This window comes from Ascaphus truei, chromosome 1, assembly GCF_040206685.1.
Source record: "Ascaphus truei isolate aAscTru1 chromosome 1, aAscTru1.hap1, whole genome shotgun sequence".
In the NCBI taxonomy this organism is placed as follows: Eukaryota; Metazoa; Chordata; class Amphibia; order Anura; family Ascaphidae; genus Ascaphus; species Ascaphus truei.
In genome coordinates, this window is record NC_134483.1 from 98,491,750 (window position 1) to 98,635,928 (window position 144,179).

The following is a 144,179-nucleotide window of genomic DNA, read 5'->3' on the forward strand; positions in this document are numbered from 1 at the left end:
TGAATGGGGGTGCTGCTGCGCCACCAGGTCTGGGACAGATGGGAGAGGTCTGGAGTTACTTGCATAGTCAAAACGTGCTTTGAATCTTAGAGAACTTTGAAAGAACACACTGGAAAACTAAAAATCTGGGTTGATAATGCCTCTTGCGTTTCATTCACAAACTACAACCTACCTGTCAGAAGAGTGAGAATATTCTCAGCAGCCCATCAGAGCAGGGCTCATTTGGCTGATGATGTCAGAGAAAAGGGCATGGCTATCTGCATGGAAGTCTATGCAGAGTCTGACAGAACCCAAATGGCTTTTGAGGCCTTTCCCTCTACCCCTCCCTGTTACCAAATGGCCTAACACTTCCACATCCTGGATTCCCTTTGAGGCCAGATGGATAGGTAGACATCATGTCTCCTATGCAAATGCTTAGGCTGACTGCATGGATTTTTATACAAACAGTATAACACCCTCTGAACCATACTTTAATAAAGTATAAACCTTGGGGAACCTTATATACGTATGGGAATTTAGTTGGGGATATCTGAGCTCGAAAACCAGGAGTCTTGGAGACATGGTGCAGCCCCAATGAAATCCACCCCACGAACCCACAAATAGTGCCTGAACTCTGGGGAGAATCATGGAACCACCAGTAGCTGGGCCCCCCAAACTCCTGTAAACAAAAGGAATACATTATCACCCCAATATCCCACCTAAAACGTACACTCCCAAAATCTGGAGTTTCTATGACACAGGGCACCCCAAACGCCCTAAACATATCAGGATTTTCTATACTTTACAGGGGACTTCCATAACCCACAAACCCAATACAGGTTCTGGGACTCGTTGGCACTAACTGGGGAATCTCTATGTTACCTAGGGATCCACGCAGCTACAGGAACACTTTTCATCCATGTGCCTCATTTTACTGTGCACAAAACATATGTTTTAAAACACACTGTTAAACAAAATATACACTTTAAAAATATCCTAAGTCTGTGGGTTATGGGAAATGGAATAAGAAGCTGCATGTTATTTCTTACTTGCCATATTCCCCATACTCTATACAATAAACTTAGGACTGGACTTTTAAAAGTCCCCTCACAACCTCAAAGATAATTGGAGTACCTCAGGACCCTTAGACCGGTTCTGGGTGACCTGCACATTTACTCGGTATCCACATTAGCTGAAGGACCCCTTGACTGTTTCAGGGACACCTCAAATCCCTATGCCCCAGTTACCTTGTTACCTTTCTTGGCTGTGCTGAAGCAGGGACACCTAGTGGTGAGTCGCAGGTAATGCTTTTACAATAGTTGGGTCCAAGAGCTGATACCCCTGAAAAGACAGTCTGAAAAGGTAAATTCTGATTTGACTGATCACGTCAGTGAAATGAATAGCATGCTTCATGAGCTAGAAAAAAGGAATAGAATATTAGAAGATGAAAAGTTGGAAGCATTGGAGCAACGCACACAAGCAGAGGACCTACTGCATAACCAACTGCTAGGTTTGTGTATGCACTTCCACAATGCAGATAAGAAGCAGTGAACTCTGCAGTTAGAAAATCTGCAGACTGCTAAAGAAGTACAAGTACTGCAGGAACGTCTAAGAACTGTATGTAATTGCAGAATGCATGAGGAACTGAAGACTACCCTGAGAACCAGCAGAGCATCACTGGAGGCCAAGCTTAGAGGCCAGGTGACTCTGTATGAGAGGGAGCACAAGAAGGTCCAGAAACTAGAGCAAGAGATGGAGAAGCAGAGCGGCTGCTCCATTCACAAAAGTCAGTACGCCCAGGAGAAAGAGGCATGGAAATCGCAAGCTGCAGCGACCCTGGTGATGAAATCTGCAGAGCTCCAAAATATGAAGGATGCGTGGAAGCAAGCTCAGATCGAGCACAGTGAAGAGATGAAGGCCCTGAGGGGAGAATTGCAGGTTGAAATCAAGAAACAGGGATCTCTCGCTGATCAGTTGAACTTGCAGCAAAGCCTAGAAGTGGAAGAGCTAAGTCTGGCAGCTAAACACACATCCCAGCAACTTACACCTCTGCAGATGCAGATTGATGAGCTCAAGATACAGCTCACCAAAAAGGAAGAGAGTGAAGAGATGTCCGTCAAGTGGCAAGCCTGACACTGCACTATGAGGCCAAGATGGCCGATGACCGCAAATTGCTGGACAATGAGAGGGCCTGGCTGCAGTTGGAGCTGGACAATGTTCGGAGGAGCACCGGCAGCTGCAGATCAGAAATAGAGAAAATAGAAAAATAATTTAAGCCTTGCTCTGAGTCCACTGGGAGATGTGGATTCACAACTCAATTCCAAAGAAGCTTAACTGGCAACTGCATTGAGTGGAAAAAGAAGTGCAGAAGGACAGCTTCAAGAGCTGAAAACTGAAATAGCTATTCTTGAATGCTCTTTAAGTGATACCATGAACTGGCCCGAGTCTAGGGTAGTAGAAATAGATTACAAACATCAGACCGAATTCAAAAGTAAGTTGGCAGAGGTTTTGCAAGACCTGAGCAAGGTTTACAAGCAATGGACATTTAGGGGCTTATGCAGAGAGGTACTGCTTAAATTCGCCGCAGGATTGGAATTTATTGTAGTGCTATGCAGGGTACTCCGGTAGCGTGGTGTTCATGAAATAGCTAAATAGGCGAGTTTCACTTGGCGTGAAACTCGCCATTCAAAGCCGCGCGGTATTTGCCGACAATACAGCCAACTTTAGTTGGCGGGCAAAATTTCCACTGAACGCGGCATTTAGTAGCTCCGATTGGCGCGTTCATGCGCATCGGAGCTACTGGAATCGTGCGTCTTTTAACAGTGGCGAACTCACGCTTCTCGCCACCCGTCTGGCGAATTTGACTAGTCCCTCCAAGTTCTCGCCACTAACTCTTTGAATGCGGACATTTTTGCCGCAAACCTGCCGAATTTCACCTTACCGTACCTCTCTGCATAAGCCCCTTAGTGCTAAATTGAAGTCCATGGAAAAGATGGCGAGTGAAAGATATTTGCGTAACTGCTCTGTGACTGTCATCATACAGTCTGCCTACAAAGAAAGGATTGCCCGCCGCAGGGGAAAACTCATGACCAAGCGGTCAGTAAAAAGACTGTACTTGGAAAAAGTCCTCCTCAAGCGACTGAGATTTGCTAATCTCAAGCACCTTCTGGAAGAGACACTAATAATCAGGAGAAAGGGCTCCAATCCAAGTGGGACTGCGGGTTCTCATTCTACATCCACTCTTTCAAGCCACAGGTATAATATCGAGTGAGAGTGGAAGGATGGGCTTTGGCCGTGGTAAGCCAGAGCTTCCCACAAACAGGGGAGGTATGTAAGGGACTTATCCCTGTTTAAATAAAGAAGCCTCCGAGCTCAGAGAATCCATCAGAGAGATAATTGATTGGAGCAACTCAATAAACTAGTTCATGATGCCGGTGTCTGTAGGAGAAGACAGCAGGCTGGCCGAGGAACTCCGCAGTGCGGCGCCGGGGAAAACCAGCGCTTCAGCACAGGGGTCCAAAACAGGCCTCTGCGTGGAAAGTAGACTCAGGCCTCAGGAAACGAAAGGTAACCTTTGCTAGGGGAGAATGCAGCAGGTACCAGGAAGCAATGCTGGCAAACCAATGCTTCAGCACAGGAGTCCGGGACAGGCCTCTGCATGGAGTGTAGCAGCCGAACTCAGGAACACAGGAACTCAGTCCTCTGCATGGAGAGTAGCAGCTGGCCTCTGGGAACACAGGATGACAGGCCTCTGCATAGATAGTAACAGCAGGCCTCTGGGGTACAGGAACTCAGGCCTCTGCGTGGAGAGTAACAGCAGGCCTCTGGGAACTAATAACGAGAACTAGAAAAGTTAGTACACAAACGACACAAGCCAGGAGGCTTGTGGCTGAACACAGTAACATCCACAGAGCAGAGCAGAGATAGCTAGCACAGGTGCTTATAGATTGCCAGAGGGAGAATTTGAAACTGCACAGTTCTGCAAGGCTATAAAGAAAAGCAGAATCGGATTCCTTACAGGAAGTAGCTTTGGTCATCTTTGTTTGTTTTTTTGTTGTAAACATTTATCCACGCCCACTAGTACTCCTTTTGATATATATATATATATATATATATATATATATATATATATATATATATATATATATATATATATATATATTGTGGTATGTTTGGGGTTTCTCAGAGCTTGTTACTGTGACAGACCTATAATTGCTAAAGTTTTCATGAACATTTTGGGATTTTCTGCAAGATATGATGGCAAATTGAAGGTGTCCTGTTTCATCATAATTATTACATTATAAAATTGACCACCTATCTAGTAATATAGTAATGGCCAATAGCTAAAAAAAATCTAAAAATGTAATCATTATTTAAATTAAAGATTTTAATTAACACTAAATAATATGTATTTTTTATTTCAAATAGTTTTATTAGTTTTTCCAGAATTGCAGTACAATAAGAAAAACAAATCAGGACAATGATAATATTAGTAATCATCAAAATAATATATGCACTACTACTAATAAGAATCTCAATTTCATCTGATCATGAAAGTCAAAGAAGAAAGTGAGAAGGTTATATTGAACCTGAACATTAAGAAGACAAAGATCATGACAACAGCAAACAATGTGAACGTTAATATAAAGATCAATAATGAGGAAATTGAAGTGGTTAAAGATTTCATCTTCCTTGGCTCCAAAATTGATCGTGATGGCGACTGCACCCCTGAGATTAAAAGACAGTTGGCACTTGGAAGAAATGCGATGATCAGTATGAACAACATCTGGAAGAGAAAAGACATCAGCTTGGCAACTAAATGCAGATTGGTCAGTGTGTTCGTTTTCCCAATAGCAATGTATGGCTGCGAAACCTGGACGCTGAGAAGGGCAAAGAGGCAAAAGATCGATGCATTTGAATTGTGGTACTGGAGACGTCTGCTGCTCATTCCGTGGACAGCCAGAATAATGAACCAAGCAGTCCTGGAATGGACCAAACCAATAATCTCATTGGAGGCCAAAATAACAAAGCAAAAGCTCTCCTACTTTGGTTACATCATGTGAAGCAAGTCGCTTGAGAATGACGTCATGCTTGGAATGACTGGTGGTAAAAGAGGAAGATGGCACCCAGAACTTGCTGGCTAGATACCATCAAGAAAGATACTGGACTGAACATAGCGGAATTGAAAGAAGCTGTGAGAGATCGGAAGTCATGAAGCACACTGATCCATAGAGTGGCCGAGAGTCGTACTTGACTGAATGGCTAGAGAGGGAGAGAGACTAATAAGAATAGTAAAGATAGTGCCATTAATAGTATCAATAGTAATAATAATAGTAAACAACAAACAAACAATCAGACAATACAGTAAAATAATGATATATAGTAGTATTGTTCTGAACAACACCCGAGCACATTTTACAGTATATTGTCCAGCACTACAAAAGAAATATATATATATAACTAAACAAAAAAGACAAAGAAAGAGATAAAGAGAAAAAAAAGGGGGGTGGGAGGGAAGGGTGAACACTTTTCTAACTCAGAAGCATATATTTGTCATTTACAGTAGTTGATACACACTAAACATCGATCATTAATCACCTATCATTGTTCAGTCATTAATCATTCATTAACCCAGGGTTCCCAAGTTTTATAGAATCTCTCAGTGGATTGTTTGAGAAAATCTGTTAACCTTTCCTGGTTGAATAAAATGAATAATCCCTTCGGCCCTGGTGCTTAAATCTCCAAACATCAACTAGAGCAAATTCCTTTATTAGTTCTTTGAACATTGTTGATGTTCTCTGCACTAGGGTGGAGTGAGCCTGACCTGCTGTTGTTGATTTATCTAATTCTGGGGAAAGGACCATATTCATATCTCCTCCCAGAACCAGAGAGGGCAAAAATTGGGGCTCAACAGACTCCAGTACCTTCCTCAGAAATTCAGCTTGATTGTCGCTTGGTGCGTATATATTCATTAATGTTACTGTAGAGCTCAATAGAGAATCATGTATAATCAGGAATCTGGTGGGAGGGGGACAGGGAGGGGGAGGGTCAGGGATAGGGGGACAGAGGGTTAGCTGGGGAGGGGAGGAAGGGAAGGAGTGAGGGGCGAAAGCGGGGGGAGGGGATGAGGAGGGAAGGGTAAAGATGAGTTGCTTGACTTGCCGACATATGTAGGGGTCATTTCCAGTATTCTAATTGGATATATATCAGCGTGATTGTTTAACAGAAACAGCAGACAGAGATAGCTTGCTCTAAACTGTACAAGGAAAAACATATACCCAAAATGTGATGTGATTGATTAATATACATACACACCACCGACCCTGTGTTTGAGATAGGAATGCACCCAATAAAAGGATATTTTCCCTTCCCTCTCCCTTTTGTAAATAAATTAGAAAACAACAAAGGAAAAGGCTGGGTCAGCAATTTACCAGTATGTACAACAGTTTACAAACACTAACCGCACAAAGTAAAGATTGTAAATACACTGCGAAGCATTTATTTACAGTATTTACTAAGCCGTGCTATTCCATAAGTCACCTTGTGACCTATTCAAATGGAATTTCTTTTAAATGATTAAAACATATTTGACATATTATAAAATGGTGTCAGCCACTTACAGTATAGTTAAGCTAATAAAAATGCCATTGCCATCAGTTAACTTTGGTCCTAGGAGAGATGACGACTTTAAGTAGATAGGTACTGTGTGTTGCCATGCTGCTTTTTTCATTTCCGAAAAGGGCAGCCAAAGGGTGTCGCCATTTGCTGCTATTTGCTGATGTTTGGTAATGTTACAGCTGCTCTATTGCTTCTGAAACTCACCAACCCCCTCATCCCTTGTACCCAATGTCAACTTGCCATGCATATAGATTGTGAGCTCCTTGAGGCAGGGCCTCTTCTAACACAGCCTCTTCTATCCTACCTCTTCTAACACAATTTTAATCCTGTCTGTAAATGTTACTTATCCCCATAATCATATCTCTGACTATCCATGAAATATCTGTAAACTGAATGTGTATAACTTTTGTTCATTTAATGCAACCCTTATAACTGTAATTAATTGTAGTTCTCAAACTGACTGTATAGTATTGTGAGCCCCCTTAATTGGAGTCTTGTATTCACTTAATTTATTTTTTATGATGATGATGACGATCTAACAAAAGTACTATTGCTGCTCATACAGCAGTGTCAATTGCTTGTTCTGGGACAGTAAAATAAATTGCACTATGTAATGTAGACGTGCAGCACCCTTTTTTGGGGAACATACATTGTACATGGTTATTGAAGTGAAGAGGTATTTGGTTGCTTAATCAAGTTGTGCTTCTTTTATATGCTTTTGGGAAGCTGCAATCAATGGTTCTGAACTCATACTGTGCACAGGTACCATTCAGATTGTCTGAAAACCAGTAGTGTACTGTAGGGGTGAACAAAATACCATTTGTGTTTCATTTCTCACTTCTGTCTTCTGGTTTCTGACTTTTATGAGTGACTCTGTTGTTGCGGTTTGATTAATAATCATGTTAAATCACAATTTATCACATATATTTTGTTGTTAAAACAATACATTTTTCAAACTTGGTGTTTCTACATTGTTACATAGTAGATGAGGTTGAATAAAGACATGCGTCCATCATGTTCACCCTATTACAACATATGTAACAACCTTTGGGATTACTACTTGTTTTCAAGGGGTTAATGGAACAAACCTAGAGGGTTAACTGCAAGGGTAGCTACAGTGTAACACCTTTTATCTGTAACAGTGCCCCCCATTGTCCCCCAATTGCAGATAGGGGCAATTACGTGGTGTGAGGTGCATATACCTGCTGGCAACAGGAGGGCCGAGTCGTCCACGATAACGTGGGGACACAGGAAAAAGCTTCTGGGGTTCATACCCCACATAATACTTAGCAGTGCAGTGCCTCTATCTGCTGTAGGCTCCAGGGAAATGGAGGTGATCTCCCACAATATAACTGATTACCTCTCCCCAGTTAGATCACACACCAGGCCGCAGGTATAATGCAAACAGGAACGTTTTATTACTACAGTCTGCAGTAACACAACAGGTACTCAGCAGTCTTCTGCCGGATACAGTCTCTTGGCTCAGTTACCACTGAAGATGGTCCCTGGACCGCCACTACAGGCCAATGGCACCCGCAGCCATCCTAGCTCTTCTCCACCTTCCAAGTGGAAGCAGAGGTATTGGTTCATACTCACTCCTCCCCGTAGGGAATAGCACATGGGTAGGCCCCAATCTCAGGCTCCCAGACATGTTACCTGCTTTCCTCAGAGGGAAGGAACAATCTCCAAATTTAGGGCGGTCCTACTCTAAAGTACAGTCAGAAGGCTGGCACCCCGTTGTCTTAGCTACAACAGGATGTGCCACCCTCTGCTGTCACTCAAGTGCAGCCCCAAAAGTGAAGGGGAAAACCCCATACTAACTACTGGCAAACCTGTAATACCAGGGTTTATTGCCAGCCCATTGGGTAGAATTGTAGCCAGGTGGTACCCCGCTAAATATCATAAACTGGTGTAGAGGTACTATGCAGAAACCTAGCCACACCAACCTTCTAGAAGATGTCTAGTGATGTCACTGGGTAATAGATACTAAGAATAATTCTAACAATTCCCACTGTAGGCATGGTGACCTGTGATGTCACTAGTGGGGATATATATAGATATATATCTATATATATCAAAGACAACACAAAAATTAAGTAGCGCTAAAGAGGATGTGAAATAACCCTAATAAATGATAAATTATAATAACATATTTAAAATATTAAAATAAATTTAAATTACCACAATTTAACCAAATAATATCTACAAACCATAACGTGATAGTGAAAAAAAAAGGAAAATCCAAATTGAATGTTCCACTCAAACAAAAAATCCAGAGAGAAATATAGTCCCAATAGAAGATCCAGGGAGCGTCTTTGCAGCTTTAAGGGGAGTGGTATAGCCAACCACTTTTGGAATCTATGAACAAAAAATAAACAAAAGCGCAAGCTCCATAGCACATAACTGAGTAAAAAATAAGGTACATTTATTTAAAAAATCAGCAACCCATAAGAATGTGCACTTACAGGATTTCAAACAGAACCATTTGTGGGAGAGAAATCTCTATTGTGGTCATCTGCAGTGGTAGGGTGAGTCCCAGGTTTGCAGAGTGGATGTAAACAGCCCAGGTTCACCATGAATTGGCAGCAAGATATAAAGGCATCCAATGCCTGCACGTCTTATGCTCCCTCATACAATGATTGCTAACACTTGAAATTACCACCACCCGGAGCGCAGGGAAGCCAGGGACTCCAAATACACCAACACAAATGCGATGACGTCACAGCTCTTTACGCGTTTCGTCACACTGCGGCGACATCGTCAGGAGATATGTGATTGTCAGGAACAGCCAGTTAAATAGGCTGGATCAAGTAAACCTATTTTCACATTGGTACTAAGTTTCACCACAAATCGTATAACTCTAAAATTACTATAAATATCAACATTACAATGAATAACAACAAAAAAACATCAATAATTATGTTGTTCACATCATACAATGAAAATAGCTAAAACTAAACAATTTAATTATGTATAAACTCAACTAACACAATGACATGTTAGAAAAAGCTGTCCCACTATTACCAATCTAAGTTTCATCAAATATGGAAAAAAAAAATATATATATACCAAATTGAAATTAAAACCTAAACCTATAATTTTAGTTTCAAAAGATATTAATAAATCAATATATTAATTAGAATATAATAATATGAATATATAAACAACCAAATACCACTACACCATATATAAATGAATGATAGAAAAATCTAAATAAAATTGAAAAAATATTAAAATCAACCTATTTAATTCCTTGTGTGATGAGAACAACATTCACAAAACAATCTTTACATTATATGTACTAACAAAAATTATTAGATTAATAATTCACATAGTGCATTAATTAACATTATATCTAATTACATATAATAACAACAATAGTTACATTAAAAAATAACTAAAATGATAAAAAGATAAAGGAAAAAACTGGATTAATTATTAAATAACACCTACTTTAAGGAAATATCATATAATATAGAGGAATCCCCTCCAAAAACATAGAACCCCTTCCTAGAATAGGGGGAGAGGAACCAAACTAGCAACCAGAGCAGAAAGGCAGAGAACAGCAAGGCAGGAAACTAAACCAGTGTGCTAGTATCCAAGCACTCATTAAGACCCCTGGGAGAAAGTGTACCAAGTGAGTATATCCAAAAAGACTCTCTCATACATAGTGTCTTAAATCTATCTCCCCCTAATAGGGTACTCGGAATACTCTCGATACCCATAATAACAAGTCCCTTGGGATCCTTTTGGTGTACTTGGGAAAAATGTTGAGGAACACTGTGTGCCAGCACTCCCTTAATGATGGAACGTCTGTGTTCCAGGAATCTGACACACAGTGCTCTTTTAGTGCGACCCACATATTGCAATTGACATGGGCAAGATAAAACATACACTATATATGTGGAGAGATAGTTGATTGAACTTTTTAATGTATATTCAGACTTGTTGCTAAATGAAGAGAAAGTATCCGACAGATGCAGATGTCCACACATTAGACATCTAGATCTGCCACAACTAATGTTTCCAGACACTAACTGTGAACCACTATTCTCAACTGAAGTATCACTAAGTCTTCTTGGGGCCAAGATGTTCTTGATATTTAAACCCTTGCGGAAGACCAGTGGTGCCACAGTGGACAACTGACTGCTGAGGTGCAGATCTGAGAGCAACACTTTCCAGTGGCAATTGATAATTTGTCTAATTTTGTGGGAATAACCATTACATTTTGTAATAAACTTAACCCCACAGTTGTTTGTGTTGATATCTGCCAAAGGCATGGATTGTTTGCACTGTTTGAGCTTTGATTTAGCTAACAGATCCACACGTTCAACCGACCTGACCTTCTTGAATGCCTCCTGCACCAGAGACATATCATACCCCTTTTGTTTGAAATTGTCGATGAGACGACCGGCTTGCAGCTCAAACACCTGGTCGGACGAGCAATTCCTCCTCAGTCTATTAAACTGACTGAGAGGGATATTGCTTAGCCATTTGGAATAATGTGCACTTTTTGCATGTATATAGCCATTGACCGCCACTTCCTTGAAATGCTCCCGTGTCTGGATATTCAGATTCAAATCTACTGACAATTCCAAATCTAGAAAGACAATACTAGATGCATTAATCTAGTGGGTGAATCTGAGGCCTATATCTTTGAAGTTAAAGTCGGTCAGTATCTGCTCGTGGTCACCCCCATCTCTGTCCCATATGATCAAGATGTCATCAATGTACCGGCCATAGAACACCAGACCCGCCCCCAGCCGTGCATTGGGCCAGATAAATCTGGATTCCCAATAACCCATAAAAAGTTTCGCATAGCTGGGGGCAAATGTGGTGCCCATGGTCGTACCACAGGTCTGGAGATGGAAGCTATCCCCGAACAGAAAATAATTGTGACCAAGGATAAAGCCGACAAGGGAGAGGATTAAATTAGATTGTGATACATCTAGATATCCACCACCCCCCAAAAAGTGCGCAACAGCCTCGATACCCTTATCATGCCCAATACATGTATATAATGACTGAACGTCACAGGTGGCACATTGAAAAGTAGATTTCCACTGTATAGAAGAGAGGGAGTCTATGACATGTATACTATTCTATATACGAATGACGATGGACCACATATGTTTGTAAAAAGTGGTCCACGTATTTAGACACACTCGACGTCATAGACTCCACCCCTGACACAATGGGCCTACCTGGTGGTTTCACGAGGCTCTTGTGCACCTCCGGGAGGTGGTAGAAGATAGGAATACGCGGATTGGCTACATAAAGAAATTTAAGTTCATCCTTTGTAATAAGCTTCTCATCAAAAGCCTCCCTTAATAGTGAGCTTAGTTCTAACTGATAGTCCAATGTGGGGTCAACATTTAAGACCACATAAGAAGCATTGTCTGAGAGCAATCTCCTTGCCTCAGCCTCATAATCCGTGCGATTCTGTACCACAATCTACCTCCCTTGTCGGCCTGCCTTATCACAATCTGATCTTTCAACCACTTTAACTCCTTAAGTGCCTCAGATTCACCCAATGACAGATTGCTCTTAATAAATGGTGAATTCAGACATAATCTTTCAAAATCTTTCAAAACAAGCGTATAAAAAGTATCAATATAACTACCCCTCGATTGATAGGGTTTAAAGGAGGTAGACACCAAAGCCTCTGCAGGAGTGTCCTCCAACAAATCAAACCAACTGTCTCCCACTTCTGAATCAATACAAAGCACAGAATGTACACTATCCTGTGAGTGTGACTCACCCATAAGATCTACTAATGTTTTCAAACAACCCATATCACCTTCATTCAGCCCATTAACTGAAAATTCTGGATCCTTTCTCGATCTGATAGAAAAATTGCGTTTTAGTGTTAGTTTCCGCACAAAACTATTCAGATTGACAAACAGATCAAAAGCTCTCGGTTTGGAGCTTGGGGCAAAGTGTAACCCTTTATTTAAAAGTGATATTTGTTGGGTTGTGAGTATATGTGAAGATAAGTTGTAAATACCACTCGGTTCTGGAATAGTTATTCCTGCTCTGCTCTTTTTTTGCTGAACCTGCCTTCCTGCTCTGGTTCCTCTTGTCCTCTTTTTAAGCCCTTTGTTTGATTTGGCGTGCGATTCTGGGCATCCCACAATGGGTATGATTTCTCTTTCAATGCTCATTGGCTTTTCTCTAAAAAAGAGGCACAAGATTTATTAGAATCATTTTTCTTGGAAGCCCCAACCAACTTAGGTCTAGCTCCCTGCTATCATTAGAAATTTTTGCCTGAACAATCAGGTTTTTATTGGAACTTGTGATAGCTGTTGGGACACTAAGTACATCAAATTTGTTATTAGTCTGAAATTTCTCCAAATTTGCTGTTGAAGCATCCATTGGTTCACTCTGTTAATCAAATACCTCATTGTGAGATTCATTCCTAGAGTGACTACGATAGGATTTTTTCTTATAGTGCTTCCTACTTGTGTGATAATTTTTAGAGGGATTAGAGTGTTTCCAATTCATTATTTTCCCATTCTCGTAGTCATCATTATCTCTAGTTAGTTTTGTAGTTTTCCTCACCATTATTTCCTTATCATATGATATTACCCTTTGAGTGATAAGAGCTTCTTGTCTAATAAACTCAGAATCATCAGAAAATACAAGAAGCTCTTTCTGCAAGTTATCAATTTCCAACTCAAGTGTTTTTAATTTGTCCTACCTATAATCAACTAAGATTTTCATCAAAGATAGAGAACACTTTTCAAGGGTGCCATTCAGGTTTTTTTTTTTTAAATTTCATCCATATCAAATGATGGTTTCTTTGAAATCCTGAGCCCTCTGGGAATAATATTTTCATCAATATAATGTTGAAGGGACAATCTGTCCCACCAATGCCTTGTCTCATCTTTGAGACATTTTTCTAATTTAAACAGATTACTTTTCATATCTGGATCATCTGGCAATATAGCAGGGTTATTTTTAGCAACAAATTGATTTCTCCTGCTAAATCTCTCTGCTGCGGATTGCGATTTGTGGTGAAACTTAGTACCAATGTGAAAATAGGTTTACTTGATCCAGCCTATTTAACTGGCTGTCCCTGACAATCACATATCTCCTGACGATGTCGCCGCAGTGTGACGAAACGCGTAGAGCTGTGACGTCATCGCATTTGTGTTGGTGTATTTGGAGTCCCTGGCTTCCCTGCGCTCCGGGTGGTGGTAATTTCAAGTGTTAGCAATCATTGTATGAGGGAGCAAAGGACGTGCAGGCATTGGATGCCTTTATATCTTGCTGCCAATTCACGGTGAACCTGGGCTATTTACATCCACTCTGCAAACCTGGGACTCACCCTACCACCGCAGATGACCACAATAGAGATTTCTCTCCCACGAATGGTTCTGTTTGAAATCCTAGAAGTGCACATTCTTATGGGTTGCTGATTTTTTAAATAAATGTACCTTATTTTTTACTCAGTTACGTGCAATGGAGCTTGCGCTTTTGTTTATTTTTTGTTCATATATATATATATATATATAACAAGATACAATCAGCACAAATCTTAACACTTTGTTAATGAAGAATTACTAAAAACCACACCTGGCCAAATCAGTCAAACCAAGAGGTATTAACCCCTTTAAACCACTAACCCTACAAAAAATGCTGCCACTTAAGTCCACGGCTCCACACTTGCCGCAAGGGAATTGTATAGAGAAGAATGACCTAGGCGCAAATATGCAGGGAGAGAAGAAGAGAGAAAAACATCATATGGCAATATATCTGAGCAATTCATGGGTTAGGTGGTAAGATATGCACTTACACTTAATACAGCAAAAATCAGCCTTTAATCCACTTTGGGACTCAGGAACTCTGCTTCCAATGTAAATCTTTATTTTCTCTGTGATCTTTGTGTCCTCCGGATCGATGCTTTATACGATGCTCCAAACAGCTATCATAACATCACAATACGTCTGCTGCCAGATGATACCTTCCAGGGGGTTGATCTCACAAGAGGGGGGGTAGGTAGGGAATAAAAGGAAGAACAGGGATAGTGTAAAACCTTTTTAATAAAATATACCTAAAAACAATAAATGGTATTAAACTCACATGCTGTGAATTGAATACAAGCAGTTGAGTATAAGCGAGTCTCTCACACTCGGGTCTGGAGAACGCCAGTTGCCAGCACTGTTCGCCTGTGCGGTTACTTCCGCATCACGTGGTCCGGCTCTCGCGAGACTCTGTCTCCCAATGTTGTCAATACGCTGCCTTAGTTCCAATATACAGGATCAGTTCTCAGCGCGTCTCCAACTGCTCTGTGAAAGTGTTTGCCCTACGCGTTTCTCCACATCGGCTTCGTCAGGGGCTACTATATATATATATATATATATATATATAGTGGGGTAGAACATTCTAGGTTCAGATCCCAGGAGGAGACAGAGTTGGGGGAGATCTCCTTGTACACAGCATGTCATGTTTTGATGTGAAACTGTGTGTGTTAGCCTTAGGATCACCTTTGTTATTTTCCAATCAAGGAAGTGTCACTTCTAAAGAATAGGGCTCCTCCATATGGCCCTGAGGCACGTGCTACCCACAAAAGGGGGTGGGAAGGTACTCCATAGTAAGCTCCCTAATAAGGCACTTGGAGTGTCATCCTAGAGCTGCTGGAATGCTAGGTTCCCAGATACCCTTGTACTCAGTGGGTGAGAATACAAAGAGCTCTGATATGTGATAGGGTGTGGGTCCTGAAGCAAAAGTGCACTCCTGCCAATGTGTCCCAGTAGATGTGGTAACAGTCACAAGCTAGGCAATAGATTGCCATATATAGTGACAACAAGGTGAAAGCAATGTACCTCTTTGGGGATACTACATGAGCACCCAAAGAAGTATTTGTTTGACTGTCTATGTTTGCTTACCATACCAGCCCTGCAGGTATGCCAGCACCCCGAGAAGGGTAAATAGGAAACCATGGGCAACACCTGAACCAAATTATGACACTTTGGTGTCATCCTCTTTTATTGGCTGGGGAAAGAAGTGTTACACATACAGCCGCGGCCGCCTTTAACCTCCTACATACCCGAAAAAATTTGGGGATGTTCTCCGTTTGTCACGGACTTTGCCGTGCGTCAGCCGTATTCACCAGACAGCGCTAATAGGGCTAAACAATGAAAGTGCCCGCGGTGCCCAAAATGGCCGAAAACATGCCGCATCTGCCCGCAATTTTAAAAATCGCGGGGAAACGGCCGTAGGAGGTTAAAGGCAGCTGCCACTGTACATGATTTTCTTTACAATTAATGAGACAATGTTTACCTATGAACATAAATGCAATATTTATTTAGTCACACACATTGTAGATGATTTTAGGTGAAAATGTTACGTTCATAGATAAATTTTAAATAATATAGATATATTTGATTAGGCAGTATGTTGTTTATATTGACAATTTAACTTCAACTGTATGTGAGATAAAACCATTTTGTAATACAAATATACATCAGACAACAATATTTGCGCATTACTTTCATTGTTAATATGGACCACTTACTGTTCTTAAAAACATATTCTAGCAAACTTACAAAAAAAACCCTGTGCAATCATAAATAGATAAAACATATACAGTATGAATATGGCACATACTGTATAGAATTACATTTTAAACATTAGACATATGTAACTAAATGTGAATAAAAAAGTTATTTATTGTAGCTTCTAGAAGCCAGCGGCTCCACTGGCATTTAAGCTTGCATGCTGGGAAGCCTTGACATGAAACTTGTTTTAAGCAATTGATGAGCAAAAGGATGAGAGGATTTGTGAAGTGGAGTGACTGCTGAGTTGTATAGAGATGCTGCTGTTTAAAAAAGCATTATTTTTTGGAGTATGTGTGACTCCAAACCCTTTGGCTATAATGTTGTTTTACCTTTGCAGTCCGTGTTATGTTTGGAGGTAATAGACAAGTAAAATCTAGATTTGGTTTATCCTTTGAACCCTTTCTGTGGCTCATGGGAATCCAATGCTGAGCTGAAAATTCCGGGGATCTCTGTAACATTGAAAAGCTTAAGGCCAATGTCCATTGAAGCTGTTATATAAAAAACAGTGTATTTACAGAAAATAAACATGAAAAAATATGGTATTTAGTAGTATACAGTAGGTACCTGTAGCTGTGCCAAACCAGTGTGATTGGTGTTTATCATTTTTTATGTGGGAATATTAGAAATGATGTCTAAATGTAAATGCATTTTGTGTTATTTTCTGATATATGACTGATCTCTCCCCTTTTTAGAGAAATCTAAGCTGAAAATCTGTATGTTAATTATGGTACAATTCGCTAGAAATTAGTTTAAAGAACCTTACCCTAAATTCTTATTTCCATTTTAACATTGAACTGTCTCCTTTTATTGGGTAAGATTCCGTTTATCAATATCTGGAATCCATACATATTAACATTAGAGTCATTATACTATAAGACACCACCACTGTTCCACTATAGCCCTTGGTAAATGTACATTTTTTTATTGAGTTCAATCACTGTTTATAATTGTATTCATCATTTAATTTGTGTTCTCAAATCTGACTATATTTGAAACAATTTGCATTAAAAGTTAATTATACATTCTAATCACTACCCTTCACCTTATATGAGAGTACAACATACAGAGACTTTCTTCTCTTTAATTAATTCCTGTAAATGCACCTCATATATTTGGCTTTACTAATACAAGTTGGGCACGGAGTATTCATTTATCTCCTTGTATAAGCATCAGACAGCGATGCTGCTATAAGATATACTGTAAACACCACAAGACCACAAATTTTATACACACTTAATGCCATGATTTATCCAAAGGTGGCAGTTGCAATCTGTTGTGCAGCAACAAAGCACAAAAACATGCCCAAAAATGAAAAATAATTTAAAGATCATATGATGTAATTCCTCTAACGTTATATTTCTATAAAATATTTTAAATAAAGTGTGATAAAAAGAGCCCTAAAAATGGCACTACATTGTTTGTCTAGGTAAAACATATTAGCCACAATTGCTACAGCCATTATATCCCCAAGACGTACAAAGGTATATTCAAAGTGTAGCTGCTTATAGTGATGGAGACTACTGTAGAAAGAGCAGCAAGACTGAGAATGAAAAAAACTAAATATGAGAATAATGAACAGTAGGGGGATTTTTCCATATGCATGTTTTTTTTATAGGACTTTTTAAAGTGCACCTGAGCACAAGCACCATTTTATCCCTTTATTAAAAACTCAGGGTTACAATTACTTGCCTGTTTTTTGTTTTTAAGAGAATTTGATTAATCTATAAACCCAAAAAAGAAGTTATCCTTTCACCTATCATCTTAATGGATTGCTGACTTTCCAGATGTGATTTGTAGAGTTGTGCTAATCTCTCCTACAGTAATTCACTCCTCCCCACAATTTTTTACAAATACATTTGTGTAGGTGTAACAGGGCTGGACCTGTTGCTTTTCTGCCTCCTGTCGCCCAAGCCCTGATAGGTATTGCAGGCGGTGACAGAATGATCTAGGGCTATTAACCCCTCTTCTTGCTATCCTCTGATTGACAGGAGAGGAGGTGACATGGTTTGTGCGTGTGTAGCCAATAGTGGTACAGACACTATGTCCTCCCCTTCTTGATATCAGAGGGAAGTGCTAAAAGTTAGCGGGGCAGTCCAGACTGGAGTTGGAGACTGGGGGAAGGGTTGTGAATCTCTCCCATCAGGGATGAGCGTGCCCACTCCAGCCCCCAGGGGGCTGGGGAACATCTACTGCCACAAAGGCCTCCAAATTGACAATTATGCCTCAATTCTACCTTAGGTCATGCACCATCCTGAAACCTGACAAGCATCTGCATCGCTGTGTGTGTATCATCTGCCAGTGACTGAAATAAAGTACCCCTTGTCTATATATATTCCTGCTTGAGTTCTCAGTCTATCGGGTAGGAGGTATGTCTTTAATGTGCACCAGTGGGAGAATGACTCTGGTGACCCTAGAGCCACTGGAGCTGGAGGCGCTGACACCAAGAGCGAACTATGAGAAGCCAACGAAAGCCTGTCCTGTTCCCCATGCCACACTCAACATCTCCTGGACCCTCGCAGGTATGCAAGCACCACAACACCAGCAGCAGCCATAAGATCCCCCTGATGGTAGGGGGCGGGGGAACAGTGCTACACAGGAACAATAACTTGGAGGAATTGTTTTTGTTGATTGGCCGAGTCAAGAAAATGTGTACTTCTTGATCATCAGAGGAATCTAAGTCAAATGTATCCATATTGCAAACTTTTTTAACAAAATTGAAAAGTTGGTGTGAAGATGGTGTGAAGATGCTTAAGAAAGGGGTTGGAAGGTTTCAGTGACACTTCACATCTTATCTATTTTTGCACCAAGATCAGGTTTGACGGGAAGATTTGGAGGAAAATAAAGGCCAATTAATAGCAAGAAAAGGTGGAAAGAGAGGTTTATTATGACAAGGATGAAGGAAAACCTACTAAACACATACGTTCCAGATTTTCACTTACGATTACTAGTCAGGTAAATTGTAGCTCAGTCGGAACTGGGTGACTACTATTATATATAGTTCTATTTTGCAGCAGCTTTTTAATATTTTTTTTATTCATTGTCATGTAATAGACATATCGATTTCTATTGCTGACTTATGACTTTACACCTGCATCTTTACTTAATACAGTATTTCCCCAAACTATGTAACATAGTTATATAGTTACTGTATATACCTTGCTGCACATCTACTTTTGCAAGCAGAACACAGCTATTGCCCATAATCCAAAGTGAGCTTGACATGCCACAGCATTGCCCTTATGCATTTAAGTATTAGTAATGCGTCTAAACCACTGCAAACGATCCAGTACAAGCACTTGTGTTTAATCTTCTGACATAATAGCACCCATAGATTCTGTTTTGTAGAAGTATAGTTTTTCAATGTTATTTTATGAGTACTGTTCACGGTCAGTGTAATAAGATCATTATATGTTAGAATCTCTGAACATATCAGACTAATTAATAAACGTGATTTATCACATCCAGTTTCGAAACACTTTTCACTATGCCCGCTTGGTGGACTCAAGAATTTTACTTATTGTGGTGTAGAACACATTCCCATCCACGCAAGAGGAGGAGATAGGCTTAATCGTCTAAATAAAAAAGAGATGTCATGGATATTCTCTCTAAATAGTTTACAACCATTTGGCCTCAACGTGGAATGGGAATTGAAGCATTTTCTTCATGATTGATTTGCATATACATATATTTTTCAGTGTTCTATTAAGGTTGCTGTTTAATTTCTTTATTAGTGTATCATTATATTATTTAAGGTGGTTTTGGTACTATTTTTCCCTTTTCCCCCACCCCCCCTCTTCACTTCCCCCCCCTCCCTTTCCCCTTCACTCCCTTCCCTCCCCCCTCCCTCCCCCATCCCTTTTCCTTACCCTTGTCTCCTAGTCTATTTTATTGTTTTATTTTTGATTAAAATGATATGTGTTACTTCTGACATTATGATTAACTGTATCTGTAAATAATGATATACGTTGCTTCTGACATTATGATTAACTGTATCTGTTAATAATTGCCACATTTTTGTTTAGATATGAATGCTATGGTTATTTGCTATAGTCTCTCAAGATTTTTCCATTCCATATACTTGGGTATGAGATTATAGTAGCTCAGCGATTTACTGCTTCTTTAGAGCTCAAGGTGTATAGATTCATTGTTTTTATATGACCCTATCATAAATATATTGTTTTGAACTAAGTAGATACAAGTTATATGGTTATACTATAGGCTACAATGATTTGGTCACGTTCATTCTTGTTTTTATAATGTTTTTACAGACATCTATGTTGTGATTGAGTATTATGATTGACACCTGTAGCTCATTGCATTGGGCGACACTAACAGGTGCAACAGTTTTACCGGTCTATAACTGGATGTCTTTTGTTGCAAGCGGATCACTCTTTGAAAAAGGCCTGACAGGCTGAAACGCGTCAGAGGATCCACCTGCACCTTGTGCAAATAAAGCTTCTTTTATACTACACATTCAGCCTTCACTGCTTTATTATCGGCTGTGCGGCGTTTTTCTCTCATTGAGAGGATATTCACAGTACTTCTTGATCATCAGAGGAATCTAAGTCAAATGTATCCATATTGCAAACTTTTTTAACAAAATTGAAAAGTTGGTGTGAAGATGCTTAAGAAAGGGGTTGGAAGGTTTCAGTGACACTTCACATCTTATCTATTTTTGCACCAAGATCAGGTTTGAGGGGAAGATTTGGAGGAAAATAAAGGCCAATTAATAGCAAGAAAAGGTGGAAAGAGAGGTTTATTATGACAAGGATGAAGGAAAACCTACTAAACACATACGTTTCAGATTTTCACTTACGATTACTAGTCAGGTAAATTGTAGCTCAGTCGGAACTGGGTGACTACTATTATATATAGTTCTATTTTGCAGTAGCTTTTTAATATTTTTTTTATTCATTGTCATGTAATAGACATATCGATTTCTATTGCTGACTTATGACTTTACACCTGCATCTTTACTTAATACAGTATTTCCCCAAACTATGTAACATAGTTATATAGTTACTGTATATACCTTGCTGCACATCTACTTTTGCATGCAGAACACAGCTATTGCCCATAATCCAAAGTGAGCTTGACATGCCACAGCATTGCCCTTATGCATTTAAGTATTAGTAATGCATCTAAACCACTGCAAACGATCCAGTACAAGCACTTGTGTTTAATCTTCTGACATAATAGCACCCATAGATTCTGTTTTGTAGAAGTATAGTTTTCCAATGTTATTTTATGAGTACTGTTCACGGTCAGTGTATTTTGGCCTGGGATGTAAGGAGAAAAGCTTGGCAACGCCACAGGGTTAGCTTTGTCTGAGTGATTGGCAATTAAGAGAGAAAAGTTTGAGTCAGAACCTAATATGGTCTATGAAATTATTATGTAGATCTTGCTGATTCTCACATCTGCCATGTTTTGACAAATATGCAGACATTTCAATGTACAAGACAACATATTAGGCTGTACGGTCTGTAGATGTTTGGTAAGCTACAGTCTGAATTGCTATTTGACATAAAATTGAGGCAAAAAATAAAAGTCTAAGCTAATTTCTTTTTAAGTATTTTATCAATACTTACACAAATGATTTATAAACCTTACTATGTATCTATTTTGCAATTTTAATTTAATGTTTACCCTTTATTCTCAGCTAACAATTATTACTTAACCTGGTGCTTCAATTTTCCTTTTTACTGCATTAAACTTTGACTGTGATCTGCCAAAAACTCTAATTTTCTTGAAAGTGGGTGTGATTGGCCACTTAAAAGTTTATTTAACAAGCCCATAACTAGTAGCATATACTGTAGTTCTGAGATCATAAGTACTATAAATCATTCTTAAACTTTAGGTGAGTAAAATGTCTCTACATCCTTCTTTAGCCTAGTGCCCCAGGCTATGTGTTTACCAGCCTTGGCATGTAAGTCCTGGTAAGTGCAGGCAGTGTCAGGGTTAAATCTCTCCACATGGCCAGGATGTGAGTCCACTGCACACTCGTAATATTGTTGCCATAGCCAGGTGCAAGCTGGATGGCAGTTGGGGGTGTCATGCCTGAAGGGGGGGGGGAGGGAGTGTTAAGGGGCAACCGTGGTATGGTTTGACTCCGGTTCCTCCTCTTGTACCGGCCCTGTTTGGTACAGGGTCACAAACCCCTCCCCAGGAATACAAGAGGTTCCTAATCCAAATTTAGTACGAGGATTCCCCAGTGAGTGAGGTGGGCGTCTGCCTTACCCCATAGGGGTTATAAGGGGGTGGCGACAAGCCTCAGCGGCGTCAAGCCCTTGGGGGGCCTAGTCAGGGAATGACCAAGATGCAAGATGGAGGGAAGATGTAATATGATGGTTGTGTGAGAAGTACCTCTCTTGCAAGAGACGGAATCGGGTACCTGGCCCACCAAATAAATGGTGAACGGTTCCATGTCTCCATATCGTTATTGGAAAAGGGAGTTCCTGCAGGGAATACTACCTGCCTCCGGCGGCTACCCTGCAGGATGGAGGCGCTGCACCGATGAATCACCTATATGTCCCGTTGCTACCCCCACTACCACTGCAGAGATTCAGGCTTCCTGGCCTACACCAGGTGAGCTAGACAGCACCAGGGTACACATAACAGGCAGATCTCCCATGAGAGGGGGAAAGTGTGTTACACTTCTATTACATATTCCCTCATTTTACAAGGAATGCCTTCCGTTTTCAAAGTTAAGCCCAGATTTACTAAATAGTGTTCAACCATAAAGCAATTTACAGCCCACTTTTTTGAATGTACAGTAAGATGCATTATGGTTTAGCACCATCTAGTAATTATAACCCTTAAAGCAAAGTAGTGCACTCATATTTCTCTTGAATCTAAGAGAATATCATTGCTCAGTGCATTTATCGCAATAATTTTTCAACCCTTCCCTTCCTTGTTGTGGCAGGCAAAGAAAAGAATAGGCCATTCAGACTTATGGTTGAAAACCAACATTGTGGCATGGCAGCAAAACGTTATTCATCTTAAAGTTAGTCAAATTATTCATTGGACTTCCAATTTAAAATGTTTTAGCATTTATGAAGGAGGAGAAAATTATTTTTTTTATGATGTGGGTGTTGTGGTTTTAGATTATTGCCAGAAATAAGGAATGTAAAAGTTCTCTGACAAAAAGCTTGACTTTATTATATATTGGAATTATTTTATCATACAGTGAATTATGGATGGCATTATTGTTTTAATATGATAGCATCTATTTATATTGTAAAGAGAACATATGGATGATTATTATTCATGATTGTACAGCTTAATTAAACTGCAGTGCTTAAACTTTATTTAACGGTGCAGTTCTAACCCATAATTGGACAAATTGTTTTTACTGTGCACAGGCTGCCTATCTTCAACTACCTATCAGAGATATGCAAAACTGGAGAATGTTGCCCTTGCACTGCTTTTAAACATTTTGTGAAGTTCTTAACATTCTTATCAATTTTTGAAGCTTTAGCAAACCGTTATGTACTGTATATTATGGTGGGTAGTGCCCTATTCAGCAAATTTGCTTAAAATTCTTTACCGCTAATACCGTTAATAGGACATACTCACACAAATGGAAATCATTAGCATATGGGTAGAAGGAGTGGCTCAGTGAATAAAGACACTGAGTTTGAAGGGGAATCTGGTTCAATTACCGGTGTTGGCTTCTTATGAACTTGGGCAAGTCTCCTTGTGCCTCAGGCACCAAAAACATAGATTGTAAGCGCAACGGGGCAGGGACCTGTGCATGCAAAATGTCTCTTTAAGGTGCTACATAAAACTAGCAGCACTATACAAAAACATGCAATTACTAGAATTCCCTCCTACTGTCTCTGTACGTTCTCCCTACCTACCAATTAGATTGTAAGATCCTCGGAGCAGGGACTCCTTCCTTAATGTTACTTTTACAGTATGTCTGAAGCACTTATTCCCATGATCTGTTATTTATATTATTTGTTATTTATATGATATGTATGACTACTGTGAAGCGCTATGTACATTTATGGCGCTATATAAATAAAGACATACAATACAATACAATTATTGTTAGAGTTGGTAGTGACTGACGTTGTGGTGTCTATGGCAAACATTTGGCAGACAGCTAGAACAGATGTAGCAAGACTTACTGTACCAAGAGCCGTGAAAGAACAAGCAAAAAATGTTGGCGCTGTGTACTGTGTCTACCACAACCGCACTGCGGGTGGGTCCATGCTTCTAAATGCGACACCCCACAGTGTTAACCCTGCGGTGTCATAACAGCACATGACTGCGGCGCCGAAGACATTACATCTACTGTATACTTGTAATGGCTGAGCTGAGCATCACTTATCCTCAATGTGAATGTCCTCAATGTCCAATCATATCAATAACAGATCTAGGATAAAAGCGAGAAAATGCACTGTATGGAATTAGCTATACAGTTCCATTCTCAACCATCAACATGGGTCTGATGACTAACTTTACACAGTGACAGTGAGAAGAAAGATCCTGAACAACAGGCAACAATCCACTGCTTGTGCATGGTCACTAGCCTCCACTTAGGCCCAGTTAGGCTTTGACTACTTCTACTCAGTGCATAATTGCCTACTCCATAACACAGTGTGAGCAGGAGGAGGCTGAACAACAGTTACTTATCCCCTGGCTGGGGCCATGGTGTCGCAGACCGGGTGGACGCGTCTGCACGCTGAGCAAACAGACTGTCTTAAGGCAGTGATCGCGTCCATTCGGCATGCAGGTGGGAGGGGGCGTGTATTGCACAAGAAATCAGTTGAAACTGATTTCTTGGCGCGACAGGCCGGTCACGTGAGTGGTTCGCCCTACGAGGGTGAACCAGCTCCGTGAAGCCCCTAGGCACGCCACCATGGCCAGGGAAAGCACGTGGTTCACTTCCCAGCCTCCGCACGGGCGAAGGCACCATGGCCCCAGCCTAAGTGTGCAATGGAACTAGTGTGGGTATATTGGAAGAAGTGTGCTGTCTGTGTAGCACCTATTACTCTTACCTATTCCTGCATCCATTGCGCCTTGACAAGGAGTGAAACACAACAACCTGACCTAAAGAGACACAAGAGTCAGGCCACAAGGGACTCCCTGACGAAGTAGTTCGCTACGAAACATGCAGGATTGTTTATACTACATTGGACACACGCCTGCAATAGTACCAGCGTCTTTGATCCTGCTTGCGCTACCCACGGGACTTTCGTTTACTTCACTGATCACTGGTGGGCCCGTTGTGGACCTACGGCGTGTTGAGGTGACGTCAGAGTCCTGGTCTGTGAGTGTGGCGAGTCGGAAGCTTTGCTGTTCTCTGATGGGCTTTGAGCTGAAGCGGATCGGATGGAGCAGGAGAGATTTGTTTCCATTTGTCTCTTCAAATATAACCTTTATTGGGTACTGTGTTACGGACAATACTTGCTAGCATTGTTTGGCTACCCCTGCTGCTTTTTAATATACTGGATCAGGAGCAGTGTATGCTGAAAGAGCCCCACGAAGCAATTCCCCATCTTCCAGAGTGGTAACATGTACCCTAAACATGCCCTGCTTATATGATTAGTCTTTAGTACGTGCAATCATTTACACTTTATTATTGTCACAATATATGTACTTTTTTACGCTATGAGAGTCTTGCGCTTTGTTCTTTTCCTCTTCAACTTTTATACTCATCTAATTATCTTGCACGAGCCAAACGTATTATTCAATTTCTCAGAAAGTCCGTCCTTAATTGTATATACTTACCTAAAGGACTGTGCTATAAACTCTCTAGTATAAAATGTTCCCCAAACAATCCCTTTAAATCCCTATAGCCAATTGAGGATGAATGTTGTTTCACCTGCCAGCACTTAGATGTAGTAGCTGCATTATAGTCAGCACTGTGTGTTAGTTTATAACAGGTTTGCAGCTTTTGAAGTGCAAATGGAGTCAGTTGAAATTATATAGTACTTATTGTTAAAGAAGTTGGCAGCAGCTCATCTTATTTCTGCTTGGGTCGAGTCCAGCAATGTTTTTATTATGAAGCTCCTTGTCCCCTGGATAGATTTGACTTGGCTGGAAGAACATGGATCTTCTGGTATGGATCTGCAGTACAGTACATCTTCACACACCCTTTTGTAAATATGCACATTTGCTTGAAACATTCACAAAAAGTGCTAATCTTTATTGACTATATATTATATAGTAAAATCCTCTAGTATTTTTCTACCCTAAATAATGTTTGTCATTGGGATTTCCTTAAATTGCTTTACATTTCAGACACAATCATTCTGATATGAAATTGCTGAGCTTTAAAAAAAGGGAAGAACAAATACAGTATGTGTGTGTGTGTGTGTGTATGTATATGTATATGTATATACAGTATATATATATATATATATATATATATATATATATATATATATCTACACACAGAGATACATAGTTACTCTGTAGCTTTCCACATTAAGTAACAGCATTTTTGCTGCTGGTACAGGCTATTTATTCTCCCACACACTAAGCTTGTGCTCGATCTGATTACAATTGAGTATTGCCAGCCTATTTATAAAATTTTATCTAAACATGCAGCATTAGATGTTTTAACCTGTTAGCACTATGTAATGCACATAGACACTTTGGGTAGGGATGCACATAATTAACTCAAGTGATACCCATGGATCATTAGGTATGCCATCACATTTGGTAACACACACTAGGTTGTTTACATTGTGTTGTGTTGCTTAGCAACAACCAGATGTGAGCGTGATTGTCACGGAGACCAGACGATTATACAGGGATCGCATGCAGTTAAATAAACAGAGTTTATTTTGTCCAGAGCTAACAGGAGCAACACAATGCACAAATACAGGTTCAACTTACAAAAACCGAGGGGGGAATCCTAGCTCACTATGTGCTGAGCACTGCCGTAGATAACTTCCCCATGATGTCTTCCATGATATGTCCGCCTCAGAGTATCCCAGTACCATGGGATGATAACCACTCATTTCTCTGTACAAATTTCCCACTATTTTCTGACACCAAGATTAGTTATAAACCATGGAATAACTGTGGGGCAATCGGATTGGTGATGTACCATTTGTCAGTCAAATGTTACATCACAGGACTTATATAAGGCCTGTCACTTCTCATTTGACTCCAAGAAGCTGTCGGATCAACTTCTCCTGGACCTGTTGGAGAACAAAGAAGAAAAGAAAGAAGAACTACTCTCCTGGGACTCTCCTTCAAGCAACTGAGGATCATGGACTTCTTTGCATCATGCTACTGAGGATTATTGCACTGTGGGGCAAGAGTTGGTGCCGCTATTGGATGAGGAGGATGAATGTTCATCCCGACAAAGGTAAGAAACACATTGATTGGATTTTATTTAATTTTGTATTTTTTTTTATTGGGGTGCTCATTGACTGGCAATGTGTTTATTTATGCCCCTTTGAGAGTATACTGTAGACCAGGGGGGGAGCGCAGGATTTTTCTGGGGGGGCATGGGTGGTTGCAGAGGCCCTACGCTCTTCCCCGAGGCACTTAAATTAAATGCCAGGGGACAGCGCGAGGCCTCTGCAACTTCAATTTACTGGATTTCAGCTTCTGGTCATGTTGCCATTACAATGTGGCATCAAATGACGCCATGAGGTAATGTGACGTGATGCGCCGTTATAGCATTGCATGTCAAATGATGCTTCAGGGTCACGTGATGTCGTGATCCTCGTCGTCATTTGACACTGGGTCACTCGAGAAGGAGGGCGCGAGCGCATGGACCGGGACACAGGGGGGTGGGCCCAGAAAAAAACTTTACGCACCCCTGCTGAATATAAACATATTGATTATCAATGCGTTTTGTGGCAAATATTTTAGCTTGCCCATTTATTGCCATAGTGGCAATCCATGCCCATATTGTGGTCATGGTTTACCACTGTGACAATCAATGGGTTTATTGGCAATTTTTTCTTTTTTTCTTTATTTAAATGTAATCTAATTTATTTAGTGGTTGTTTTTCATTTAGCTTGCCCAATCCTTGCCATAGTGGCAATCCATGCCCATAATTACCACTGTGACAATCAATGGGTAGAGGGGTGGGAGGTTTTATTGTTTCCCCGGGAAAGGTGGTTAGGCCTCCCGAGTGGGTAGTTGGAGGGGGGATGGGTAACCCATTAATTACCATAGGGGTAATAACAACTATGGTGATTAAGGGGTTACAGGCCAGTAGCTAGTTGTTTATTTTATTTTACTGTTGGTGCCCACTGAAAACAAGGAGGATACAGCCTTCATCCTGACAGGGCTAAGTACAACTTATATTTACTATATGGTGGCTTGGTACTGTTTTATTTTTAATGGGCAAATATGCTCTTATCCAGATCTGTACTGTATGTATTGGGTGGGGGATAGGAAGTGGTTGTTGGTAATAGAGGGGGGTGTAGTAGGGTGCCCATTCATTGCCTTTGGGGTGATCTTTGCTCCCATTGAGCGCATAGATATCCACACTGGTAATCAATGTGCGTATTGACTAGTATTGGTGTTTGTATTGAATTTTAATGTTTATTTGGGGTAGAGGGGGTGGTTGAAGGGGGTTGTTTCCCCAGGGTGGATGGTTAGGCCTCTTGAGTGGGTAGTGGGAGGGGTTAACCCCTTCATTACCTTGGTGGCTATGACTGTTAAGGTAATGAATGGGTTAGCCCCTCCTACAAAATTCCCAGGAGGCCTAACCACCCACCCTGGGGCAATTACCCCCTTCAACCACCCTCTCTACCCCACTCTGGTACTTTGGTTTAACCCATTAATTACCTTAGAGACTAGCCGCTAAGGTAATGAACCTGCTTTTATTTTATTTTAATAACATAGTATTGAAGCAGAGGGTCTCTGGAGCCGAACCACATTAATTTCAGCCCAGGGAACCTCCTGCTTTCTGAGTTACAGGCTCCTGTATGGGGTTCTGGTATCTCCCTGCATTGTTTAAATCTCCTGCGTCACGTGACCGGGACATTTAAACATGGAGGAGATATTGACACCACATATTGGGGTCGGTAACTCAGGAAACAGGGGGTCCCCAAGGCTGAAATGAATGCAGTTCAGCTCCGGAAACCACCTCTGTTGTTAAAATAAAATGAAAGCCGTGCAATCGCCTGTTAGAGGTGCGCAGGAAGAGTGACTGATTATGTCTACTCTCAATGTCCATCTCTAACAGACTGATGCAGCCCGGTAGGATTCACACAGCGGGTGTCCCATTCAGAAGCAGGATGCCCGCTGTGTTAATCCTGATGGGCCATTACCACCTTCTAAGAACTGTGCCGTGAACGGTCAACTCTTGGCACACTTTGCACCAGTATACACTGGCGACACACTTTATTCGAGCTCGGCTAGTCCCACGAATTCGGGTATACCCGGGTGTATTGAGGTTTGTGACTGTTTTCTGCCCGAGTGCATTGAGGTATTTTCAGGCAGGGATTGAAGCATTTTATTCCCGCTGGCTGCAATACTGCACAGTATATATATATATACTGCATTACAATTCATGAATTTATGCCATCTGGTAGACACGCGAAGCATTGCAGCCTATTAAATCCTAATCATTATCATTTAACAGATCAGCCGCCCGTCAGCCAGGCATGAACCCAGGCTGGGAAGGCAAACGCAACGGGGCTTGTCAGAGGTGAGGAGCGGCGCATTCCAGGTATCTGCCAGGTACATACTGGGTATTTGCTCGAATAAAGTGTGTCGGTGCAGTATGTTATGCAGCAGCTGATAGATGCAAGTGGCTGCATCTGTACCTCTGCTTCAGGTCAGTAACGATTTTATCAGAGTGGCTCTGTTTCTCTTCCATGACAGTAATAACAGCGTTTGCCATTTCCAGCTCAGTCATCAGTTCCTTCAAGTCACTACGTAAGTGATGCTCTGTTATTTCCCATGTTGGCGTTGGCTTATCGGTTCTTTTCTAATTGTTCACGAATGAGATCACAGTCATTTCTGGCAGTTTGCAGTGCATCTGCAGGGATACTGAGTTCCTCTTCTTTGCTTAAAACCTGCAGTTTTACTGCACTGTCATTGGAGACCAGGTATTTACATCTTTTAAACCGGGATCAAAACATTGAGCAAAACAAGGAGGTAAAATAAATTGTGATTTATTCCTTGGAAACAGACGTACACACAATGGATTACATTAGACAATGGAAAAACACACTTACTGGGTGTCTGGGTGAAAAAAATTGTCTTTTCTAGTTTCTACAGTCATAAAACAATGTCTTTAGGTTACCATGTTTAGCCAGCAAAGTCCTGGAACTCAAATCGGCATGAGTTATCAGATGCCACTGCCATATCTCTTCTGGAGATGCCAAAATCCCTTGACCTGGAGATGTACCAAACATCCTGGTACTCTTTTTGGCGTGTAGTTCCAGCCACGACTGCTATGTTCTCTTTTCAGAAATTGGCCCCGAAAAGTGGGACTTAGAAAATTTGTTGCCTTGAAATTTCTGAAGCCGGCACATGTCTATTTCTCCAAGAGCATCTTTTGGTGAATTCAAATTTGCCACTGCTGTCTTGGCGCTTAGAATCTGAAGACCGGATTGGCTGCTGGCTTTCTTATAGTATTTCAGTCCCATTCATGAAATACTTCAGCCAATCCGAGCTTGGGAGAATTCCTACCAGCCAATCAGAGGCTTGCCAGTCTACTAAAGCCGGGCAAGGATGGATTCGAAATCTGACAGGGGCATACGCTAACTTGGCACCTCTGCCACCTGTGTCAGACGCGAGCCGTGGAGTTAGGTGTATTAAGGTCTGGGCTGGGCGAATGGTAGTCTTATGACTTCCATTCATGCCCGGATGAGATTACTTGAGTCTAACCCCTCCGCCCAAATGGCTTTAACACCTTGGCAATCTCTGTGGCTTTCAAATCTGGGACCTGAGCAGACTCAGTGGCACCAGGCTTGGTTGCCACAGGGTCTCTCGGAACAACGGACTTGGAAATCCCCAGCTCATATACAGGGCACAAACATATCATTATACACAATGTCAGAAATAAAAATATTTCACAATTTTGTCTAAGTCCCTCTTTTCTTAGCTTTGACTGAAAAGATGCACACGTTCCGTTACAGTGGTCTTAGACCTTCCTATAAGAAAATGTGTAAAAAGTTGAACCAAATAATGCTTACAGATGCAGAGGCCATTATTCGAACATATCACAAAGCCCTTTTCGTGTTCTCTGCTGTGCTCCACATGGCCAATATTGCAGTTGATTTGTTTGAATTTCATGGATTCTGATTTCTTTGGGTGCAATTCTTCGCATTTCCGTGGCAGAAATAAATGAATTGTAATGTGTACAGTACTGTGTCAATTTGCAGGTGTTTAAAAACCAGAGCACTAAAATGCAATTTTCTGCACTCGATAAACATGAGTCAACATGCTGTAATGACACGCCATGATATGGGTATTCCGAGATATACAACGCGTGAAATGTTCGAATAACGGCCGCTGCATCTGTAGGTTCAATTTCAGAGTTACTTTTCTTAACACATAGGAATTTGGACTTAGAAATAAAATCAGCTTGCAACCTTATCTATGGTTGAAGCACCCCAGAACCTCTATACTTGGTTCTGGTGATTGGGTCATATACTGGGGGGATGCCCATTAACCTAGGGACCCCTGACTGTACCCGGGATACACATATCGCTATGCTCTCATTTACCTTTCTGGTCTGTGCTGAATCAGGGAAACCTGGCGTTGAGTCGCACAACTGCTTTCCATGGAGGATTTTTCTCGGAGGTCTGTGTCTACATGTCCCCGGGAATCTGACCTGATTCTCGGATACATTTTGGGGTGGCCAGCAACTCTGGACCCCTTCTACCTATACACATTTCGACAACACTTTCACTGCAAAACCCATCCTGAAACTCATAGCCTGAGAATCTCCACTGGTTAGCACTCCTGGAAAGGTAAAACACATACATTATTTATTACAATACAATGCATGTGCCATGACAGGGTTCAAGAGCTGACACTCTAATCTCCCCAATATGACTCAGAGGTAACCAGCCTGGCATAAGACCTTTATTTATGGCCTGGTTACCACCTCACCGTCAAACCTCCAGCCTCAAGATGAAGGCCGGTTGCAGCCACCATGTCTGGCAGCTCAACTGGCCTGACACTTTTTGAGGCTTTGGACTCACAGGAAATGTCATGTCAGGAGAGTCCATCAGCATTTTAGTGCTCTCTGCCCTTCTTGTGCTGGATAGTGAAATCAAGACTCCAACTAAGCAATTTGCCGTTCTCCCCTGACACCCTTTGTAGCCAACTTAATGGGTTTTGGTCCGTGAGCACAGTAAATGTCCTGCCATACAAATAGGGCTGCAGTTTCCACAAAGGCCAAACAATGGCCAGACACTCTTTTTCAATTGTGGCATAAGCCACTTTGCGGGGTAAAAGTTTCCAACTTAAATACACCACAGGATGTTCACCCCCCTCCTCGCCCACCTGGCTGAATACAGCGCCGATACCGTACTCAGAGGCATCGGTCTGTACAAGAAACATTTTCGCATGTTTTGTTCTGGTGCAGCCAGAATCGGAGCACTAGCAAGTGCTGTCTTCATCGCTTTGAAAGCACCTTCACAAGTGGGAGACCAGGCTACCAGAACCAGGAATCATTTCTGTGTCAAGTCAGACAGGGGTTTTACAATGGTGCTATACTGAGGGACACATTTCCTGTAATAGCCAACGGTGCCCAAAAAAGCTATAACCTGCTTCTTGGTCCTGGGAACGGGCCACTGCACTATAGCCTCTACCTTTGCTGGTTCTGGCTTAAGGTGCCCACCACCCACTCTGTGCCCTAGAAACAACATCTCCGCCATAACCACTAAACACCTTTTAAGACCTTTGCTGTGGGGGAATGATATATACGCCCTAAGGGTCCTCACAAAGCATCCTGACAGAATAGAATTCCTCAACACCTGGAAGAGATACCCCCAGTCTAGCCTGCCAAAAGTTTTCTCTGCATCCAAGGACAGAAACATTGCAGGGGTTTTGGACACACTTGCTCTGAGTAAGATCAACTGTCCTCCCAATGTTATCGGGAGCTTGCCTCAAAGGGATAAAGCCCATTTGGTCATAGTGAATTAAATCAGGCATAAAACGGTTTAGATGATTCGCTAAAATTTTGGCAAAATGTCTGTCATTTTTCATGAGCGAAATGGGCCTATATCTCGAGCAAGTGATGGAGCATTTACCCTTTAAAATAAAAAAAGAACTATACTAGCCATTGACATCCTAATAGAAATCTCAGTGCCGGCAAAAAAACTGTTACATAGCTTCACCAGATGTGGAGTTAATTATCGAGCCATAAAGGATGATGTAGGAGCTCAATCAAAAAAGGATCATAGAAAGCAAAAAATGACGGTGAGTGGTCCATTCTATAAGGGATATCCAGCAGAGTCCCAAAAACAATCAGCAGAATATAGAGAAAGTACAGACACAATGGCCTTCCAAATCAAAATAAATGTAATGAGCCAAGAAAATCCTATGTTTTGGCTGATACAATCAGCCTTTGTCAAGCTAATTTTTATAGTAATTGTTAGTAAAGCCATCAGGGCAGAGGAACTTTCCGTTCTTCAGGTTTTTAATAACCACGGCAATCTCGTCCCCCAGTTATAGGTACATTTTGGTTGGATGCCTGCTCACTTGTTAGTTTCGGCAGGTAAATTTCTTTTAGGAGCTACTAAATATAATATTGTGAGACCCTTGAAGTCTCGACCTTTTAAACATCATACAAATTCTGCAAAAAGACTGACATTCACTAATAATTAAATGTGGGTCATTAGTTAAAGAGCCATCTTTCAAACGGATAGCACTTGTGTTATTGATGGATTGGAGATTCCTGATTTTTCTATCCAAGAATACATGTGCTTTGTTACACGTCTCGTACTATCTTTGAGAGGGCCACCTCAATGATTTTTCATTATGGGTGGAAAGGCAGAGGTTTAACTCTCCTCTAACTTTTATAATTTGGCCCAATCTCTCTTGAAATGGTGATGTCTTATTCTGCGTCTCCCACAAACCATTTGAATTTTAGGATTCCCATGAATGCGAAAATGAACGGTAGAGGCATAGAACTGATTAATTGATCCTTTGTCAATGCTAGCGCCAGTATTTTTTAACCTAAGATATTAATTTTTATTCCTTTTTACTTAAAGTGCTACAGAATACTTACCTCTTTCCCTGCACCCTGTCTTTTATTAAGTGTCTTAAACGTTGGGTGTTCTCCGTATATTGCGGGAGATAGAAGTATCAGTAGGAACTTTGTGGAGGTGATCACTTAAAGCGAGGATTAGGGTGCTTAACTACATATATTCTAATAACTAATTACGAAAGAAAGAAGTATGCTCGACCTAAGCCTGCTAGTGTAATCAAAATAAGAGCCACTGCGGAAACAAAAGCACATGTATGAAGGTATGTCAGGAAAAAACACCTAAGAGTGGAAAAGCAAGATATTTCCAGTGCATTAGATGGCTGTTTTCTCTAGTGATGGAAAGCTACTGTTTCCCTGGAAGAGAAAAATAAGGCCTACATTTGTTACCAATTTTTGATATAATCCCAGGAGAGGCCTATTTTGGGGCTGACATGCTAGAAGCAGTCTACAAATTAACTTCTCTGGACAATCAGATTACCTGGGTGCTTCTCGGTTCACCCTTTCAAAAGGGACCCAACAAAGATCTGCCAACCTAAATTGGTTGATTGTGGTAACCTCTGGGATGAATAAGGTAACTATTATTCCTAACTCCCAGAATGGCTATATAGTGGAAGGATATTGCCTGGGATGAATCTGGGTGGCAGTGGTGTAGTCTTTAGTTCTCCAGTATATGCAGTTATCAGGACTATGCATCTGGGTAGAATGACTGTTACACAGATGGCACCTACTGTGTAGTGTATATAAAGACTAGCTCGAGTATGTGGGTAGGGATGGAATCTATTGTGTCCACTGTATCATGATGTATATGGTTATTTTTTCACTGAAGGTTTTTTCTATATGGTTGAGGATGGCTGGTAGAGAAACCAGATAAAGCCCATTATTATCAATAACTGACTGTCCAAGTGCAGAGTCTGGGGGTTGCATTCCACTGTTATTTACTTATGTTTCTATGCTGTTATATTTTATATTCGGTTCAAAAATCATGTTGCTATGGTAATGTTTTTGAAAATAATTTAAATACTGTTGGAAAAATGTTAATACATGTTTTCAAATACAATTTTGTTACTGTTTATAACAATAATGTATCATTCTAAATGCTTGTGGTATATGCCAAATGTTGGTGCAACAAGATATAAATAACTGGGGGATGTTGGTTTACCAGCCCTGCGGGTACTAAATGAATTAACCGTCTCTACTTTAGAGTATAGTATTTCACCACCTTAGAGTACATTTCCTACCCAATAGCAGTTAAAGGGGAAGGGTCATAGAAGAGTTTATTTGTATTTAATCAGAAATAACTTGGATGTGAATTCAATTTAGAGCAATTACATGTCCTAAACTCAAGTCATCCTTATGGAGCAGAGAACTGAAGAAAGGAGAGCACTGAGTCTATAGACAAAGCTGGAGTCAGTGATAAGAGAACATACAGTGGTCTCTCTCCAGTTAAGGATTTGCTTATTCCAACTTCTGATAAAGACTCTCTTGGACCACCAACTCGACACCTTAAGAATATAACTTGTTAGGCAACATCCCAGGGTCTTCCTCTGAGGAAAGTTTGTACAGGATGTACAGTTGCTTTTAAAAATAACTGGTCGGATCTAATTCTGGATCAGCCAGCTCAGATAAAGTATGTACAGTATATACACACTTATGGTATGCAGCTCCACAATCAGTAGTTCCCTGTAACCAGTCATCAAGCCCAAGAGACTATACCTATACCAGCAAAGTATTTCAATTGTTCAACATATATCAGCCTTTTACTTTTCTGCTGCCTCCTGGTTTTTTTTTTCAGTGTCATTTTATGCCTGACTCTCTAATTCTGCTTCATCTTGATCTCTATGTTCAGTGTGCCTCTACAACCAACTTCTTCCAGCTCTTGCACATATTTTTTCCCAACAGGGCTGCTGCGCCTATATTTTCATGAGCAGGTGACACATGATGAAATATAGACAAGAAAAGGAGAAGTGCAAAACCGAAAGGGACTGTATAGTGTGGTAGGTTATATAAAAAAAACAGCAACATCCAGGTACTATTGTACTCACTTGATTTATAGCATCAATTATCTCTTCCCATAGTGGGGCATTCCCCTTTAAGTGGCTATGGACCCCGGTATGCTGTGGAGAAGATCCAGATGTCAGTGGCATCTGGAAATGCTGCCCAAGACTTTTCCTGCTTTCTACCCCACTGTCAGTGTCTTTCTCCATGTTGACAGTACTGTATGCTGTTTTCTAATCATATCTCAATTCCACAGAGAAATATACTATGAAAAATCCGTTATAAACATCCATGTGGAACTATATATACATACACATACTGTACATATGAGAATATAAAAAAAATGTAACAAATGTATTTCTTAAAATGATAATCCTCAATAAGAATGAGATCCCCAAAACAAAGTTATACTCTTTAGACAGACATAAAGATTAATAATTTTATTTAGGCTGGGGTAAGGCTGACTATAAAACTGATTGCAGGAATAAATCCTATGATGGAAATCTATTATGCTATGTACTGTAGTTCAAGAAAAAGAGTTTAAAAGATGTCAAAAGTAAAACATTGAAAAAATAAAAATGTATGATACTAATAAAAATCAAAAACAATAATATAAACAAGATATAGAAAAATATAGAAAATAAAAACAGATCCTTGAAAACAGTATAAAAGAGAAAAATTATAACATTTAATAAATACAGAAAATAGGTCATCATTGTGCAAATTCTTAAAAAATGCTACAAAAATATAATAATAATAATAATAAAAAATAGAATAGTGAAACAGAGGATCAAGCTTCATTCATTGCATGAACATATATATATCGCTATATCTCAAATAAGAATATTATGTTACTGTAAAAATATATACAGTATTTCTTAAAAATATGTTTTTTTTTAATGTTATATATGTAGCTCAGAAGCAATAGAGAATAATAATTCCCCAGTGTTACAAAACAAAAGACACACTCCAAAATAAAATAATTTGTAATTTATTGTCACATTTTCATATAATACAATTAATTTCCCCTGCAGCACCATGATCCTTTCATTTGTAGAACAAGCCCAGTTCTCATTTTGCAATTGATATGATTTCTTCTTCTATCTCATTTCACCCAGTTTCTAAATGGTCTTTTCTTTTTCCAGCTGGATTATACGGTAGGTTTTATATTGTGCTGAAATATTTTCATAACTAAAAAGTACATTTATACAGTATATGAGATTGAGATGGGGGGGGGGAGGGTGGAATAGAATCTACTGATAAAATGTTTTCATATGGAGGGAGTCATTTTTAAAGGTGATTTTTAGCTAAAATTCCCAATGTTTTTATAAAGTAAATTCCAATTACGTTCCCATTCAAGTAGCATGAAAAAATAGTATAGATCATTCTACATAAGACTCGCCCATTTCCCCATCTTCTTTCCCATACACTGGTACATTTACCACCCCCCCCCCCCCTCACTTCACCTTATGAATTGCTCAATAGCCTCAGAGATCTTATGAGTCGATCATTTCTGGAACTATGGATACTCCAAGCCATATTTTTTAAGCAGGGCTAAGCCCCAGTGCCGATTTGGGTACCTTATGACTTAGCACTGCTAAGTAAATATGCGACTAAACATCTTCTTAAACACAAAATACTAGGCAATTGAACGATGTAATGAGTTACCATCAATTGAGCTAACTGAATAAATCTGGGAAAGCTTGGGTTTTTGGTTTGTACTGAAGTATTGAATCAGAGTATTTGCTATCTATGGGGATTATCCACTAAGGTCTTTTGTGGGATAACGCACAGGATCTGCAATAAATGTCATTGACCTCAATGGCAATTAACGCTAGATCTGGAGCATTAAACTGCAATGGTCCTTAGTAAATAACCATGTATCAATGCATATAATTAGATACTATATTGTACCTTATGGATTTCAGAGCAAGAAGCATTTGGTGAAACTTAAAGTGATTTTATGTGAGCTTCCTTTTATAAATATGGGAATATGTGTGCTTGCATGCTTGCACTTAAACAGGCATATAAATCAATTGTGTTTACTTATCTGTCGATTGCATTATATTTAGAAAACATACAGTTGATATCTCTGAAGCTTTTGTTGGTACTTCCAGATAAAAACAGAAGATACATTGTTATAGTGAATTGTATTATTCATCTCCAAACAACAAATCATAAACAACATGGTATGTTCAAAGATGGGTGTAGTGATCACAATACCTTCAGGAATTAGCAAACCAAGTATTATTTTCTAAAATATCCCATTTTTATAGATAATGTAAACAAATGGGAAACTAGGGAGCAAAATTTTACTATACAGTACATATTGCTCATTTAAAAATGGGAACTCAGTTTTTAAACTAAGGACATTTTTTCTCTAGAGTTGACATAATAATTCAGGACACATATAGTGCCATCACTGTTCTACTTCACTCTTAAAAGAGTACCCACACCGAAGAAAGGGTTGGGAAAACATTTGACACACTGAAGTCTTCAATAATTATAAGATTGACTACCTCAAAAGCATAGTTTTAGTCATACTGCCCAAAATGTGTCAGGAAAGTGTTATTTAGCATGCAGACATGTGCTCTTACATATGAACTGATATAAAAAGAAACACATATTTTGATAATTGGGCTCATGTATCATTGTTATAGTATTTATTTCAATAAGTTTATCCAATGACAGTTCCTGTATTTGTAAATAGGAATGAGATATTAAATAGTTATTTATAAAGACAATAACATTTCAAAGGTTAATGCATAATAAATCTGTAATATTTTAAGTGTTTTTTTCTGTCCAGCAGTTTCACCTATACAACTGCCCTGAGTAGGTGCTAAATACTTTTCTTCTTCTTATAACACAGTAAAGCTACTCAAAGGTGGCTATAATTCTACGCTTCCTAGGCATAATTTATCTGAATTCAAAAGAAAGGAGGGTTCATTCGTTAATAATTCAAACATTCATCAATGTTTCATACACAATAAAAATACAGTTTAAATGTTGAGGAGATTCTTGCTGTGCTTGTTACAACATGATTGGGTTATTTAGATTTTTTTTTTATATAATAGACAGTAAAACAAGCCATGTTTCAAAGCAAATACAGTTTGCTAATTGCTATTTTTCTAAGCTAGTTGATGCTCTGTTTGCAAAACAAGAACTTAAACACCAGCAGGACATAATTCAAACCTGCTGATCTATTTTTCCTGGTAGTGCATTTTAAATATCAGTATATAAACTATTAAAAAAATGTGCTTTATATGCCTCTATTTTGAGTAACCTTGCATTCCTCAATTAAGACTTAGAAATCATCAAGCTATGGCATGCCCCATTCATTGAACTACTGGATATATTTGGTGTGATTGTGTAGCTTAACCATTTTGCTCTAATTAAGTAGAAATTAGAACTATTCCTAAAATGTTGTTTCATTATCTGAGTGATGATTTATAAATGAAAAATCATAAAACGAAAAACAAAATAAATGACGGATTTATGAAAATTATTTTTACAGTAAGTAAAAAGGTTTATCACAGTTTTGGTAGCTTGCATGAGTTCATATTGAAAATAAATCTTTCACATGTTCTTATTGTTTTCTTTTTTTTTTTAATACTGTTGTGCTTTTATGTTATTAGAGTTTTATGCTTTAAAACAGTAAACACCATATAGCTTGTGCTTTTTGTCTGGGAAGCCTGCAAAGCGCACTGCTGCCTCATTGGGACTGCAGCGTCTCCTTGGTCTAGAGATCGGGTAGCGGACGCTGCCGTCAGCCAGCCACCCACTATCGCAGCGATCATAGCCAAGAAGCTTCCATGCGGCGTACATCTGGCCCACTTTGGCAATCTGAGATCCATCACTGATGCAGGCCTGCACAGCTTCATCATAAGTCAGCTTCGTTGGGTGTATAAGGTAGTAGAAACGGCCTGGTGAAAAAACAATGAAACAAACAAAAACCAGGTAATTAATCACAAAAAGCAACTAGATTTAATTTCTACTAAACATGCCCAGCAACACATCAATGATGTAATAAAATGTACCCTTGCTGAAAAAAAGAAATACTGTTACTGGTGTAATGAGAAAATGTATCAGGCAGAATATAATTTGTGCCTATAGAAGGAAATGAAATAGTCTGTAAATGGCCGTGTTTTTAATAATGCTGTATGACAGAATGCTACAAACCAGCAGCGGTAGCATTAAAAATGATCTTGCTTTCCAGTTAGGAAATTGAACAATCTAAAAAATAAATGATGTTTTCTAATGGACATTAATATCAGATGCATGCTGATTAAACAATGTACTTATAGTGAAAGTCTGATAAATTGATTTGGGAAATGCTTTAATCCTAAAATTAAAAGTCAAAATGACAATCAAGTCTCTGTATGATTCAGTTGCTTAAATCAATTGCTTGACTTGCAGAGTATTTTACATGAACATTAAACATTCTTCACAACTGACTCTTACAGCGATTTACATGGTGACATTTTGACCTTACTGAAAAACAGTAAATGGAAAAAATGAAATATGACATCATTGCTACATTCTTCAATCTTATCTGCTTCTATCGACAGAAATGAATATTAGTATGTAAAATAATTTAGATTTCCTGGAGACAGTGTAAACAGTAACTGACTTCATGAGTAAGGAATGGGCCACTTCTTCAGGGCGAAAATGGCAAACTGGGGGAGACATTCTTCTAGCAGCCAGGGGAATAGTTCCTCCAGCATAGAGGGGTCTGAATAGAGGCCTAGCCTGGTTGTAAGGGTAGGGGACTCAATCATTAGGAAGGTAAGTAAAGCAATGTGATGGTGTGACCGTACGAATTAAATGTTTTTGTGTGTCCAGGGTGCTTGGATTTGGCGCATTGCAGATTGGGTAGATAGATTGTTGGGGCAGGCAAGCAATGACCTGGCGGTCTTGGTACAGGTTTGTACCAATTACAAAATTAAAGAAAGATGGAGGATACTAACAATGATTTCAAGGATCCAGTCTGCAAGCTTAAGGCATGGTAGTATTTTCAGAAATACTGTACTATCAGTGCCATGCACTACCCCACGGGTGCAGTTGGAATTAAGAGAGGTTAATGCATGGCTTGGAAAGTGATGTAGGAAAGAGGGGTTTGCAATTTTTAGAGCACTGTGAGTCCTTCTCTGAGAGGTAGGGATGGATTGCACCTCTCTTTATAGTAGGGATGGATTGCACCTCAACTAAAAGAGATGCAACGACATTGGAGTCATCCCGTGAGATTGAGGGGAAGGCACTTTCACCAGCAGCAAAGTAAAGGGGACTTTATTGTGAACGCAGTTAAAATGTGGAATTTACAACCCATGAAGACTGTGATGGTAGATACAATATATATCTTTAAAAAAGGTTAGACATCTTTTTTAGAAAGGAAACATATGCAGGAATATACAGTACCAAAAAAAGTCAACATAGGAAGAATTTGATCGAGGGAGGGAGCGATTCCTGGAGTCAGGAAGACATTTATTTTTCCCCTTTTGAGTCATAATTGGATTATGTTTTACTGGGGGTTTTTTTGTTTGCCTTTCTCTAGAGCAATATACAGTACGTTAAATACAAATATAGGATGAGTATAGTATCTCCATCATCTAAATTTAATATAGGTTGAATGTGATGTGCATATGTCTGCTTTCAACTTTATTACTATGTAACTATACACCTTTTTAACAGTCAGTCACATGAGTGATCATTAATGATGATAATGACTATTGCAGTTTAATAATTATATTTCATAGTATTAAATACTGTAGAACAAAATATTGCCGATCAAATTAAAAAGACGTATTGCTAATATGCCTTTGTTGTTTTACCTTTAAACACTAAGTAAAATTGGTTTCTCCATTTAAATATTTTACGTGTTAGAGAGTACAGTGTACGATAGCTCTTAAATTAAAACATGTTAACACAAATGGATAAAGCACCTATTGTTGTAAAATAGATTTTGCTTCTTTATTTCTATTAATATTTCAAAGTGGATTAAATATTTTTACTACATAATTGCTCGGTGAGATCTAAAATCTATTTTCAACATTATGGAATATAACTCTGATCTAGATCCCTATCGTCAAATGTGTAACATTATGTATTTTTAATTATAGGCTAAAGCTGGTAAATTCAGGGCATTATTGAAATCCCTGCTCTCTGATTAAAATTGTGGGCATTATCCAATCAGTAATGGCCCGGAATTTTTGGCAGCTTGCCAAGTTTTTAAAACCAATCAGCTTTCAGGTTTCATTCATAAAGAGTGACATTTGCACTTAGACAGGGGACATGATTGGACAGAAGACACCAGCAAGGCACTGACTCCTCCCCCACCCTGTCTGCAGAGAGCTCCGCACAGGAGAATGAAGGGAACGGTTTGTGTGTCTGCTGATTGTGTTTTGTGGGTGTAAAGGGGGCAGCAGAGTGTTTTATTAGTGTGTGTCTTCTGTTGGTGTGTGTTTTGTGGGTGTAGAGGGGGCAGCATAGTCCTGTTGGTGTGTTTCTGCTCTGTGTGTTTTGTTCTTGTAGAGGGGGGCTGCAGTGTGTGTGGCTTCAGTTTATGTTTTGTGGGTGGAGGAGGAGTGTTTTGTTGGAGTGTGTCTGCAGTGTGTGTTTACAGGGGGCTGCTGTGGTTGAAGAGGGGGGGCTGCTGGTGTGTGTTTTGTGGATGTAGAAGTGGCAGAGTCTGTTTTGTTAATTTGTGTGTCTCTGCAGTGTGTGTTTTGTAGGTGCAGAGGGGTGGCTGCACTGTGTGTTTTGTGGGTGGAGGAGGGGTGAAGAGTGTTTTGTGTGTGTGTCTGCAGTGTGTGGGTTTACATGGGGGCTGCAGTGGGTGTAGAGGGGGGCTGCTGGTGTGTGTTTTATGGATGTAGAAGGGGCAGCAGTCTGTTTTGTTAGTGTGTCTGTGTCTGCAGTGTGTTTTGTGGGTGTAAAGGGGGGGCTGCTGTGTGTTGTGTGTGTTTTGTGAGTGTAGAGGGTGGAGGAGGGCTGCAGTGTGTTTTGTGGCTGTAGAGGAGGGGGGCTGCACAGTGTGTAGGGGGGACTGCAGTGTGTGTGTGGGTGTGTATATAGGGGGGGTTGCAGAGTGTGTGTGTGTGTGTGTGTGTGTGTGTGTGTGTGTGTGTGTGTGTGTGTGTGTGTGTGTGTGTGTGTGTGTGTGTTGTGTGTGTGTGTGTGTGTGGAGGGGCCTGTGTATATGTACAATTTACTTTTAACAAACTTGCAGTAAAAGCATAAGAATGTAGACAATCATGCTGATAAAAATCAATATGACTACAAAAATGTATCTTTTTTATGAAAAATTAAAAATAAGCCTACATTTAGCCTATACAGTAATAGTAATAATCCCCTCAGAACAGGGCATTACTGGCCAATAATGCCCTGGCTGGGTTAAAGTCCCTCGGCTTCGCCTCGGGCCTTCATCTTCACAGGTATGTTCCTGATGTTGAAACCCTGTGTATAAGACTGAATCTGGCCTTGTTGAATTGATATATAAGTTAGTATGTTTGAATGTAAAAAGTTTTTTTTTTTTTTTTCCCTCTTAACTCTGTGCTGTTAATTGACCAAATGGAACAAGCTGACTGATTGGGGAGGGGGAGGATCATGTGACTGTTTTTTCTGTATAATACTAACACCTTTGCTGCATTGGGCAGTGAGGCATTTAAAGTGAGCTTTTTAAGTGATACAGTTAGACTACAGTTTGACTAGAGGTGACTGGGGACTGCATCTACTGCACACACTTTTACTCAAGACAACAAACGGTAAGCTATTCAGATCACACTATGATCCCAAGCTTGTTAGCCTGCATAGTTTAACCCCTCACCCCTTTACAACTTCTTTCACTGCAGCCTCTCCCAAAACTGACTGCACAAAACACTGAAACCCTGAATTGACTCTAGCATTGCAATGCAGCAAAACACTTGACAAGGTACAGGCCCACCCCTGCTGTTTAGTCTGCACACACTCACTCTGCTCACAACAGCTCCTTGCAGCACTGCCTACCTCTGGCATCATGAACCTGCTACAGTATGTCTTCTAACTGTTTTCTTTCTCCTGGCCTCATGGAGATGTTACTCCCTCTATCCACTACAAACTCCTCCATCCTTGCCCACACCCAACATCGCCATACACCCTGGACTACTCAAAAGCCTTGCACTATCTACTGAATGTTGGTGGAGAACTCTAAAAACCAGCACTCCAACCACTGCTCACTCTAATGGAAAACACCACAAATTTACAACTTGAAAACAACTACCCAAATTTCTACTCATACTATTACTCTCTCTAGCAGGTGATATTGAAACTAACCCAGGTCCTCCCATTTCAGCTCTGTCCCATGCCCCTGAGAATTCCACCTTTAAATTCCAAAAAGGGCTATCTGTCTCCCATATAAACATCCGGAGCCTGCTGCCCAAACTGGATGAACTAAGGGCATGGTGCCTTATGCATAAACCCAAAGCCATCGTTCTTACAGAAACATGGCTATCCTCTAAAACCCCTGATGCAAATATCGCCATTCAGGGATACTCCATTTTTAGGAGAGATAGGTCAAAGAGAGGAGGAGGGGTGTTATTTTATATTGCAGACACCTTACATTTTACACTGTTACATTGCCCACCAAGTCCACCCTCTTTTGAAACTCTAGTTGGCAAAATCTGCCTCCCCTTTTCTAAGCCCATCTTGCTTGCTGGCATCTACCGCCCCCCTAGAGCCCCTCTACAATCCTTGACTGATATCACCCAATTTCTTGCCTCCATTTCCTCTCTGAATGAGAAGAGTGAGCTGCTAGTTCTAGGGGATTTCAACTTCAATTGGCTTGACCCTAAAAACCACAAAATCTAGATACAACTCAAGTCACTTAACCTATCGCAACTCATTTCCCAACCCACACGAATAAACATGAAGTCGCATAACCATTCCTTGCTAGACTGGATTCTCTCCTCAAACTCCAGCAGAATCCAATCCTCTGGCATCCTTCCTGATATTTTCAGTGACCATGCAATAGTGTACTGTGAAAGGAAAATTAAACCGCCCCATTCAAGCCCTAAAGTTCTCCTCACTAGAACATTTAAAAACTTTAACCCACAACAGTTTCTGGATGACCTTACCAACTGCCCATGGCACAGAATCGATTTAATTCCCGACCCTGACTTTGCGCTCGACTATTTCCAATCCGAGTTCTTAAAACTCTGCGATACCCATGCTCCACTACGCAAAATAAGGGTACGGGGGGCCCACCTTCCATGGGTTACACCTGACCTTATAGCACTCTACCAGTTCAGGGATGCCTTGTGGAAAAGCTACAAAGTAACTGGCACTACCAAGGATCTCAATCACTACAGATGCCTGCGGAACGTGTGCACAAGGCAAACAAGGTATGCAAAAGCACAATATGACTCTGACAATCTCCACCAAAATACATCAAACCCAGCTAACTTCTGGAAGGTTATCAACAATATATTCCAGGCTCCTAACCATCAACAACCAAGTAATATCACTAAGGGGGATATTACTCTGACAACCCCCACTGACATTGCAAATGCATTCAATGATTACTTTGTGGGGTGTGCCACTAACTTATTAGCGAAACGCAGAACAAACCCCAAACCTGAATCTCATCCTGGGAGTACCCCTCTAGTCCCACCCCCTCCCAACACTGCCCACAATTTTCAATTTAGCCCAGTATCTGAAGAGGAGATTACACAAGCGCTCCTCAAACTAAAACTAAGCAGCCAATGTGGACCCGACTTACTACAATCTAGGTTCCTACGACTTGGTGCCCCAGCCATTGCCAAACCAATTGCGTCTATAGTCAACTCTATCCTGTCTGCAGGCCATATCCCTAAGACCTGGAAAACTGCCAGAGTTGTCCCAATCTTCAAAAGTGGGGACAAAAACACTGTCTCAAACTACAGGCCAATCTCACTTCTCCCAATTCTATCCAAAGTTATGGAAAAATGTGTCCACTCCCAATTAAGCGATTTCTACACCAAGACAAATTTCCCTAGCCAATTCCAGTCTGGGTTTCGTCCGAAACACTCCACCGTAACTACCCTGCTAAAAGTTTGCAATGAAATCCAGTGCGGAATGGAACGGGGACAACTCACTGGTGCAGTATTCCTAGATTTTGCAAAGGCTTTTGACACAGTTGATCATGTTATCCTGCTTAACAAACTCCAGAGCTCTGGAATAGGGAAACATGCTTTAAACTGGTTTCAGTCCTACCTATCAGGAAGATCCCAACATGTGTCCATCTCAGGCTCTAACTCCAACCCCCTGGATATCACCTGTGGTGTCCCGCAAGGCTCTGTTCTGGGGCCCCTACTCTTCTCAGTGTTAATTAATGATATTCCCACAGCTTGTAAGGAAGCCTCAATACACATGTATGCAGATGACACAATCCTGTATGCACACAGCCATAGCCTCTCTGACCTTCAACACATACTTCAGTCTGACTTTTTGAGACTCGAAAACTGGATTTCCCAAAACAAACTGTTTTTAAACACTGACAAGACGGTAACAATGGTATTTGGGACCAAGACTAAATTTGTAAAGCTTCCAGTGACTGAGCTCCTGATTAGAACCAACGCTAAAACCACCCTAACACCTGTCACTAGTTTTAAATACCTGGGCTTATGGTTTGACTCCCACTTAACATTCGGGATGCACATTGATACCCTGACAACCAAGACCTATGCCAAACTAGGGGTACTTTACAGGAACAAATCCTCCCTTTGTCTCCTGGTCAGAAAGCGTATTGCACAGCAGATGCTGATGCCAATTATTGACTATGGAGACATAGTATATGGCTCGGCTCCTCAAACCCACCTTAGCAAACTTGACACCCTCTACAATTCAATTTGTCGTTTTGTTCTCCAATGCAACTACAACACACATCACTGCGAAATGCTCAAAGAACTAGATTGGTCATCACTAGAGTCTAGGCGCAAAGTTCACCTTTCCTGTCTCACCCTCAAATACTTTCTGGGCAAGCTACCCAGCTACCTGAACAAGCTCCTCACCCCTACCACATGCAGTACCTATTACCTGAGATCAGACTCCAAAAGACTATTCATGGTCCCAAGACTAAACAAAGTATCCGGATGTTCCTCCTTCTCCTTCCGTGCACCCCAAAACTGGAACAACCTACCAGAGACTCTCATATCCACCACCAGCTTAAGTTCTTTCAAATCTAAGGCTGTCTCACACTTTAATCTGGTCTGTAACTGTTTCATACGCTCATAATATATATTTTCTTTAACTGTGCATGCAATGTCTTGTATATAATGTATACCTTGTTCATTTATGTAACTGTATTTGTAACCATGTATTATTTTGTTTTACTCTGTGCCCAGGACATACTTGAAAACGAGAGGTATCTCTCAATGTATTACTTCCTGGTAAAATATTTTATAAATAAATAAATAATCTCTTCCAGCCAGGGCATTATTGGCCAGTAATGCCCTGTTCTTCAGGGATTATTACTTAAATAATTCCATAAGAAACTAAAGGAATACACATACAATAATGGTACTTTTATATAATTTTTTTAAAGTTTTATTAAATTATTATTGATTTTCCTGTATATTTTCCACGTGGGGTGATGACACATCATAAGCATAGGTTCACTAAGGTTCATAAATTAAAAGTGTATCTAAAGCCATGTCACCAGCTAGAATATGTGATAAAAATACGGAAGTTACTGGTATTACTTGCTAGTTTAAAAATGGGATTTAGATGGCAATCATATAGGAAGACATAACAGATTGTGTTTCAGGAGCCTATTGGCTTGAGAGTTGGCAGCCATTTTGTTTTCCCTGAAATTGAAACCTGGAAACTTCCCCTGTAAGTATCTCGGGACCGAGATAAGTTCCCCAGAGCTGAAAATAGCAGTATTTTGCTCAGGGGACCCCCTCGGTTTCCACCCTTAAAAAAACTAATGGGGTATAAAAAAAAAAGAAACAAGTAACAGGAACTGCTCCATTAACCCTTTGACTGCCAGATAGTCTAGCCGAGCATGGCCTACAGGGAGGCTGGGATATTTATCGATTGTGGGGGAAAGGCAGCCTAAAAACATTTGTGTTATGCGCATAGGAAAACTTGTTAGTTGCATGTTTATATATAGAATGGATATTGAACTATTTTGTAATAGGGAATTTAAGTGAGTTACATCATGTTTGTTACTTTTGTTCTTTCCAACATTGCATATTTTTTTTCAAGACTTTTCTTTATCTTAAATGAACATAAGTTCTTAAATAAAGTCGAAGAGAGCTGCAAGGAAAACAATCACCATGGAAACAGCACAATCAAATTCACATGAACGTATTTGGGTGCCAGAAATATGTGTTCTCAGTCCAGTGCTTCTACAAATAACATCTTAACAATTATTTTTTTTAAAGAAATTACATACTATTTGATAAAATAAAGTGTTTGAACAAAAACTACAGTACTTAGTCAGGTTCAGTAAATAACCAAGATGCTAAAAAAAAAAAAAACCTGCGATGTGGATTCATATGTGACATTAAGAATACTCAGACAGTTTCCCATCCCTGAGTAAGGGGGTGGATTGGTTTGTGTTAGTTATTGCCCTTTAACTTTTCATTCCAAATAGTGTTTACTAATCAATTGACGTAGTAGGCGAGAGCTAGTACAGTAAAGTTGAAGTGACCTTTACTAACTCATCCCTTCAAAATAAGATGAAAGGAAGTAAATGCAGTAGGTGCTCATTATGGCAAGCTGACTAAACATATGACTCATTGCAGCTTCTTCTTCATAACAACTGTGTGTGTGTGTGTGTGTGTGTGTATATATATATGCTGGAGATGACCAAGGCGCAGAGAAAAGGGAAGAAAAATGGGGGGAGGGGGGAGAGAAAGAAAAAATAACAGAGTAGTACGTCTTAAACTGGGTCTTCAACACAAGGTGAGAGATACACTTACAACAGGTTGGATAATTCAAGCGTTTCTCCAATCGTAATGGAACTGGATCTCCCACATCTCCCAAATAAATCTGGAATCTCCTATATCACTCGATCCAGTTCCATTATGATTGGAGAAACACTTGAATTATCCAACCTGTTGTAAGTGTATCTCTCACCTTGTGTTAAAGACCCAGTTTAAGACGTACATTACTACTCTATGTTCTTTTTTCTTTCTCTTCCATCCTCCATTTCTTAACTTTTCTCTGCGGCTAGGTCATCTCCAGCATCCATTTCTTCTCGGCATTTGTGGGGTCGAGGACCTAATTGGCAGCACTGAAATAGGGATAGTATTCCATCTGGTAGCACTTCCTCCAGGTTGTTTATTTTTATTATTGAATTATAATCAAGTTTATAATTTATTGTGGTGTTATATATTAGTATTGATATTAGTTTTTGTAGCTCTTATTGAGATATATATATTTTTTTATATATATATATGAAGCAGGGTAATCCTCTATACCTCTGGGGGGAGCTGATGCAGCTCGTTGGACTCCAATACGGAGGTGCGATGGCCATGTTGGGGTTGGAAAAGGACTGGAGAGAGAATATCCCCTGCAGGAACAGGATATCCACTGGGGTACAGCAAGGGCAGGGTCAGAGCTGCCGGAGACCGCGGTGGAGATGTTTTTGTCCTGGGAGCCAGTCATTCTGCCTAGGACTAGGCCAGAGAAACTCTGTAGGTCGAGTTAGGCCCTGATCCACCCTAGTGGAGTATGTAGGGACGCCCATACATCAGGGACTTGCCTGTTAGGCCGATGTCTTTGGAGCGACGGCGCAGGACGAACTGCAGGGGAGGATTCCTCAGGCCTGGAGGTACTACCGCGCTGCTGCCGGAAGTAAGGAGAGAAGGGATATTTTTGGGAGGCCATGCAATATGGGATCATGGATGCGGCTTCTGTTCTCTAAGAAGGATTCCCTGGTTATATCATTGTAACCAGGAAGGTACCCATGTGCGCCACCTATACACAAGGGAGGGTAGCGCTGCCCTCACACATACATTTGGGGATTACCTTGGCGGACCCCTTGCGCTCTTGGATGCCCAAGAAATAGGGTGCAACCAAGACCCTTAGGGGGATAGTTGCTTCTTGGGAGAGGAGGAAGAGGTTGGGTATTATTACTACCTGTGTATTCTGTTGTTGTGTGTTCTTACTGTATGTGTATCTGGAGGGACCCTGTCAGTAAAGAGTATTGTTTATCACTATTGTGTGTTTTGGTTATTTGCTGTATACATATATATGTTCCTGTGAGGAACCATCCCGTCTATGCCGGGATCCTCACAGGTGGAGGCGCTGCATCTGGCACCCCCAAGCTCCCTATGAGCGGAGGCTCAGGTCTTCTGTGCGCCTGCAGGTTAGCACCATAATGCCTCGTGTATGCCAATCTTCCTTGGGGGGGGGGGAGGGTGTTCCATTTGTCCATATTACAATTTCTATTTATGGGATATTTTCACAATAAATTTGCCACTCAGCTTATCTGCACTGAAAAGTACGTAAGTACTATTTTTAAGGTGAGGTGTATTATTAAAAAAGACAGTATTTATTATTATATTATAGTAGCTAATAAAATGCAAGCATCAGGTAAACATTTCACAACTTTGCTGTATAAATCTATGTAACACAATAGGGAGCAGGTAGTGTCATATTAGCTTTGTATTATCATTGGATTCTGAAATTTCACATTAATGTGGAGAATCGACATTCCTACCTTTGAAGTTTGATGTGAAACAGAAGACATCATATCTGCTTTTATCTTTGTCCCTGTACCCATAGTTCCGAACTCCAGGTACAGTGTTTCTGCCTCCACAGGGTTCTCTGGGGTTGGTTATAGGATACTGTACTGACCCATCACTGAGCCACCCTGCATTACACCAATCCAGTCCCAACCTCCATGCATCATATAGTTGGTCAAATGAGGCAATAACAGAATCTTGATCGTGACAGGCCTGTTGGGCCTCATGAAAGTTGAGATTGTAGCGGCCCATCCGTGGAAAGTATGGGTAAACAACACCTACAATTATAAGTAATGATTGGTTAAACTTACAGTATACAAAAAATAACAATGCCTCCTTTATTAATACACATATTTGTTTTTTTCTAGTCTTATTTTTTTTATTTCTATTGTTATGAGAAACTGGCTTAACCCCCTTTCCCCATCATTTTGAATGTAATGTCTGTATATTGTTGCCTGCTCCTTATTTTGATGCACGTCTGTTATTTGCAGTGTGTAAGTATAAAGTCAAATAATGGATAGAGTGAGGGCTTTTTTGTAAATAAAAGAATAAATAACACATCAACTATGAGCAGAGTGCAGCAAAAACAAATTACATTATAATACAACATTATTTAAAACATATATGAATATGTATTTGTATGAATGAACATACAATTATTTGCAGGAATGAGGTTCAGGATGTGCGTTAGTATCATATTTTCTTGCTTCTTTGCTTATTGGGCATACCAGCAGGATGCCCAATAAAATAATAGGCAGTATAAATATATATATTTATTAGTTGGGTCTACTTTCAAACAAATTATATGTCCAAATGATGGATAATTTCCCAGCCAGGTAATCGGCTTATTATGCACATTGATGGTATGTACTTTTAAGATCTGCAGTCAGAAAGAAGGAATAATTTACCTGTTAAAAAGAATAAAAATGTATTTTATTTTATTTATAAAATGTTTTACCAGGAAGTAATACATTGAGAGTTACCTCTTGTAAAAAAGGTGTGGGGCATCATTTATCAAATCCTCCAGGCACAATTGGTGCAAACAAATTGCTACATAAATACGAACATCTTATTGCTATTCATTCGATTTTGGGGGTTTAATAAATCTGGTTTACTACACTACTGTAGGTGTAGCCAAGTTCTCAAATGAAGAAACTATGATAAATATCCCCATACGACCTGACTAACTGCTGTACACTGGTATTCACCATCAAAAAGCTTGTGCAAAAAGCTTGATTGCTGGATGAGGTAAATTCACTGAACTTCTGTCTGTCCAGCTCTGTCTCTAAGACATAGGAGAGTCCACAATCAGACCTCCAAAAGGACAACTCAAAAACAACAGGAGAAGCACACTAGGTAAGAAGCTGTTGTATTTCACAATGAAAAAAAGCATAGCTTACTTAAAGATCAGTAAATACTCATGCACTCAACAGAACCACAACAACCACACCAATGCTCGTTTAAAAATAAAGTTTGTATAAGTATGCACTATATGAATGCCTGATTTACTATGCAGATACTGAATTGAGCAGAATGAGTTGATGAATCTTTCCCATATGTCAAATGTGTCAAGTTGGAAACCTTATTAATCAAGTGACAGATTGTGAGTCAGAGTTTGAATCACGTCAAATTTGGCACTATGCAATGGGGAAAAAATAATACGCAGAAGCTGATACATCTCATTACAAGTTGTGTATTTGGCGACTCCTCAGTGACATGAGATGTGCAAACTGTTTACAATAATTCACAAACTTTGGAAATATGCCACAGTTCGCAATCAAAAATCATAAAAAAAAAGAGCAACTTTCAATCAAAGAAATCACAAGGCTATTTTTAATTTAACAAAAGAAAAAAACACACACAAAAAGGTAACCAAAAAATGCTGCAAGATAAACCCTTAAAGAGAAATAAGTAGCACATTGGGTGGTCGCTAATTACATAAATAGAAATGTAAACATCAGAAGTAAACAAAAAGAAAGTATAATGCATTAATTTACCTGGTCAAAGTCTCTGTACAAAATAAAATAGATGTTCAGTAGTAGACAATTACAAAAATATATTTTTTAACAGAATTGACATTAATATTTGGCCTCAACAATTTACTTGCCATGTCCTCAATTTTAAACTAAAATTGTAAAGTCTAAAATGGAGTGTAAAGAAAAAAAGTGCCAGAACTCTAAGCAAAGACAATTTTCTTTAGATGTAAACTACATTAGAACAAGCAATCCAGCTTCAAACAAGATGATGCGGCAGAAAAAGCATGTTCCTTCCAGTCAGAAGTTGCAGTATTGTATTCCTTAGAATTTGCTAATCACTACGTGGATTTTCCCCTTTTCTGGGGACATTGTTTCTAGTTATACATAGCTATGGGATGAAAATGGTTATTCTTTGCTCTCATATCTTATTTAATATACGTTTCCGTCTAAATGATGTACCTGTGAGAGGATCTGTGTACTGTACAGTGCAAAAGAAGATGGTGGTCAGCTACAGTACTTTTGTGGCTGTGATTTATACGGTATGGCTTTCACTATTATGGTTGTTTTACTTTACACTGCACGCTCTATTAAATTTCTCTGTAATAGGATTCTGAACCGACAGATTTATCTTTTTACCTACAACCTACACTGAATGTATTTTGTTTACAAGGTTTTATTAGTTGCACACACACTGTCATATGAACATATCTATGATTTATGATGGATAGCATGTAAATTATATAACAAAATGTGAAGAAGATAAACCTTCTGGGTGGTGATGATGAATGCACTCTCTATTAATAAATAAAATGTAAATGTTGGCATGACACTGAAAAGGGTACAAAAAAGACAGATATATTTTTTCTTAAGAAACACATTGGGTTATACAGTATAATGCTTTTAATCCCATGCATTTAAATAGGACGTATTAGGACAATTTAAAATACAATTACTGAAAAAAATATGTAAATGCAGAGCAATCTATTTGCAGCGTTATTAGGTGCTGGTTACAATTGAAAATTTGTGATCCCAAGCTTTTTAAAGCTTCATTGTGTTTATTAGACAATTATCTTTAGAGATGGGCAAATTTTTTTTGCGGATTTGGATCGGCAGCGGATCGGATGGTTCTTTTGGTCCACAGATTTCAGCGGATCAATCTCAAAAGGGTGATTATTATTGCCAATACACTTTGCGGATTCTGCAACCAGTGGACAGATTTGTAAAATCCAATCTGCGAATTAAGCATCCGCCAACAGATTTCTTAATCCGCTAATTGGATTCTACACAACTGTCCATGGTTTGTATCCAATGGCAGCTTTTGATGAATCTGTGAGGATTTAAAACGACCAAATCCGTTTGCGGATTTTACAAAGCAAAACGGACTTTGGGTTTAAAATGCGAGAACATTCGGAAAACGGATTTGGGCAGATTCACCCATCTTTAATCATCAAATACAGACCAATATTTTTACATACTATATCATTGCCTTCATCAGGGTGGCCAAAACATTGGTCCGTGTAAGATGTTTTGTCTTCTAAAAATGTAGAAGCTCTTTAAAACTATATTTTCAGTGCCTGGAGGTATTTTTATATGACTACTAGATTCTGGATAAAGGCTGTTTGTTGACCGTGTAGTACGTGGTAACCTCTTTTGTTCTTGTTTTATGTTATTGGTGTGTTACCTAAGTGCTTTGATTAGAGCTCTAGATATTTAAAGCAAGACCAAACTATTTTTTTGATTTTGGGAACTCATTTCTTCCCAGATCCTTTAGCAGCCAACTCTCACTCACTGTGAATAACTCCCCAATCTCATCAACACCCCAAGCCCAGTGCCTATGGGTCATCTTTAACTTGGTCCTCTTCGCCATTCCGCACAGTCAAACCCTCACTACGTTCTGCCATATCCACGTCCCAAACATTGCTAGAATACACCCTTTACTTGCCCATGGTACAACTAAAATCCTACTCCAGTTGCTCATCTTGTACTGCCTAAACTACTTTACATAGTTACATAGTAGTTACATAGGAGATGAGGTTGAAAAAAGACGTACGTCAATCAAGTTCAACCTATGCTAAATTTAGACAAAAGATACTTTATCCTATATCTATACTTACTGATTGATCCAGTATTATATCATCCAATGATATCTCATAAGGGGAAAAATACATTCCTTCCTGACTCCAAGAATTGGCAATCGGATTAATCCCTGGATCAACATTCTTCCCATGTTTACTTATTTGGTATATCCCTTTATACTTTTCCTTTCTAAAAAGATGTCCAACCTTTTTTGAACAAATCTATTGTATTTGCTATCACAGTCTCCATGGGTAATGAATTCCACATTTTAACTGCCCTTATTGTAAAGAACCCTTTCCTTTGTTGCTGGTGAAATCTCCTTTCCTCCAACCTTAAGGGATGCCCCAGAGTCCTTTGTACTGCCCTTGGGATGAATAGTTCACTTGAAAGCTCCTTCTACTGTCCACGAATATATTTGTATATAGTTATCATATCCCATCTTAGACACCTCTTTTCTAATGTAAATACATCTATTTAGTTAGCCTCTCCTCATAAGTTAGATTGTCCATCCCCTTTATTAATGTGGTGGCTCTTCTCTGCACTCTCTCTAGTTCCAGAATGTCTTTTCTAAGGAGTGGTGCCCCAAATTGTACTCCATATTCAAGGTGTGGTCTTACTAATGCTTTGTAAAGGGGCATAATTATGTTTACTTCCCTTCCATCCTTTAAAAACAGAAAAAATACTGTGCGCTACTACCTAACTAACTACTAGGTTTTATAGTATATAAATATACACAGTGCAGTGACTAAACCATAAAATATGTGATAAAGGATTATACCACAGCTCCCACAGTGAGATATATAAAAAATAAATAAATTATATCACATAACCGTGTTGAGGATACAGGCGTCTGCTGCTATAAACACAGGGGGTGGCTCAGCACCCCACACACACTAAGAAAATGGAAACAAAAGAAAACAGCGCACAACGCCAAATGGTGAAGCAGGTTCAACAATATAATTCAAATTAAAGGGGTAATATATCTGCGTACATAATAAAGGTTGGTAAAGTGCATTTAGTGTGTATCACACTGTTTACCACTCGGCAGCTGTTGTCAGGAGAGTCAGGTGCTTGCTTCTCTCAGCTAGTGCCACTCCGTTGGTTCTGGGGCAGGACGTCAATCTTTTGCTCCCAAGGGGGTTTCCCTTCACGCAGCCAGGTTCAGCTGAAGGTATTGGTGCTCGGTGAAATCACTCCGGCTTCCAGGCCGTCTGGAGCAGCTCCTATACCTCAGCAGGTGGATCCTCTTCACGGAGGTTAGACCGCAGCTTGCAGGGGCACACTCAGCGTGCCACGATGCCGCTCCGTCGCGGGACGCTATGTGATGACGTCACTGTCTCCACAGCAGTGGTGGAATCGGCAGGGAGGTGATACAGTCTCTCAGAGTCTCTCACAAAGGCCCAAAACAGCACACAGGATTGGTAAAATCAGGGCAAAGCCAATGAATAGGAAATAGCCAATATAGGCAGATATAAGGCAATAGAAGATAACATCCAACGCGTTTCGTGTTGTTAAAAACATGTACATCCCCTAGGTTCAAAGGGGCGGAGGGCTAAAGATTTAATAAAGTGCCCAAATGTCCACATCCTCATTTAACCCCTTAGGGGACATAGTATCTAACTTGTGTATCCAATATGTCTCTTTGGAAGATAGTGTTTTGACTCTGTCCCCACCTCTTCTATTTACAGGAATAAACTGAATCCCCTTAAAAGTGAGACATGACGGATCTTTATTATGGTGTACCAAAAAGTGCCTGGATACACTATGTTTTTCGCAAACCATTTTTAATATTTCTGACGTGTTCCTGGATACGGACCTTAAGGCTGCGTTTGGTTCTGCCTACGTATTGATACCCACACGCACATTCCAATAAGTATACAATATGTGTGGATGTACATAAAATAAAGTCATCAATATTAAAAACTTCCTTTGTGATTTGCGAATAAAATGTATGTTTGTCAGGATGTTGGTATTTACAAATTGTGCACTTACCACAGATATAGTTGCCCTAGGGGATGTACTATTGATCTTTGTATCTTTATTTTCCTTGCTTCGTTCTATTCTTTATTTCTAGCTACATCTTTTTATATAATTAATGATGGTGTCTATTTTAAGTCAACTAATATTGTGTTTCTTTTATTCCAGCATGTTTTTAATTATTTATGCTAGGTTTTGTCTATATTTAAGTTTTAATTTAATATGTATTTTTCCTTTTGTTAATAAAGTTGTTGTTTTAAAAGTAAGTTACACATCTTCCCTATCACACTGACCATTACCTATTTTAGATGATTGGTTTATTCTTAATTGGTCAACCAATAAGGTATCTCTGTGAGGTATATAAGACCTCTGGGTAATGGCCTAATTATTCCCTGAAGAAGTAGTTAATTCTACGAAACGCGTTGGATGTTATCTTCTATTGCCTTATATCTGCTTACATTGGCTATTTCCTATTCATTGGCTTTGCCCTGATTTTACCAATCCTGTGTGCTGTTTTGGGCCTTTGTGAGAGACTCTGAGAGACTGTATCACCTCCCTGCCGATTCCACCACTGCTGTGGAGACAGTGACGTCATCACATAGCGTCCCGCGACGGAGCGGGATCGTGGCACGCCGAGTGTGCCCCTGCAAGCTGCGGTCTAACCTCCGTGCAGAGGATCCACCTGCTGAGGTATAGGAGCTGCTCCAGACGGCCTGGAAGCCGGAGTGATCTCACCGAGCACCAATGCCTTCCATCCTTTGCCTGTTTAATACAAGATAAGATCTTTGCCTTTGCAGCTATTGCATGACTTTTGGCACTATTGCTAAGTCTGCCGTCTACAAGCACTCCTAAATCCTTCTCCATTAAGGATTCCCCCAATGTATCCCCATTTAATTTTTAAGTCGCTAGTTTATTCTTGCGTCCCAAATGCATAACCTTACATTTATCTGTATTAAACCTAATCTACCATTTACCTGCCCACATTTCCAGTCTCTCCATGTCCTTCTGGAGAGACTGGACATCCTGCTTTGATTCTACTACTTTACAAAATGTAGTACCATGCTATCAAAGATGGAGACTTTGCTCTCGATGCCAACCTCAAGGTCATTAATAAACAAGTTAAAAAGCAGGGGTCCCAGTATCGATTCCTGAGGTACTCCATTCATGATTTTATCCCAACCTGAAAAAGTTCCATTTATGACAACCCTCTGTGGTCTATCCTTCAACCAGTTTTCAATCTTATCCTAGTTAGCATTCCCCTGATCTGCCTCTCCCCACTTTAATCCAACCAAACTGCTACTTCCGAAATGCTTTACCTCACACACTGCTCTACATCTGTTGCTCCACTATGGAAATCCCTACATTGGCTTCCCATAGCCTCTAAAATGTAATTACAGTACAACAACCTATCTTTGATTTACAAAGCCCATAACAATGCTGCAAAACCTTACATTGCAGCCCATGTCTACAAATGATCCCCTAAGTGCCCCCTCTGTTCTGTTCTCTGACACTGCTTTCCTCCCTTAGTACTTCCACTCACTCCCGCCTACAAGATGCTATGAAGTTTGTCATTGAAATATCCTCATTGTTCTCAATTACAAACTTTATACTTGTAATTATAGGCTGAAGCAGTAACATTCCGGGCATTATTGAAAACCCTGCTCTCTGATTGGATAATGTCCGGAATTTTAACCAATCAGTAATGCCCGGAATTTAAGCAGCTTGCAATGTGTAGTTTTCAATGTGTTTATTTCCAGCCAATCAGCTTTCAGAACAGCTGAGCCAGGGCAGGGGATTCGACTGAATGAAGCAACAGCTCTGAGACAGGGCAGGGGATTGGTCAGGACGTATCAGCCACGGGTTGACTCCTCCCCCTCCCAAGCTGACTGAGATTTTCTGAGCAGATTCAGTTGAATTGGGGGGAGTCTGCAAAGAAGTTAGTGGCTGTCTGCAGTTTCTTTGTGGCTGCAGTTTGTGTGTGAGTTATCAGTAGCAGTGTGTGTGTGCTGTGCTGTTGTATATCTGTGTAGAGGTGCTGTGTTTGTGTTTGTATAGAGCTCCAGTGTGTGTGTGTCATTGTCAGCAGCAGTGTTTATGAGTGTAGCATGTGTGTGTAGCAGCAGTTTGTGTGTAGAGGTGCTGTGTTGTGTGTAGAGGTGCTGTGTATAGACTTGCAGTGTTGTGTGTGTGTGTGTGTGTATTGTGGTGCCATCGCTGTCCTCTAGGGGCTGAATGGGGCAGCTATTGGACTTTTTCACCACAGAGAGTTAATTTAATCCTCCTTGGAAAGGCTATTCAGGTGAAAACTAATGAAGCTAATCAACCTGTTCTGAATAGTCAGGAAGTGCTTTAAAAGGCTGGAAGCTGCATGGCACAGTGAGACAGTTTTCCCCAGAGAAGGGGGGGGGGGGGGGGGAGATAGAGGACAACTGGCTTAGCTGGCAGCCCTGATAATAAGGGCCTGAGAAGTCAGTTAGTTTTCCTAATGGAAATAGGATTTGATTTTATTTGGTTTTCTTAAAGGGACGGTGTGCCTATTCGTATTATTTATCCCTGTAAATAAACCCCAAGTATAAAGACATACAGCGTTTCCTGCCTCATTTGGGATAAAAGAGACTGCAATGTGGTGTCGGCATCACAGTATGTTGTGTGTGTGTAGAGGTGCGGTGTTGTGTATAGAGGTGCAGTGTTGTGTGTGGGGTGTGTGTATAGGTGCTGTGTTGTGTTGTGTGTAGAGGTGTGGGGGGGGGAGTGCAAAGTTTAGTAAGTAGCTGCATTTTTTATTGTGGCTGCAGTGTGTGTGTGTGTGTTGTGCTGTTGAATTTGTGTGTGTGTGTGTGTGTGTGTGTGTGTGTGTGTAGAGCTCGTGTGTGTGTGTGTCAGTGTCAGCAGCAGTGTTTATGGGTGTAGCATGTGTGTGTAGCAGCAGAGTTTGTGTGTGTAGAGCTGTTGTGTGTTTGTGTATGTGTGTGTAGAGCTGCTGTGTTGTGTGTGTGTAGAGCTGCGGTGTTGTGTGTGTAAAGATGCTGTGTTGTGTGTGTGTGTGTGTGTGTGTGTGTATGTGTGTGTGTGTGTGTGTGTGTGTATAGAGCTGCTGTGTTGTGTGTGTGTGTAGATGTGCTGTGTTGTGAGTGTAGAGGAGGTGCTGTGTTGTGTGTCTAGAGCTCCAGTGTGTGTGTGTGTGTGTGTGTGTGTGTGTGTGTGTGTGTGTGTGTGTGTGTGTGTGTGTGTGTGTGTGTGTGTGTGTGTGTGTGTGTGTGTGTAGAGGTGCTGTGTTGTGTGTGGTGTGCTGTTGTGTGTGTGGCAGCGGTTTGTGTGTGTTGAGCTGGTGTGTATGTGTGTGTGTGTGTGTGTACACAGAGGGGGCGGCAGTGTGTGGATATAGATATCTGCAGTGTAAGAGTATATAGAGGTGGTTTCATGTATTTACCATTTTATTTTAATAAAAAAATCTATTTAACTATACAAAAGTGCATATTATTTATGAAATAAGCCTACATTTAGCCTATAATAGTAATAATCCCCTCAGAACAGGGCATTACTGGCCAATAATGCCCTGGGTTCATCTCTTCCAGCCAGGGCATTATTGGCCAGTAATGCCCTGTTCTGAGGGGATTATTACTTAAATAATGTTGAAAAATGACTGAGTGGAATGATGTGAATAAACATCAAAAGCAATTTTTACCAATATTATTAATATTCAGTGGTTAACTAGTAAAAGTGACATGGTGCCTAAAATATATGACTTCTTATAGGAAAAGTTAATTCTAACGCAAATTAAATGATGTTGGTAACAATATAAAGCTTGCCCAATAAAACATCTGATATTGATCTCACTGCCAAACGTTGCATGCCTTAAAAACTTCAGCTACATGTTTAAACAAATACATTCACAAATAAATTCTAATAACAATAATAAACACTTCAAAAGGAATGCAGACTATGTGACGTGCAACAAATAGCCAAGTTACATGAGTTTCTGGCCAATTGGGACCTTGATAAACTCTTTCATTCACTAGTTCTAAAATATCCCAATGAACTAATAAAGAAACACTTGAAATGTTACTTTGGAAAAATGCCATAAGTCATTTAAACCTGTTTTCTCTAAACACTAAATATCATTGAGTTTTGTCCTCCAATGTATTAACTTGAATCTTGTATACACAACCACCCCTTTTTATGTCCTTTGCAGATTACTTCAGATGCATTGAGGAATAAATAAAAGTACTTTCAACTTTTCAATTACAAAATTTTATTTAGATCTTAATAAAAAAGATCTTACATTATAAAAAAAGCAACATTTAATTATTTATTTTTCTTTTTAGATAACTTTATATGAACCTTACAACTTAAGACAAATTTGTCTCTGTTTAAATTTTAAAGTTGTCAGCCACATAGTCATCTGACTAATCCATTAAAAATGTTCATTTGCATTCCTCATGATTAAACTAGGCATTGAAAATCGGGATTTTATAATTTCTCTGTATCTTGTGTTTCAAATGTCTCGCCATTACTACAATTGTATGGTAACACTTGAAATGGTTGACCAGTTTGATGAAAGTTGAATAAATTATGTATTTACCTTATGAGTTGGAAGAAGTGTTAGTTAACCAAATGTCTGGGTCATGTGATCGATCACATAACCAGGCCCCGGATGCTGGAAATGGAAATAGAAGGGGCGCTACATCCATTTTGACCAGTCTGACTACTACATCAGAGTGGTCAGCCTGATCACCCCCTAAACATTGAGCAAGTACCTATGATATTCCTGGTATATCATGTCTTATGGATTCTCTTGTCTGCTATATACAGTACAGCATGAGGGAAACTTAGTAATGAGTCAATTAGATGCCTGCAGTTTTGTCAAGGGCTTGTTTGTCATTTTGATAGTGATCAGGCATGGTCTGACCATGTGAGGGGTCCAATTGTGATCTGGGTGATGTCTGACATAATTTCAGGTCTTACCAGAATGTAGTCTTGTCTAGACTTATGGGGGGCCGTAAAAAATGTGTAGTCTCTGACAGTTTTATTTAGTGCCATCCAGGAATCTATCAGGGGAAATTCCCTTGTTAAGCTCCTGAAATCTTTAGCTAGTTTGACCAAGGGCGTAACTGGTTCTTTGTCTTAGATTGATCCATTTCTGGGTCCGCGACCATGTTAAAGTCTCCTCCCAGGATGATAGAATTAGATGGAACATCTACCAATTTAAAACTCTCCCAGGAATTCAATGTTTTGCTCATTCAGGGCAAACATGTTCATCAGTGTAATTGTACTCCCTGCCACGTAGGTTGATCTATCTACCTTGTGTACAGTATCTTTGATCTCTTTCTGAATCTGAAGAGTTATCCCTTTTTAATTAGTATATTCACGTCTCTTTTTTTGCTAAGAAAAGCTGAGTATTATGCCTTTGAGTGCTCTTTAATGAAGGTGTTGGGGGAGGGAGGTCTTGAGTTTGATATTTGCCTTTGGAAGGGGAACTGGCCATCAATAACACATACTGTAAGAGAGAACATAATATACCGGCCTTACATCCCTCCGGACTGCTTCATCAGTTTTGCCCCAATCAATGCTTGCCACTGCTTCTATAAGCTGGTTCCTATCTTGTGGTATACATATATTAACGCAAAGTTTGTAAACTACTGCAAGATACAATGATAAATGCGAAACTGCATGGGACTGTGGGAAAAAAATAATAATAAAGGTGTGGGGACTGGGTGTTTGAAGGGTTAGGTAGTTATATAACTAACACACCTGTGTTGGATGCAAGCTTAATATGCTTAATATGAGTGAAACGCGTAGGGTGGAGTGATGCTAACATTTGGAACACGATTTAGGTGTTTTTCTCTGGAGGAACTTGGAGCTGAGACTAGGTTCCTCTATCACCGGTTGAAGATATCAACTGCTGTGAACGGCCGTGGCAGCAGGAGCATCGGTGGAGAGGAAGTGCTGTATACTTTACAGACTGCGACCCAGGGTGGTCTGAATGCCAACATTGATGTTTCTCATGCGAGCACATTACTTTGTGTATTTTTAATTATAAAACAATCTGCTCCATTGTTGCTCTTTTTCCTTTCATGTGGAATTCCACACCCACCCCTCCTCTCCTTCATCCCTCTGCCATTGAATCTTCATCATACCCTGCCCAATGAGGATGCCTGAATGGCCACAAGAGTTGGTTACTTTGGATAACCTTACTGTTTGAATACTCCACAGAAAATGTGAGTGGATTACTCACACGTCTTGATTCATATTGCAATTATTTTTTTACTGTATTGCACTATTTTTATTTTTTAATTCACATGTCCTTGGATTTATTTGTGCTCTGGAATCCATTTTGCTCCTTTAATTCTGCTCACGTTGATCATTTTTCCTTTAATTGTATATTGATGGCATTTCTTCTTTTCCCCAGGTCATTCTGCTTTGGTCAAAGGCCCCGTGTGCTCTGTCAATGTGCACTTCTGGTTTTGATAGGGATGGTACCAGCGCTAGAAAGAGTCTCTTTAGATACAGTATGCTTGTAGCTCCTCATTGGGAACGGTTTAAGGGATATTTATAATTTGCAGGTTTTGTCTGCATACCAGGTTTGCCATCTGACATTTTTGACCATGTCTCTTCTTCATTTGCCTACCACATCAACAAGTCCTTCATCTTTGCCTTCAGCACTGTTGTTCTTGGTTTATTTCTGTGACTGCTTTTTGCAGCTCAGTTTGAAATGTGGCTGTGATGTTCTTAATCGGTTGTCCAAGAGGTTGTCTAGGTCTTTTTTGACATTCCTGACTCTTGTTCTCATTCCAGGTACGACTCGGATGACACGCATGAAGAGCCCCAGTAAAGGCCACCATGTTACATTATCACCTTTAATATGCCAAGTCTCTGGAAGAAACCCGCTACATCAGGTGCCTTTTGTTGTTTCTGTGGTTATGGGGGCATCACTTTCCTTTGTTGCATAGGATGTTTTTTGTTTGTAAGGTGTTTTTATTTGTATTTGGATGTTTTTTGATCAGTTTATAGCTGTGCCTCACTCAGTCTGTCTGGTGCCTCGAATGCGTCTCCGCCACTTTATGTTTTAAGCCACTTTTCACTTCTTTTCTGTTACCCAAAAATGATATAGTGTTAAGTGCACAGTCTTTTTATGGGATTCTTTTGCTAGTGGCTTCTTTTTTGGTAATACTGAAGCAATGAGTTTATTTTGCTTGCACATCTCATTCTGAAAGGACATATAGTTCTTGTAGAGGTAAAAGTCATTAACTATAATCTTTTAGTACTGAGGAAAAGGCAGTTAAATGTTCTTTTTAACGTTATTTCAAAATCATACTTAATACATTTTATGTTTTGGTAACTGAACTATGACGAAATAGGCACATAATGAGTTTTTAAATAGAAATATCCAAAGAAATTCAAGTCAGGAAGTGCATTTAGTGAGTTTTTGCCAAAAATGCACTTAATGAGTTTTACCCTACAACGACAATATATTCTATCTTATCATATTTTTTTTTACTATATTTGAAGAATTTCTTAGGATTACTTTTGGATCTATCTATTATTGCTTCTTCTTGGTGCCCCACTGCCTGTATATGAGCTATACTGTATAACTAATAAAAAATGTGAACTCAGCTTTGAGTGTATATGAAGATAAATAGATAGACATTTTAAGTTATGGTGGGTGAAAAGGGTGACAAGAAACCTCCACCGTTTCGCATATAGCAAATAAAAAGACCCCTTGTGAGCACATTCACATGTCTTAGATAGGTCTGCAACCATGCCTTTCACCATTATCACCTAGGATACAGTGCTTCCACTGCAGCAAGGGATTCTGGGAAATTACGTGCAAATGAGCACACTGTGTCATCTTTTGCCTGAAATGTATTTTTACATGGAACCCTGCTCGCTGTTAACACGGCTTTTAAGCACAGCATGGGAATCAGATGCAAAGATTGCATCTGTATGTCATTTACAAGAATCCCTTGCTGCAGTGGAAGCACTGTATGCTGGGCGATAATAGTGGAAGGCAGGGTTGCAAACCTGTCTAAGACATGCAAATGAGCACACAATAATATTTCCATTTGCTATATGCTTTATGGTAGAGGTTTTTTTGTCACTTTTTTTTACCCACCATAACATCTATCTATCTATCCATACAGGGCTCAACAAATTACAAAAAATGTAGGTCGTGGATAAAAACGGCAACCCCAATAAAAAAAAGGGTGTGTGTGGCGAGCATGCACTTTTTAAGTGAAACGTCTTTGTGTTTTGTCACTGAAATTGTAATTATACTCTCAAAAGTTTTTCATTCAATGAAAAACATCAAAATCAAAATACAATTTCAATGAAAAAACACAAAGAAGTTTCACTTACAACGTGCTTACTGTTTTATCATTTCTCTTTTAAAATCTACAAGCGATTATCTACTATTCAATCGGTTCTAATATAAAAATGGTTCTTTTTCATTGCAGATTGCCTTTCTTTATTTTTTTTACATAATGCTATTATTGTGTGTGTGTTTATCCCCCTCGCCATGCGCCGGTGGCATCGGCGCATGTGCACCAAGCGGTGGAGGCCTTTGTGCATGTGCACCAAGCGCCGGAGTCCTCAGTGCATGTGTGCCAAGTGCCAGAGGCATCTGGACATGTGCACTGAACACCAGAAATGCGCAGCCAACACAGGCCTCCCACGTCACTTCTGTTACATTGCTTCCATCACTATGAAGGAGATTCGTGCTGGGAAAATTTTCTAGGTGCCAGCAAAGAAGTTTCACTTCAAAAACTTTTTTGTAATCTGATTTGTTCTCTTTTTCTCTCACCCCCTCCTTGTTTAACTCCCCTCCTACACTTACCTGGCTTAGGTGGATGGCGGCGGCAGGACTGACTCAAGACAGAAGCGGAAGAAGAAGCTGGCGGCAGGAAAAGATGATCACCATGTCAGCAGGACTGCAGGAGGCATTAGATGACGACAAATGGGAGGTGGCGGTGGAAGCAGCAGGAGAGTATTCATATCATGTGAGTAGCAGGAGAAAAGCTGGGTAGAAGCGCACCCCTGCTGTCCGACCCAGAAGTCTTCAACGACTATACTGAAGACTTCCGGGTTGGACCGCAGCCGACTTTTCTCCTGCTGCTCACATGGATATGAATATTCTCCAGCTGCCACCTTTCGCCATCTAATGCTGAGTCCATGCTCCCTGCTTGCTCGCTGAGGCGCGCTGAGGCTCAGGGAAAGCGGGTGCTTTCCCTGGCCTTGCGATTGCTTACCGCACGCGCCGTCAGCGGGCCTTCAGGGGGCGGGCCGGGGGCAGGCGCGTCACTGGCCGGGGGCAGGCCAGTGACGTCACGGAGCTGGTTCGCCCTCATTGGGCGAACCGCTCATGTGACCGGCCTGTCTCGCCGGCAAGCGGGGGAATTTTAAATTCCCCTAAGACCTACGCTTCCGCAAGCGCGCGGAAGCGCAGGTGAGCCCCTACTAAAGCCGCTCTAATTGCGGCTGTAGGGGATCAGTGCTGAGTGGGAGCGCGCCTCAGCGTGCTTCCGCCAGCAAGCACGTAACATGGCCGAGGCCTTAACCTCTGCTGCCCTGCTGACATGGTGATTGTCTTCTCCCGCCACCAGCTTCTTCTTCCGCTCTCGTCTTGAGTCAGTCCTGCCGCTGCCTCCCCAGCTCACAAAATCCACTTGCCCCGGGCGAGTGGATTTGTCGAACACTATATATATGTATGTATGTATGTATGTATGTATGTATGTATGTATGTATGTATGTATGTATGTATGTATATATATATTCGAGACGAGAAGCATGTCTATAAACCCTTTTCTTGGTTACAGCAGTGGAAGGGTTACTCCTTGTCCTTGTAGACTTGACTCATTGGCTACACCTGAGGTAGTCAGTCCTAGTTTAAAAGACCTGCTTTGTCACTAGGCAGAGACCCAGGAAACGAGACTGCAGTCTGCCAGTAAGCTGTTGCTATCTGGGTGAAGAAGCCTGCACAAAGGACTTCAGTGAACTAGGAAATTTTTGAAAGCAGGGCACTTTATATTGTGTCCCCCCAGCACCAAGGTGTGGAACCTGGGTGTTCAGTTAAGTACTGGGTTGGTGAGTAATAACCAACAGCTAGGTCTGTTAGAGCTCCAGTGTGATCTAAGCTTTTTATTTTTGGGTTCTGTTTGCTCATTTAAAGCGCCAATACCATATTTCTGTCAACTAAGGACAGAAATGTGTACGTTAAATAAACCTCATGAAATGCTACACACACAGCCGTTACTCCTGACAGAGGTTCAGAGCATAAACAAACAATACATGTAACTATACACATATAAAAATAGCATTGTGTATTTATAATGCGATACTAAAATAATGCTATATACAATAATCAGAATGTTGGTATTTTTTATTTTTCTAAACATATTAAAGGTTTAAATGCAAGCATTTAAAATCAAAAGCTTAAAGATTATTTAGATTTTCATTGTGTTGAAACTACAATTCTTACCTTGTAAATCCAATGATATAACAGCGGTATCATCCTCTAGTCCTTCAATCACTTCACATTTGTATCTGCCATAGTCTTCCAGTGTTATGTCACTGATTACCAGAGAAGCATCATTTTCACTTGCTCCTTGTAAGGAAACCCTGCTCTGGTAGCTGCCATAACTCCTCTTGTGGTGTCCCATTGAAACAAAGACATCTACCTCCTTGAGGTAATCTGAGGTTAATTTAGTCCACTTGATACGGATTTTATGAGAAGCTGAGCCAGCAGATATTGGGTCATGTAAAAATTTGCAAGGTAGTGTAGCATTGCCACCACGATGTGAAATAATTTTTGTTTGTTCTACCTCCAAAAATAGACGTGGTCCATTCTCTGTAAGGGTTTAAGAGATAATCAGTAAGTAGTTTAAAAAATATATTCAAAAGCAAATATCCAATAAATTAAGCATGAGAACAATAACATTATATAGCATACAATATTTAAACCTGTTGAAGTGGAACGTACAATAAAAGAGTGTCAGTTGTTCAAAACTAAAGCTGTCTCACTTTTTAATCTGGTCTGTAACTGTTACATACGCCTATAACATATATTATCTTTAACTGTTCATGCAATGTCTTTACCTACAGTATAATGTACAACCCTTTTCAATGACTGTAACCATGTATTGCTATCACAACTCTATGCCAAGGACATACTTGAAAACGAGAGGTAATTCCCAATGTATTATTTCCTGGTTAAACATTTTATAAATAAATAAATGTTGCCTATGCCTATATGTACCATGTTGTGATACAAAATATGAGCCAATTTACAGTACAACAAAAGTAGATAGTTAAAACCTACAGTATGATATTTTAAGAAATAGTAAAATATGGGGCTTATGTATCAACGCATAAATCTTGTCTTGACGCACTGAACCAACTTTGTTCCAAAATTGTGCCTTACTGTACGTAGTACAGAACTTGTTGCTCCTTTTTTTTTTTATAAATAACAAGTGGAGTGGTGAGAAGATTATCGTTAATTAGCAGGAGCTAAGAATTGTAGCTGTGTAAGTAGTGGCTTTATAGCAGGGGTGTAAAGAGGTGAAAGGCGCTTATGCTCACACCCTCTCTAAAAGGGGGAGCAGGAAGTGGATTCAATGTCGCCATGTTATGTCATAAATCCAGTATCTTGATTTATTGATTTATAAAATATTTTACCAGGAAAAAAATACATTGAGAGTTACTGTATGTCTCGTTTTCAAATATTTCCCAAAAACAAAATAATGCTGACATTACAATTTACAGTTACAAACAGGTTTATAGTAGAAAACACTTGAGGTCTTGAAGGAACTTGGACAGGAAGCAGATTTGATTTGTCATTATTTTAAACATTTCCTTTGAGAATAAATAATGTGAATCCGACAGTGAGTGTCCTGCTTGGGGAAAGTGCTGTCCTACAGACATTTTTTATTGATGTCTGATATGATGAATCCGTTGTGATTCATCCTTGTCTAAAGGGCTTGTTTGGTTTTTCCCACATACATTTTCTGCACCTTGCTTGTTTTGTATGTGAATGATCCTTGTATATTGATCTTGTTGTTCGGAGCCATGGTAATGGTGATATCTGTACAGTACATATGTTTGCATGTTTTGCATTTCTTGTGATTGATGGGCTGAGGTTAGGAGGATGCTGGTAGGCTATCGGGGATATTTCTGGAAAAATAGTTTTAGTTTCTCATCCCCAGAGAGCATGGCTTGTACATCTTTAATAGTATCTCTAAGGTCGGTGAGAATATGGTTGTAAGTTACTGTATGACTAGAGATAGCTGTTCATTGTTCCTTTGTATTTGTACTATGATCTTTCTTTTGGTACAGTACCTATGCTTTTGTGAAGGAAATATACTCAGTGACTGTTTCTAACCCCCCTTCCCCCTCCTCCCTCTTGTGTAAGCATTGACTAAACATTTCTGTTAGGTTTTACGGCAGATCCTTTGTGGATCAGGCATTTTTATTATTCTTATTCTATGTATTAATTAATACTTTTCAACAAGAGCTCAATGTGATTAAGCGATTATGTCGTTTTTTGCCTATGTTTCCTACTGTACATTGGTGGTGCAACTCACTATTCTGTATTCTCCTTGTGATTTTTCTTATGTCCAGTGGTGTAACTATAAAAAGAAAATAGCGATAAACTCTCCAAAGTTTTAAGACTGATGAAGAGTTCTTGAGAAGATTAGTATTCAAATGCTGCCCTCACAATGCAAGACGGACACTATGACACTGCGGACAAGTGTAAGGAAAAGATTATGGGGCCTATGCAGAGAGCAGCGAATTTTAAAATTGGCGAATTTATTAAAAAGTAGCTTTTTTGGAGAGTTTTATTCTCCATATGCAGAAAAGTGTGAATTCTGCTATGTTTAACATGGATGCGTGTGGCGAGTTTAAATTGGCGAGATGCGCGCTTCAGAAACGTGTAAAAACAAATTCGCGCCTTTTTTTTCCCTTTGCAATGGCCGCGAGCGGCAGCTTCTTGCCAATTTTTTCTGGCGAGGCAAAAAGGAGACAATCGCGCCATTTTATTGGCGCGAACAGCCGCTAGATGCCGTTCGCGCCTCTCTGCATTAGGATATTTTTAAAACTGGCGAGATTGAGGTTCTCGCCAGCCGCGAGGCGAGTTTTACAAATAGAAAAGAAAAATTGGCGCGTTTTTCGGAACTCGCCATTTTCTGCTGCTTTCTGCGCGATTTTCTCCAAAAAATGGCGAATTTCGAAATAGCGCTGCTCTCTGCATAGGCCCCATACAGTGATAAGAAAAGGAGACTGCACATACTGTAGATGTGCTAGGCAAAAAGAAAGCAAATCTATTAGCTTCTGGCAATAATCCAAGCAAAAGGTATTAAAAAAAGTAAAATGCCCACATATTTATGAATTATTTGAGTTATAGATGTAACAGATGTTACCACTCCTGTCATCGCACAATATCACAGTATCGCTGGTGTGATATTTACCACAGTTCAATGCAAATAAATGGATTTGCAGGCAACAACATTGTGTGATTTCGAGGGGAAAAAAAACTGTTTTGTGATGTTGCGCATTACTGCACATTAACAGGATTGGTAACGTCTGCTACATTTGTATTTAGAGCCATTTTGCAGTGTGTTCCTGATGTTACTGAATCTGTTTGATTATGCTTAGATACTCGCATGTCCCCGTGATTGAAATAGTTAGTTAGCCCCGCTTCTTTCTAAAAAAAAAATGGCTGATCCAAAACAATGGCTGATTCTTTCCCTGGCATGTTGTGTATATCCCGCTGCAATGTGCTGTTGTGAGTAATAACATAGCCTACATCATTATGAAAAGTCACACATTTGATGACAAACATTTTGAGGGAATTATGCCCCTAATAAATCCTTATCTCTTTGCGTGTTTAAAAAAAAAAAAAAAAACAAGTATATACATATATAATTATTCTTATTTAGTTCCTAAATATAATTTTATTACTCCACCAGGCAAGACAAAAAATTGCTGCTGGACTTAGGCTACTGTATCTACGGTGGTCAATAGAATGCTGTAACGTCATCGGTAGATAATATCCTAACCTTCTATTGACAATCTGCAGCCGTACAGATATTTGATGTTTTTTGATATCGAACACCAGCAAACAAAACTACATATATCTTAGGGACTGGGAGATTCCTAGAAGCAAGAGGACCACAGAGTAGCTCCCATGTCTACCAATGATTAAAAAAAAAAAAAAAAGGACGTTGTGGGTAATTGCTGCTTTAAAAAGAATGAAGTCCTATTAATTTAATGGGTAATACATCTTCCTAAGCCTCGAGATTGCTTCACAGCATATTGAATAGGTTCTATATGAGATTAATTAAAGAAATTCCTCAGAAAGCATCTGAATGACATACTGGGCCATTACAGCATTTTAATGCCCCCTTGCAGGCAGTGCAAAATAGCTTAATAAGTAGAATGTCGTTAATAGTCATATTGCCACTATATTAGCTGAAACTGAACAGAGTGTGTTCAAATATTTTTACCACGTTACAATCTACTAAATATTATGCTATTGAAGCTAAAAGTGTCCTAAAGTAACTTTTTACTACTATTATTTTTTGTATTATTTATATAATGCAGTATAACAAGGGGATACATATGAAAGAGATTACTATAAATCGTGTTTCTGAGGAAGACAGCTACTTAGTTGAAGAGATCCATACTCAGAAAATCTTAGAGCGTTTTATTGCAGCTTCTAAATAACTTTAATGGAAACACAGCAAAGTCAGGTAAAAAGAGCTCCATCTAGGCAGATGTAGTATATCACTTACAAAGTATGTTACTTATAAACAGAAATTGCAGCCAAAAACCATGTGCTTACATAACTAACTAAAACTGCATTTCAGAACTTAAAATAGAACTTCAGAATGTCTTAATGTTACAATACACTATTTGAACCAAGTGAAATAGATTGTGAATCTTGTTTTTGGAAAAAGAACATTTGTTGCAAAAATTACTGAAACCCTTATAGGAAATATAAACTCTGATACATCAATATTTACTGTTTAATGCAACTTTAATGCAGTATTATACCAAACAAAGCCAACATATGAAGGGTTACCACTTTAGTCATATATTATGTGTTCACAATATATGAAAAATGTGCATGCCGACTTATTAAAATATGCTAAATTAGACTAATATGAACTGTTGAAAATATGTCATCCCTTGTTTTATATAATACATTTTCTCTTTACATTTGTGTATGTATGTATATATATATATATATATATATATATATATATATATATATATAAATCTATATATATATATATCTATCAAATAAAAAGATCACTTGGGAGCACATTCACATGTCTTAGATAGGTCTGCAACCCTGCCTTTCACCATTATCACATAGCATGCAGCGCTTCCACTGCAGCAAGGGATTCTGGGAAATGACATGCAAATGAGCACACCGTGGAACCTTTTGCCTGAAATCCATTTTTACACGGAACCCTTATAAGCTAATGCTCGCTGTTAATACAGCCTTTAAGCACAGCATGGGAATCAGATGCAATGCCAGAGAAACCACTCACAGACATGTTTTGACCTTAGTGGGTCTCATCAGTGTGAGGTTGGCTGTGCTGGCTATAAAACACATCCACACCGGGGGAAGGACCAGCACAGGTGTCAAAAGGTTCCTGAAAGCAAGTGATGAAAGAGTGTGTATGTGTATCAGTGTGAATAAAAATGAATGGAGAGCCCACAGTGTATACAGTGCTTTACAAAAGGTGTGTGTGCAGTGGGAGTGGATATAAATGGTGTGAGTGGGTGTGGAAATGTGAGAGTTAGTAGCACAACTAAAAGTGTGTGTGGATACTATGTGGTCCCTATTGGTGTATAGGGATGGAAAAACAAGGAGTATAAGTATGTGTGAGAGACAGCTGTGTGTGCATACATATAGCACAGTATGTACAGACATGGCCTATAGCACTCATGGGAAGAGAGTTCACTTGTGTTAGCAGTGGCCTAAACAGAGATCGAAATGTTATGAGTCATTACTGACACAAGTGAACTCTCTTCCCATGAGCGCTATAGGCCATGTCTGTACATACTGTGCTATATGTATGCACACACAGCTGTCTCTCACACATACTTATACTCCTTGTTTTTCCATCCCTATACACCAATAGGGACCACATAGTATCCACACACACTTTTAGTTGTGCTACTAACTCTCACATTTCCACACCCACCCACACCATTTATATCCACTCCCACTGCACACACACCTTTTGTAAAGCACTGTATACACTGTGGGCTCTCCATTCATTTTTATTCACACTGATACACATACACACTCTTTCATCACTTGCTTTCAGGAACCTTTTGACACCTCCAGCCATAAAACACATCCACACCGGGGGAAGGACCAGCACAGATAACATTCCAATAGACACTGTTTATAGTATAGCTTTTGCTTGCTTCATTCATTGTAACATCGCCGGAAGAAGAGATCAGTGTATCTCGAAAGCTCGCATAAATAAAAGCATTTCGTTAGCCACAGAACAGTATCATCTATTTATTTTTTGATTATATATATATATATATATATATATATATATATATATATATAAACACAATCCAAGCAAGCTCAAGAACACTATATATATGCAAATACAACTGTATGCTCATCTGCATGTCTTAGGCAGGTCTGCAACCCCGCCTTTCCCCATCATCACCCAGCATACAGCACTTCCACTGCAGCAAGGGATTCTGGGAAAGGACATGCAAATGAGCACACAGTGTCACTTTTTGCCTCAAAAACCATGTTAAAAATGGTTTTTGAGGCAAAAAGTGACACTGTGTGCTCATTTGCATGTCATTTCCCAGAATCCCTTGCTGCAGTGGAAGTGCTGTATGCTGGGTGATGATGGGAAAGGCGGGGTTGCAGACCTGCCTAAGACATGCAGATGAGCATACAGTTGTATTTGCATATTTGCTTTCCTGTGGAGGGTTTTTGTCACTTTTTTTACTCACCATAACTTAACTCAGTATTATGGTGTGTGTGTGTATATATACATATATATATATATATATATATATATATAGCAACTGTAAATATTACTGTATGTTCATTTGCATGTCTTAGACAGGTCTGCAACCCTGTCTTTCCCCATTGTCACCCAGCATACAGCGCTTCCACTGCAGCAAGGGATTCTGGGAAATGACATGCAAATGAGCACTCAGTGCCACCTTTTGTCTCAAGCTCGTATTACACAAGCCAATCCTCAAGCCACTGCATGCTGTTTTAAACACAGCTTTTAAACAGAGGCTGGGACGAGATGCAAAGCCATTAGACCTACTCACATACATGTTTCAACCTTGATGGGTATCATCAGTGTGAGGCTGGTCTTAATGGCTTGCAGGTTTGAGACTAGACTAGGTAATCACCACTGTCATTAAGGTTATGGTGGGTAAAAAAAGTGACAAAAACCCTCCACAGTAAAGCATAAAGCAACTGTAAATATTACTGTATGTTCATTTGCATGTCTTAGACAGGTCTGCAACCCTGTCTTTCCCCATTGTCACCCAGCATACAGCGCTTCCACTGCAGCAAGGGATTCTGGGAAATGACATGCAAATGAGCACTCAGTGCCACCTTTTGTCTCAAGCTCGTATTACACAAGCCAATCCTTGCCAATATATATATATATATATATATATAAAGCCAATCATATCAAAGGTTTTCACTATAATTCCTACATTGAGACAATTTCATGAGGTATGATTCCATTGTATACATTGTAAATAATGTACTGTATAACCCTTTTCACTTAATGTAATTATGTATTTGTCATTATAACTCTGTGCCCAGGACATACTTGAAAACGAGAGGTAACTCTCAATGTATTACTTCTTGGTAAAACATTTTTATAAATAAATAACTTTAATGGGTGTTAAAAAAAATCCAAGTACATCATCATTACAGATCTCCCTACCGACTATGCAGTATAATAGTGAGAAAGAACAGGGCATAACGAAACCTAAACCATTATCCAATTCCTTCACATTTCCCCATACTGGACCTCACAAGAAGAGTATGGTCTTCATATTTATTAACATACACTGTAATTCACTGGTGCAGAGGGGCATATAATGCAATGATAAACAATAAAATACAGGCCTACTGTATCTAGTAGTAAAAAGGTGACTAAATATTTAAAAGATACCGTAAATACATAAGAATAGAATTGGTTATACATTTTAAGGACACAGCACAAAGAAGACTACAGGTATAATGAATAAATTCTATACATTTTTATATAGTTGTCCTAAATACTGTGATGAATAATTGTCGAATTTTCATTACAATTAATTTAAAGCCTCCTTACTTTTCAGTTTTTAATTGAATGCTTAATGTTCAATTTATTTTAAGATAAGAATGTAAATTATACAAGACACACCTGCATTAATCTGCTCTAGCCTCCCTGCAGGCAAGCTTTGGGTTTTCTCACATTGTGTATTTTCACTACTGCAGTCAAAACTCAAAAAGCTGCAATGCAATGTACAGTAGGTGGAAATGTTCTTGCAGCTGTATGAATTAAACATACAGATGTCAGATTAATATCAATTTCAGAACATGTTAATCATTTTGAGTAAGCACTTTGCATTTGTGTTAAGACAACCATACTTTTACATAGTTTTAGATCTATTTGTAATAGCGTTTATGTTTAGTATTGCTTGTGAAGGACACTGCAGTATTATTCAAAGTAATCTGCTCCTAGGGCATGCAAATAAGCAAGACATTATGTAGTTCAGTACTTATAGAACTTTTCTACTGTAGCATAAAATATGTGTAAACAAAGTTTGTCCATATTTCAGTTCAAAAGGATCAACAAACATTGCTCAATGTGAATGTGAATCTAGCAACAAAAAAAAAGGACATGGGGGGAAAAGTCTATGCAGCATAATGGGAAACAGAACAGGGAATACGAGAACACACAGCACACCGCATTTTATATCTTGAAATTACCTGTAATCAAATGTACTTGCATACACTTGCCATTGTCTTACCGTGGATGTGAATAATCCTGTCGAGTTGCAGTGTGGAGTTGGCAGCATGATGTTCAGCCCAAAAGCAAGAAAATAGCACCAGAAAAAGTAGGCTCTTCATCTTTGTAAGCCTAATGAATCTTCTTCACTGAAAAAGCATCACATACAAAGAGGCTTGTGAAATTTGGAAACCTTTCCATCTCAGCTGCTGCTGCCTAACTTGTTACAGCATTGTCATCACAGTGCAACCCCTCCACCACATTGCTTTGCCAATTCTGCACTAAAGAAGCTAAATATGAAACCTGGTAAACGTTGCAACAATAAAGCTTTTAGCCTTTAATATATATACAGTATGGCAAAAAGAAAACAATAAAGTTAAAACTATATTTAATATAGTAAGTTATTAAAGTTAGCAAAGCAATTGATTAAACCATAACATTAAACTATAAAGTACAGTAATTCTTCATGATATGAAATAGAATAATATTGATTGGAGTTGCTGTGTTTTTTATCCGTGAGGAAATCAATAGTATTTAAAATAGCTGTTTAATTTTACCCTTTACATTTCACTGCAAAGCCACTTATAATTTTAACATGATACACATAGCATTATTTAAAATCATACATGCACACCGCATGGTAGTTCTATAGGCTACCACTGCAGTTGTTCTGATTGATTTTTCATTCATTTTTACCTACCGTAGAATGCTGAGTTGACACACTAAGTTTCTGTGCATGATAGTCTCTGCAGTCAGCAGAGATATGTACTGCAGAGAAAATCGCAGCTTCTGATTATGAATTAGGCAAATGAGGGGAGAAAGAGATAGAAAATCATGTGATAATCTATCTAATGCAGAGGTTACAAAATCTATGTTTATATATGTATATAAATAAAATATAATTATCTTCTGGCACTCGAGTCTAATAATAAAAACGGACATGTTACTTTACAAATCCATATTGGTGTGTTCTTTACTAACTAGGCTATATGCTTGGAAGAGTATGTTTTTATTTACTGCACAAAATATTGTAGCTGTGCCAAACAACTACCTCTTCTTAAGCTGCTTAAATGATAATACAATATTAAGATTATTGGGGCCAAGAAGGCTCCTAAGTTATTTTGCATTTCTTTTTTTTTTTTGTGGTTCCTTGGCAAAGCAAAATGATTTCTAATGTCTTATTAATCAAAGTTGACTTCAGTTTGCTGTGGAGCATAATTAATTATATGTATGGTTGACTTGGAATTAAAGATATTCTTCATGTGTTGACCCAGTCTCAACATGGCAAAAGCTGCCATATTTAAAGAAAAGTTCTAACATTATATAAGGATTATTAAAAGCCTCAACATCTTGTCAGCAATGTCTTGGATAATTATGAAACGCTGGTCATTTTACATTTTTATTATTATGCACACGTTATGGTATGTTGTGAAATTAAATTGGGCGATTTGGCAACTCAGAGCTTCATTGAATTGTATTGCAAATAACATGATAACACAAATGCCTGGTAACGCTTGTGACTGCAGTAAAGCGGCCCCCCTAGCCATAGGCGGGGGGGCCTCATGATTGGGGGGTCTGGCCTTCCCCTCGCTGGCCCGCCCCCACACCTCCCTCCTCTACTCAGGGGGGAGTTCTCAGACGGCCTACTTAAGGCCATGCTGGCGAGCATCACGGCCTCTTTGCTGCCCGCCAGATGATTCCCGCCCACCCATCCCCTTAGGTAGTGTAGTGCAATCATGTAATGAATAGCAGCAGATTGCTTAGCAGTGCAGGGTATTCCCGGTAATGTAGACATATGCATTGTATGCAGGGTTAATGTTTCTTTGTTCTGTTGCAGCTTGAAAGGCGGAGACTGTGCTGAGTGAAAGGAATGAGGTTCCGAGCAGGAGGGGTCGGTGACCAGTTTTGCCTTTGTCGCGGCGGCTCTTGGGGGGTAGGTGCTTGTTCTTGCCAGACTGGGAGCTGGGCCGTTTGAGCCTGGAGGGAGTACAAGTGGGCAAGGTCAGTTATCCATGACCTCGAGAGCCCGCTCGCGTAGGGGACACGAGGTCAGCGGTTCGAGGGCCGGCTGACTGTCCCCTCCCCCTCCTGTCAAAGGAGCACTCTTGCAGGGAGTGGCATTTAACCCTCTTAGGTTTTCTGTATAAATAAATAGCCGCGGCCATTTTTACCTCCAGTTCCCGTTTCCTGTCTTTATTTGTACGTTACATGTGGGTACAAGGCGGGGAGAGGGGAACCGCCTGGCGGCCTCCCTGGTCATGCAAAATCGCACTATAGAAGTCAGGCTAGTCAACTTTTCACTCTTTTCCCTCAACTCTCCCTATTTGCCCTCCTCTCTCTGGCTCCACCCCTCCTCCCCCCAAGCCCAACTTGTGGAGCAGAGTGCATAGTCTGTCTGTCTGTGCACTAACTAGTGCCAGAGGAGGGCCCGCCCCAAGGGGCTGATACAGGAAGTTAAGCCTCACTTCCGGTGGGACCTAACTTCTGGGGTGGGCCCTCTCACCACCGAGCCCAGAGCAGATGTCCTGTTGCTGGCCTGAGAATGGGTGCAATAATATCTGCTACATCTGTACATAGTAATGGCTTAATTTGTCAAGATTTGTCCAGCAAACTTCTGGACAAACTATCTATTTCTTCGCAAGTCCACAAAAATTTGTTCAAAGCTTTTTTTTTTTTTTTTTTTTTTAAACATGTGAAAGCATGCAATTATATCTAGGTCTCTCTTTTTGTTAAATAAACAGGACCAAGTGTCCTTCTGCCAGGAAAATCCCATGATGCCTTGGGCCAGCTTGTGTACCTTGGCCCATAGCACCAATACCTTTCGGCAGGTCCACCACATGTGGAGGAATTCTGCTCTCTGTCCACAGCTCTTCGGGCACCTGGTAGAAGACTCTGGGTACATCCTTGAAAGCTGCACTGGAATTAAATATCACCTATACAGCAGCTTATATGATTTTTTCCATAGTGCTTGTATAGATGGATGCAGGGTCGCAGATAGATTTCCCGGTGCCCAGCATTAGAGTTATTGCTGGGCCCCCCACGTTTCGACGGTCTTGAGAGCCCCCTCAATTCACACCTCATGAGCCCCCTCTATTTCCCCCCTCTTCCCATGTATTTCTCTCCCCTCCATCTCACTCCCTCACTTCCTCACTCACCCCCTCTCTCCCCCCTCCATCAATTATCCCACTCTCGCTCAATCCCTTCACCCCACCTCACATGTATTTATCTCCCCTCCATCTCACTCCTTCTCTTCCTCACTCACCCACTCTCACTCTCCCCCCCTCCATCAATTACTCCACTTTCATTCAATCCCTGCCCACCTCGCATGTATTTCTCTCCCCTGCATCTCACTTACTCCCTCTTTTCCTCCCTCACTCCCTCCCTCACCCCCTCTCTTACACCCCTCTCTCCTCTCACTCTCCCCCCTCCGTCAATTACTCCATTCCTCACTCATTCCCTCCCCACTCACACAATCCCCCCACAGAATACATACCAAAAAATACCACCCGCCAAATACAAAAAATCTTTCCAGACCCTAAAAATTAAAAAAAAAAAAATCTGCACCTGTCAAATACATTAAAAAAACTACCGCCAAATACATACAAGCCCCCCACACCCAAAATACATACAAATCCCCCAACCAACAAATACATTTAAAAAACCTCACCCTCAAATACATATATAAAAAACCACCCCCCAAATACATATAACGAAAACACCCCCAAATACATATAAACAAACACACCCCAAATACATATAACCCCCACCTCCCAAATACATATAACCCACCACCTTCCAAATACATATAAACCCCCAACCCCAAATACATATAAAAAATCAACCCACCCCAAATACATATAAAAAACTTCCCACCCCTCAAATCATATATCTTCCCCCACCCCAAATACATATAACTCCCTACCCCCAAATATAAACCCCATAAATACATATAAAAAACCCACCCGCAAATACATATAAAAAAATGCCCCAAATACATATAAACACCCCCATTCCCCAAATATATATAAAAACACCCCCCAAATACATATCACCCCTAAATACATATAAACACCCCACCAAGTATATATATTAAAAAAACACCCCCAAATATGTATAACCCCCCACCCCCAAATAATTTGCATGTCATTTCCCAGAATCCCTTGCTGCAGTGGAAGCACTGGATAATGGTGAAAGGCAAGGTTGCAGACCTGTCAAAGACGTGAGCTTTTTATTTGCTATATGGTATACGGTTTCTTGTTGCCTTTTTCACCCATCATAACTTAAATCACTCTCTTTGTTATCAGAGAGAAGTTATGAGAATATAAATCTTCACATTTGGTAGCCAGGAAAAAATCCTAGATACTTTATAGCATATTTTTGCTATTTAAAGTCGAAATTTAAGCGTAGTAGTTTTGTTTCTGATTGGGAGAGGTTTATATCCCGTGCTTCGGACTTGTTCTTATTGATTTTAAAGCTGGAGAGCCTCCCAAACTCTAACAGTTCCTGTAACAGATTTGGGAGCAATGTAAAGGGCCTCACCAATGAGAGGAGGTTATCTGCATAAAGACTAATTTTGAATACCTTCACACCTGTCTGAAACCCTAAAATATCATTGTTTGATCTCATTCACACAGCCAGAGATTCCAGGGAGAGAGAGAGTTAATAGAAGAGGGGAAAGGGGACAGCCCTATCTAGTGCTTCCTTATTTGCGCCGAAGAAATCCCAGTGCAGACAACTTTAGCCGAGGGGCAAAGTTACAGGGCAAGGACAGCCTTGAGGAAGATACCTCTTAGGACAAATTTGGTGAGGTTCTCTTTCATATAGCCCTACTCCACCCAGTCAAATATTCTTCCACGTCTACAGACAATAACATGGTCAAAGATTTAGATTGTTTGGATAGTGATCACATCAATTGGTCTCCTTGTGTTCTCTGTAGGCTGTTGGTGATAAACCCCACCTGGTCTGGATGGATAAGGAACGGAAGTAAACATTAAGGGGCCTATGCTGTAAGCGTTCATAAACCACTTATTGAGCACTTATCGCACAAAATGCCTACTGCTATTCAGTAAGCCTCAATAAGTGGGTGATAAAGGCCTGAATCTGCAAAAAAAAATTGTTCAAAAACAAATCGTCGGGTGATAAGTGGCTTATCACCGCTTTCCGGAATGTTCATAAGCTCGTGCAATTCTAGCAGCCGCGAGTAGGTTATCGACGCCTATCGTGGCTCTAGAATAGCGATCTTCTCCCCAAATCCAAACACCAGAAAAGGTTGGCGGGTGGGGAGAAGGTGCACTGTGGGGCCTGCAGATATTCGTCGGGACCACCTCGGGATCCCCGCTGACATGTGGTATTAATCGTGTGTGTAAAAAAATAAATCATGGTTTTATGTGGAGGAACGATGTGGGTTGTGTATTGGTGCTTCTTAAATATTTTTAATTTAGTTTTTATGACTAGTGTAGATAATCAGGGGGTCTCTGGAGCAGAACCGCGTTGGTTTCAGGTCAGAGGACCCCTGCTTCCCGAGATACAGGCCCCGTTTTGGGGTGCCGGTATCTCCTATGCATGTAAATGTCCCGATCACGTGACGCGAGACATCTACATGCACAGGAGATACCGGCACCCCATAACGGGTCCTGTATCTCGGTAAGCAGGGGGTCCCCAGACCTGAAACTAACGCGGTTCTGCTCTGGAGACCCCCTGCTCATCTACACTAGTAATAAAATGTATATTACAAAACATAAATTTGAGCGAGATTTGCACTGGGAGAGGCAGCTCTCTCTGCTGCAGAAGGGAATCGCCGGATTAGGCCTTTTCAGAGGCTCGATCCTATCGCCGGCAGCAACTCGCCCGTTTTGGGAATTTTGCTATCAAAGGTAATCAACGCTTTCTGAATACCGTGATAGCAATGCTCACCAAAACGGTGATTTAAATGGCCCGGCGATTTTTTTTATGAACCTTTACTGCATAGGCCCCTAAATCTATTGGACAAGATCTTTGAAAATATTTTTAATTCCACAGTAATTAGATTAATTGCCCTGTAGCTTGAACATTGTGAGGTGTCTTTACCTTCCTTTGGTATCAGAGAAATGTCAGCCTGTAACATAGTCTGTGGGAAAGAGGCTCCTGCAAGGATAGTTAAATAAGTTTAAGAGATGTGGGACAAACAGGGGATCACCTTTTTTTATAATAAATGTTGAAGAAGCTGTCAGGGCTGGGGGCTTAGGCTGATTTAAGAGATTATTATCTCTGTGACTTTGTCTATTGTGTAAAGGGAGCACAGTTGTGTGGCCTCTTCCCTGGACAGTGCTGGGAAATTTGACCCTTCTAAATAACGGGAGAGTTTAGTCATATAGTATCTATCTGTCTCGATTTTATATCATGATGTCATATAGTTTGGAATAGAATTCTTGGATTTCCTCCACTATGTGGGAATGGATGTATGGTATGGTTCCAAATTTTGTCCCGCTCAAATTAATTTTGTATAGGGGTTGTTTGTTTCGCATTTTATGTGCAAACACGGAATCTGCTTTTTCATAGAGTTATTTTAGTCCATATCATTGCGTTCTCTGCTGCCTCAGAGAGGCAGACATTCAGTTTCCCTCTACGGGTTGTTAGTTACGAGGGGCCGGTCTTAAAGTCTCTAAACCTCTGACCTCAAGAGCTCAGATCTAGCAAACCTCTGCTTTTTCCTGTTAGCAGCCACACTAATTAATTTACCTCTGAGTAACACTTTGTGTGTCTCCCAGAGCAACAACGGGGATGAAATACTGCCTGTTGTTTGGAGATCATTTACAATGTCTGAGTTAATCTCTAATGTTATTTCTAGTATCTTCAGAAGGGACTCGTTCACCTTCCAGGAGGAAAACAGGGGGCGTTTGTGAGGTTTTGAAGTGTTAGCTCTATTGTAGCGTGGTCAGATGACATGATACTATTCATTTTGACAGTGTTCACTTGGGAGATTAACGTGGAGTCTACAAGAAGGTAGTCATTATTCATATATATTTGGTGAGGAGCAGAGAAGAAGGTAGAGTCCTTCTCATCTGTCAGTGTCCTACCTTTACTTCTGTGACAGGGCACAGCACCCTAAGGCCGTGGGCATAGTAAAAAATAGCGTGCTGTTGGTTATACAGGCCCACGTCAAGTCACCTCCTAGGATCAGTTGTCTCTAGTAATCTTACTTATTACATTGAAAAATGTATTAATAAAATCTGATTTGTTTACATTTGGGCATACTGTATACGTTGACAAATTTTATGTCAGCCACAAAGAGGGTACCGTTGATAATTAGGTAGCACCCGTTTTTCTGTTCTGACCTGATTAGTAACAAAGTGAATTATTTTATGAATGAGGCTCGCAAATCCTTTTTTTCAACTGGCGCTGAGGGCAAAGAGACCATGCGGGAACGTTTGTCAAAGTATCTACTTTTATCGGAGTGTTTGACGTTTACTCCTGGAGGAAGAGAACGTCACCGGATAACGATTTGTAGTCTCTCATTCCTAAATGCCATTTTTGTGGGCTATTGAGGGCTTTAGTTTTATTTAAAATGACTTTAAGTGACATGTTGAGCTGTTGTGATACCTGTAACCGTAGAAGCTCCCCGGACACCCATCACAGAGCATGTGTTAGTTCGGAAGCCCTTGTAAGAAGGGAAAGGGGAGGGGAACACGGCAGGATGTCCCGAGTAACATATGAGAGAGAACATGTTAGGTTACAAGAGGAATGACCTGAAAAGTGACAAACACAGGGGAGGGAGGCTGGGAAGGTAAAAGGAGGGGGTGCGTCTGGACTGGGGACAGAGACCAGACATGTTCGCCCATGATCGGTAGTGGGGATAGGGAATAGCAAGGGTCTGGGATGCTGGGGTTAGTGTAGTGAGGTCAATACTTTGCAGGGGCAGGGAATTGAAGGTGGGAAAAGAGACAGGACATTTGTTGAACAAAACCTTGTGAATGATGATAAGCAATCATGTTTTGCAGAGTGAAATTAATAATGGAGAAAATATGAATTAATATCTCTTAAGACCAAACACAACCTTTAAACCTAGGTATGGGCAACACTACTTATGGGTAACACATTTAATTTTCCTCTCCCCCCTTTTGAGGGTGAGTGTGATGTAGGCTGTCCAGCTGCAACATCCCGGGTCATGTAGATTCATGGTAGCTGTGGGCCAACAAGCCAGCCATAACGGAATGGAAAGGGGAGAAGGAGGAAGAACAAAGAGGAGTGAGGAGGGAGGAGAAGCATGGGAAAGGAGGGTGTGGGGAGGGGAGAGAGGGGGAGGGCGATGGAAGGAGGGAAATGGTGGGGGAGAGAAAAAAGGGGTAGGGAGGATTGATGAGGAGAGGGGACTGGCAGAGGACACTACTGCAGGGATGGCAATGGTTGCTCGCTTGTGCTTATAGAGAGTATCAGGGTGTTCCCTGGTAGAGCACTACTGTCTTGTGGGTCATGACAAGGGATATATATGAGGGCTAGGGAGGGGGTTATTTCTAGGGCTCAGGGGACAAGACCACCCTCCAGTTCAGGGGACCGCCTCAGCTAATTGCTGTTAGGTCTAGACCGCAACAGGATCACCTTTCAGGCCGAGAAGGTCGCAACAGGGCCTCACCTTAAGCCGGGTCTTCCATTGATTTCTCTGGAGGGGAGATTTGTACTGGACCCCTCACAAGTGACTGAGAAGTCACCGACCCTGTATTTGGACATGTGTTTGGACTTAGTCTGGAGGACTTTCAGCCAAGTCGGTTAACATTGCTCGCGGAAATCTCAGCCAGCTGCCTCGGCTCTAGTCTAGGTAATTGTAGACCACTGATTAGTGCTCAGCACCAACAGGGGACATGGGGTGTGAGCACAGCCCTGATTGACGCCCCCTCTCTGAGTTCTGGTGCCTCTCCAGGCCAGGGATCTACTGCAGTTTGGGGGCTGTCAGGTGTGGTGAGGGGGCTATCCCCAGTTTCTCAAGGTATGGTCCTCCCTCTTACATGTTTCTGAGAGAGAGCTGGAAGCCATTATGGGCCATGAGAAGCCTAAAGGGGAAGATTCACCTGTAGCGGTTCTTCTTCCCCCACAGTACCTCAGTAATAGGCCTCAGACCTCTCCTGGGTGCCACCTCCCACAAGTCTGGAAATCCCAGCGGGGCCTCTGCGTATGTGTCTGCTACAGTCGGGACTCTCGTCAGAGGCAGAGGGCAGCACTCTGCTCCAACTGTCCATCGCCCACATGGGTTTGCCTACCTTGCGGCCATGTCAGCTAGGCACCATCAGGGAACAGAGATCAGGGGCAGGCATCAAATCTGGCGTCTTTGTTGTTGTTTTACCCCCAGCTTTGGAGCAATCTATCCAGATGGCTTAAGTAAATATCGGACCCGGCAGGGCCACTGAGCAGTAATCAGCCACGCCGGCTTTCTGGTTAAGCCTCAATGATTTTTACAGACAGTAGATTGGTTTAATGTTATTGGAATGTCACAATGTTGGTATTGATTTGTTTCATATGAAACACTTTCAAAGAAATTGTTCGTTTTTAGAGTTTTCATGACAAAACCTGGTGGATGGCAGAGCACAAGCTTAATGCGGCCATCTTGCAGAGCACACGGCCACGCCCCCAGTTCACTTCAGTTTTAAGTGCATTTTTGCTTTAGCTAAGTAACATTTTTGCATTATTCAGTGACATTTTTCTTTTGCTTAGTCAAATGTTCACATAATTAAATGTAAAAAATAGAGGCAACTTTTTGTGAAAAGTCAAACTTTCGAATCCCCCCCACCATTTTGTGCAGCAGTTTTCAGCTTTGTCTAAATATTTGCCCATCTCTATTGGTACAGTATCTTTTAGAAAACCCATTATTGGATTAAAGGTTGCTTATGTTAAAACATGCTCTTTTAGTACTAAAATCACTGTAAAGGAGAATCTGCTAGATATTGACTCTGAGGTACTGTACAGTAGCCGCATGTAATAATAATAATAATAATAATAATAGCATGTTCTTGTATAGCGCTGCTAGTTTTATGTAGCGCTTTACAGAGACATTTTGCAGGCACAGGCCCCGTGGAGCTTACAATCTATGTTTTTGGTGCCTGAGGCACAGGGAGATAAAATGACTTGCCCAAGGTCACAAGGAGTTGACACCAGGAATTGAACCAGGATCCCCTGCTTCAAACTCAGTGCCAGTCAGTGTTGTTACTCACTGAGCCCCTCCTTACACCAGGCGCTATTTTGTTTTCAGGAATGGCTTTTTATGATTGCTATACAAATCACATTATATATTCACACAAGTTAAAGCAGCAATCCCCACTTTTTACTTAATGGGCACTGCTTGTCCCCCAGAGCTGAACCATGCTATTTTCAGCTTTGGAAACCCTCTCCTGAGATACAGTAATTACTAATGAAGTTACCATGTTTAATTCTCCCTCCAGGAAAAAAAACAAATATCCAAAACATCTCGGGCCAATAAAAAACTGCTACATCATTGGTTTGCGCTTCATATTAAACAACCATTTAACTTCCCATTAAAATGCCGGTATTAATTCTTGTAACTTAACCAGGGAATTTATTGGGAAACAGGGGGTTCCCGGAGCTGAAAACAGTGCTGAATGGCTGCTTTAAAGACCAGGAAATACATTTAACTGCAAAGCCTGACTTCTCAATTAAATAACATAGTAACATAGTAGATTAGGTTGAAAAAAATGTATCTCCATTGAGATCAACCTTTGTTAAATTCTAAATGGGCGAGATAGTCACCCTATATTTATAGTTGACCTAGCAGAAAGCTTTATTATTTTTTAGTAAACTAAAGGTATGCTATAAAAAGCATTAATGAAATTAGAAGATACGTATAATTAAAAACAGTTTAATTTGAGATGAACCATCAGAATATCGCTTTCTCATGAGACACGAACCACAGAAGTGCCTGGACCAAAATGTGAGGAAGTGTTATGTCATAGTGACATTCCTCCCACCCACTGATGCCATGATGAAGCAATTAGTTGTTTTTATCAAAATCTTCAGGATATCAAATCTCAATAGTTTTTTATCAGAGTACTAGCTCCCAAAGGTAAAACTGGCATGATGTTGGTATGGGTAAAAAAAATAATAATACTGTAGAATAGAAATATTATTACAACTTGGCTTTCTTTTATCAGCTCTGACACTATTTTTATTACATGTGTTCATGGTTGACCCTGTACAAAAACTATAATACAACATATTCTACGTTTGTTTGTTTTTTTTACTTCTAACTGGACATAACCCTTTGCTATCCTTATCCTCCATTTCCTTGCACAGTACAGCATTTTGTGCTCCAAATGTGTCTTGATAAATCATTCCCAGTGTGTGTTAAAAATACTTAATTGTGTTAAAGCACTACTAGTGAATGCAGGCCTATGCAAGGTGAAAGTGAGTTACTTATTCAATGGCATGGTTTAATATGCAATTTAAAGCTGGATTTTGAAGTCTAAATTTGAAAGCTACTGTACTGATAATGACAGGGGGGGGTGAGAGGATGAAGTGATGGGGGGTAACAGAGGATGAAGGGAGGGGTTGAGAGAGGATGAAGGGAGGTGGGATAGGGGGATGAGAGAGGACAAGGGGGGGTGAGAGGACAAAGGGGGGCGGGAGGGTGAGAGGACAAGGGGGGTGGGAGGGTGAGAGGACAAGGGGGGGGTAGGAGGGTGAGAGTACAAGGGGGGGTGGGAGGGTGAGAGGATAAGGGGGGGTGGGAGGGTGAGAGGACAAGGGGCGATGGGAGGGTGAGAGGACAAGGGGGGGGTAGGAGGGTGAAAGGACAAGGGGGGGGGGAGGGTGAGAGGACAAGGGGGGGTTGGAGGGTGAGAGAACAAAGGGGGGTAGGAGGGTGAGAGGACAAGGGGTTAGGAGGGTGAGAGGACAATGGGGTCTGGGGGGTGAGAGGACAAGGGGGGGTGGGAGGGTGGCAGGACAAGGGGGGAGAGAGAGAGAACATAAGGAGGGGGTGCAACAATCTTGGAATTTGTGGGAGGAGCAGTAAGATCAGTATTGCTCGCCATGTACAGTATGACTGCAGGTCAGTTATTTATAAATGATCTGACCATTACGTAATTTGTTCTAAATTTCACTCCAAGCATGCACCAATATTCTATTTCCTAAAACAATCCTCAGAAGGGTGCTCCCTCCCAAGACTCCTCCCCAGATTTTTTACGAAATAGAATATAAATTAGTGCAAATTGGTGAATACTTGGAGTGAAATTTAGAAATAACATTCTTCCCCACCAACGATTCTTGAGTGCGTTGCACCTTTCACCACTGTGTCCAGTATTTTTGGACAAGCCACCTGGCAACCCTACTCGCTCTCCCCCCGCCCTGCACAACGACTCCGCTCACGCTCCCCCCACCGGCTCCACTCGCTCTCCCCCCGCCTGACACCCCGGCTCCGCTCGCTCTCCCCACGCCCGGCACCCCGGCTCACGTCACAACCGCTCGCAGCCTAGCAGTGCAGCACTTCCGGTGCCTGCTGCTGCTAATGAGCGAGTGGGAGGCTGGGAGCGACAGTGTAGGCTAATGTTGTTAAAATGGCCCTGTGTGAAATGTTCGAATAACAGTCGCTGCATCTGTAGGTGGATGTACTATGTTTTTTTTTCATACTAGGCTCCTCCAGATACAAGCCACTTTCACAACTACATTACTTTCCACTGAGGTACTGTAGCTCATCAAATGTTTATGACCAATTTGAATCAAATCTGCAAGTGAAGCTGTTATTTCCTCTATAATAGTATTCCACTTTTAAAGCGTAAGCTGGGTTGTGATTGTGTGTCAAATAGTACAAGGCCCCTAAATATGAACACCTGGGGTTGAAATCTGGAAATGATCCAAACATGGACAGTTTTACGACTATAGAGTTTCTCTGTCTTGTTAATAGCACATGTTTTTACATATTACAAGCAAACACCATTCGTTGTCACTTTGTAGCAAACATCGAGTCTGGAAGCAAGGCTGGCAAATTTGTCTCAATTTGTCTGCAAATGAAAATGCGCTCAAAACTCAATTTGAATGAAAGAAGAGAGCATACAGTACCTTTCCATGATGATAAACTGAATGCATATGGATAATGAATAATGGATAAAACAGAAATGTTGTGTGGCTTGATTACTCCATCTGTAAGATTAAACTTAATGTTATAACCAAAGGCAGATTTCAAATAGTTATTCTTCTGCAGTGATTTGCTTCAGAGAGAAGATAAAGAATAATATTGTTAATGGTAGTTTTCAGTTAACAGAGGTAAGGAAATTCACTGTTGCATGGAATCAATGTAAGTATAGTAACTTGCCAATGGCCTGTGAAATATAACAGACTTCCGAGGCACGATTTCCCTTAGTGTTTAGGCATTTATAGCATGTGATTGGATCAAATTTAACTAAAGTAACTAATTCAAGAACTGGTCTAAAATATAGCTTAGAACCTAGTATGTATGCCACAAGAAACCACAATAGTGTGTGTGTGTGTGTGTGTGTGTGTGTGTGTGTGTGTGTGTCTGTCTGTCTGTCTGTCTCTCTGTCTGTCTGTCTGTCTGTCTCTGTCTGTCTGTCTGTCTGTCTCTCTGTCTGTCTGTCTGTCTGTCTCTCTGTCTGTATATCTATCTGTTACTGTCACACCAGTGTTATTTACAAGTATAGCATGTTGCAAATTAACTTAAAGCCAACAGTTTTATTACCAATTGTATAAGTTATGGTGTATAAATGATAAACTTGGGATTTACACATGGCCAAAAATATTATTACTTCCACATAATGATTTGATTTCCCAAGAAGCCAAGAACACACGTAACAATATAAAACACACATAAAATGTATATATATCTGCAACGTAGTTCACATATTCTATATTTCTGTATCTTTTCTTTTACTGTATTGCCTTCATTTATTGTAAACAATCCAGAGAGCATTTTGTGAGCATGATCTATGAAAATATTTTCATTAAAATAGCACCACATTGAAAAAAAAAAGATATTCTTATGAAAAAGACACATGAATCGATTGGTTATGAGAGGGCAATTTAGAATTCCAGAAGTGCTTATTTCATCAAAACTGAAGTCACCTTTGCTCTCATATGTCATAAAGGAGAAATGTTCAACAAAACTGAAACTCTCCCCGGGAAAACACAGAGCACCATAAAAAAAGAAAGACATGTTCACAGATTGGAGCATTACGTGTCACTCGGAAAACAAATGAAAATTGAAAAGTGTCTCAGTCTTATAAAGCTTGAATACTATTGTCATTAGGGAAAACAATATAATCAGAATGCTACTGTACTATTCACACTATGGGGTCAATTAATCAAACTATTCTTGCTGCAAAACTGGGACAGATTTATGAAAGAAAAAAGAGAATTAATTTGTATTGTATCTTGTGGAACATTGTGGGCACCACTCCTTAGAAAATACATTATGGAACTAGAGAGAGTGCAGAGAAGAGCCACCAAATTAAAAAGGGTATGGACAATCTGTGAGGAATCCACTCCATGTTTTTCTCGTAGCCTTGCAGGGTGCTGTTCTTCTCACTAAATTCCCTCTTTGCAATCAAGAGCAGCTGTGCGGGCTAACACTGCAACCTAGCCTTGTACTCAGTCATTGGAGCAGTGCCCTCACACCATCCTCCTCAGATTGGCCTGCTGGCCTTTAAGTACTGCATTCCCCACAATCCCTCTCTGCCGAGCATAATCCTTCTCTGGACGTTACTGTCTCTGCCACAAGCTGCCTGGCTTGTCTCCTTGTGTACTGACCTCTCTACTCTCGTTAGTAGTTCCTTAGTTCCTGAGGCCTGCTGCTACTTTCCATGCAGAGGCCTGAGTATCCTGTGACCTGCTGCTATCTCCATGCAGAGGCCTGAGTACCCTTAGGCCTTATGCTAATCTCCATGCAGAGGCCTGTGTTTCCTGAGTATCCTGAGGTCTGCTGCTTCTCTCCACGCAGAGGCCTGATCCTGACTCCTGCTTTGGACTTCTCTGCTGAAGCATTGGTTTTCCCTGACGCTGCCCCGCGCTGTACTTCAGCCAGCCTGCTGTCTCCCCCTGCTGAGACTGGTGTCATGGGCCGAGCCCGCTCCTCACACAGAGGCCACTCCCACACTCACGCTCCTAAGCTGAAGCGGGGAACTTCTGACTACCTGTTGCCGAACTCCTGCTTGTATAACGACGATGCTGCCTTCTCCAATCCTGACACTGCTATGTACGACTACGAACTGTGCACTCCGGATCAGTCTGCGCGGACTAAGGTCGGTGATTATATAACCCCACCTCAGCCCCACGGTCCGATCCCGTTTGTGGCGAACACAATCATAACAGAATTTAACTTATGAGGAGAGCCTCGCTAAATTAGATTTATTTAGAAAAGAGGCATGTAAGAGAGGATATGATAACTATATACAAATATATTCGGGGACAGTACAAGAAGCTTTCAAAAGAACTATTCATTCCAAGGGCAGTACAAAGGACTCGGGCCATCCCTTAAGGTTTGAAGAAAGGAGATTTCACCAGCAACAAAGGAAAGGGTTCTTTACAGAAATGGCAGTTACAATGTGGATTCCATTATCCACTGAGACTGTGATAGCAGATAAAATAGATTTGTTCAAAAAAAAGTTGAACATCTTTTTAGAAAGGAAAGGTATACAGGGATATACCAAATAAGTAATCATGGGAAGAATGTTGATCCAGGGAGTAATCTGATTGCCAATTCTTGGAGTCAGGAAGGAATTAATTTCCCCCTTTATGAGATATCATTGAATGATATGACACTGGGGTTTTTTGTTTTACTTCCTCTGGATCAATATAGAAAGTATAGATATAGGATAAAGTATATGTTGTCTAAATGTAGCATAGGTTGAACTTGATGGAGAATGTCTTTTTTCAACCTCATGTAATTTATCGTTGATTAATTGTGAGCCATATGGCTGTGTAACATCAAAAGAGACATCATAAGTGTCATATCTAAAGTGTCTACAAGAGTTAATTTTGGAGTTGAAATTGGAGGTGAATATTGGAGGAAGATCTGGACTCTGCATTACAACTTTGCCACTGTGAGACATTGTCTTTTAACATCTGTGATTATTTGTTCATTTTTATCCTCCATTACTTGTGAAGTCTCTCCTCCTGCATCTTACTATGCCCTCCCTACTGTTTTTTATGTTTACTGTTTCCTCACTCCTTTGTGAATGTCTCTGTTCTCTCCAACTTCCCCACTCCCCACTGCACCATTATTTATACACCCCTCTCCCAACAACTTCTATACCCCTCAATAAAAAACACCCACACAAATTCGCTATTCACATCCTCTATCTACTCTTTCCCACTGCTGGGGATCTTCTGCAGAAGATAGAACCTATAACATTGGGACAGATTAGACAGAGAAACAGATCATAGTGAAATCTGTGAGGGAACTTGGGATAACCACCTCTGTTGAAGGAACTGACAGGAGAATGGTCTTTTGCATAAAGGGCTGGAGTGGCACTGAAACCAGCAGCCAGAGGTGGAGAAACAATGGAAATCCTTGTGTTGTTGTCGGAGTGCCATATGGGGGGAAATATTTACAAATAATAGAACATCATGTGAATCCACATTTATTAAAAAAATATAAACTATGCGGATCATCCGCACCCCAGAGGAAGCAATAGCGAAACACGTAGGTTTAACGCGTAAGCTATAGAGAGATTGAGAGCCCAGCTGTTAGCATCGCCCTGCCGTCTTTCCGGTGGACTTATACTGATATCGCGAGAGGAGACATCCATCACGTGACGCGGAAGTACTCCGTTCCAGCTGAAAGTCGTACATCGAGAAGCACCGTCATAGAGTGAGACATGGCGTCAGCCTTGGGGCTTATGTCTAACAGCACTGTTACATCCTCAAGTTTGTGAGTGCAATGTACATTTTTAAGTTTGCCTTTTTTTTTTTAATAAATGTGGATTCACACAATGTTCTGTTCTCTGTAAATATTTCCCCCCATATGGAGGTTTCTACCATGACAGTCCGACAATACCACAAGGATTTTCATCGTTTCTCCACCTCTTGCTGCTGGTTCCAGTTCTACTCCAGTCCTCTATGCAATAGAACATTCTTCCTGTGTGTTCCTTCAACTGGGTGAGAGAGTGAACCTGAGCTGCAGAGACAGATAAGGATTTATATATTTTATATTTATTTTAATAATTGTTTTATTTGTTTTACATGTTGTGACCTTAATTAGTGATTTGTCGTGCCGTTTTATATTTTCTTTCCAGATATAATCTGCTGGTGGATTTTAGGAATCAATCCGTGGATTCCGCAATCCACCGACGCATTTTAAGAATCCAATCCATGGATTCAATAAACGTGTACAAATTGCTGAATCCACAGATTGGATTTTTTAAATCCGTAAATGGATTGTGGAATCCGCGGATGGATTGCCGGTGTAAAAAAAAAAAAAATCTGCAAAAGACAAATCGACATTTTTGAGACTAATCCGCTGAAATTCACGGACCAAAGGAACCGGTGATCCACGGCGGATCCAATTTGCCCATCTCTACTTGTTCCCAGCTCTGGATTTTGTGCATAATACATTTTAAGACAATAAAGGGATATCAAGGAGAAGATTATCTTTAAGGCAAGCACATAATGTATACAACTGAACTGCAAGCGATAGATAATTTGGAATTGAATATGCTATAAATGAATGTGACCTGATATGTGAAACCAAGAGACTTAATGAGATCACGTGATAGTTTTGAAAACTGAGAAAAAATGGTGGATCGTGTTGAGTCAGACGATATTAATCTTTTTGCAGTTTCTTTGAAGTATTGATAGTAATACAATGCATAACACTAACACCTTGCCTTTATACAGCGATGCAGGGTTATATGCGCAAACCTAAATTTTTCCTCATTTTTTTTCAGTAAACTCCACCATTCTCTCTACGGTAACCTTTAGTCCTCCAAGAAGCAAAAATTGTACTACAATGATAACTTCGTTTCCTGAATGTCTTCTAGTCGCCAAACAGCACCAAGTACAATTCCTTTAGAACACTTTTCATTACTTGTTTGTGCTCCAGTGAGTTGGCAGTAAGGGGTGTTATGGCAGCAGAAGGTGACTTATGGAGTAGCCTGCTTAATAAATATTGTGCTGTATTATTAATTGGTTAATGTGTGTACAATAGTTTGAGATTTTAATTAAATAGAAGAATAGTCATCCATTAATTGTTCTGTTATTAACTTCAGCACTTCGTTATTCCCTGTAGGCAATTGCTAAAATCATATGCACTGAAGAGCAAAAGGAACATTTCTTTACTGCAATGTTCTTTTAGCACAAATGTTGACATAGAATAACAGTTTACTTTGAGACAGACACATATTGCAAATGTAGGAGGTTAATTTACTAATGTTTCCAAGCTGCAAAACAGGGGCAAAAGTAAAGTAGAGAAACTGCACCAGATTAATTGTATTGTATGTCTTTATTTATATAGCGCCAAAAGTGTACTCAGCACTTCACAAAGAATACAGTACAGGGAATTTTAATTATACAATAAGTGCATGAAAATCAGACAATAGGAAAGGAAATCCCTGCCCCGAAGAGCTTACAATCTAAGAGGTTTGAGGGGAAACTTACAGAGACAGTAGGTGAGGGAGTAAGTGCTGTAGATGGCAGTGTTTGGTCACAATGTGTGGTAGGAGTGACTGAGTGTGGGACAATAGCCATGAGTGCAGGCTATTGGGATACTTGATTTGTGGGGTGAGATTTAAGGCTGGTCAGTATTAAATGAAAAGGTTAACACCATTTACAGGGGAAGAGATGGCAGGGACACCTATGGGGAGATCCCCAGCAGTGGGAAAGAGTAGATAGAGGATGTGAATAGAGGATTTGTGTGGGTATTTTTTATTGAGCGGTATAGAAGTTGTTGGGAGAGGGGTGTATAAATAATGGTGCAGTGGGGAGTGGGGAAGTTGGAGAGAACAGAGACATTCACAAACTTTAATAATAAATAATTGCAGAGAGACAAGTGATGTGCAAATAAATGCAAAACCAATGTGTGTTAAAAACCCCTTAGAGAGGAGCGGGTGGGAGAGGGTAGTAACAGACCATATAGGGAAAAACACTAGGATATTAGTGTGTGTATATATATATATATATATATATATATATATATATATATACATATATATATATATATATATATATATATATATATATATATATATATATATATATATATATGTCAGAGGAGTAAAGTCCCTATTTTAACTACCAGATAGCTAAATAACTCTGTAGGAGGAGTCAGAGTAGGGCATAATACAACAGACGGAATATGTATATATATATTGCATAAGTCAAAGAAAACCAAATGTCCCCATCCAAAGTTTCATAATGTATTTGAGGGAAAATACAGCGTCATTGGATCTAGGCAATTGCAGCTGACAATAGCAATATATACAACCGTGGTCCTTGTACTCCTGGTGCTCAATCTGACTGCAAGGGTATCCTACAGGGGGACCTCTGTCACTTTTTTCTGTTACTTTAGCCCATTTCCCTGTGCACCAGGCTCACTTTACTATTTTTATTATTTTTTCTATGTGGTATTATGGTTTGAGCAGTGTCCCACCTCTTTCATCTATTTAACACTTACCTGTCAGATTAAGATAAAATGTGCCACAGATGTTAGAGGTAGTGAAAAGTGGAGCAATGTACACCCCCCTGCCCCCACCCCCCTTTAACCCCCCCCCCCACACACACACCATTGTAAGAAAATTCCTTTTTAATTAATCCTTTTCTTTCAGAAACGTGATAAAGATGCCTTCTTTTTGGTAATAATGAACTTTTGAAAAATGCATGCAATTCATGTTCTAAGTGTCTTTTTGCTTATTTGTATAATATTGTATTGAGGTAATTTTATATACAATATACACAAACAAAATGGTGCATTTAACAAAGTTAAAAGTATGCAAAGAAGAAAATAAGCAAAATAACAAATAGGACACCAGCACTCCTGTTGATGATAAAGGACAGTAAATAAAGTGAACGGTGCAGTAGGGATAAGGGCGAGACAGACACAAAAAGGAAATGGCATACACAAGACCCAGAAGAGCCAGTGGTCCTGTAAATAGCCCCTTACATAACAACATTCAGGGCATCAAGCAGTAAGCGGCGGAAAGGAACTTCTCGCCCGTTTCCCGCCCAAAAAGCCTATCCCTATTCAGTAAGGGGCGAGTAAGTGTCGAGAATCAAAAAAACCTCCAGTCTTGTTGACAGTTTTTTTTTCCCGCCAGTGGCAAGGTGAGAAGGCACTTTCCGCCTAAAATAGACACATTTTCCGCAACGCTGTATTCTAGTAGTGGCGAGTAGCTTAGCGCCGCTATTCGCCACTCTAGAATGGCGTTTTTATGCCGAATCCAGCACGGCAAAAAAAGTTGGCAAGTTGATGATGAGAGGCTACTGATGAGCGGTGGATCGGCACTTAGAAAATATTCCGGACTTTTTCCTGGCTGGGATTGATGCCGGGGTCTCCAGAGCTGATACCATTAATACCAGCACCGGAGCCCCCCAGCATGCATCCGAGGCAGGAAAAATGCATTTAAAGGCCACTTCATTACCTTAGCGGCTTACCGCTAAGGCAATGAAGGGGTTAAACAGCCGTGCCAGGTTTAATGTGGGTAGCGGGGGTGGGTGAAGGGGGTATTTGGCCCTTGTTGTTTGTTTAGGGCTTGCGGGGGGCTTGCGGGTGCGCTTAACCCCTTCACGACCGTAGCAGTTAATACCGCTACGGTCATGAAGGGGTTAAACTCTCCCGCTACCCATCCGCAAGCCATAAACAAACCACCATTGGGGCTAATACCCCCTTCACCCACCCCCGCTACCCACAATAAAAAGAAAACACACACAACAGCCCCACACTAACTAAAGAAATATATATATATATATAAAAATAAATATATATATATATATATATATATATATATACTGTATATATATATATATATATATATATATATATATATATATTACACCAACAACACCTATACCCCCCTAACATACAGTATAGTAATGGGCACAATGACTATTATCCACAAATTGATAATAGTGCATGTGTCCATTTAAAATACATACAGAACAATAAATACATTAAATACATATAGCACTCACCCATGTCCAGCTGCCACGATGAAGGCCATCCTCATCTTCATCCTGCCCATGCCCCATCCGCTTCTGCAAAACAGACACAAGAATAAAAACATCCAATGTAATGTCCCCTAACCCCTTAATCACAGTAGCAGATAATAACCGCTACAGTCATTAAGGGGTAAACCCACCATCACCCACATACCCTCCCCCACTACACCCTCACCCCATGAGGCCTAACCACCCTCACCCACTACCCACAAGGGAGGCCTACCACATACCCTTGGGGCCAATACCCCCTCCCCCCACCCCAACACATACAGTACAATAATGTGCCAAATAACTATTATCCACATAGGGATAATACATTATTTGGCCATTATTAAACACATTAACTAGCATAGTAAAATAAAGAAAATTCTACTGTCCTCATCAATAAGAAGGCCCCGTCGCCAGCATCATCCTTGTGGTCTGTTGCCAAAATAATACATAGCCAATACATTGCAATGACATTCACATATCAATGAACCCCTTAGTCACCTTCTCGGATACTAACCGCAAAGGTAATTAAGGGGTTAAGCCATCCTGGCCACATACCCACCCTTCACACATTCCTTTGTACAGTGGCTTCATCATGAAAAAATAAAATAAAAAAGAAAAGAAACAATATATATATATATATATATATATATATATATATATATATATATATGATAAAAAATCACTGGCACTCCAATAGAAATTCAATAATGAATAGGTGCATGTCCCATATAAATAATAAAAGTATACATTACCGCACAGCAGCAAAAAGGGAGACAGCACTCAGGTGAATGAAAATAAATGTATTAAATACAGCACATAACTCCAATGTTTCGATCCCACAGGGGGATCGAAACGTTGGAGTTATGTGCTGTATTTAATACATTTATTTTCATTCACCTGAGTGCTGTCTCCCTTTTTGCTGCTATGCGGTAATGTATACTTTTATATATATATATATATATATATATATATATATATATATATATATATATATATATATATATATTGTTTTATTTTAATTTTATTTTGGATGCTATTTTAATTGTTTTGGGATGTAATTAATGTATGCTAATTGATTGATGGTGACTTTATTGTATTACATTGTATAGTTCTTTTGATGTAATGCTATTTTATTTGGAATCTTGTATTGTTAACATTGATTTGCAGCGTCTACATGTAGCTTACATTTTATGCAGCATGTATACAATGTAAGTGCAATGTTTTAAGTGGCATTTGAGGCTTTGGATTGGCATTTGATGCTTTAGATTGGATGATTACATTTGATTTGTTTAGGAAATTGCATTGTATTTCATTGAGGATGTTATGGATAATGGTATTTTTATTGGAGCATGTTTTTGTTAACCCTGACACATTTATTTGTATATTGGTTCATCATGTGTGTATATATATATATATATATATATATATATATATATATATATATATATATATATATATATATATGTGTGTATGTATGTATGTATGTATAGGAAGGACCTCCGGCGAAGAAAGAAGACCAGGGCGTGGCCGAAGACGGGAAGAAGACCCCGGAAGAAGATAGAAGAAACAAGAATACAGATGAAGATAGATTAGAAGTAGAAGATCCCTGGATTGTCGTGTTTTATTATTTTAATGTTTATTATTTTCTAGTTTATTATTTTATGGGTTCCTGTTCATGGATTAGTTCGTGAGTAAGCTGTTCAACGGGAGTCGGTGAGTGGGTCAAGTAATGGTAAGTGAACTAAAGAAATGTATTTAATGTAACTGTGTTTTTTGTTGCTTTTTACATGTGTTGTTTTTTTTTATTGTACATCATTTCTTGCCACTGTACTGTATGTATGTATGCATGTATGCTTAGAGAGATATATACATACAGGGTAAGAAATGATAGTGTTTTAAAAGCTTGCTTTGCACTATTTTAAATGATTGTGGCTATGCTGCTATGCATAGATGTGTGTTGAATGTATTTTATAATTAGATAGATGTAATTTTTGGGCTTCTATGCTGTACTTTAGGTCATGGTTAGGCTTGCTTTTGTATATTGTAATTTTTGGTGTCCTATTTTGTATGATGGTACCTTGTTCTCTTTAACGGTTGCTATAGTTAATTGTGTAATTGGTATGGATGCTATTTTAATTGTTTTGGGATGTAATTAATGTATTCTAATTGATTGATGGTGACTTTATTGGATTACATTGTATTGTTCTTTTGATGTAATGCTATTTTATTTGGAATCTTGTATTGTTAACATTGATTTGCAGCATCTACATATAGCTTACATTTTATGCAGCATGTATACAATGTAAATGCAATGTTTTAAGTGGCATTTGAGGCTTTGGATTGGCATTTGATGCTTTAGATTGGATGATTACATTTGATTTGTTTAGGAAATTGCATTGTATTTCATTGAGGATGTTATGGATAAGTGGTATTTTTATTGGAGCATGTTTTTGTTAACCCTGACACATTTATTTGTATATTGGTTCATCATGTGTGTGTATATATATATATATGTATGTGTATATATATATATATATTTTTTTTTGTTTGTTTCTTTTATTATTATTTTTTCCATGATGAAGCCACTGTACAAAGGAATGTGTGAAGGGTGGGTATGTGGCCAGGATGGCTTAACCCCTTAATTACCTTTGCGGTTAGTATCCGAGAAGGTGATTAAGGGGTTCATTGATATGTGAATGTCATTGCAATGTATTGGCTATGTATTATTTTGGCAACGGACCACAAGGATGATGCTGGCGACGGGGCCTTCTTATTGATGAGGTCAGTAGAATTTTCTTTATTTTACTATGCTAGTTAATGTGTTTAATAATGGCCAAATAATGTATTATCCCTATGTGGATAATAGTTATTTGGCACATTATTGTACTGTATGTGTTGGGGTGGGGGGAGGGGGTATTGGCCCCAAGGGTATGTGGTAGGCCTCCCTTGTGGGTAGTGGGTGAGTGTGGTTAGGCCTCATGGGGTGGGGGGGTAGTGGGGGAGGGTATGTGACTTTAGCGGTTAATAACCACTATGGTGATTAAGGGGTTAGGGGACATTACATTGGATGTTTTTATTCTTGTGTCTGTTTTGCAGAAGTGGATGGGGCTTTAGCAGGATAAAGATGAGGATGGCCTTCATCGTGGCAGCTGGACATGGGTGAGTGCTATATGTATTTAATGCATTTATTGTTGTTTATATATTTTAAATGGACAACTGCACTATTATCCATTTGTGGATAATAGTAATGTTGCCCATTACTGTATTGTATGTTGTGTATTGCAATGTTTATTGGGGGCAATTGTCCCAATAAATATATGTAGCCAGGTCCCCCTTAGGTGTCAGCACCCCCCTCACATTGGAGCGTGATCCCGGGTACCGCCGAGTCCCAGGGCGGCCCCGTGAGCCAATCGCAGGGGTGAGGGCGGTCAAGCTCCAGCTCGGGGGTTGCCGGGGACGTGTGTGGCCGGTTGCTAAGGCCGCGAGCGCGTCACCGGGTTCCCGGCGCTCCCGGAGCCGGGCTGTGAGGGCGCCGCCATTGCCCCTTAGCATTAGCTCGCGCATGCGCAGTGGTTGCGCAAGTGCAGGAAGTACCTCAGAGGTAGTGAGAGAGTTACGGCAGTATCAGGGAGATCGCGCGTGCGCAGAAGAGAGCCAGAAAAGCCCATGAAGCACTAGCCTATTAAGGAAGGATCTAGGCAGGGACTACAGATCCCAGGAGCCTCTGCGTGCCCCACGTGATGCCAGGGAGCCAATAGGGCTTAGGATCTCCAGGCAGGCAAGTGGATACAATTCGCGCGCTGAGCCCACGCTAGTCAGTCAGAGCCAGGAGCAGCCCTGGGAAGGAGGTAGGGTACAGGAATCAGGGACTCCCTGTACTAGGCCTGCACCCCCAGGGCCCGAGATAGCTCTGAGTACCCCATTAGAGTGAGTGTTGCCAGGGACAGCCCTAGGTTAGGGACCCAGTCACTTACGTTAGGCAGTTGGAGTCAGTGAGCTGTGAGAGAAGGAAGGGTGCGGGGAGCGAGCGCAGCTCCTGCACCCAGATAGGTACCCACACCCCAGGTAGGCCCCAACTCCCCACCAGGTCAGTGGGTAATTGACCAGGGATGGCCCAAGATAGGGACGCTGCCCTTAGTTTAAGTGTGTGCTGTCTTGTCAGGGTCACGGCTGTCAGTGCCGTGAGTTCTGACAGGCAGACACAGTGTTGTGTAGCACGTTGGCTGCACACATCCAGTGGCTCACAGCTTGTTGCTGCAGGCGCTGGGATCAGTTAAGTAATAGTCAGGACTAGGAAGAGTTAGGGGAGTAGGGCAGGTTATTAACCCCTGTAGGCCCCTAGGAGTTTCCCCCTAAGCCATCAAGGTTGCTGTGCTGTAGGGACGGCCTATAATACAGTATTGTCCATATAGTTATAGGAGTCAATTAGGGACTCAGCGGGCGCTGCCTCTGTGCATTGAGGTGGGCGCAGTTCATCGTTGTGGCTGCAGCAGTCCTCCGGGTGGGATCGTCCTGGAGGTGGTTCCGGTGTCTTCGGTCGCCGGATCCTTTGTGAAGCCAGTTGGAGATCTGAGCACGGGAGTGCTCGGGCAGGTACTATTAAGTAAACAAGTGCACCAACGTTCCATTAGTTTAATAGTGACTGCGCAGTCACCCCCGTTCTCTCCAAGAGTGCGGGACATTGGGTGGGGGTTAATGGACACTGGGTGGGATTACCTGGTGTTGGGGAAGCGTCCTGCGCGACGCAGTAAGTGTCTCCTCTAGAGAGGGACACAGGTTATTATGGTATTGCATGGTTATTATGGTATATGTTGTCTTGCATGTTAGTAAAGTCACTAGGTATTATACATCACTGTGTATTGGTTATTTGTATGTGTCCTGCGAGGAACCACTCCCCCTATGGTGGGAGCCATCGCAGGTGGAGGCGCTGCACCGAGTAAGTGGTTACTCATAATATCATAGTTGCCCCAGGTTCCCCATGGCGGAAGCTCAGCCCTCCTGTGAGCCAACAGGTAACGCACCACACACCTGGTAACAACATATGTTTCTCCGCACCCACAGAATAATCTGCGATTGGGGGGGGAAAACTCGTTACACATACTATTATGCGTTAACCCCTTCATTGCCTTAGTGGCTATCCGCTATGGTAATGAAGCAGCATTAATGTATTTTAATAATATTGTGCGGGAGCAGGGGGTCCCCTGAGCTGAACCACATTGATTTGTGGCTCAGAGACCCCGAGTTACAGGCCCCGATTTGGGGCATCGGTTACAGTGTCGACGCCATATTTATTGCGGGCACGTAGTGTATGGGACGCTATAAACATGGCGGCGACACTGCCCACCCGATCACACATACCGGGGCCTGTAACTCGGGAAGCAGGGAGTCCCTGGTCCACAAAGCAATGCGGTTCAGCTCAGGGGACCCCCTGCTCACTGTACAGTATTATTAAAAATATATTCATGCTGCTTCGTTACCATAGCAGATAGCCGCAAAGGTAAGGAACGAGTGTTTATTGAGATGTGTGTTTTATTCATAGTGTAGATGTGCAGAGGGACTCTGGAGCTGAAGCGCTTTGGTTTTAGGTCCGGGGACCCCCTGCTTCCCGAGATACAGGCCCCTGTATGGGGTGTCGATATCCCTCTGCTTTCTTTACATTCCGCGGTCACGTGATCGGGACCCTTAAATGCAGAGGGATACCGGCACCTCATAAAGGGGCCTGTATCTCGGGAAGCAGGGGGTCCCCGGACCTTAAACCAATGCGGTTCAGCTCCGGAGACCCCCTGCACATGTTCACTATGAATAAAAAGGGTTTATAAAATAATTTATAATATGCCAATGTTTGCGCAGAGAGAACGGTGGATCTCTTTCTGCTCTAGACATATCTCGACAGGGGACGGCTTCTCGGCAGCTTCTCTACAGGCAGCCGTCTCGCCACCGGTTACTAGCCATTTTATCAAATGGTGGTGGCGCATTCATTCGCCAGGGATTCGGCCCTTACAGCATACAGCGCGTTTAACACGCCAAAAACATGGCTAATTGCAAAACTGGCTAATGCATTTTTTCGCTGCTTACTGCATAGACCCCTCAGTATCAATAGATGAAATAGTGAATATTAGTGTAACTAGAAGCATGGAACTAAGAGCATCCACTAGTGGTGAATGATATGATGTCTTAATTAATAAAGCAATTTTAATAGTAAAGTAACAATAAAATATAGGGTATTAAAAAACTCCCCGTTCATAGTGGGTTTCAAATATGAAGCACTACTTAATAGTAGAGCCAATACCCCTGGAGGGGGTAATGACCGGGCTGGGTAACCCAACAAAAATAGAAATTGAGCCTACTAGGAGGAAGGGAGCTTCTAAAACAACTGCTCCCTCCCACGACCATGTTACAATTGTTCGCTATATTAATAGTGACACATACACTCAAAATGAGCATGTATGAGTGTAAAGTGACACAAACACTGTAGGTATATCACTGGGGAGGTGCTAGTGTAACAATAGGCTCATTGGAGTCCATCAGCCTCTCAGCCGCCCAATGGCAGAAAATAAGCAGTTCCATCTTTGTTTTGGGATATGAACTGAGCTATGAACTTGGGATATGAACTGAGCTATGAACTGGGGCTGGAAAGTAAACAGAAAGATACATATATGTTTAGAGGTGTGTTCAATGTAGCATTTCTATTATTTCAATCTTTCATTTAATCTTTTTAAAAGCTTATTCATGTTGTTTTCAGGTTGAGCCGTATAAACAAATAGTTTTGAGATATACTTTCTAATACACTGGATATAAGGTTGTTGCAACAGAGGAGCAGCACACAGCCAAAAGGGAGTCAGGGTCCAGATAAAGAGAAAAATATCCTTTATTATTAAAAAAAGACATGCTGAAAGGAAGTAAAAAAAACCTCCTGCGCGTTTTGTACACCTCCTTGATAAAGCACCAGGTGTTCAAAACACGCAGCATGCCTTTTTAATTAATAAAGGACATTTTTCTATTTATTTGGATCTGGACTACCTTTTGGCTGTGCACTGCTTTTCTGTTGCAACTACCTTGGATCTTGTTATTAGCAGCTGTCACGGCTCCATACAGATTCATGAAGTGGGTGAGTGATAAGAATATTCAGAGGAAGAGACTGTGAGTACACGTTATCTTATTGAAGAATTGCGAGATATTCCCAATGAGAATTGGGGTGTTGTGGAGTTGTTCACACACCCTTGCCTTCAGGGAATATTTGACTGGTTGCTAATATCTGCAAGCTGCTCACTGAAAAGCAGGATTCACTCATGACCTTGTCAGGGTCATATGACCTTGTCACCCACTTCTTCATTGAAGGCTGTCTATATTTACTTATACTTATTGAATATTGGTCTGGTACTTGAGCAGCCATAATCTCTGTATGTTGAAAAATACAGTGGATATACCTGATGGATTTACTAACCATGTGTATATTCAGCAGGCAATTCAAAGGTTTAGAGCTGAATACCCAATTATGCTGGGAATGGTTCTATCTTTAGGTAAGAAACAGGGCAATACATCCACTGAGTAAATTAAACATCTTGGAAAAGGAAAATAAAAACATAAGCATCATACTCAGTGTTGCCTCTGACCATAAAGTGAAACTCTTTTCCATCCTCCCCCTACAAAAAAAAACCGATTAATATATCACTTATCACTAAAAAAAATCAGTGTATTTTTAATAAACTGTTGTAAAATCTCTCTTCTTTCTACACATACATTTTCAAATACTGAGTTGCAAAGAATACACTGGGGCCTAGTCAACATACTGCAATAGTGGCATTAACATGCTAAAATGGGCTATTTTCACAAATTCGTTTTTCACTATATTCATTAAGCATTTCATGCATGAGAAAACAAGTTTGTTTTGACACAATTTGGTTCCGGCTGTGCAATTCCATGCAACCTAGATTTTTTTTTAATGCAAATGAGGCCAATACAGAAAATTACATATTTTCAGACTGTTTAATAAACGGTGAGATTGCATTTCACTCAAAAAGTCATGGCCTAAAACATCACCTTTCTCCAGCAGGCGTACTAGGGCTGTTGCTGGAGAGGGGAGGAGAGAGAGGCAGAAAAGTAACAGACGATGCATACATAATTCTAAATGAACACGGTGAAAACAGCAGATTTTTATATCACGTGCCAGTGCATGTTGTTTTCGGACAATTTGGCATTGGCAATATCACCATTTAATGAATAGGCCCCACAGCATCAAAGCCCAGGATGGAGTGAATAGCGGGCCTGGGACTGTGAAAGCACATACAGTAGGACAGAACTACTGTACTTGTTAAATATCGCCTTGGGATTATGAGCCCAATGAATCAAGAAGGCTTCTTTTATACGTTGAGAATGGATTACTGTCTGACTTGAATGAGTGCTTACACGCCATAACCACATTGGTATACTGACTTTGCAGAATCTACAGATATAGGTTGTTGTTGTTTTTTTGCCAAGGCATTAGCCTTGATAACATGGAAATAACAGTTTTATACATCTCAGGTATTCAGGATGCACAAGAGAATTTCAGGCACTGCAAAAATGACAATCTCACTCTGGGTCATCCGACCTTGTATTGTTAATATCTCATACTTTTTTGTTAATTAATGAAAACTTTTCTCATGCATCAAGCTAATAGCCAATTAGAACTATGTTGTAGCTCCCCAGAGAAAATGTGTTAACATAACTAAGGCTGCCATCAGAAGGAATTATGTTTTTATACAATGCAATTATTCCTTTGAAATTATTTTTCAATGTAATTGATTGTGGTCAAAATTTCCATTGTGTTGTAGTAATTAAATCCAATTTGAAAAACATGATGTTATACTTGCTGAATGCTATCGGCATGGAAAATGAGCTTACTGGTAAGATTCCTGCAGATACATCCAATCAAATTGATTTTGTCATAACAACGCAATATTAAAAAAAAAACATTACACATTGTTTTTCAGAATCTCTTTAAGGCAACTCATATACATTTTCAATACTGTTTTGATATTATGTATTATTTACGTTCTGCAAAGTACTGTATTCAGCTTCATTAAACACAAAAGACTGACATGCAGTTTCACATAGCAGTACATATCTTTTATAGGAGACAACAAATGAAAGCACGCAGGCTGGTAACACAGTTTCTACCTTTTTCACTAGTGGTTTCATTGTCAGGTTTTGAGGATATCCCTGCTTCAGCACAGGTGGTTGAATGAGTCTCTGCTTCAGCAAAGTTGACTGAGCCTCTGATTGAACCACCGTGCTGAAGCTGGGATATCCTGAAAACCTGACCTGTTTGGGGGAGGGGAGCTTGCGGGTGAGTTGTGGGTTGAGTTAACCCCTTCATTACCTTAGCGGTTAATAACACTAAGGTAATGAAAGGGTTAACCCCTCCCGCTGCTCACCCGGTAAGTATAAACACCCACCAAGGGCTAAATGCCACCTTCCCCCATCCCGCTACCCACGTTTGCCCATTATAAATAAAACATTAGTCAGCATAAAGTAAATAAAACTTCTACTTACTCCAGAGCATCCTCATCACCACCCTCCAAATCCTTGTCCTCTGTGGGCAGCAACAGTACAATAAAAAATACAATCTAATGGTCACTAACCCCGTAATCACCTTAGAGATTAGTAACCAGTATAGTAATTAAGGGGTTAACCTTCCTCCCCCACAACCCACCCGAGAGGGCTAACCACCCACCCCGGGGTCACTATCCCCACACTAAAGCCATTGATTGGCACAGTGGTACATCATGCCCATAAATATGGGCATGATAAGCTACTATGTCAGTCAATGAGCAACCAAAAAAAAATCAACAGGCCCAATAATACACAACAATAACAGAAATACCCAAGCACCTAAACACCACAAGAATAAAAGAACTAAAAAGCCTAAACAACAGAACAATTAAAGAAATTAAACCTGTAACCAATCCTAAAATGTAATAAAAACAGGCCCTACAACTACATAACAATTTAGTCAAAACAATCAACAGAAATAGAAAAAATAACACTTAATTAAAAACAAGCATTTGCCAAAAAATGCATTGCCTGTCACTGTATTTATCTATACCCTAATGTGACACATATAAATACATTAGCAATCAATGGACAATCAAAAACATAAAAAGAAACAAATACAATAAAAAAAACCTGAATAATAAAAATGAAATACATTCAATATTTTTCTTACGTTTAGAAATCTTCACCCTCCGAATCTCAGCATATCAGGAAGCTCTCGACCCGCGACGTCATCTTCCGCAATCCGCCGCAAACCTCCACAATCATCAGCATCACGTAAAAAAAATCTTCTTTCTTCCATCTTCTTTCATCTTCTTCCATCTTCTTCTTCTTGCATTATTTTCTTCTTTTCTTACTCTTTTTTACTTGTAATCCAATAAACCTCATGTTAAATCCAAAATGGATGTTGACTCGTCGGCATCTTAATCTAAAATGAGACTGAACAGGCCTTATATAAGGCCTGTGATGTCACATTTTATGGTCAGTTGGTGCAGGTCCAATCCGCTGGGATGCTGTAACATGTGACCGGCTTTTAAAAAAAATGTATGGATGTGACGTCATCTCCGAGAGAGGTACTTCAGATCCTTAAAACCACATGGCTGACATCACATGGCACATTCAGCCAATGGTATTGAAGACAATCCCATTGTTTCCTGTACCATGTGATATGTTCCATTTATTAAAAGGATGTTATATCACTATAAGGGATTATGTCACATCCTTTTAATAAATGGAACATATCACATGGTACAGGAACAATGGGATTGTCTTCAATCCCAGTGGCTGTAGTATCATGTGATGTCAGCCATGTGGTTTTAAGGATGTGACGTACCTCCCTGGAGATCACGTCACATCCTTAAAAAAAATGTAAAAGCCGGTCACGTTACAGCATCCAATAGGATTTGACCTGTACCATCTGTTCATAAAATGTGACATCACGGGCTTTATATAAGGCCAGCTCCGTCTAATTTTAGCTTAAGATGCCGATGAGTCAGCATCCATTTTGGATTTAACATGGGTTTACATGGATTACAAAGAAAGAAGATTGAAGGTGGAAGAAAAGAAGATAGAAGAAATAATTTTTTTTACCTGACCACTAAGGATGTCTGAGGATGGCTTCTTTTGTCGAGAGCTTCCTGATACGCTGAGATTCGGAGGGTGAAGACTTCTAAAGGTAAGAAAAATATTGAATGTATGTAATTTTTATTTTTCAGGTTTTATATTATAGTTTTTCCTTTTTATTGTTTTTGATTGCCCATTGACTGTTAATGTATTTATCTGTGCCCCTTTAGGGTATAGATAAATACAGTGATACACAATGCATTTTTTGACAAATGCTTGTTTTTAATTAATTGTAATGTTTTCTGTTTCTGTTTATTGTTTTGAGCTAATTGTTATGTAGTTGTAGGGCTTTTTTTAATTACATTTTCGGATTGTTTAGGAGTGTAATTTAATTGTTCTGTTTGTTAAGGATTAGATGTCTTTTATTGGTCTTGTGGTTAGGTGTTTGATTAATTTAATAATTCTGTTGTTTTGGTGTTAGCTTAATTTTATCCTTTTGCTGTTTTGGCATTTGATTAATTTTATTGATGTGTTTAGGCTTTTTAGTTATTTTATTCTTTTGGTGTTTAGGTGCTTGGGTATTTATTTTATTTTATATTTATTTTGTTTGGTCCTGTTGATTTTTTTTAGGTTACCCATTGACTGCTATAGTGGCTTATCGATGTACCACTGTGCCAATCAATGGATAGAGGATGGGGATAGTGGCCCCGGGGTGGATGGTTATGCCTCCTGGGTGGGTAGCAGGAGAGGGGAGTTTACCCCTTAATTATTATAGCGGTTATTAACCTCTAAGGTGATTAAGGGGTTAAGGACCATTAGAATGTATATTTTATTGTTCTGTTCCCGCCAATGGAGGACATAGATACGGAGGGTGATTATCAGGATGTCCTTCATCCTAGCAGGGGTAAGTGCAAGTTTTATTTACTTTATTTATTCTGGCTAATGTTTTATTTAGAATGGGCAAATGAGCTATTATCCGTATCTGGATAATAGTATTTTTGCCTATTACTGTACTGTATGTGTTGAGGGGGATTGTTGGGGGTAGAAGAGGTGGGTATCAGGGTTGTTGTGTTTTTTTATGTTTACTGGGGTAGAGGGATTGGGTGAAGGGGGTAGTTGCCCCAAGGGTGGGTGTTTAGGCCTATCAGGTGGGTAGCGGGACTGGTTAACCCCTTTATTACCATAGCGTTTCCCACTGCTATGGTAGTAAAGGGGTTAATTCCTCCTGCAACCTTCCAGGCAGGCCTAAACACCCACCCTTGGGCTATTACCCTTTTTATCCACCTCCTCCATCCACCCCCTCCATCCACCCCCTTTGCCCCCAATAAAAAGGATATTCAAGTTTAACCCCTTCATTGCCTTAGAGGCTATCCGCTAAGGTAATTAAGCTGTTTTTAATTTAATTTTAATACTAGTGTGATTGAGCAGGGGGTCTCCGGAGCAGAACCGCATTGATTTCATGTCTGGGGACCCCCTGCTTCCCGAGATAGAGGCCCAGTTACGGGGTGCCGGTATCCCCATGCAAATGTTTAAATGTCCCACGTCACGTCACGTTTAAACGCATAGTTGATACTGGCACCCCATATCTGGGCCTGTATGTCGGGAAGCAGGGAGTCCCCAGATCTGAAATCAACTCGGTTTTGGTCCAGTGACCCCTGCTCACATACATCAGTATAATTTATTTTAGAAAAACTGTGCGATCGCTTGTGAGATATGTGCAGGGAGAGGCCTCTCTATCTGTGCAGCTCTATATGCAGCTGGGCCAGATCGAATGGGGGAGAACTTTGAGTGAAGCTGAGATCTCATCGCTGCTGTCCTGTACGGTTTGGGCATTTTCCTATCGCATGGTTTGAGAGGGCTTCAGATTCTTTATGAATACTGGGATAACTCAACTTACAACCTGTTCGATAGGAACATGCCAAACCGTATGAGATAGCAGCAAACTTGTCAAGACTACAGGCAGTCCTCGGTTATCCGACACAATGCGTTACTCAAAATGGCGTTGGATAGCGAAACGTCTTAAAGCGAAACACGTTTTCACATAGGAACACAGTTTAAATGAAAGGTTCCGTTCCTGAAGGCATTTTTAACACTAAAATACACCAAATATTTTATGCAGACAATAAGATATGCAGCACACACATAAATTATATAGTGTATATACTGTATTATATATAATATAAACATAAAATATTATAATATAATATATATTATATAGTATAATAGTATATTATATATATTATATATACATAAACAACTTTGCAAAGTGTTGTAAGAGCGTTGGATAAGCCGTTTTGGCATTGTAAAAATGAACATAGGTATGCATTTCATAGCGTTGGATAAGCCATTCGTTTTAAATCGAAGCGTTGTATAACGAGGACTGACTGTACTAGAAAAGGCCACTACTACTAGACTGTAGCAAGAGCTTCCCTCTCCACTTCTCTCCCCCTTCCCCTCCTATATTTATATTGTAACAGTGTATCTTCAAATAACATAATGTTCAACCATGTTTTCTCGCGTAGCTTTACACTTTCAGTGCCAAGGGTTTCTGCCACTTCCAGAGTAAACAAATGTTAAAGCTTGTGCTCTACATTTGTACAAGTATGATTTCTGTGAGCAATTTGGTTTGTATACTATAAATTGTTTTTTTTCTCTGCAATAATGACGTTTTTCATTGGTATCTGTCCCAGGTGCCTTGCATATCAAGCGACAAAAATATGATGTCAGAAATATAAAAAATATACAAAAATTTACTTTTTTTCATAATATTGTCCCACATATCTCTAAAAATGCATTTCTTTAATTGAAATAAATACTAAATATTGTCACCCTGTGTCCCCTTATTACACTGATACTATACAGTATATGTATAGTTTTACATGTTTTTTTTTTTGTTTTTTTTATACCAATACAGCCCCCAAATTCACAAGACGTGCAGCTGTCTGCATTTTTCCAGACATAATGTAAAAGGTTCATTCCATCATTATCCATCATATAAATTTTCAGGAAGTACAGTACATACCCCCCAAAAAAATCAAACATGGGCGGCATGTCTTTCCCCAAAAATGTCTTCCCAGAGATCTTTGTTCACAACAATGTAAATGTATGACTAGAAATATCAACGCTGAATGCAAAAGTGCACACCATCATTGGAATGCCCCGCCCCCCCATGAAAGTATATATTTTCTGAAATCATATGCTCCAAACAATTTAAATATGTGTTACATGTTTTTAGCCATAAAATGTCTATCTGAGAATCATTATGAAAACTGTACCTTTATTTAAAATTAATAAATAATTTCCATCAAAATGTTTCATACAGTACCATCTAAGTGCAATAAGGGAAAGGACTAGCCTGATATCAGATATGTATAGGTTTACATACTGTTTTGCCAAATACAGGCCCCAAATTAGTAAGACTGTGTAAGGCTCTTCAAACCTGGGTTTTTAGTGGCTAAATGCACACTCTGCTCACCACCACTGACAAAGCGAAACTACCCTCTAGCATAAAAATGCCCCAAAGATAGTATAAATTTTCTGAGAGTATACACCACAGGGTATTTAGACATGGATAATGTGTTTCCACACAAAATATTTATCTATAGACATCTTTGTTCAAACTAGTGGTCTTGATATTTTTTTCTCATCAATGTACACTCATTTCAGATGTTGACATACCTGGCAAGACAAAAAACCTATAGCATACAAGTATTCCCACTGAATTATCTATATATAATAAAATTGAAATTTGTGAGTCTGGTGCTAGATGCAGTGAATCTGATTGATCCTCAGCCTCTGGCCAATCAGATTGGTGGCTCTATAACGTCACCCAACTGCCACTCTCTTCTCCTCACCCGCAGCTCACCTTCCCCCTCGGCCTCACCCAACACACACACACACATACACACACACACACTCCTCTTCACCCAGCTCACCTCCCCTCCGGCTCCCCCCCATGACCCCGCCAGCTCACCTCCCCCCAGGGAATCCACCAGATTAACCCGAGCCCCGGCCAGCAGCAGCATGCGGGTAGTGTCGCCGCCAACACAGCTCCGCGCAGGGGGGGGGGACTGCCGCCGCCTCCAGCCGCCTCTCCCACACCACATCTTAAGCGCCATGGGACAGGCAGTGGGCTGGGCATCCCCCGGAAGGACCCTCCTCCTCCTGCTGTCCCTGGTAAGATGGCGGCACCCAGCGGACAGGCAGTGGGCAGGCAGCCTCCGGAAGGACCCCCTTCCTCCTGCAGCTGCCTCCATTAAGATGGGGGCGCCGAGTGGACAGGCAGCCTGTGTATGTCACTTATCAGGTCTCCGGCGGTTTGTGGCGATGCATTGCCATGGCAACGTGACATCAAATGACTCCGTGGGGTCATATAACATCACATTGCCATAGAAACACGACATCACATGACATAGTGACATCAGAAAACACCGGAGTAAAGGTAAGGGGGTGGGGGGAGGGCGCGTGCAGGGGGGGAAAAGCAGGCAGGAGGGCGGAACCAAAAATGTTTGCGCACCCCTGACCTAAGGGACTAATGGACTGTTCACATTATTGCAATATCATTTTTAAACTGTGATTTCTAGGTCAGTGTTGGTGTGTTCAATCCATGTAGTACTGTATATCAAAAGGTGACATTTAAATGGGCATTGACTCCATATGCATATATGGTTATGTAGAAAATTCTGATCCTTTTCTCAAACTTTGCAATGCAGTATGTAATATGGATAGCCGCATTTTGTCTGGATGAGCCACATTAAACACCATAAAGAAATCACATTTCGTCTACATTTACAATATGTAACACTGAATACATTTTCATTTTGCTTTATAAATGTTTTTACATGAAAAAATGGTGGTGGCTTCCAAAGCAGCATTAAAGTCCTTACAGTAACTCAACAGCAATACACACAGACACAACCTATATTTTCTGAAAGCAGACATATAGTGGAATATTCAAACAAGTTACTTTAAATTTTGATATAAAGGTAACTATATTGATAGTCCCTTTCGATAACAGATACAATTTAAATTTAGTGTTACTGTATGCTTCTACAGTAGCTTGTGGGTGTATTTTGATGCTACCTGCCAGGCACAATTTTAGTCTTGCAAATATGGTGGTTATGTTAAATGATACGCGATACTACCAAAGTCAATCAAGGCTCACTCTATATTTGTGGGAATAAACATGTGCTGAAATACATTGTATATGCAACATGAGTTTTAAAGTTTATTTTCACAAACACCTCAGGAACAATTCTACTTCAACAAATGTAGAAGTACTCATGATTGACGGGGACTTTACTCTCTATCAATTAATGGTACCCATACATTCTTATAAATACATTCTTATAATTAAAATAGTGTCCTTGTCACCCTCAACACCAAAGTAATCTAAATATTACAGTACGCATACTAACTACTCATCATCGCAAAGAGTAATGAAGGAGTAACTCCGCCATCAGTACATACTGTAGCATGCTTAGTGCAGTGTGAAAAGTGGATGAGCACTACTTCTGATAATCAGAAATATGGGTTTTCTTAGGTAACCCACCAAAATGTAACTATTGATTGAATCTTCTCTTTAATAATAATATTGGAAGTGCCCTAATAATATTATCATGACCTTTGTGAAAAGTGAGTATAGGGCCACAGCCCTATTTTGTGCAATAGGAACGGGTACACTCCATGATCATCACTTGTAATTATCATGGGAATGGGATTATTGAAATAACCTCTGATATAAAAATGATGTAGAACCCCCTCTTTATTTGGGGGTTTGAGTGACCACACACATTGAAGATCAACAAAATAAATGTAAACGTATTTATATAAGAAACAAACAATGGTGTTTAATAGAATACTAGTATTGTATTCCTCCCCCCCCAAAAAAACATGATGGTGCATATCTTTCCAAAGTACATCCCACTCAAAAGCCACAGGGGGACAAACAAAATGAAAGGGAGGGAAGGAGGAGGTATTCTCAGTTTATAATGTTGTAGCCAGGTCCTCCGGTACCACCCCTTCTTACCCTGGGGCTAGTGGGAGCTGCCGGGGCGGCAGCGGCGCCAGGGACTCCCGGGGGTATTGTCTTCTGCGCCGCCTCGTTATGCGCGATTCGTGCATGCGTAGTAGCCCAGTAGTAGCGGTGGCCCCAACAGATAGAGTTGCGCATGCGCAGTGATACAGGAGAGGCGGCCATTTTAGATAGGAGCATCCCCAGCGGTGGCCATTACCAGGGAAGGCTCTGTGTGGGACTACAAGTCCCATGAGCCTCAAGGGGAGAGGAGGTGCATAGTGCAGGGGGTCAGGGACCCTCTGCATAGGCCAGGATATTCCCCTAGGCCCCAGCGCAGGCCCTGAGTCACCACCAGCTTGTGGTACTGCAGGCAACAGCCTAGATAGGGACTTTACCATTTACTGATAGTAGCAGTCAGGGACACAGCATCTTCCTGAGCTACAAGGTGATCTGTAGTTTGGGATCAGACTGCATTGTCTAGTCAAGACTCGTGAGAGACCTCCCTGACAGTGAGGAACTACTCGTGAGAGACGACGCTGGATCTGCGGATCCTTTTCGAAGTACCAGCGACCGGGTGCTGGAGCGCCCGGCAGGTATTATTATAAAGTGCACCAACACCGGTACCTACAGACGCTGATCCCGCCTTGGGAGGTGGATTTCTTGGGGACACTAAAGGTTAAGTGACCACGGGTCTGGTCCAGTACATTGGACATGTTGGGGGGTGCACACAGTGGTGGGGAAGCGACACTTGCACAGTGGGTGCACTCTGAACAACTGGTATACAGCTATATCATTCTTATATGTGTATATGTCATTCAAGCTTATAACTGCCATATAAGTGTGTATGTTCGCTAATGTTATTTCATTCATATGTGTTATTAGGCCCAATATATATATATATATATATATATATATATATATATATATATATATATATATATATATGTATATATATATATATATATATATATATATATATATATATACATGTAGAGGTATCAGTACCGTGTTAGCCGAGCTTCAATAATCAAAAAATAAATAGATGATACCGTTCTGTGGCTAACGAAATGCTTTTATTCGAAAGCTTGCACAAATAAAAGCATTTCGTTAGCCACAGAACGGTATCATCTATTTATTTTTTGATTATATATATATATATATATATATATATATATATACAAACTGTTACATATACTTGTGGTTTGTTATTATTGTTCTTGTCCAGGGGAATCTCACATCTAGGGGATCCTGGGCAAGTGGAGGCGCTGCCATTTACTATTGTTGCCCCAGGCTCCCAGTTAGCGGAGGCTCAGATCTCGGTGAGCCAGCAGGTATATACAGCATCAGTAGCCTGTCTAGTCAGCAGGAAAGAGGGTTACAATGTATTTTCTTTCTTTCTTTGTTTTACATTGAAATAACTCAGATCACTTTTAGTGATATGAGTTAATTCACCTCACCAGCACTTCCAATAAGGCCGATTTATAGCCCTGTCATGTGCAGCAGGGCAAGCAGTGCAGGATATACAATGTGCACTATAAAGGCCTCCGTGGTGTCAGTTCATGATATACAATGCACTGAAGGGGTTAACTATAAAATATGTTAGTGATAATGACAAGAAAATTATTTACAAACATACAAAGCATTGCCTGTCCACTAAAGTCTATTAAGGTTAATGCAGGTACATAACGTTACCTTAGTTAAGTCATAGTTAAGCTTGACGTCACTTCCATCCAGACTCTGAAATAAGCCTTTGACAGAGTCTGGATGGGTGTAACCACACTCAGGCATCATTAAACCAACACAGGGCTATTTCCTTCTCCCCTCCTCACTTTCTACTCTAGAGATAAAGATGTTTTTCAGGGTCTGAGCAACGTTATGCTACAGTGATGTGACATTAAGTCTATGGTCATGACATTTAGTTTGGACATGTTTTTGCATGTAATTAGCTGGTGGATACAATGTTAATTCAGGAAACATAATGTTAATTCTTGTTTTAAGTAAAGTCATATAATAAGCCCTGATTTAACAGAGCTTTGTGACGCTATCCCTAAATGAGGAAAGAATGCTGCTTCAATTGTAAAGTGCCTTTAAGATAATCCAAATGTCACCACAAAGTTTATTTATCAGCATTTTCCAATTAAAATATTGATATTTACACACAGCAAAATGTGATTAGTATTAAACTGAAAAACGAATGAAATACCCTTTCCTTCTGGATAGAGCAGACAGAACTGTAACGTTAGAGCAAATACCCTTTTACTCTAAGTATGCTCAAACACATCAATAAAATCCAAGTTGGAAAGGTCATGTAAGTTCAAGCGTATAATAAAATGATATCCATTATTCATTTATTATAAACGATGGATATTTTCGTCTGGATGATTCATTTCAAATCACAGTTTATAGAAATGAGTAAAGCACCAGGAATGTTACAGTTGGCATTTCTGCATTTTACAGTTTCACTTGTACCAGCCTTTTATTTAAACATTACCTTATAAAAAGTGGGTTGCTCATACTAAAATGGGATGAAGTTCATTTGAATTCTTTACAGATGTGGGTTTTTTTTTTTAAGACCAAACTAATAGTTTCATTGCAATAACCACTAGGTGGCACACAGTAACCATATTTATTTCACCCTTCTTTTACAAAACCTCCCATTCATCGAGTAAATAAAGAGCTACATTATTAATTTATACCATTGCATCCACTCTACACCTAATATTTGTTTAGCCAGCTGTTTCCTCCAATCCTCCTTTAACGCCACTGATTGAAGCCTTAAGTACATTCAGACTTTTATTTTTTTTATACCAGAGAACATTTTGTTGCTTACAAATTACAAGCTACCTTTTCAAGTGAGACTGTATGTTACAGTAAGTGTGGAGTCAGAATGTCTAATAATTCCTCAGGAGTAACAGAAGATCACTGTAATCCATAGATGGCATTTTTTAAAATAGCATTTCAGTATTTGTGAAATGTAACTGGCAGCAAAAACGTTGCAGTATATTCAAGATGTAGTATCTGAAAAAAGTGAAATCATTAATTATCTTTACATTTCATCCAGAGTCTGAACAAAAATGAAGAATATTCATTATATTCATCACCAATATCTTTCCATATATTAATGTTGCCTTATCATAATTTGCATATATCTATCATGTTGTAGTCTGAAGACTACAAATATCAGTAGCAATGCTGTAGGCAGAAGTATGAATATGCTAATTCACTGTAATTTTGTATAGGACCTATGTAAAACTATGCATATATTTAGCGTTGTATCTATTTTTTGCATTCCAGTATAATATTTCAAAACCGTTCAAAAATGTGTTCTGTGGCTTTTTCCAATGTGTAATTTGGTATTAAACATCAAGTAAACAAAATTTCAAAGATAAAAAAACAAATTGCTGGTTAAACAAAATTCAAAAGACAATCTCAAAATCACTTTAAAGGGATTATTTTGTAATATTTACTTTTTTTTATAGAAAACTTTTATATCTTAATATGTGTAACATCACAATTATCAAAAGATCAACGGTTCAACATTAGCAATATTGCATCATTTTATCTTTAACCCTTTTGTTATTATTGTCCTTAAAACTCAATATCATTCACAGAAATGTATTCCATTTTTCTCATGGTAATTTGATAAAATGCTGTGAGTAAAGATATATAACATGTCGTCAAATTGGTTTCTCAGATATAAAAAGATATAATGATTTAATATCCCATTATCATCTTTGCATTATTGTGTGCTCTCTTTGTACGGACTTCCTAATACATTTCCATGATTTTCTTCAGGGTTCATTCTGCACATCATTCCCCAACATCAGCGCCTTTTACAGTACTCAGTCCTGTTTAGACCTGAAACAGTGGATTGCCTTTTTCCTTCTTTTCTCCTCCCTCAGTCCACATTACTTGTTACAGTATACTTAAAAACTTTCCTCAAACTGGTTTCGTTAAACCAGGGGCGGCCAACTCCTGTCCTCAAGGGCCACCAACAGGTCAGGTTTTAAGGATATCCCTGTTTCAACACAGGTGGCGCAGTCATTGACTGAGTTGAATCAGTTGACTGAGCCATTGATTAAGCCACCAGTGCTGAAGCAGGGATATCCTTAAAATTTGACCAGTTGGTGGCCCTTGAGCCTTAAACCATATACTTTTTTTTATTCTGTACATTTTATCCTTTTTTTATACCCATTTTTCCTATTATTTAAAATGGCATACAGCTTCTAACCAATTGGTACTCCCATTGACAATAACAATCATATTGTTGGATGATATAGAAAGGCCGACAAAAATCAATAAAGGTTAAAACAACAAAGAATAAAGCAATACATAATAAAGATTTCACGGTATGCAGAACTATTCAATACATAAATATACTGTCAAATTACTAAAAGTAATTTAGTGAGCTGCCAATAATAGATCTTCTGATGCCCATCATCCCGCTTCATGTGATATCCTCCAGCCGTGAGTAACAAAAAATCTCATTTGTGTAAGAGGCCTCCAGTGTTAGGTGTTAATGTAGGTAACAGGATAATTTTGCGGTTACAATATATAATCAGCATGCTGGCATTATAAATACATGTGTAATGGAAGTACTTGAGGTATTTTATTAATAGAGAGCGATGGTTTGGTCCTATACCTATGATAATGGTCATTAATATCCTTTTGTGAGAGAGTTAGTTTTTGTTTTTCACAAATATGAAACTTTGATTTAATAATTCCTATTGGTACTGATGAACTCACAATAATGCACATAGTACAATTTTTTTTAAAGTAAGATATGCCACGCCATAAAGAGTACCTTACATATGTCTTGTGTTACAGTACATGTTGTTCCTAAGTTTACTGTAGTATGGTTTAAATTCTCTGCAAACTTTACTAAGAAAATAAATACTGCAGTTTTCTGTCTCATTGGATCAATATTCTTGTACACTTTCAAAATTAATTTTGTCTTGTTTTTTTTTTCAAGTAGTCCTCGCTTCCTGTGCCAAAAATACACTCAAAGGTCTGTTTGACTTCATGACATCATATTGGAACATGTACAGACACACTTTCCACACTGAAAATTCCCATATGTATTGGCCCCACTGTGTATTATTTCAGTGACACAGGAATGTACATTCATGCAACCAACATCTAATCTGAGAAGAGCTGCATTTAGAAAAGGAATTGTATCAGGTCCAACCACAGCAAACAGTTAGGTGTTTGATCTCTGGGCAATTATACATTGGTATTTACTAAAGATACAGAACGCTAAGCAATTAGAAATAATAGATCAGTTAGTACATAGCATTATTTATTGCTCTAAAATATGTTCATCTTACATCATACTTTGCAACAAGTTGTTTTAATATTTTAGTATATCTCACTCAATTTAAAATGTTCATGATTGCCAGAAACATTCATTACATCTATTCCTGGAAATTAACATATTACACTAAATAATAATACTGAGAATTTCTACATATTTCTAGCATTTTAAAGTTGTCATTTTTTTCTTATATTAAAAGGTATTAATACTCTGCAGAGGATCGCCCAGGTTAAAATGTTGACTGTGTTATATCAGCTCCCACTGGAACAAGGAAGCATCTTTGCTAATATACTTTTTTTTGCTGTTCTAAAGGTTTATAAAGCATTGAGTGAGCAATGAGATCCTAAGCTGAAGTTGTTGCTGGGGGACAATAATGGTGTTTAGCATAGTAAAATAATATAGTAATTGAGGATGCAAATAAATATGTCTATAGATATTATCCCTGTCTAATTGTGTAATGGATTCAGTGTGTATACCTACATTCCTTCATAGAAATGCAAGCAAAAAGTTACAGCACAACAATTGCCAATTGTTTAAAGAGAGCAAAATAAATCTAACTTATGCATCTAATTATCTAAGAAAAATAATATTGGCATGAGTTAAGACTGGGTTATGCTCAGTACTGCTTAATGTTGAAAGGCATTCATGTTCATTCTGAAGGACTCCGTGAATTAACTGCAGTATTACAAAATACATTTTTAAACCCCATAAACACACACAGTACAAGGGCTATATATTTTAACTTCATTCTTAATTATGTCATTGACAAGGTAACTGGTAACAAAATGAGGGCCTTACAGTGACTTATAAAACTACACATTCGGTCCAACTCTGTCCTACACTCACTTTTTCAACAGGTAAAACATCTGCCAATCTCTAATGGCTGTGACACAGCCAGGAAAGTAATATTACCTCTGCATTTCAAAGATGAGAAATGTAATACAGGTCAAATGTATCACGTAGCTTTACACCTGTTGTAACAATACCAATAATTTAACAACTGAACATCTATCTGTGATATCTTAACACAGTTGCTACTCTTTCTGCATACAATTGACATTTAACGTATTTGATTCAAATCTATGCACCTAATTCCACTGATCTACTTGACATAGTTAAATAGCGTTCAAAATAAAATGATAAAACATGAAAATTTGTAAAAAGTTGTAAGTGTTGTCTATACCATTCCCGGGGTGTTCTCTGCTGCTGGTGGAAGGAGGGAAAATAAAGTATCTTTTTTCACAGAACAGATGCTCACCTTGTTAAGTTGTCTCTATGTCCAGAATGTGTCTTTGCGGCTGTCTGGATGGCAGAGGTCCTGATCTTGGGAAATGAGAGCCACTTTCTCATCGGGAGGAAAGGGAAAGTAACACGTCATAAACTAAATACGCCTCCAAGATCTGTTAATTACAGCCCAGCATTCAGTTTCTCCAGGTTAGAACTCTCCAAACTAGCTCCCCACTCCCTGCACGGTGCTGAGGACAGCAACACGGTGTGTCCTTCTCAATCCGCTGCTAACACAACCAACCTCCAGCAGAAGTTCCACAGCTTCGTTGTCCCAAGCGGTACCCCAAAGTAGCAAAGTTCTACTTCTTCTGGGATATGCCACATCCCCTTAGTCCTGCATACCTTCTCTTTGCACAATGAAACCCACAAAGATGCCAGCTTCAGGGTGATTCAGTATGTAGTTTGCAGACCCTGGAGATACAGTATAACAATATTAATATGAATGCAATGAGGGCACATTGCCTTTTTTTTGTTTCAACAATGCACCACAGGCTCACAGTACTGTATAACCCGAATGAATATATAGTGTGTAGAGGGTTTGGGTGACATGGGAGTGGGAGGGGTTGGGATTTGGGAATACATATTCACCACGGGACAAAATTAGAAGCAGATGGGAACACACAGGGAACCAGAAGACGAGGATGGCTGAGGACAGCAGCAGCCACCAAACCCTACAGAACAAGCTAGCATTATACCACAGCAGAGCATATTGGGGCCATTGATGGCTGGTCTCAGGAAAACAGTTTTCTTGGATAGGAAATAGCTTCATATTTCAATAACAGAGCTACTTTTGATGAAGTGAAGCCTGTGCACCTAGTCAGTTAAGACGTGAGGTGGATTGAACTAAGAAAAAAATGGCAACAAAGAGGAGCATTTGTTAAAACATAAGAGCAAAAGGCAGCCAGTGGGTGAACACTCAGAACACTCAAACTAGTTTCAGGAGTAAGGACGTTGTTTTTACAGCTTTTATTATCTCGGGATAATTCTCGTTTGGATGCTGATGTTGCAAAAACCGCTGGACTTCCTGGCACCTTTTCCTCTCGAGGATGCTGGAAATATGATGTCTTTTCCCATTTGTTTTAGATCCCTTCATTTTATTTTAATTACAATTAATCACCCTCCCCCCAACCCTCCTTTCCCCTCCTGGACGGAAAGTTACAAAACCCTCTGGATTTATTCACACTGCAGCAACTTGCAGACGGTGCTGAGATAATAAACACGCGAAGTCTGCTTAGGGCACCAAGAGCTCCAGGTGCCAGAGGGGGATTTCCTTGCATTGCACTAGTTTTGATCTGGGCTTGAATCCACTTACAGTATATATTGCACACTTTAAAATGTTTCACTTAACCCGTATGCAGCTGGAGGGATCAATGAAAAGCTCCCAGTGATAGATGTGTTGACTCTCTGAGAATAAAGATTTGCTGCTTCGTAGAGTGTATTTTATACCAAATCTACTCCAAAATCCGACACGCAAACACCGTGGTACTGTTTTTTTGTGATTGTATTTGTAGTTATATTTTAATATAAAAAGTACTAAAATATAGATGAATGCTGTTGGTGAATATAAGAAGGCGTTGATTTCAGGTCCCTTTGGCAGGAAAGGGCTCAATCTCCATGGATCCAGGTATGACTTTATAGGAACCACACACAATATCATTTATCACGTCAGACTGTTTTTTTTTTTTTGTACATAGCTTCTTTAAATGAACTCATCTGTTACTAGAAGTTTCAGCCATATAGCAATGGATTTCAAGAAGAAAAAAGTCTTATACATCACTCAAAGAATTACGTTTCAAAGTGTCCAGCTCATGCTCATTGGGGGTAAACGTGATGAACTGATTGGGCAGGAAGGGATGAACCGCTCTATTATATGAGCACTAGGTGACGCTATTGTCCCAGATAACGAGCTAATGTCCCACAGGACTAGACGAGGAGAAGTCCCACTGGAAAGCAAATGGAAACGCACTATATTCCCCATTCCCTTTCTAATGTACACAACATTACGTGATTGTTTTTGTTTCCTAAGAAAGGAGACCTCTGATGAATATAGCCCTTTTTCCCTGGGCTGAACCTTCGCGTGGATGACACAGTTGCAGTAACACGTTTTTTTTTTCTTCACTGAAAAGAAACGATTTTATACAGCAGGCTGTGTAACGCCTATAAGGCGATGTTTAAATAAAAGAAACATTTGGAAAATCATCGCAAAATTCACAGATGGAAAAGAAAACTAGATTCTCAAATAGGGTGTATTATGAGTAATAAGAAACCCTTTTTATATTTTGACATGAAACTGAGTTTTTGTAAGATGAGAATATAGTTATTACATACAAACACACATAACTATGGCACACTTATTTTTTTTTTTAAATGAATGTGTACATCAATTTATGTGTTAAAAAAAAAATACATTTGAGATTTAATATAGATGAGGGCCAGTACTGAAACTTTAAATAAGCTACCAAAATGGTGATGCAAAATTAGCAGGGTTAAAAAATGGTCTCAATGCTGAATGTTGGCAAAAGTATACAACCATGGGACCTACAGTATTATTTAAAGTACAACAATGGTGTTTATATGCACATTTTCACATGTCATATTTATTAAACGGTTCTTAAATGTCCAAACAGTGAGAAAATGGCTTCTTAGGTTATGGAGTGCCTCCAGCTGTGCATATTTTTGCTAGATGCACATTTTGCATGCAAATTAGGTAATCTCACAAAAATTACGTATTCACATGACATCCGAGTGTCACCACACTTTTGGTATTCTGACTTCTGTATGTGATCGCTTCGGTAGCGATCATCTGGTCATCAACACCACTCCCTGTTATATAGACAGCTAAAAGGTTGAACTGCAAGATTGTATTCCTCATGGAAATTCTAGCAAAGACATCTCATCTCTAATCTGTTTGGGGGTGGAGGGTGAGAAAGACAAATTCTGTCAAATAGTACACATTTGATGGGGAAAGTGCATACAAATGAGCTGTTTAGCCACTTTTCTGCATAGGAAATAGTTTATAAATACAGCGAAAGCTCATGAGTTTTACTGTTATGAAAAATCACATTTTAATGAATGTATCAGAAACAATTAACCAAAAACCTTGGCAAATGTGCGCATAAATATCTCTTGTTTGTGTTCCATCACCTTAAGATGTTTCATCGATTAACACTTTGTCTCTTCAGTTTCATTTATATCAAAAATATTTTTCTTTTAGAGATTCTTGTTACTTTACATTGTGAGGTCTAATGGCTCACAATCTTCAGAAATGTTTAACACCAAAGCAATAGTGATGTAAAATGAATTGAGAACAGCTACTTAAATATGCCTGCTACTGTGAATTTAATTGTGTCTTTGGCCCCGATGTACAAAACTCCATTGGCCAATTTAGCGTAACAGTAATTACAATTAACGTTGCATTAATCCTAACGTCTATGCATTAAAGAGAATAATGTTACCATAACCTAGAGTTAACCACTGAAATAACGTATCAATTCAAATCTATGAATTTTCAGGCAACGCATTTTGCAAATAATAGCTAATAATCCATTAGCCTAAAATCGTGAATCTACGTGTTTCGGAAGTCTTGTTTCATCAGGAATCCGCTCCTGAGGAAACAACTTGCGAAACGCATAGAGCAACGGAAACAGCTACTGAGTGTGGAGAGAGGAAAAGATCTCAACCAGGATATCGCGATACCGGAAGTCAATGTGGGAGGTCTGCAATACCTCTGTGGAAGTGGGGGTGATGTCTGCCTCTTGGCAGTAGAAAATCTACTCCGAGAGCTCTTCTTTAAGTATTGGTTACTTACAAAGCTGTAAAGAAGTGTGAGTTTGCACAAAATTGCTTTTATTGTCTTTTTTTTAATTTTTAAATCAATCTGTACAAGTGGTGGACCCCCAAGTGTTGGAACTGGTGGTGCAACAGGATACAGCCTTGGTGGTGAGACAAGTGAGGAAGCTGGAGCTATATACTCCTCTTCTGCATCCTCCGTCAGGGTTATTACCACTGTTTCCTCCGCTTTTACTCTTCAACATGAGGTTTCTGCAATGAGGCTTCCAGCTCCAGAGTTGGAGGTCTACTTGATGGCCCTTCATAAAAGGTACAAAATAGACAGAAATTAAGTACAAGAGTGTTTGGGTACATATATGGCTATAGAGTTTATGTGAACAAACATCTATTTCTGAACATGTTAAGATCCCTTGAACACATTTAATAATATGATTATATCATTATTATGCACCATATTGTAAGTATAGTTAAAATAGTGTATTCACATGATCTAATATCGAATAGTTAACATTCCTATGGGGATAAAATATACAACTGATTACTTTATAGTCCTTTTTAAATTAAGTTTATAAACACATTCTGGAATGCTCTAAACACCTAAGCAAGTATCTTCTGATGAAAAGAAGAAAAAATATAAAACTCCTTGGCTGGAGTACCTTTCAGGTATCAAATAATGAAATATCTCATATACAATCCATTCAACTGGTAGTATCCCACATGGCACTGTAGTAAGGTATACCCACAATAAAGTGTCCAGACACATATAAGCCTTGTACAGTGTAATGAAATGATGAAAGAGATAAATCTCAAGGAGTCACATATAGTGCAGCATTCTTGGATGATAGTCCACGTTCTCAGGTACAGGTGTGCTTCCGTCTTCAATCAGGAACAACAGCAAAAGCAAAAAAGACACAGCGCTACTCCCAGCAGGTAAATGATCAAAAAAAAGAGAGCGTTCCCAAAAGTGAAAAAAAAAAAATTTATTAGCAACATGGAAAAAAGCAGCATACACAGGCAGAAATGTGCTGTGTCTTTTTTGCTTTTGCTCTTTTTCAATGAATGTAATATGTTAGACATGGCCTGTACTATACTTTATGAATATGAGATCTTTAATATAAGCATGTCACATATAGATTATTGTGAGAACTACCAAGCACATGTATGAGTGACTTGCAAATAATACTGTAATGTGTGATATAGAAGGTAGTGTATAATTTTACATGCATACATTTGATTGATATACACTGTATGATGTCTGTTTTTATTTACTAAATTCTCCTGTGGAAGATCACCTGTATCCACCAGCAACGGAAGTCCTACTACCTGGGAAGGGAATATGACTTCCTTTACACGTGTCTCATACTTGGAGAGAGTAAGGTGGGGGTCCCATTCCTGTCCACATTGTCTGGGCAGCATGGTCAGCTAGTTTTTTTTATATTTTCCTCTTACTGTCTAACACAAAAGGAGTAATCAAGAACATACAACTTGGGATGCCCCTAATGCAAGTGGATATGAGTAAAAAGAGATGAACGCATGGGTGCTACAGGCAGGAAACCTAGTCAGGGTACAAGCATAAATAGCAAACGGGGAAGCCGTGCACACCAAACAATGATACAAAGAAGTTAATGCAAAAAGTAATGTAATAACTAAAATAGTCACAGAGATTCAACGTTCAGTGCTAACCACCTTCATCAGGGATGTCTACCCACAATTTCTTTAACATGTAACCAGTGCAGACAGTATTCCCCAGGGCATTTACCCTGCTACGTAGATTGGCCCAAATGTGGTTCTTTTCCACAGTACTGGTTTTGGGGAAGAGTTTTCCTAATCTATTGGAGTATTGATCCACCCCCCATTGAACAGGATATCCAACTTCTCATCCATTGTTAATGCTCCTGATTCTTCTAGAAGCAGCAGCAGCAGCAGCAGCAGCAGCAGCAGCAGCAGCAGAAGCAGAAGCAGCAGCATCAAGATCATCATCATCATCATCATCAGCAGCAGCAGCAGCAGCAGCAGCAGCAGCAGAGGTGAAAGTCTCCTGATCCATCTTCACACTTGTAGGGTCAGGCTAAAATGGCTTACAACATTTTTATTGTATATTTATTGGAATTTTAACATGTGCATGGGCGTTACGCATGGGCGATACCTGGTAAACTGTTTATGTAACACTACCTTATTTGCCCTGATTTAATAGAGCTTTGTGCATCTGGGCCTATGTGTTTTACTTACTCTGGTCCTCTCCATTGGGAAAATTAAAACGTGAGACACAAAATATGCATTACAAAAAATGTGTCAAAGAAGCAACACATATTTTTTGTAAACAGTGTATTGGGTTTTAAAGGAAACTTTACCTAAGGGGTTCTTCATTAAACTGTTTGAATGCCGTTTCCAAACAAAAATGTGCAAAATTATTAAGAAAGGCATCTTGCCATAATCATTAATTCTTGCATGCCCAAACCGTGGGAAAATGTATTTTTGGGCAGCAATTTATTTCTAGCTGTGAAAATATGTATGGCATGTAAATTTTGTATGGAAATACAGAGATCTTACAAAATTATTTACATGGTTTTCAATAAAGTGCGAGATTTAATTTGACACAGAGGTTCTTGCAAAGGTTTTTCACATAGTCCAGCCAGATGATATTGGTTGTCCCTGCTATGGGACAAGAGAGACAAAAAATAATGTGAGCCCATTATAATAATAATCTCTCCGGCCTTTGAAACAAGATCCCTGTTCACACGTAAAGTGCATTTAAATGAATTCCTTTATGAAGCGATATGTACTGTATGCATAGAGGATTCTTATTGAATACAATGAGAGCTTTTGCTTCACTAAAGTCTGTCATTTTTGACCAAATGTGCATAGATTTCCACTTAGTTTAATTCCTAGGCTCTTATATGGTTCAAATTCCTTGTACTACAATTTCTCACTAGTTTCTATTTTATTTGTAATGAGGTTAGTTACTGCAAGTTTTTTTTTTACTTTTTCACTTTTAAAAAATAATTAGTGTTCACTAATATGTACTGCAAATATTCTGTATACTGTGGAAAAGATTTATAGATGATATCTTTGTGTACTCTCTGAGATGGATATATTCCTCACTGTTTTAGCGTGAGTATAATCTAAATGAAGAGCATTACATTATCAACTTTATGCTGTTGTCTATCGAAAGACTCATTTTATTGATTTATTGATTGAAAAACAGTACGATATTACCAGTGACACTTATATGAAACTAACAGACAGATTTAATTTGTTGAAGTCTCAGAGCATTTTTAAACTTTGACTTTGACTTTAATCAATAACCCTCTGCTCAGTTGTTACTGTCAGATGCTCAGTGATTTAGTGTACATGTATGGTATGAGGTGGCTGAAAGGTTTGCTAGAAGTGGATGTCATTTCAGGAAAACACTTTGATAACATCATATTAGTTCATAGGCTTTACTTTTTGACAAATCTAAAGATAATACTCGGTCATAAAGAAAAATACCCTCAGTGTTGTTTATTTGTTCTTACAATATAGTTCAAGTGTGGCAACTGACACCGTTTCATTGTAAGTCTCTTAGCCCAACTTGGGAGAGGAAACACATTAATCACTATACTGATGTAGCAAGACTTACTGACTTCGGCACAATGACAAGTCACAAGATTCCACCCACCGGAACGCTTTGTGCACTGTGGTGCGGCCGTGGGCAGTAAATGGAATCGCGTCACATGGTCTGGTAGGCTTTATTTATTTTAATAGCAATTCAGTATGTGTCTGGCAGCTTGTAAAAAAGGAGGGGAATGAACCCCGTGTGTCCGGTGCTCTTAATGCATGTATATGACTGTTTGGTTATAACCTCTAATTTATATGTATAACGGATGTGGGAATCTTACTGCAGGTATAACAAATGAGTAAAGTCATAAGGAGCGTGGTATGCAGACTAAAACCTGGGTGGGGGGCTAGTACACAGGGAATGGATAGAGGCAGGAGAAGAAGCATCCATGGATGCCTCTCTCATGAACTCAAAGGAGCCCACAACCTGCTGCCTTTACCCAACCCGGTGTCTTCACTGCCCGTCCTGCCGGTCTCAGCTCTAAGAACACTCCAACAGTGTCGTCTCAGGTAAGGAGCTGCTTTTCCGGAAATGTCCCAGCAAGCCGTGCGCTCCGGAGCGTCCACACGCTCCAAGGGGCGGTGCCATAAGCCCATGCTGGAAGGGATACAAGGCTCCCTGTGCAGTAAGATGCCTGCGTGGTCCAGCCGATGTGAACAGTAGTAAAAGTGAGATGATAGCGGTCACTGCGGGATGGGAATCAGCCAAACTGTAGATAAAATCAGCTTTATTTAATCAAGGTGCTGCACATCACAGAGAGAGAAACTCTGTCTGGCAGCTTGCAGAGTGAATGTCTTTGTCAATGTCCATGGGCAAGCTATTGTATGGCACAAAAATTTGACAGATGTTTTTTATACTTTAACTGATTTCAGTTGGGGAAATAGAAGTATATTTTTCTACTGTACCTTTTAAACAATCTTTTTTTAATAGAGACATGAAGAGAGAGGGAAAGATTGAGACAGCTTTGTAAAACACACTATTTCATTAAGATCATTCAACACCTCCCTCGCTTTGTTTATACTTGGTTAACCAAGAGCAACAGTTTAATGCCCCCCACTAGAAATTTACAAATCATTTCTATGATGGCAGCTAGATGAAGAGGAAGCAGCCAGCATTGCCATACTGTGTCAGCTGGGACCCCCTAAGAGCCTCCCAACATTTCTGTGATGGCAGGCCACCCCGGAATATTGGGACATAATGAACCACTTATGGATGGTCAGAAAGTATATAGATTAAACAGCACTCTAATAGTGTAATGAAGATAAAATATGTCTGTGATGCACGGGAACCTGGAGGGACCCTATACTTTCCTCAAAGACAATATATAACACAAAGGGAGGGTACTGTGAGTGTTGTGTACTCTCCCTTTGTGTTACACTTATGGATGGTCATTTTCCTTACTAGAGTCAGTGTAAACATGGTAGCTACTCTAATAATTGCATGTTGTGGTTATTTGCAAATTATTTACAGTATACAATATACTTTAGTGTTTTAATTCTCTATTCCTGTATGTTTTGTAGAGGGACACTGACACAGGAAACATGCTCCTTCTGCTACAGCTCAGCAACGAGGAGGAGGAGGAGGAGCACGGATGGCCTCGGTAGCACAAACTTCAAGCGAACAATAAATCTCCCACCGTGGCTAGAGGAGGGGACAGCAAACATGAGGGGCTGGCTGGTGACTGAAGCTTACTATATACGTATCCTTTAACTATCATTGTCTGTGTATTGCACGAAGTCCTGTTTGCTACCGTATACATGTTTTACACTGGGTCGTTTTCAGTAATGTCAGACCAGCAGTCCAATAGGGAAAAAGGGTGTTTATGTATGTGTTAAGTGACATAATATTGGTTATTGAACTCCAATATGAATTAATTAGATAGTAGCTACAAGTTTTGCCCAGTATGTGTAACAAGTGTAGAATGTTGACCTTGTTACTGCTTCATACAATAGTATGTACAAAATGCTAGAGAGTGTGTATTAAATTACTTTTGTTTTCTTAAACTTCTGCCAAAATTATGTATTTTACTTCTCCAGCATGAGGAGGAGGTGAAGGAGGCCCCATCCACCAGCCACATGAAGCCTAAACCCTTCTCCAGCTCCTACAAGAGGAAGAGGTTCCCGCCCAGTCCGCCAGCAAAGAAGATGGCACTAACCCTGTAATTTATAGAGAGAGTTAAGGGTGGATGCGAGTTAATGGCATTTAATATATTCTGTTTAATTAATAAATATATATTATGTCAGTAAACATATAATGATGAAGTTCTTATGAATAACAAGTAGTAAAACATAATTTATTGTGCAATAAATTAAAGTACAACAATATAAAACATACACTAAAAATAAAAACATGTATAAGTTAACTACAAAACAACTATAGCCCACTCAGTTCACCAAACAAGTAATAACAACAGCATATTGTCATTAAACTTGTAACAATCCTCTGAAACAGGTGCATGAGCTGTCTACAACTACAGACAGAAATCAAAAGAAATAAAAATGACAGAAGCAGCTGCAGCAGCACCTGTTCCAGAGATGCTAGCTATCCATCATTCCAACCCTGGTGAAAGCCGAACAAACTGGGTGTACCAGTCGGGTTTGGGATATCATGTTGGTGACCTCTGGCTGGTAAATGTGCTCCATAGGTTAAGTAGGTTGCACTTAAGTGTGCATTTAAATAAAACCAACAAGTTGTGCGTTTAAATAATGTTTCCTGATTGTTTAGGGAGAGTCCAGGTGTTGGAGACGTGCAGAAGTACCACCAGGGAGACAGATTTGGGGAAATTAATCCATGGCTTTTATTCAGCCCATCACTCAAAGTCCAAAGAGGTTCTTGTAAGGAGGGGGCCCTTTATGTCAGTCTCTGGGTTGGTGTCCATTTGGGGGCCACCCGCTGGTGGATTCCAGGGTCCGCTGTGCCTTTGAATAGAAGTCTGGTTCTTGGTGTTTTGCAGGCAGCACAATCCTTCTGTGCTCAATACAATGTTTCCGTGAGTCTCTTGCTGGCAACACAGCCCTCTGTGCTCAAGAGATCTCCTGCAGTTCAAGCAGGAGGCTTTTCATACCAACAAAAAATATGGGGAGCGCTATCCACAGTGAATAATACTATAGGTGCAAAAATCAAAGGGAATCAGTATAATATACAAATGCAACAAAGTACAATAATAATGGTGCTATATAAATAGAATGATAATAACTTGTGTATAAATATATAGGTTATAAATGTGAAAATACAAATGCAATATAGTGCTATATAAACTTATGTGTATAAATATATTTACACAAATACAAGTGCAAAAATATTTGTGTAAATATATTTATAATCATAAGTTTATATAGCACCTCATTGCATTTGCACTTTAACATTTATAACCTATATATTTATACACAAGTTATCCTTCAATTTATATATCACCATTATTATTGCACTTTATAGCACTTATGCATAAGTATATTATATTGATTCACTTTGATTTTGTTTTTACACCTATTGTATTATTCACTGTGGATAGCGCTCCCCATATTTTTTGTTTGTATTCATTTGAGAGTTTAGAGGTAAACTTTGTTTGGGTTTAAGAGCAGCATATCCATTTATTCATTTAGCGCTGGTTTATTTGTTCTGTTCACTATGGCTTTTCATATCTGTCTGATGAGCCAGGTGGAGACTGGTTAATTGTCTCTTGCTGCAATCAATCAGCTCCCTGCTGGTTTCCTCAGACCAATACAGGATTTCTATTGAAGCCCCTTTTAGACAGGGGTTACGGCCCTGTTACACCGACGTAGTGCAGTCACTTGCAATACCAACCCTGAATGGGGTCCTATTGGACACTTTTTTTTACCTGGAGGGTGGGACCCGGTAACAATCCAATGGGTCTATGTTGGTGATTGAGGTGTGTGTTTGAAATAACTGTCTCAGTTACTATCTAGTAGGTGTATATTGTTGTGATGTTGCTGTCAACATTTTTTGTTACTGAATTACCATTTGTAGATAGCAACAGACGAAGAGGTGCTACTGTGCTGGCTGAGGAGATTGTAAGAAAATAGCAGGACTAGTCAGGTAGTGTAAATAGCATAGAACTAATACAGAAAAACAATGCACTAAAATCATATTTACTTTGAATGCGGACATGTATTGTACTATACAGTAAAACAAGAATTGATTCCGTTCCCAAACATTTTCTAAACAGGGAAGCCAGCACAATCCCAGCAATACATGGTCAGACAGTTACAGTATAATGTTGTGGGAGAGTAGTTGTATTTTTGGGGGGCGGTTGCCGGGGGTGAGGTGGTGATTGTATTGTTTTGTGCAGGAGGTGGTTGTAGGAGTGGGGGGGGGGGGTGAGATGTCAACAATTGTTGTGGGTGGTGGGGGACAAGTGTGTTGTGGGGGGTGGTTGAGGGGTGAGTAAGGAGTTTGTAATTGTAGGGGGGGGGGTTCTTGTGAGGGGGAAATGTGTTGTTGTAGGATGGGTTGTACGGACAAGGAGGGGGTGTGATGTTATGGGGGGACGAGGAGAGTAGTGTTTTGGGGTTATTTGTGTGGGTGGGTTGGGGTTGTATATCATTTTTATATGATGAATATTTTAGATATTTATATTCTATACATATTTTGTAATACATTTTTTTAGGGACATACAAGTGTTTACTTTAATTTTCACTATAAAGCATTGAGTGTTTGTAGGGGTACCACATACATAAGGAATCAATACAATACATAACACCTCCAGGGCTCAAAATCAGGGCCTCAATAAATACCAGCAGGTCAAGTTTTAAGGATATCCCTTTTCAGCATTGGTGGCTCAATCACTGTGATCTTTACAACCAGGCCTGTGTTATGCTGTGCTCACCACAAACTAGACGAGACCCCTGTACTGAGATGGGAATAGACAAACACCAGCCACAAACACATGGGCCACATCCAGAGTGTAGAATAGTCTTGGTAGCCGGGTCTGGGGTGGAGAGGTCTGGGTAGTCGTTATACCTGCCGGATTCAGTGCAGGAGAGGTCCGGAGCATAGAAGGTAATATTGCCGAGGTCAGGGTTGGAGGGAGTAGGATAGTCGAAGTACAAAGCCGTAGTCAGGGTTGGAGAGGAGCGGAGAGTCAGTATTCCAGAAATGCAGCAGGTCCAAGGGCAAGCCGGGTCGGTACACTTAGGTAAGGCAGGCTAATTCCCCCACAGCGGGTGGCTGTGAAAGGCTGGTTTGGCAAGCAGGTGCAGCCGCTTGTGGCTGATGATGCGTGTTGCCATGGAGCTTGGGAGCGTTGCGCATGCGGCACGATCCGGGGGTGGAACTCAAGTCCGCAACGTCAGATGACGAGGCCACCGCGTGCATGCGCCTGTCAGCAACCCTCACAGCCTGTTTGTAGCCTTGAGGTTAGACTGTCAGCACCAGTGCATTACACTATACAACCATACCTGTAATTTGTCTGTGTATTGAACACAAGATTGTTAAGAATAAACCAAACACACATAGCAGCACAGTACTATTCTATACAGTAAATAGTAAACTACTATACAATACAGTCATTTCCAGTGTAGGTGTTCTGACCCAATTGATTCCACTATCCTTAATGAATGTTGCAGAAGCATTGCATTTTGGGCCATTGTCTTGGAAGAACGGGTGATCAGATGTGAAGTGATCAAAAATGACCTCCAGGAGGTAGACTTTATCCATACCTGTAGAAATAAAAAAATGGCACACTGATGGGCTTAACTTCAAATATAACTATAGGTCTTTGTCCAAGTCTAGGAATTTCCCGCCACAAAAGACCCTTGAGTGGATGCATTGGTATTGGTTACAGGAATAAACTAATTTTTTTAACGCCATAGGGGAAAATTGTTCCAGGGCGACAGATGTTTTATCAGAAAATATGGCACCCTCAAACTTTTCTCCACTCTCAATCCATGCATATGCTTGGTCAAATCTTTTAATCTTGTTAACATCCCTTATCATTGGGATATACTCTGCAATAATCATAATAAAAAGTGGTTAGAATGGGAATACGGTACAATGTTCATGTATTTCACTTGGCATGTACAGAAACAACAGTACTTTACCCCACATGTCCATAGGTCCAGCCCAAATCTCACCTCGTTAGTATGATGCTGGACTCAGACATAAGTAAGACCATGGCATCTAGAGATTGCCTTTTCTCTCCCACCCCCCAGTGGCCTCTACACATTACACAGTTGCTGGGCAGACCCTACATACCATCTTGCTCAATTACCGATTATGTTAGTGTGCCTATGACCTCCCATGCTACTGAGACTCACCTGCAAGAAACTTGCATCCCAGAGCAGTTACCTGTGCCTGTTTGCCAAAGCAGACCCCTGGTAACTGGTTCTCTAGGTGTAAATGCACCTGTATCCAGTTACCGGTGATTCACTAGCTGACATCTCCCTTTCCATGATACCCAGGGAAACTTTGGAAATATATGTTACACACTGTAGGGGACAGCCATAACGATTTGCCCAGTTACAATTCCAACATCATGTGCCTTTTCATCATTATACTAAGTGGGCCAGAAATGTGAACTTTGACAGTAAGAACGCTATACTGAAAATTTTGAGAGCTATTTTAAATGCACTTAGGAAGCAGTATAAATAAAGTACTGCAAAATTCAAGAACATCAAAGACACTATTAATGGACTATTATGACATATGAGAATGGTGGGCTGAAACTAATAAAAACATGAAATTTTTCAATAAATACAGTTTATTGTTTAATTATGTTAGGGGTTGCAACTCAATAGTGTTGACGTGGAGAAGTTTGGATGTGCTCTCCTTACATAGTTACTTAGTAGATGAAGTTGAAAAAAGACATGTGTCCATCAAGTTCAACCTATGCTAAATTTAGACGACAGAGACTTTATCCTTTATCCGTATTTACAGTATATTGATCCAGAGTAATTAAAGTAATGTTGTAGATTTTATTCAATGCTCCACTGATGCCATTGTTTTCCTCCTTGTTTTGCAGATTGTGAAGGTTTCTCAATGTCAATATCTTGTTCATGTAGAAACCACATCAAGCAACCCAGAAAATGACTATTGGATTATGTAACCACTGGCTTTCACCTACTCTTTTTCATTGTAGCTCCTGCAGGCATTCATATTACATAGTTATATAGTAGATGAGGTTGAAAAAAGACTTCCATCCATCAAGTTCAACCTATGCTAAATTTAGACAACAGATACTTTATCCTATATCTATACTTATTGATCCAGAGGAAGGCAAACAAAAAACCCCATTAAGGGGAAAAATTAATTCCTTCCTGACTCCAAGAATTGGCAATCGGATTAATCCCTGGATCAACATCCTTCCCATGTATACTTATTTGGTATATCCCTGTATACCTTTCCCATCTAAAAAGATGTCCAACCTTTTCTTGAACAAATCTATTGTATCTGCCATCACAGTCTCCATGGGTAATGAATTCCACATTTTAACTGCCCTTACTGTAAAGAACCTTTTCCTTTGTTGCTGGTGAAATTTCCTTTCCTCCAAACTTAAGGGATGGCCCCGAGTCCTTTGTACTGCCCGTGGAATGAATAGTTCTTTTGAAAGCTCCTTGTATTGTCCCTGAATATATTCGTATATAGTTATCATATCCCCTCTTAGATGCCTCTTTTCTAATGTAAATAAATCTAATTTAGCTAGCCTCTCCTCCTAAGTTAGGATGTCCATCCCCTTTATTAATTTGGTGGCTCTTCTCTGCACTCTCTCTAGTTCCATAATGTCTTTTCTTAGGATTGGTGCCCAAAATTGTACTCCATATTCAAGGTGTGGTCTTACTAATGCTTTGTAAAGGGGCATAATTATGTTTACTTTCCTTCCATCCATTGCCCGTTTGATGCAAGATAAGATCTTGTTTCCCTTTGCAGCTACTGCATGACATTGGGCACTATTGCTAAGCCTGCTGTCTACAAGCACTCCTAAATCCTTCTCCATCAAGGATTCCCCCAATATATCTCCATTTAATTTGTAAGTCGCCTTTTTATTCTTGTATCCCAAATGCCTAACCTTACATTTATCTGTATTAAACCTCATCTGCCATTTACCTGCCCACGTTTCCAGTCTCTCCAAGTCCTTCTGAAGAGAAATTACATCCTGCTCTGATTCTATTACCTCACACAATTTAGTATCATCAGCAAAGATGGAGACTTTGCTCTCGATCCCAACCTCAAGGTCATTAATAAAAAAGTTAAAAAGTAGGGGTCCAAGTACCGATCCCTGAGGTACTCCACTCACGACTTTAGCCCAACCTGAAAAAGTTCCATTTATGACAACCCTCTGTTGTCTGTCCTTTAACCAGTTTTCAATCCAGGTGCATATATTATTACTGAGTCCAACTTTTTTATTTTGTACACCAACCTCTTGTGTGAAACCATATCAAAAGCCTTTGCAAAATCTAAGTATACCACATCAACGGCATTACCCTGGTCTAGATTCCTACTTACCTCCTCAAAGAAACAAATAAGGTTAGTTTGGCAAGATCTATCCTTCATAAATCCATTCTGACTATTACTAATAATTTTATTTTCCATTAGGTATTCCTGAATATTATCCCGTATTAAACCTTCAAGTAGTTTCCCTACTATTGAAGTCAGGCTTACAGGTCTGTAATTTCCCAGTTTTGATCTAGCTCCCTTTTTAAATATAGGCACCACATCTGCTTTACGCCAATCTTGTGGTACTGAGCCTGTGGAAATGGAGTCCTTGAATATTAAATATAATGGTTTTGCTATTACTGAGCTTAACTCCTTGAGAACTCTTGGATGTATGCCATCGGGGCCAGGTGCCTTATTAACTTTAATTTTTTCAAGTCGCTTATGAACTTCTTCCTCATTTAACCAATTGTTCATCAATATGGAGGTTGTGGCTTCCTCCTGCGGCACTACTATTGAACTTGATTCTTCCCTGGTAAACACAGAGGCAAAGAATTTGTTTAATACCTCAGCTTTTTCCTTATCTCCAATAATCTGCCAACCCATCTCACACTGAAAGGGTCCTATATTTTCTTTTCTCATTTTTTTGTTATAAAGGTACTTAAAGAATTTTTTAGGGTTGACCTTACTTTCTATTGCAATCCTTTTTTCATTATCCATTTTTTCTAATTTGATTGCCCTTTTGCAATTTTTGTTACATTCCTTATAATTCTGATACGATGTCTCTGTCCCTTCTGACTTAAAGAATCTAAACGCCATCCCCTTCTTGTCCATTTCCTCCCCTACCTGTTTATTTAGCCACATTGGTTTTGATTTATTTCTTTTATACTTATTACCCAAGGGTATACACTGATAAGTGTGCTTTTCTAACAATGTTTTAACGACTGCCCATTTATCTTCTACATTTTTCCCTGCAAAAACATCATCCCATTGTATTACTACTAGATTAGACCTCAGTTTATTAAAATCTGCCTTTCCAAAATTGAAGGTCTTTGTTGAACCCAAGTAATCTGTTTTTTGATAATTTATTTCAAATGAGACCATTTTATGATCACTGTTACCCAAATGTTCCAGGACTTGAATATTTGTTATTACTTCTACATTGTTTGATATGACCAAATCCAGAACTGCCCCTCTCCTGGTTGGTTCCTAAATAATTTGGGTCATATAATTGTCTTTAAGCACCCCCAAAAACCTGTTCCCTTTTGTTGTAATGCTAATCTCATTGCCCCAGTCTATGTCTGGATAATTAAAATCCCCCATTATGCAAACATGACCCAGTTTTGATGCATTTGGTGGTTTATAGCATATTCCCACAAACATTTTCTTTATACTTTTACCTCCGCTGCTAATTTCTATCCACAAAGTCTCTACATTTTCATCATTCCCTTCATAGACATCATCCCTTATAATAGGTTTTAGATCCGGTTTAACATATAAACATACTCCACCTCCCCTTCTATTTGTTCGATCCTTCCGAAAAAGAGAATAAAATTTGTTGAAACACACATAGTATGCATTCCATCCAGTAGGTATAGAGTGTGCATGCATTGTAATTGAATGGAATGCACAGGCATTTCACTCAGTTGGCATAAACCATGCATGCGCACAAATTCAATGAAATGCATATGTCATACATACAGTATACATAGAGTGCGCATGTGCAGTGGTGCTCCTGCAAAACACCCCAATGTTTAATTCATGCATCTATTTCTTGATTACCTTACAGGTGAAACTGTACAAGAGACAGCCAGGGCATGTTGGTAGAGGAAGATTGTATTATTTTTCCCAAGTCCGTTATTTTTGTTGTATAAAGAAATAAATATTTTCACAAATCTTACACTGATGTACAGAACAATATATGTTTCTGTACTTTACTTAAATAAATGTCATAATTTATTGTATCAATAGCCTTGAAACACTGCACATTGAATTTAGGTTAAAGACACATTAGCACTGCCAGTCGTTACTGCAAAGTACTAAGACAGCTGCATAACACCATTTGGAAGCCGTGGTTTAGCCATGTTCACAGGGCCACCGCATGTAGTGAAGTGCCAGGGCATTATACCTGGCTTCGCATGGTCATGGGAACAGTAAGTCTTGCTACATCTGTACCTCACTTTTATTAACATTTGGAAATGTTTTACTTTTTTGGTTTACTCATATGTTTATTTGATACATTTAAATCTAAACAGCAAAGCCTTGCTTACAGTATTCATTGGTTAGACTGACAAAGGAATGTTGGGTCTCCGGAAACTTTGCAATGTTTAGCAAATAAACTATTTATTGAATGCTGCAACTCATAAGGAGGGCCAGACCTGCTTGTTTTTTTTTTTTTTTTACAAATGATCTTGGTGAGGTGAACTATGGGATGCTTGCTGAGGCTCTAAACACCCATGCTCTTAAAGGAGAGGCACCTATATTTTCAAAGAAAATACACTGGATGTTCTTGCTGTGTAAAGTGCTACTCCATCTTTGCTTACTCATCGGAAGTAAAAAGAAATTCATGATCAAAAGAACAACTTTTAGCTGCTGACAATTTGTTCACTGTATTCCAAAAGCATGACTTAATATCTCTTGAACTATGCAATTGTTCGTTTTTGTATTAGACAAAATAAAATATGGGCCTCATGTTTTCTCTGTGAAAATGAATGGTGTAAGTTTCATTGTGTATGACAATAAACAACTCACAAAAAATACAGTTAGGTCCGGAAATAATTGGACACTAACACAATTTTCTTAATTTTGGCTCTGTACGCCACCGCAATGGATTTGAAATGAAACAACCGAGATGCAATAGAAGTGCAGACGTTCAGCTTTCATTCAAGGGGTTGAAAAAAATATTGTATGAAACGTTTAGGAATTGCAACCATTTTCATACAGTCCCCTTATTTCAGGGGCTCAAATGTAATTGGACAAATTAACACAATCATAAATAAAATGTTCATTTTTAATACTTTGTCGAGAATCCTTTGCAGGCAATGACTGCTTGAAGTCTGAAACGCATGGACATCACCAAACGCTGGAATCCTCCTTTGTGGTGCTTTGCCAGGCCTTTACTGCAGCTGTCTTCAGTTGTTGTTTGTTCGTGGGTCTTTCTGCCTTAAGTTTTGTCTTCAGCAAGTGAAATGCATGCTCAATCGGGTTGAGATCAGGTGATTGACTCAGCCATTGCAGAAAATTCCACTTCTTTGCCTTAAAAAACTCCTGGGTTGCTTTCGCAGTATGTTTTGGGTCATTGTCCATCTGTAAAGTGAAGCGCTGTCCAATCAACTTCGCTGAATTTGGCTGAATCTGAGCAGACAATATATCCCTATACACTTCAGAATTCATCCGGCTGTTCTGTCTTCTGTCACATCATCAATAAACAATTTTGACCCAGTGCTATTGTAAGCCATGCATGCCCATGCCATCACACTGCCTCCAACGTGTTTTACAGATGATGTGGTATGCTTTGGATCATGAGTCGTTCCAAGCCTTCTCCATACTTTTTTCTTCCCATCATTCTGGTACAGGTTGATCTTAGTTTCATCTGTCCAAAGAATTCTGTTCCAGAACTGAGCTGGCTTTTTTAGATATTGTTTGGCAAATTCTAATCTGGCCTTTCTATTCTTGAGGCTAATTAATGGTTTGCACCTTGTGGTGAACCCTCTGTATTTGCTCTCGTTAAGTCTTCTCATTATGGTAGATTTGGATAATGATATGCCTACCTCCTGGAGATAATTCTTCACTTGGCTGGATGTTGTGAAGGGGTTTTTCTTTACCATGAAAAGGATCCTACGATCATCCACCACTGTTGTCTTCCATGGATGTCCAGGCCTTTAAGTGTTGCAGAGCTCACCAGTGCTTTCTTTTTTTTCTCAGAATGTACCAAACTGTTGATTTGGCCACTCCTAATGTTTCTGCTATCTCTCTGATGGATTTTCTTTTTTTTGCAGCCAAAGGATGCCCTGTTTCACTTGCATTGAGAGCGCCTTTGACTCCTTTCACAACAAAAGCTTCCAAATGTGAATGCCACATCTGGAACAAACTCCAGACCTTTTACCTGCTTAATTGATGATTAAATAACAAAGGAATAGCCCACACCTGTCCATGAAACAGCTTTTGAATCAATTGTCCAATTACTTTTGGTTCCTTGAAAAAGAGGGGCTACATATTAAAGATGTAATTCCTAAACCCTTCCTCCAATTTGAATGTGAATACCCTCAAATTAAAGCTGATATACTGCACTTTAAGACCATATTCATTATTTAACTGTAACTTTAATTTATTTTGGTACACAGCTGAAATAACAAAACTTGTATCAGTGTACAATTATTTCCGGACCTAACTGTATATAACTGAGTCCATTTGTTTTTCTAAAGCATGGATTACAGCTTTAATTTAAACATCCTTGATCAACTATTTTACACTTCACCTTCTATTGCAACTGTAGGTGAAAACAATGATAAGTGATTTTACAGCAAAAAGAAATATGCTGTATAGTGTTCAGTGACATGAAGTACGTTTCTCTTGTATACAACAATACCAAATATACTGATTCTGAGCCAAAATCAACACATAGCCGTTATAAAATGCAGTCAAAAAAACTAAAAAAAGTTGCTATAACTACACATCTTTCAAAATATATATAATGGAAAACAGGAATATTGTAACAATGAGTGGTATTACAATGCCCTAGAAATAGGGTCATCGGGAAGTCTTAGTTAACTTAGTTAAAATGAGCTGTTCATACCCTCAAGGGTATCTCATTTTCCCACATGCCATAATTCCAGCATTACCAGCATAGACCGAAAACAAGAACAATACGTAAGAATAAGCATCCACCTTTAAAAACATGGCTCAAAGGCTAAAAAATATACTGCATTTCTACAATGCTGGAGGTATGGAAAATGAAATCTGAAATAAAAATATTGTTTTCCTTATCACTGCTAATCACTCAGACGTCTTCTGGAATACAATAGCACAACATTTACCATGTATGACTTCATCTACACCTGTTTTAGACAAGCAAAAACCAAAGTGGTTTGTAATAAATCTTAGTCCTCCGGTTTCTTAAATTATATCTCAAAAGAAAGGGGGCTATCTCCCGAATGCTGAACATGAAAGAGCTGTCTGGATTTGAGGTAACATTTTGAAAGGTATATGTAGTCTATTGGTATAAAAAAAATACAAAGTGCAAGTTAATTAATTTTGTACAGTATTTCAAGGAAATCAGTAACAAAATATTTCCTTTGCCATTTCATTAACAAGTTACTGCCTGTGAAATGCAATTCCATTGTTTATCTTATCAGATATATAAAGTAAAAAAAATGCACAAAACAAACAAAGTAAAAAATGCAAATCGCCATGTTCATATGCTCAGAGAAGCGATTACGTGAGTGCATAGGAGAGCAATCACGTAACCACTAGTGCCAAAGGGTCCATGGCCATGAGGTGGCAGGACCCTCCAGCACTGAAGGGGTTAAATTTGGTAACATGTTAGTACTTGATCAACCACTAACACTGAAGAGAAATACTAGGCTAGTTTTAAATACTAAATACTTTTGAGTGCTTTCTTTAATTTGTTACCATTGCTTTTGATACATTTCAAAATGTCGAAGCAGGATTAGGATCCAGAGTAGTACACTTCAAATGTGGATTCACTTTGTAATTGGGAAGCAGCTTGTTCCTCAGAGCTCAGGTCTGCTGATATACATTAACATAGTGGAATACATTCAAATATGGATGATTTTTCCACATTTCATTAATATAAAAGTACAGATTCTGAAACTACAGAAAGTCAATTATAATTACACTGTTGCTGGCTTCTTCGTACACTCTCTCTAGATAAATCATTGCCTTATGTTTAATTCAATGGAACCATTGTCAGAAAAACACACAATCAATGACATCGTCAAAACAATCAGGGAGATGGCATTATGAAGTTTGGATCCTACCCAAAGCGTTTATAATTATGGAGCTAACATCTTTTTCATCAAGTTTTTCTAAGTTAAAGTTCAGATGTACAAAAACCTAAATACATCTTTTACATGGGTTCTCTCTCTCTCTCTCTCTCTCTCTCTCTCTCTCTCTCTCTCTCTCTCTCTCTCTCTCGCTCTCTCTCTCTCTCTCTCTATTTATATATATATATATATATACACTGTACATGGTTCATGAACTAAATGTTTCTGTTTTTAGATCACAGACCACAATTTCTAAGTGTGGAAATGGAAAACTCCACCCTACAAGTTTCCTTTCACAGTGAAATCAAAATCCAGCCAACATTTTTTCCAACCACAGATTTTCTTATGAAGATGTGAATATAAAGTCAGATATGTAAAAATAAATTGAACATTTGAACAAAGATATGCAACTATTGAATTTGTGTTTCATACAGAAAGTGTGTGTGTAGCAAATACAGTATGTCTCAATACAGTATGATCATTACATGTCAAATTCTGCACACTGAATAATGTACATCATCATGTTAGAACACCGGTCAGATTGTGGTATCCCTATTCCAATCTATATACAATAACCAACAGATATAACCTAACGGTGTTAACACAAGTGAAACTAATTGACTCGAATACCAGAGTAGAGAATAGAGTAGAGAATAGAGTAGAGAAAAGAAGGCTGGATTTCCAATTCAACCTATATATGCCCAACACAAGTAATCTAACAGTTTTAACCCAACAGTGACTGATTGATTAGTATACTAGGAGAGAGTATAGACAGTTAAATAGTGCTATCTCTATCCCAACATAAATAGCCAGCACAGGTAGCCTACCAGTGTAAACGGAACTGCAACTGTTTGATTGATATACTATGAAAGGGCAGAAACAGGTCAGATGGTGGTCTCTTTATGCCAATTTATATTCCCAACACATGTAACCCAACAGTGTCAACCCAAATGGAACTGAATTACTCAGAGAAGTAGCAGGTCAGTTGGTTGTATCTCTACTGTTTCTCATACACACACGAATATATAGTTGATAGTCAAGAAGATCAGAATAGGGCATCTCTATGCTCACATAGTCCTCAATAGGTATTATTGCTGTTGAATGAAAATAAGTAAGGGGAAGTTTAAAAAAGAGACATTTTGAAATAACTGTACGTTAATGTTTTTAAGAACTTTGCAGGGTTTTATTTGTCTTGCAATTTGGAGAGTTTCAATAGTAGGAGTTAGCTGACACATTACGCTGGGATGTATTCAACTCTGTGCCTCTCAAAATCTCCATGAGGACCTACAGTATGGGACGTAAACAATTTATTAAAGAGAAATAGAAAAATGTGCGTGTACGGAAGGCAACCCTTAACAAGACGGGAGTTGTCCTGCCATTTATAAGAATATTGAATTTTATGTCGGGTCTTTTGTATTGCCCTATAACGTGGGACCCTCAGGATATGATACGAATCGCCTGAGGTGGCTGCATTTTTGGTCGTCCCTGACATAC

General features: G+C 39.8%; 1 protein-coding gene across 2 annotated transcripts; it reads right to left on the reverse strand.

Moving 5' to 3' along the window:
- Positions 1–37,284: 37,284 nt before the first annotated feature.
- On the reverse strand, positions 37,285–121,386 carry HAPLN1 (hyaluronan and proteoglycan link protein 1). Of its 2 annotated transcripts, XM_075592592.1 has the most exons (6): positions 120,877–121,386; positions 117,149–117,322; positions 76,079–76,205; positions 67,521–67,889; positions 50,993–51,295; positions 37,285–40,232 (listed from the first exon to the last, which is right to left on the reverse strand). In XM_075592592.1, exons 3-6 carry the CDS (start codon positions 76,176–76,178, stop codon positions 39,949–39,951), a joined length of 1,056 nt encoding a protein of 351 aa, XP_075448707.1. In that variant the 5' UTR covers positions 76,179–76,205; positions 117,149–117,322; positions 120,877–121,386; the 3' UTR covers positions 37,285–39,948. The 2 variants fall into 2 exon arrangements, with proteins under 2 accessions (XP_075448707.1, XP_075448697.1); XM_075592582.1 differs by lacking the exon at positions 117,149–117,322.
- Positions 121,387–144,179: the final 22,793 nt, after the last annotated feature.

Bases quoted from the DNA above. Each gene is read 5' to 3' on its own strand.
- HAPLN1 (XM_075592582.1), bottom strand. From the start codon at position 76,178: ATGAAGAGCCTACTTTTTCTGGTGCTATTTTCTTGCTTTTGGGCTGAA. The intron at 67,890-76,078 runs GTAAGACAATGG...AAACCCTTACAG, and splicing joins CAGGATTATTCACATCCACG to AGAATGGACCACGTCTATTT. The intron at 40,233-50,992 runs GTAGGAATGTCG...TTTTTTCACCAG, and splicing joins TTTCACATCAAACTTCAAAG to GCCGTTTCTACTACCTTATA.